General features: G+C 43.0%; 2 protein-coding genes across 3 annotated transcripts; one reads left to right on the forward strand and one right to left on the reverse strand.

Annotated features, from left to right (window-relative positions):
* Nucleotides 1–381: 381 nt before the first annotated feature.
* On the forward strand, nt 382–3,662 carry LOC140309387 (probable G-protein coupled receptor 21). Its single transcript, XM_072387230.1, has one exon. The coding sequence runs from the start codon at nt 1,157–1,159 to the stop codon at nt 2,225–2,227; it is 1,071 nt and encodes a 356-aa protein (XP_072243331.1). The 5' UTR covers nt 382–1,156; the 3' UTR covers nt 2,228–3,662.
* A 31,937-nt stretch (nt 3,663–35,599) lies between these two features.
* LOC140309402 (spermatid perinuclear RNA-binding protein-like) lies at nt 35,600–107,633 on the reverse strand. 2 transcript variants are annotated; one of them, XM_072387246.1, is made up of 18 exons: nt 107,400–107,633; nt 77,433–77,540; nt 73,755–73,984; nt 72,336–72,501; nt 69,261–69,405; nt 61,671–61,774; nt 58,441–58,536; nt 58,240–58,351; nt 54,648–54,745; nt 51,911–52,001; nt 51,621–51,689; nt 44,349–44,557; nt 43,484–43,633; nt 42,559–42,693; nt 41,577–41,717; nt 41,190–41,313; nt 40,512–40,562; nt 35,600–37,497 (listed from the first exon to the last, which is right to left on the reverse strand). In XM_072387246.1, exons 2-18 carry the CDS (start codon nt 77,433–77,435, stop codon nt 37,409–37,411), a joined length of 2,013 nt encoding a protein of 670 aa, XP_072243347.1. In that variant the 5' UTR covers nt 77,436–77,540; nt 107,400–107,633; the 3' UTR covers nt 35,600–37,408. The 2 variants fall into 2 exon arrangements, with proteins under 2 accessions (XP_072243347.1, XP_072243346.1); XM_072387245.1 differs by having other exon boundaries at nt 42,559–42,696.
* Between the last annotated feature and the right edge of the window lie 29,867 nt (nt 107,634–137,500).

Consider the following 137,500-nt stretch of genomic DNA (forward strand, 5'->3'; position numbering starts at 1 on the left):
GCCACACATTGGCATTTCTTTTGTTCAGAACCATCTTATTTATCCTAAATTCCTTGACATTTTTAGCTCATCCTATCTGGGATGCTAGCTTAGTTTAGAGCAGCTCTGCCACATAAATGACACAGTATCAGTGGGTTCAAGAAAAAACACTTGGAAGGAAGAGAAAAAAAGAAAAGCTGGGGGTGGAGTGAAAATGAGAGTGAGAGAGAAAATGGACAAAGGGGAAGGGAGTAAAATTGGGTTTGTGTGTGTTATAGAGTTAGTGGAGGGGAGGGAGCACGGTGTGGGTAAGTGAGAGAGGGAAAGAGCGAGCAGGGGGAGGAGAGGAAAGTAGCTTTGGCTGCGCTGCATCATCACTACACCGCCACTACAGCAGAGAGGAGCGGCACTTCGCCGTCTACCTCTTCCTCTCTTATTCACACAAACGGACCCATGCACCCACACTCTGGAAGTCAGCCAGCTGCCTCTCCACCTCACAAGAAGAGACCCCGGTGACATTAGCCATCACGTCTGAACGGATCTTTTTACAGGAGCCCTGCTCTGTGAGCCTGAAGATGTCCGTGTGGACTGACCTGACTTTGTTTGCTCAGGGCGCCGTCACAGTCGGCGTGAAGAATTGACAACATTGGAGCTGCCGGGAATTGTTTTTCCCTCCTTTTTTTTTCCCCCTTTGCTGGTATTTGAAGAGTGAAAGTGGAGGGCTATTGTTTTTTTTGGTGGCTGCTTTCTGAAGCAGAGTGCTTACCTCAGGATTTGTAGACGAGGGAGGGGGGTATGAGAAGCAGCTGCAAGGGGAGGACGGGTTGCACTGCAGCATCAGACTGGCATCTCTTTTTCTATGGTGGGCATTTTTTTTTTCTCCTCTTGCAGTTGCACTCATGCAAATATATCCCAGCAGCAGCAGCAGCAGAGCCTGGCTGCATTTGTTATGCACCCATGGATTACTGCTAATTTAAGGACAGGCTCCCTGACTGCTGAGGGGGAAAAGATGCTGATTTGAGAAGGAAAAGGAGGCCCGCTTTGCTATTGGAGCAGCAGACAGGGAAGCAACTTCAGGATTTAGAAAATAAATAAGTAAAGGAGAGACTTTGGATGTAAGATGATGGCTGAGTCGAGCTGAAACCGCCCCCTCCTCCCTCCCCGATCCAGTCCAAACATGAACTCTTCCTCTGATGCGAACCAAAGCGGTTCTCCCCTGTTCTGTCTGCTGGGCGCTGTGGGTTATTCCCGCAGCCTGGATACCTGCCTCCTGGAGGTGGCCATCATCCTCTTCCTCACTGTGCTCATCATCGCCGGTAACCTGGTGGTGATTTTTGTCTTCCATTGCGCTCCACTGCTGCACCACCACACCACCAGCCACTTCATCCAGACTATGGCCTACGCCGATCTGCTGGTCGGCGTTAGCTGTCTGGTGCCCTCGCTGTCCCTCCTGCACTACCTCCGAGGCCTGAACGAGGAGCTCACTTGTAAGGTGTTTGGCTACATGGTTTCTGTGCTGAAGAGCGTCTCCATGGCCTCCTTGGCGTGCATCAGTGTGGACCGGTACATCGCCATCACCCGTCCCCTGTCCTACGCCACGCTGGTGACGCCATGCCGGCTGAGGGTGTGCATCGTCCTCATCTGGGTTTACTCGGCTCTGATTTTCCTGCCGTCCTTCTTTGGCTGGGGGAAGCCGGGATATCACGGGGACATTTTTCAGTGGTGTGCAAACTCGTGGAAGACCAACCCGGGGTTCAGCACCTTCATCGTGGCGCTGCTCTACGCGCCGGCTGCCCTGACTGTCTGCTTCACTTATGGGAGTATATTTCGGATCTGCCGGCAGCACACGCGGGAAATCACTCAGCGCCATGCCCGCTTCAGCTCACAGACGGAGGGCAAAAAAGGCGAACGAGGGGAGCGCTGTGAGGGCTGCACAGACAAACGCTACGCCATGGTGCTATTCCGCATCACCAGTGTCTTCTATGTGCTATGGATGCCCTACATCCTCTACTTCCTCCTGGAGAGTGCTGGGCTGTATCACCACATGGTGGCATCTTTCCTGACCACATGGCTGGCAATAAGCAACAGCTTCTGCAACTGTCTGATCTACAGCCTGTCCAACAGCGTCTTCCGGAAAGGTCTCGGCAGTCTCTTTAGCCCGCTGTTTCCATCCTGCCTGAAGTGCACGGACGCCAGAAAGCCTCCTGCACCCGTGAGTCTGCGAACAGACACTCGATGCCAAGTGTGAGACGCGACTCGGATCGATTCGGTTCGGTCTCTTTGCTCTCAGCTGCGAAGCGTGGCGCAGGTCTTTTAGGTCCCGCAGTGAAATGTGTGGAGGACCCTCTGCACGGATCGCAGAGAGGTGCCCGTGCTGCTGCCTGTTGGTCACTTCAAAGGCAGATTTTTGTGGAAAAGTTCCTGCTGGGACTGGTTTGGATGCTCGCAGGGGAATGCTGCTTTATGGCTGCAAGCTGAAGACGTGGAGTAAAGAAGTTTGATTCTGATCAAGACTGAAGTCAAAAGATTCAGAAGATTAAGAGAACACTTCTGCCTGCACTTGTTTAAGAACCCCCAGATGCAAAAAAAGGAAAGCACAGTGTGACCTGCGCTGTCCGATCCACTGAGAAGCAAAAAATATTTGATCTCTAGCCTGACTGACACATCTATAAAGTCTCTTTTGGGATAGAGTTAGATGTTGCAAAAAAATATTTAACACTTGAAAGAGGCTGCTGATCTGACTCCCAAAGGAAACTGGTTGTTTGTGAAAACTCCTTCAACCTTTAAACCATCTGATAATCAGCCTGCTGTGTGCGTGACGGTTAATTTCTCAGAAATGTGTTTTATCTGAAGGATTCTTCTCTCTCGAGGTTTGTTTTTAGTGGGAAATATGTTTACACAGTCTCGAGTTCACATGAAAATGCTGATTTATGAATTGATTTTACTTTCTGCGGTGATAACTGATCTCGGCAGTGTTGTATCCTTGTTAGAGAAACAATAAATAGTATTTATTTGGAGAGATATATTCTTTTTTTTTCATTCATCCTCAGGTTTATTGGCAGTTTTTTATTAATCCTCTGAGCTGCTTGCCTTTGGTGTAGATAATAATATGCGATTCTTAAATAAAGCTGCGTTGTTTGTTGAAGATACGGTAATCAACTCATGACTGTTGGTGCATTTAGTGTTGATAAGGAAACTGCTGTCTGCCAGGATCCTCGGATTTGGCTTTGGTGCAAAAACTAACTTCACTGTAATTGTAACTTTCCTGCTCGTGTCTCTGTTTTCAGCCTCGGAAGCAGCTTGCTGTTTGCTGCTCGAATCAGTGTGAAGCTGAAGAAAAGGGGTTCATTTTCATCTTAGGGTGACGAGGTCGGAGGCTTCAGGCCTTTGAGTAGATACACTGGGCCCAGATGAAGATTTGTGGCCCCAGGTTTGCCGCAGACCCCCAGTATAATCTGTAGAAGTGTCGTGTTGTGTGAGGTAATTTGTCACAGCAAAGACGTGCTGCACTTGAAACCGATTCAGCTTTTTAATTTCAAAGTAAGTGTTTTTATACACCGAAGGATAACCTTAAAGATGTCGAGTCTGTTGTTGAAGTCGTGTTAAAGTGACACTTCTCAGAGCGTCTTGCTCCTTATTTTGAAGTATCTGTGGTTGAAGAAGAAGGGGGAAATAAAAGAAACTGCATGGGAAGATAATACGGCAAAAAGAAACCATGCAGGCGTATTCGGTCTTCCGTGCACTCTGTCGGTGACTTTTGTGACAGCTTGGGTGGAAGTGTTGTTTCTAAACCTCTAAAATGCAGTATTTGGTCAAAAGTTTAGCATCTGATGTGTTTTTTTACCCTCTGAAATATGTGATTTCCATGAAAACAGCATGCAAAGCTTAGAACTAAATCTAAGACACAGTTTCTGCACTCTATTGTTAACATTTGATGTGTATCTTATTTATTCAGTGCTTCCTTACGCAGGGAGAACTCACATTAAACAGAAATTTGGACGTTTTTGCTCCTTTTGGAAATGTTGCTCGAGATGCTTGTAAAACCAATCTGAGCCCATCACCGATGACTCTTATTGATGACGATATCCCTTGTTGTTGCTCTGCGGCTGTTTAGACGCAGCCAGTCGTGGCTTTTTGTTTAAAATGGAACCGACTTCGATGACTTTTGTGCCTACCGACGGTTTGAACCAGAACAATTCGATGCCTCGCTGTCTTTGTCGGTAAATACCACTACAACCCAACAAAGCTAGCTGCACTTAGCCTTAGCAAAACATGCTTTTTCTTTGGTTTTTTTCTTCCGACTGTTGTGTAAAAGATGAACTTTGAGACCTCAGAGGCTGAACTCTACTGTGACAAAGTCTTAATGAGAGAATTTCTTCCACACTGTTCAAGAGGGAGCTAAAGAATTTCCCTGTTTAGAGGTAGGTCAAGACATCACAATGTTAAGTGTCCTGAGGTGACTCGACTTATGATTTAATGCTGCATAAATGACTGAATTAAATTGAACTGAATTGAATCTGTTGAACTAGGCCAGGCTTGTTGACTGGAAAAGGTTATAAAAGTGGCAGCAACTGCCGATGGAAGTGGAGAGCACATGATTTCTTTGGGGGTCAAACTACTTTTAAACTTATGGTGGCCCTGATGTGCAAAAACCGAAAATGCAACATTTTACAAACACCAGAACAAAGCAGGAAACGATCTTTTTTTTTTTTTTTCTTCCAATCACAGCATTTTAGACACTTTAACACTTTAACAGACTTTTGTGGTGTTTTTAAGTTATTTTGAACTATTTTAGTTTTATTTTCTTTAAAAAAAACAGGTGCCACGTTTCTAAATTGACCCGTTTTAGCTGTATGAACAGATTTAAAAACGATTCTCTTTGAACATGCCTTCTATGAACATTTCTGCAGAAATTCTGCAGTATTAAAGAACGTGTATTGATCATTAATTTTAATTGAGCCAGTTAATTGAGACCCTGCTTAATACTAATAAGAGAAAATAATAGCAAAATTGACCTAAATTTGTTTTTGCAAAAGTTAGGACAGTTTCGTGAGAATCACCCCTACGAGGAACGGATTAAAAACGATTCTCTTTGTTCGACTTGTGCCAAAGATTGGCTGATTGTGCAGTTTCAGCTGGCCGCCCTGAACAGAAGAATCCCTTTGGTTTGCATCCCTTTGGTTTTTCCTCAGCTGCAGCTCATCTCCAGGGCTCCTCCAAACATTTGGTTATAAATATCTCACCCATTATATTATCAAAAAGCTGTTCCAGCCAGGACTGGGAGAGTAAATGTCACATTTATGTGTAATTATGACTGAAAGTTGATGCAAGGAATTGGTATCTCATAGAGACACGTGCATGCATTTTCACGACTGGGTTCACAGGTCAGAGGTCAGGAGATATTTCTTTAAACGGGCTTTCGTGGGGATTCACTGACCCCCCAACATGTGATGTTCTACAGCATATTTCTATGTACCGGTATGTTCTATGTGTACAAAACCTGCTATGAAAATGTTAACTTCCAGCAAAATGTCGTCATGTTTGACCCCTGCTTCATTTATTGTGAAGAATGCTCCGTCACCAGACTTTCTGTGCATGATTCTGCTTCAGTCTGGTTCAGTTTATGTCTCGTGATGCTACTGAGAGAAATGTACTGACTGTACTCCTTGTCTTTGTATCCTAACGCTGTTGCACAACCAACGTAATGAAGACAAAGATTTCCTGTTTTCCACAGGTCATGTCACAAATCAACAGTGACTTGCTGAAAACCTTCTCGCCTTCTTCTTTTGCTGCTGTGGGGACGAAATCAAAGCCGCACAATCGGGTTAATATTTCTCATGCAGCGCAGCATCAAAGGCCCCAGTTTCAGATGCAGTTATGTGCGGTTTTGCTTTTCCTGCTGCTCAGCTGGGAGTCTTCTTACAACCACCGCAAAACACTGACAGTAGGATCAAAATCTCAATGAAAGGGCTTCAATGTTGTAACTCTGGCCGAGCTGTTTGATAATCTGCATGTAACTTTGAAACTCTTCTGCAGATTATTGTAAATAAGGAGGTGTGACTGATTAAAACGGGATGTTCTGTTTTCTGTGTATTGGATTTATTCGATAGTCCTGTTATCTTGCAGCCGTGGACACGTCGTTCAAATCAAAACTGTGAAGATTTTCAGTTTTATCCTTTTTCAAGCATGTTGGAATGATTTCAGAGAGGAATAAACTGCAGTTTCAGAAGCATCTCAGTATTATTTTGTCGTCATATATAGTTTTTATGACCAAATGTAAGTTCTTACCTTTTTTAACATGAGTTTGTAGCTAAATCGTTCTCTTAGTTTTTAAAACGTTTCACCACAAAGCAAAAATATTCCCATGCAACTTGTCTCCAGATTTCATGGCGGGCTTCTTCTTTACCAGCAGGACCACGTAGAAAACTGAACAATAAAACACTCTGAAGGAGAGGAGCTTACAGTGATATCATGCTGTTGCCGTATATTTAATTCAGACATAAGACCTGATGTAAGAAAGTAGCGCAGTGAAGTTGGCCTGCAGCATTGGTTTCTGCACAGCTCTCTTAAGGTCCCACCACAGCATTTCATTCAGGCTGAGGTCTGGACTCTGACTGGACCATTGCAACACCTTGATTCTTCTCTTTTTCACACATTCTGCTGTAGATCTGCTGCTGTGTTTGGGATCTTTGTCCTGTTGATGAGCCAGTTTCAGCCCAGCTTTAGCTGTGGGACAGATGGCCTCACATCTGACTCTAGAATACTTTGGTATCCAGAGGAGTTCATGGTGGACTCAATGACTGCAAGGTGCCCAGGTCCTGTGGCTGCAGAACCAGCCCAGATCATCAGCCCTCCACCACCGTGCTTGACAGCTGCTATGAGGTGTTTGTGCTGATATGCTGTGTTTGGTTTCCTCCAAACGTGCTGCTGTGCATTAGGACCAAACATCTCCACTTTGCTCTGGTCTGTCCAAAGGACATTGTTCCAGAAGTCTTGAGCTTTGTTCAGATGCAGCTTTGCAAACCTAAGCTGTGCTGCCATGTTCTTTTTAGGGAGAAGAGGCTGCGGTTGTATTTCCCTAATTTCAGCATCTAGTTAGGACCGGTTATGGTAAACCTTTAGAAATGAAAGAGAGCGTTACAATGACTGTAAATATTACCTCCAGCAGACCATTGGTTTACCTCAGATTCTCCACCTAATGGGCGTGTCTGGAAAATCTCCAAAAGACCACATTCAGGAGGTATTATCATCAGATGCATGGATCAAAGAACTTCCTTTCCTCCACTTCTAAGTGGAAGTGGGGGGTTACGGGAGCAGTTTGTCTTAGAAGAGCCACACAGGTTCCAAGAGAGGGGCCAGATTCAGAGAAATTCATGCAAATCAGGAGCTGCAGCTCTCCTCTTGCAACAGGAAAGGTGGTCGGGCCAAAATGTGAACCTAAGCCCGTGAAAAGCGAGGTGTGGTTTTTAGTGATGACTGTAATCCCTCCACATGTAACACGTTCCCCCGCTCAGTCGCCACCGTGTCCCTCGGCGCAGTCGGTTTTATTCGGCTCACATGACTGTTCTGTTTCTGGGCCGAGCCGCCGCTCCTGCTGCCCTCACATGACGTGGCTGCGTTCGCTGCCGTAGGCTCACATGAGGAGAAAGTACGATGAACCACTGCGCCGTGTGGAGTAGTTCAGCGAGAGTGTGCTGGGATTATGAAACACGGCCTCGAAAAGCCAAGAGAAGACTGTCAGAGACTGCATTATTGGTTTTTTTTTTTGCTTCGTCTTTTGTGCACCTGCAGCAGGAAACGGCCTGTTTCAGCAGAGCTCTTATCCTCCAGTCCCCACCTCTGCCTACAGACTCCAGGATTTTGGCCTGACTCTGTCATTTTGGGTCAAAATTGGTCTATTTTTCCCCACTTTGATATCTATCAACACTTGTTTTTATTGCACTAAGCGTAAAATTGTTGGCAGCAGGCAATGTCCATCTCTCACAAATGGAGTGAAACAGAAGAAGTTAGAGGGAAAAATAGTCCAAAATGCAGCATATTCTCACAGAGCTCAAAGAAAACTAATGCCCATAAAGTACCTTTTAGATCAAGAAAAGTCTCCTGATTCTGCAGTCTGAGCTGTGAAGCAGTGTTGGTGGCTCAGGGGGTTTAATGTTGAGTTTACAGTGACACAAATGTGGTTCTCTTGCAGTTCTTTACCATTGTAGCTCCGATCAGTGCATTAAAAACAGTTGGCTCCTCTCCAGCTGAGCTTAGCTAAAACCTAGACTAATGAAACCATGCAAGCTTGTACTAATGGACCTAATAACATTTGGAAGTGATGTCAGTCGGATTTGAATAAAATCAGTGGAGATAAAATGATTTATCTGATATCTTCCGATGCTGCATCAGTTTCAGTTGAATAGTTCTCTCTTTAGGAATTCCCTTTGGTTCCTGAACACCAGCAGGACTGCAGCTGAAAGAACAAAAACCCAAAGCAGGTTTGGTGCTTTGACTGCAGCCAACTGGATTATATTTTTTATTATGCAGCTTGATCGGCTGCCAACACTAAACCAGTTTACAAAATCCTGCACAACAGTTGTTTTACCTTTACAGAAGGTCCAAACTCTGGTTTCTGAAATGAATCAATGAAAAAGCTGTTAATCGGGTAACAAACGGATAATTTACTCATTTATTCGGCCAGCGTTCTCCACAGTTTAAACCCAACCAGACTCATCCACATCCTTTCTTTTCCTCATTTCTCTTCAGTTTATCCGCCTGCTGATTCGTGAACTCTTGACTGTACACTTTTTTTTTCTTTTTGCTTTAAGTCAAACAGGAAAAATTTGCGATTCTGAGTCTGTGATTGTATCTCCGAGTTATTTCCAAAGACCTAATGGAGGGCACTTTTCCTTCTCATTGGGTTTGTTGTGTGGCACCCACTGGTCCCACGAAGCCTGTCCTCTCGCAGCTTTGATCCCCTGATCAAAAACATGTTATGTCAGAGTTTATGTTTTTATTTTCCTGTGGGAAAATCGCAGCGTTGTCTCGACTCGCAGCGCAGTGAGAGTTACCCAGAGCCTCCATCCCCAAGAGGAAATGCCTTTTCACAGAGGCCAACAGTGCCAAATTTGGACCAGGACTGGGAGCGGGAGGAGGCAGGAGGTGGGGGTGTAGGTTAGAGGTGGATCAGATGTTTTTTGTGCTTTGCTTGGAACTTTTTGGCTTTGCTTTCTTTCACAAACACACAGTCATTTCCCAATGTGAGAGCTGACAAATGAGCTTCCTGCTGGCATAAAAAGCAAAACTCGCTGTTTTTACAACTTGTGTGAATGTGAGATAATGGTGCCGACACCCAACCAACAAGACATTTCAGGAGATATCTGTGACCATTTTTACAGGATGAACATTGATGTAATTTATACCCCATTTAGCTGATTTACTTTAAATTTTGTCATGTTTCCAACAAGTGTAAATTTCAGAGACTTAAACTTAAATAAGGCACAATTTAGCCGTAATGTGGGCGATAAAGAAGAGTCTACAAGTCTAAACGTATTTATAATTTATCAAATAAAGATACAGTTTTCATGTCCTAAAACTTTGATGATTTGCTGCATTTCTGTCTCTATAATTTCAATTAAAACATTTTTTCATAGCCGAGTGAAATCTGAGCTCCAGTTATTGAGAAGAATGATTATTTTAGGATCCAGCAGAGCAGAAGGGCACAAAGCACTGTGCCACATCCCCTTTTAATGATCTGCGGACATACAAACAACTCATGACCATTAACTGTGCTTTAATTGGTCGTTTCTAAGCATCATCAGCTGATACTCATCCTAAATAATTTGGTCAGCTGTCACCAAAAAAAACAGATCAGAAGGGCCGATTGCTTATTTTAAATATCTATAACATCTGAAGCAAAGTCTGTAAGAAGGCAGCAGACCTGGAGTAAAGTCGGGGAACTGGTATGCTGATAATGTCAGCATCAAATGAAGATCATTTAACTGGAGTTGACTAAAAGTAGTGTTTTACCACAGGTTCAGTAGACGTTCCCAAACAAATGTTTTCCGTCTAAAATGTGCCATCCATCGTAATTAGCATATCGCTAATTAGCACATAGCTAATTAGCATATGGATACACGTATTAAATGTGTAACGGTGTGTGAGGACCCAACTGCAGTAACCCAAACCTCAGGATTGTTTTCTATAGTCTTTAATCTCTTCTTGAGTTGTGTTTTCAGCAAACAACCAATATGTATGCGGTCCAAAAACAGGTTTAATCACAGAGTCTCTTGAGATGTGAAACCTGTCGTACATTAGCAACAGAACGCCACACCAGTAAGGGAAAAGACCGAGATGGTGGTCAGAGACAGAAGGCAGAATAGTTTACTGGGAGAACGACAGGTTGGCAGTTATGGGGCAGGTTAGTCAAAGGCGGGCAGGATCGGCAACGGGAGATCAGGCCAAAGGAAAACGCTGGAGAATCTTGCATGGAGGCTAAGAACAATGAACAGAGTTGGCTGATGAGGTGTATTTGTCCAAACTCTGACCAACGGCAGCAGCTGAAAGTTGAGCTTCAGGAGCCAAAATGGCCGCTCTGCCACCAGTGGTGACGTCATGGTGCTAAACCCTCTGCTGTGTACAGTCTTTGTTCGTAGAACCGGCCGCTCCGGCTCATGTTTTCACTCCATGTTTGTTGGGCTTTGATTAAAGCGTTGACTTTTATGGTTTCTGAGTATTCAGGATCAACAGAAAGGTTGTGATTTTTCCTCCTAAATGAACATCCTGTCTGTGAGATAACCGGGTAACACGGGAATCATTTTATCCTCCTTTTATCTTCCTTGAACTGGTGAATTCTTTCATCTAATGAAAGTTAATTTGAAATATTTCCCTCTGAAACCGTGCTTTTCAGTTTGTTACATCGGGTGTGATGTTTCTGATTCTGTCTCGTATGCGTTTTGTAGCAGCTGGAAAGTACAGTGAGGCAGCTTTCCGTTTGTAATGAGGTTACAGTAATCATGTTGGCGAGCATTTCCTCTTCAGTCTTGGGTGCAGTGATGGAGCTTTTTGCACGGCGCCTTTCCTGGAAAAGACGCCAACATTTCTTTCATAATAACACATTATTCAGTTTGAACTTCTTTACTTACTTCTGGATGTCACTGGAAACCAAACATGCCAGAATGAGGCAGATCAACCCAAGACGCATTTATCTGAAATGTTCAATCCTTTCATGTCTTCATGACTGAAAGGGGAAGTTATGACTGTAACCTTGCTCCATACTTTAGCTTCTGATGCACCTTGCAGCAGTTAAATGTTAAATATCTCAGGGAAACTCATTCTGTGTATCGCTGAACTTTGAATGAACTCCCCTTGCAGACCTGTGTGCAGAACATAAAACACCCGAGCACCACTATAAAAAGTGGTGCTCTGCTCGCTGTGAGAAGTACTCTGGAAAGAGCCCAATACTTTTTTCAGTGAAAAGTACAAGAAGAAAATGTTTAGAGGCTTTGGGGGTACAACAGAGGCTCTTTAGGATAGGTCCCTGGACCCCAGTACCTGACTGGTTTGCTGCTTTTTCTGGCGTTATCTGAATATGACGGCGAGTTGTGCTCAGCTGATGCAGATTCTTCTGAGAAGAACACATCCGCTGTTGTGATAAAGCAGCATCTCCTTGCTCGACTTTTTCTGCTCGTGTAGCAGCTAAAGGTGACATCTAACTTTTAACCAGCACTAACAGACGTATCACTCCTGTTCTTAACTCCCTTCATTGGCTTCCTGTCCTTTATAGAACTGATTTTAAACTTTTAATATTTGTTTTTAAAGCTCTTAATGGCCCCATCGTATTTATCTGAGCTTTTAACTGTAACCCTGGCAGAGCTCTGAGGTCAACAAATCAACATTTTCTGTAAGTGTTCAGGTTAAAATACAAGCCCTGGGGTGACCGAGCCTTTTCCGTTGCTGCCCCCAGGCTCTGGAATAAGCCCCCCCCCCTGAGATGCTTCTTATTTCTGACCTGGGCCTCTTTAAATCTAGGCTAAAAACATACTTATTTCAGATGGCTTTTAATACCCAGTAATATGGTGACACTTTTATATTATTTTATTCAATTTTGCTGTATTTTATTGCGTTTACTGTTATTTTATTGTTTTGTACTTATTCTTTTCTTTATTTATCATCTGCTGTAAAGCACTTTGGTACCGAAATGGATCGTTGTAAAGGGCTGTAGAAATAAATTACATTTGCATCTTTTTATGCCTTTTTTTTTTTTTTTTTTAAACCAATTTGTAACAACTTTTTGAGATGTGTGACACAGACTTTGGTCAAAATACCGGTTGGTTTAAGCACTGTGTATTAACCCTGTTTTGACACCTCTTTCTTAACGGTCTGTTTTCAGGGATGGAGACTTTGCAAATGCTCCAGCCTTCCCTTTTGGTGAGCTCAGTGGCTATTTACCCCCAGTTACCTGTCATCAAAACGAGCAACAATTGAGAATAGCTGTTGGAGATAAACTGTGTGTCCTCCTCTTTGAGGGAGGATCAAAACATAGTTCTCTCACACATCTGGAGATAAACTAAAGGACATAACTTGTTCAGTATAACCTGGAATACCTTCAGATCACTGAGAAATGTCTTTATCCAGTGGATAAATCCAGCTTTCAGTCCAGCCAGGTCCTTCTCTCAGATATCAGGGTCGTGAAAGCTGAAGCAACAGAGAGGTTAGTGTCAGAGGGGATGTCGAATGGCTGAGAATGGATTGGGAAGGACTACATGACCAGAAGTCCCTCCAAAGACTTCAAAAACATTGGCAATCAGGGACAAAACCAAAACATATGAATATGACTGTCAGAAGATTGTTTGTATCTGTTGCAGGCATCACTTATTATAGAGTGAATTCTGGCTAATTTGTGTAGAAGCTTTCCATTGGATTAAGCCGTGGCGGGCATGTATTGGGGAAGAATGGACCTAATTTAGGGCCGTTTCCCTGTCCTGATCTGTTAGTTTCATGTTTAAGTTATGCTGAGGACACCCTTTGCAGATCTCTTTATATGCAATGAAAAATATATTTGGTGATAAACAAAAAAAAGAAGGAATTGACAGCAGATTTGTTGATTCTTTGTGTTTTTAGCAGCTAAAATACGTGAAACATTAAGTAATTGGGACTTAAAGCCACAGACAGATCATTTTTCATTTTATAAACAAAAAAAAAACAATGGATTTATTCTGATAATATTCAGGAAACAACTGCAAGCTGCAGCTGTGATGCTTAAAATATGCCATTTGTGAGGATGCTGCTGCTGGTATTGGTAGTTTACACCATAAACTGGTGTCTTTAGTTGTTTATATATTGATGAAAAAAGGGATGCTTATGGAGTGTGGTCCTGTGAGTGGCTGTGCTGTTGCTCAGCATGTTTGGCAACTTGAGCAATAAGCAGGTGGGGGTGCTGCCTGCAGTCAGAAGGACGAAGGAGGACGAGTGGAAACAGCCTGGTCGTGCTGCCAGTTATTCTTAGAGCAGAGGAAACGAGCCTGGAGCCCAGAGGACCCACACACAGACGCACATGCATGTACAGAGAGGCATGCATCGTATACACAAAGACTCCAGCCGAGTAAACAGGCCCGAGAATGTGAGTAATGAGTAAAGGAGGGCAGCTTTAATGCCGTTTTTCAGGCTGAAGGTCATTAAACGGTAATTCTCTGCAGACTTCACACAGAAGTCCCACTGAGAATAAACTGCAGGCTCATGCTTTCAGCATATTTCTGCTGTGTCATCACTTCTGTGTAACAGCCATGTTTACATGTTCTTATCTCATATTCGAACATGAACACATGGTTCTGCTGCAGTTTGGCTGGTAGAACGGGGCAATTATTTGCTAAGCTGCAGCCCATTAAACCTATTGACAAATTCCACTTTGGTCCAGTTAGATGCTGCTGAACTCCTCTTTCTGCATGAGCTCGGATGCAGAATTCAGAGGAAACGGGGATAAAGTGAAAATAGCTGAAAGACATCTAGACTATCTAGAAATCTTTTATCTGATGTAGTTTTTATACTCCGATGTGGCTAAAGTCCAAAGAAGGACTAAACTAACTGGATTGGATGTGTTCAAACTATGAAGCTTTTTTTTTTTTTAATGCTTTATGAAATTCAAACGGGACAAGTTTAAAAAACTATCTGCAGCAGATGAACAAAATCTGATGAAAAATCCAGCTTTTCAATTGCTTTGAAAGAAAATCTGCAGCAACAAAACGTTCTGTTGACCAAGACGATGTCGCCTCACATTTCTTTTTCTCAGGACTCACTCACAGTCCTGTGATTCACTTTGCTTCTTGTTACATTTGATGGCGTTTTGTATTAAGTAATAATGTGCTCATAAAGCAGAATAATCCTTTTCTGTGTGGACCATCGGGTAACCTTTCTACTGTGGAGCGTTTATCTGGACCGGGCACAACCATCTGTGTCCACACCTTTCAGGCACCGACCACGGCTTCTGGACAGTTAATACCGGACTGGATAGTGTAGTGGTATGATTACCACCTTCCATGTGGGAGACCTGAGTTCAAATCATGAAAGGTACTACCTCCGGTAGGGGTCTTTACCCTACATGCCTACCTGTAAGTTGCTTTGGATAAAAGCATCTGCTAAATGCATAAACATAAACATAAGTAGGACAGATGAGGACCACTCATCATTTCATCACCACGACACATCGAGCATCATTAATTCTGAGCTGAAATCAGCTGAACTAACTTTCTGACATAGTTTTACTTCATAGATCTTTAAATCTGATCCCGGGATCCCAGATAAATGCATCTCAGCTCAATCGGTGTTTGGTCAGAGCTCTGAGGCGGGAACATCTGATAGAGAACGCTGGACTTCCTCAGCTTCCCTTTCTGCTGTTTAAGCTCACTTCCTGTCATTCTGCAGCTCCCTCAGCCACACTGGCTCTCTGTGGCTGTCTCACTTACACTTTTTATTCGTTTCACAGCTCTTTATAGCGAAGGAACCACCACTTCTTCTCCGAAGCAGGCTGTTGTGGACAAGTGGAGGTGATGGAGGTGGAGTTATATCCATGCATTATTTGTCCATTTCATGTTCAGACAAAAACCAACAAGTCAGGAAAACAACTTTTAGTTTTTGCTTCCTAAACCAAAATAAAAAAAATCAGATAAAACATGAATGAAGGTCCTAGTCCCCTGACCTGGAAGTTATCTCAGGTCTGTGTGTGCTGTGCACATACGATATAATATCTCCTCGTTTTCTTTATGATGTGCATTAAGGAAGTGAAAGATGAATTGGAGGGTTTTTGTTGCCACCTGTGGTTGGAGATATCCAACATCTGATTTCATTCAACCTTCTCGTGGGATTCTTCAGGCCTGCATGAGGGTGGAAGGATGTCATTTTGGGCATCTTTGAGCATCTATTTTAACCTGCTGATGGTAACTGCTGCAGTTTGTGTCAGATGATTAAATCCACTGTAAAAAATCTCTCTTCTTTCCCTGATTATGTTCCAGATGAAATCCCAGATGGAAAAAACGACGCCGACGCGTCACATAACTGCACTGAACATGTTTGATTGACTTTGGAAAAAAAGTTGGATCAATGAAATGACTCTTAAAAGTGACATTTTAACATGTAACAGAGATCAAATGTGTTAAACATGATAGGAAACATTGTACTTTATATGAATTAATCGTGATAATTAAAAGAGTTCAGATTTACTTACACAGTGTAGACGGACCAAAAATAACTCTCAGCTCACTTTGATTGATAAATAAATAAATAAGAGCGGCTGGTGATTTTTCATTTGATCAGAACAAGGTTGGTCATTTAGTTGAACAAAAATAAGGGAAAAAAAAGGTTTTTAAGTTTTAATTTAAGTCTGAAAATGGAATGAACGAAGGATTCATGGATTGAGTTACAATAGCAGCTGTCAGCATGAGGTTAACTACCGCAGGTCTGATCAATAAGTCAATGCTGTGCCCATCAGCCGAGCTGTTTCTCCACTGCTGTGGCTGTATTTATGGTCTATGTCAGTGATGATAGACGCACAACACATGGTGGGAACAAGCCACAAACAGTCTGTCGTGTAAAAATATGCTTCATTACAGCGCAAAAGGCTGCGTTCAATGACGTTACAAAACTGTCGCCACCTGGTGGGGCGACTCCGGCTCTAAACCATCCAAAAGCACGTCACAGAGTGCACAAAAATGCAGGATTTAATGCAAATTTAATGGCATGAAGCCGTTGGCTCTCTGAAAGATTTCCTCTTTGATGCATTGATCCTCGGAGGGAGCAGTAAACGCTGATTGTTGCGTGTAAACTCTCCACTAAAGTTATGAGATTGCATAACTTTACAAATAAGCAGTCTGATTTATGTGCACGTGCACATACATGGCAACGTGCACGTGCACATACATGGCAACGTGCACGTGCGTACCTGCTCGACAACAACCCGAAGATAATGAGTTTGATTCCATTGTTTTGGGGACAAACTTTGGTTGATGGCTTTTAAGACGAGTCAAAAAGAGAAGAACACAAAGGGGAAGATGTCCTTTAACCCGCTAAATCACTTATGTTTTTGTGTCAAATCGTTATTGGCCAAGCGAACTGCAGCCGGTGCAGCTCTGATGTTCAGACATGCTTACTGGGCTTTTGTTCTGTCAGAAAACTTCCATGTTTCTTCTGCCTCAAAAACATCAGTCGAGGTAATCGAATCAAACCCAAGTCTTCAAAATCCACAAAACAATCTTTCTTTGTATCCTTTAGCTTCATTTTAATGTTAAGAATCACACAGAAACCGTGCTAAAGCCACAGGTGTGTGTGATATCTGTAATAAGACAGGAGAGCATGTAACATGAGGCTCATAAAGACAAAAAGATCATTTTTTGAAGCGTTTCCTCACCGCTCTGGTAGCATTTTCAACGTTTTGACCTCCAGCTGTTGCCGCCGCCGCCTCCTGTTAACTCCAACAAACCATTTTAGGAGAACCAGAGGATGAATTCAGAAACGCTTCGTGTTTACGTGTCAAAAAAGTATTCCAAACATGTGAGCCAGCTTTGATTTGCAGTTTGTATCGAGGCTGTTAACCAGATCAAAGAGTCTCTGTTTGAGTGATCATCACGGGAACTTAAAAGCCACGAGAGAGACAAAGTGTTTCTCCCTGTCAGCCTTCCAGTCAAACGCCTGCTTCTTATCAAACTCATAACCCCGTGCACTTTGGATTTCCAGGAACTAACGGCCGATTCTTAGTTACGGCTTGATTACATTTCATTAATCTGCCTGCTAATGAAAGCTCAAGTGTTCGTAGAATTTATGAGCTCATGGAGGAGGAACACGAAGCTTTTAGATAAGAGTCTGATGCTAATTCTTCAGTTTGAAGAGCACAAACAGTTTTTATTTAGTGAATTGGCCATTCATTTGATTAACTGAACATAGATGGTGATATGTTGTGTGGCAGCAGAGATTCTGAGATCTCTCATTTGAATAAAAGTGGAAATGTTGCTTAGATTTATACATGAGAAGACAACATTTAAAGGGGAACTCCGGTATTTTTAAACCGAGACCTTATTTCTGGCATGAAATACGTTCATCTGCTCACTGAGAACAGTTTGGTGAAAGTCGGCGTCCTTCGGAAGATATTTAGATAACTGGAGATCCATATAACGGAGTGAACGGGGCTTAGAGGATGCAGCCTCTAAATAAGGCATTATCTGTCTTTATTTCACCAATACTTTAAGAAGAATGAATGATTGAACGTGTGCTATAGCTCTGTTAGCTCATAGCTGCTGTTATGTGGCTACTTGCAGCTATAGGAGAGCTAACGGAGGGATTTCTACACAGGCACTCTACTGGGACCACTTCATCCACACGCCCCCCTGCAGCACAGTTTATTCGCTCCGGTAAGAACATCCATCTTACTCAAAGTCGTCGTTCACGTTGTCAAAATCTGATAAATATCCTGCCATGTTGCACAAAACTATCAGCAGCAAACTCTGTGTGAAGTTAGCCGACTGTCACAGAGCACGGAGTGAATAAACTGTGCTGCAGGGGGGCGTGTGGATGAAGTGGTCCCAGTAGAGTGCCTGTGTAGAAATCCCTCCGTTAGCTCCGTTATATGGATCTCGAGTTATCTAAATAGCTTCCAAAGGACGCCACCTTTCGCCAAACTGTTCTCGGTGAGTAGATGAATGTATTTCATGCCAGAAATAAGGTCTAGGTTTAAAAGTACTGGAGTTCCCCTTTAAGCTTCAGTGCAGTAAGAAGCCCGGGTCTATGCACTGAATGCTAAATGAATCTAAATCTAAATGATGGAGTGCAAGTGAGCGCAGGTCAGGGTGACTCACCCCTACTCTGATAGCACCTGGCAGCTCGCACCCCCATCGTGAGATTATTGATCCATAGAAGAGAAATAATTTTACACATTTAACTTATTTGAGGTTTGCGGAATTGCACAATAATTCATTTTTTTAAGGATTTGAATCGATAAGATTCTTGTCATGATACCAAGATTCTGAACTATTTGTTCTTCTTCTTTGGTTTTGTGAAAGTGCTGCAGATTTTCTTGTGTTTGGAGGTCAGTTCATGCCTGCAGGTCCTGTGGTCTTTGAAGGCAGCATTGACTTCTACTACAAGGAGTAACCAGGTCCTCAGCTTTTAATCTTTCTCTGAATCTTCGTTATATGGGACATGAAGTAAAAACAGTGGCTTTGCAGTGCAACATTTACAAATGACAGAGGTTGTTTGCTTCTTATCTGGTTTCAGTTTCATTAAAAGTTACATTGTAAACCCAAAGCCACGGAAAAGACCGTCCCATTTCTTTTGCAAAATGAAAAAGACTGTATAAACCCTTTGGCTGTGAAAGCTTTGCTGTTGTTGACCTTGTAAATACCTGTAATTAGTTTTTCTAAACCCATTCAGACCCTCTGAACGGATCAGGTCTGAATGGCTTAAAGTCACCGGACATAAAAAGATTTCCTCGCTGTTCTCTTGCACCAATTTCACTTTGATTTTGTCAAATTGCTTCACATTCTTCACTTTGCCAGATGTATAGATTTTGTAAAGACCACATACAGTTTGTGTTTGAATTGATTTGCTCTTCGTTCCTGTTCAGCACAAAAAATCATAGAAACTGTAAAAATAACGACTTAACAGAATAAACAACTGTTATTACAGTTAAATGTACTTGTGCCTGAATGATGGTCATACTTAAAAGCTTAGTCCAACACCAGGTCAGTTCAATTCAATTAAATTTTATTTATATAGCGCCAGATTACAACAATTGTCATCTCAAGGCACTTAAGTAATATAGTCTAAGGAAATGTGATGTCATAGATGATCCAAATTAAAATAAATTGCACTGATTCTGACGTTTGCTTAAATCTTTACGTTGACACAGACAGTATGAAGCCTGTTTTAGAATCATGAGTTGATACAAAAGCAGTGTCCAGGACAGGCTGAAGAGTGTTTGGGGGACAAAGATGGGCAGAGGGTCTCCAGTTTGTTAACAGGTGTATCAGAAATTAAGCATTCAAGGAATCTGGAGGAGTTTCAGTGTGTAAATGGACGCCGTGTGCAGAAGGAGCATCCAGACTGCTGTCAGCAACCAGTCCCTGCAGCCAGGCTCTGTAGGTATGGGGCTGCATCAGTGTTCTTGGTGAAGCTCTTTTCCACTTCTGTGATGGCAGCATTAATGCAGAAAAGTTATTTTCCAAGGACGTCCGTGCATTTTTCAAGCAGACCACATTCTGCACACATTCCCAAGGCCTGGCTGAGGAAGAGGAGGGTGCTGGCCTGCAGTCCTGACCTGCCCCCAGATGGAAAATTCACCGATGACAACCTGTTACTGCAGCACATCTCATTGGATGTTGGCAGATGTTCGTTGGCATCTTGCTGTGAGACTAAATGGCAACACCACAAAGTGATTTAAAGCTTTTTTTCCAAACTTTTTTGATTGTGTTGCAGGGCTGATTGAGATTTTTTTAGGCTTAGTTAAGCCAGATAACCAAAGGAGATCCTTGATTTGTTGAGCTTGCTTAGCTGTTCAGATAACAGCAGGGAGTGAGGTCTGTGGGGAAAAGACTGGAGAGCTACTGTGAGCTTCTCCTCATAAGAAGGGAGTGTGTCCACTCTCAGGTGGCCCTTCAGTAGCAGTTCAGCAAGCCATAGATGGGAAGCTTCAAGCACTAAATCAAAGGGTCACGTTAGATCGTTGGAGCTACATCCCACTAAGTCATGAACAAGAAGGGAAACGAGCTTAATTTGGAGGACTGGTGAACACTTGGTGAACCCTGCCAAATTACAACCACTGCTAATTAACATCAGAATAAGCAATGAGCCAAAAATAACGGGGGAAACTGGCCTTAAAGGGTTTCTCCACAGTTCATAATGAGTCTTTTCTCCACAGATGAACTCACATTCTCTCTGTCAGACTCGATAAATTAGATTGTTGAGCGACTTTGGCAGAAGCAGGCCACAGCTGTCAGGGTAACAAAGCTGTTTTCTCTTTGAATTGATTTGAGGAAATGTCGGAATAACACTCGGCACCACCCTGGTCAAGTCTTTTCTTAAGGGAAACCACGTTAACACTGTTCATTTTCCTTTTCTGGCTCGAGCTGAGAGTTAACACGAGGATTTAATGTTCCTGAATGCTTTTCAAAGACCTTTTGGACCTTCGGACCTTTGCTAAATCTCTTCATCTGACCACAGGGCTTTTAAGACAAATAGGCTTCTCATCCAGTAACACTTTGTTTTCTGCTGATGGCTGTGTATCATTAAACTGTCAGCTGCTTGTCTGCTGCAGCTCTGAGTGTAATTACACTCCAGTCTAGCTCAGATGTTCTTATTTTATTATCTCATAAGAGAGGTTTAATTGCCTCACTCATGCCTGAATGTATTGCTGTTGATAGGAAAGAACTCTACAGAAGTTAATAATCCCTTAAAAACTCATCCATGTTCCTTAAATCCTACATTTCAGAAAGCTCTCGTGGCTTTAAATGGCTATGGGGGGGTTCGGCTCCACTCCTTTTTCCTCAATCAGTAAATAGTAATCTATGGATGTGTTAATTTGGCTTAGTCTCCGCCCTCCAACAGATGACTCATCCTGCTCCGTCCTTATTTCATATTTGGATTGACTCAGCAAAACGTCTTTGAACCAGCGACCAAATTTCAAGAAGAATCACAATCGGACAAAGTCACACGTTCTGTTTTCAAAGTAAATAAAGAGGAACATGGCTTCTTTCCCACGACCTTTCGTTCCTCTGCTGATCCCTTCCTAATTCGCCTCCTACCATGGTTGCTCCCAACCTCTCCACCTTCCTCCCGGCGAGCTGCAGCAGCACAGTCAGCACGGTTTCTGTGCTGCACACAAAGAGAGCATCAATAATGGAAGCAGCTGCTAATTAATCATTGAAAACAGCAGGAGTGGAAGCTGTGGTCCACGACAGAGGCTATGCAGTGTGTGGGGGGGGGTGGGGGCTTGTAATTATGATGTTGTGAGGAGATAAATCAGTTTAGTCACATTGTGGAGACTCCTGAACAAGCTGCTGCCCACAGTTAGTATGGATGGGTGTTTGTGTGGGAGGCCAGGCACCCCCCACACACTGGGGGGGCAGGAGCAGGAGTTCCTCCTTGGAGTTACGCCCCCTACAGGACAGGCAGCTGCACTATTCATGTGTGAAGTGCGTTTAAAGTGAATATCTGGTCTGAGCTCCTTTATTCTCCAACTCAGCCTGAACCCTCTGAGACGAGCTTTCTGTCATTTCTTTAAGGAGTCTTCAGGAATAGTTCTCCAGGCTTCTTGAAGGACATCCCAAAGCTCTTCTTTGGATGTCGGCTGCCTTTTGTTCCGTTCTCTGTCAGATGATCCCACACTGCTTCAATAATGTTGAGGTCCGGGCTCTGGGGAGGATTCATCCCTCCATAAGACCTGTTGCCACTGATTTTCAGTCCATTTCTTGTGTCATTTGGCACAGCTCAGCCTTTTCTCCCTGTTTCCCTTCCTTAAGAACGGCTTCTTGACAGCCACCCTTCCATGGAGACCATTTCTGATGAGGCTTGGGCCAACAGTAGATGGATCAGCTGAAGGTCCAGATGCATCTCTCAGGTCCTGTCAGGTCACAGCTGGATTTTTTCCTCTTTCTTAAGGACATCACTTTCAGATCCTGTTCATCTGCCCCAGATAGTTGTTTAGGCCTGACACTTCTTCTTTTGTCCTCCACTTGTCCAGTTTCCTCAAATGTTTTAAGGACACACTGCACACCATGCTGAGATATGCCAAGTTTTCAGCTAATAGCTCTTTGGGAATCACCTTGTTGCTGCAGAAATCCTATTTTCTGTCTGTCAAACTGTGTTTTCTTTGCTTTTTTTCATAGATGCAGCTAAAGAAACGGGAACAAATGTGTCTTTGTGCCTGAAGATACTTTTGATGCTTTTATGATGCTTGAATTTCCAAAGAAAACCTTTGAAAAACCTTCAGAAAGCCTGGAGAACTATTGCTCATGACCACCTTAAAATATTACAAGCAAGTCTTGGCTGCTTGGAAGCAAAATATAAAGAAATGATTCTTTAGCACACCACTGCATATAGTTTCCTGAAAATAAGAAGGAACATTCAAGGATCAATTTCACTGGTATCTGTGGGTGGAACCACAGCATTGGAAGTGCTGCAGGCTAACACACAAACCTGTTTCATGTTATTCATTAGTGTTGATGCGATTTGAAGGTCGAACAAGATCATAAGACAAACCAACCAGCTGACACACATGAATTATCTGGTTGCCGTATTTTCAGCTTTTTTCAGACAAATAAATTCCTCTTTTTGCCTGATTCTTTGCCTCAGGCATGTTTCTTTCAGCACAGATAAAGTAAAGTTAACAGTAGATGCTTTAGTTCAGGACTTTTTGGGCTGATTGTTGAAAAGCAAAAATTGAAACGTAGTCATTCAATATGAGAGACAACAATTATCGTACAGTCTCTTGCTGTAGTTCGACAGATAGACACCACCTGCTTCACCTCCAACATCTGGAGTGATTAGCCCATCGATATAGATTCTTTTGTACTCTAAAGTGAACGTCCTGTACCCCTGTAATGTTCTCCAGATTGGATCTACAGCTGTTGGTTGATTTATCAAGAAGTAGAACTCGTAGAACTTGATTTATCAAGAAGTTGGACCACGTGTCAGCATGTTTCTCAAGCTTAAACATCAGAAACAAGTCATCGTTGGTTCAAGTTGATGACATTTTAAGGTCATAATGTGAGCCACAGCAACCTGAAACATTGTGAAAACTTGTCAATGTTTGATAAAGCTTTCATTTCAAAGTATCTAAAGCAGACAGAAATATGAAAGAAAAACATTTAGACATTAAAGCTTTAAAAACAGACTCCAGAATTAAATATCCTGCCATGTTGCACAAAACTATCAGCAGCAAACTCCGTGTGAAGTTAGCCGACTGTCACAGAGCACGGAGTGAATAAACTGTGCTGCAGGGGGGCGTGTCGATGACATCATCCCAGTAGACGAGTGTGCAGAAAGCCTCTATAAGCCCCCCGATAGCCGCCAATAACAACAACACAGCAGCTATGAGCTAACAGAGCTATAGCACACGTTCATTCATTCATTCTTCTTAAAGTATTGGTGAAATAAAGACAGATAATGCCTTATTTAGAGGCTGCATCCTCTAAGCCCCGTTCACTCCGTTATATTGATCTCCAGTTATCTAAATATCTTCCGAAGGACGCCGACTTTCACCAAACTGTTCTCGGTGAGCAGATGAACGTATTTCATGCCAGAAATAAGGTCCAGGTTTAAAAATACCGGAGTTCCCCTTTAACTAAGATAAATGGCCATGATGAAACACATCAGTGCTGGTATTGATACTAACATTTTTACTAAGCTTAGAAAAGAAAAATCCTAATTTCACGGAGTGTAAATGACTCAGAATGCTGTCTGCTGTTTCAGATCATCCTGAAACATTCACGCTCAACACTTGCATTGATTAGATTTGGACGATTTGTGGACGTCAGACAGCCACGCTCACACTTAACTGACGCTGTCATTTAACGCCAAAACTGCAGATATGGACCATATTTGGGCAAAACATCCTTTTCCATCTGGGAATTACACAAACAAAAGCAACTTCAGCTGGTGCAAACACACAAAAAACTGGTCAACAACTTGTTCTCTGACTTGGAAGTCATCAATCTCAGTTCTCAGGAATGTGAGGAGGTTAAAAGTTAGTTATTTCCGTGACCTCTGTAGTAAACGGAGGCATCACTGTGCTCGTCACACCGCAGATATGATGTGCAACTTATTCAGACAGCCTTCAGCTGGAGTGTGGAGCTGCTCATCATCATTGTTCTGAGCTGGAAGTCAACCCCAATGAGGAAACACGTTTATCTTGTTGTTTCCTGCTGCAGCTGCCTCTGCCTCTGGCTTCGAAACTCACACCACAGCATCAAATACACAGTTAAAGTATCTGTTTTCTCACTGCAGGGAGACCAAATGTTCAGTTAGAAGCATTAAACGTGTTGTTGAGCAGTTTGAGCACATTCATATGTTCATTTCTCTTTTCTCACCCATTGATTTAAATCTGATTAAAGCCTAATGTCAGACATGAGCTGTGTCTTTTTGTCCCTCCTTCTGCTCTAACATGAAAACTGACTCATGACTTTTGAAAGTTTGTCTCTTCTGTTGTTCATATATATTTAACAAAATAGTTTTTTTCAATCTTTTTTTTAGCCAAAACAGACCATCTCATGGACAGATTTGCTTTCTCTGTGTTCACTCTGTCCCGTTTCCAGTGCCTTCGAGGGTCTCTGGGTAGTGGGGTTGATCTTGGGCTCCGGCTGCATTGATTTGCCTCCAGCTGCTTCAGCACAATGCGGCCCAGTGTTGAGGGGAGAGCAGCTCTGTTATCAGTCTGCCTCATGATCTGCAGGTGCAGCTGCAAAACACCAAACCAGAACCACACAGAGGCTGCGATCACACTGCAGGTCTGATGCTCATCTGCATCCTCACATGTGACTAATATTATGGTTTCAACTCTTAACGTCCATAAAGTTTTAGCTGCAAACTTCTGCTGAGATTATTTAGGCTGTGAATTCCCAGGAAATTGTTAAAATTACAATCTAATTTATGAGAGCCAGAATGATGTGTTCAAGTTGCTGTTTTGACAGAAAAAACTGTGAAAGAAATACCAAAAATATTTGATTTACTGCCTTTTGTTGACGAAGTTGTGGCACGAATGAACGCGTATTATTGCTCTGAAGTGGTCCCAGTAGAGTGCCTGTGTAGAAATCCCTCCGTTAGCTCTCCTATAGCTGCAAGTAGCCACATAACAGCAGCTATGAGCTAACAGAGCTATAGCACACGTTCATTCATTCATTCTTCTTAAAGTATTGGTGAAATAAAGACAGATAATGCCTTATTTAGAGGCTGCATCCTCTAAGCCCCGTTCTCTCCGTTATATGGATCTCCAGTTATCTAAATATCTTACGAAGGACGCCGACTTTCACCAAACTGTTCTCTGTGAGCAGATGAACGTATTTCATGCCAGAAATAAGGTTTAAAAAATACCAGAGTTCCCCTTTAATACCCAAGAGTTTGATTTAGGGGACATTTATTTCAGTTTAAGGGACATTTCTAAATGAAAAGCTGACCTCTGAAACTATATCTGACATGAATTTAAGGAGTTTGAAAGCAAATTTAGGCTGGATAAGTCCTTAAATGAAGGCTTAAACGAGCCATTACACTTTATATGTTCAAGCGTTTGGATTAAAAGTTATGATTGATAAAAAGTATAAAGAGGTTTAAAAATACCAGAGTTCCCCTTTATGTGGGTATAGAAAATGGATGGATATATATCCTCAAAGACTCAAAATTCTCAAACTTATTTTTCTAACTTATCATGAGATGGTAGGTGACTAAATATAAAGGATGTAAATGTATCACGTCATTAAAAACACTTTTCTGGCTCCATAACTCAGGAACTGAAGGGAAGATTTTGACCATAGTTCTGGATCAATGAAAATAATCCTTGATGCACATTGAACCGTTTTCTGTAGATCTTTTCTGTCTGAAGATGTGTTTTAAGAATATGCCGAATGTTCGAGGAGAATCGCATTTACTGGCCAAACATGCACTTACGGCGTCACATTCCTTGGAAGTCTTCACTGCATTCATTACACAAGTGAGGCAGACATGATGTAAACTGTAAACTCATGGGTCGGTCAGGGCCTGTAACACTAAAGATGTAATTCTAGTTTAAAGCATGTTTACTCTCTTGGAAAGCACACTCCACATTTTCTACAAGCACGAGCATCCATCCAAATATTGAAATAACCGAAGCTTCAGCTGACATCTTGTATGTGATTTACAGTACTGTGCAAAAGAAATCTTAAACCATTCTTCATTTCTTTACGTATTTTCCTTCCAACCTGCCAGACTTTCTTATACTCTTTTAAGGTGGTCTTGAGCAGTAGTTCTCCAGGCTTTCTGAAGGTCTTTTAAAGGTCTTCTTTGGAAATTCAAGCACCATGAAATCATCAAAAGTATCTTCAGGCACAAAGACACATCATTTGTTCCCATTTCTTTAGCTGCATCTATGAAAAACAGCAAAGAAAACACAGTTTGACAGACAGAAAATAGGATTTCTGCAGCAACAAGGTGATTCCCAAAGAGCTATTAGCTGAAAACTTGGCATATCTCAGCATGGTGTGCAGTGTGTCCTTAAAACATTTGAGGAAACTGGACAAGTGGAGGACAAAAAAAGAAGTGTCAGGCCTAAAAAACTATCTCCAGCAGATGAACAGGATCTGAAAGTGATGTCCTTAAGAAAGAGGAAAAAATCCAGCTGTGACCTGACAGGACCTGAGAGATGCATCTGGACCTTCAGCTGATCCATCTACTGTTGGCCCAAGCCTCATCAGAAATGGGCTCCATGGAAGGGTGGCTGTCAAGAAGCCGTTCTTAAGGAAGGGAAACAGGGAGAAAAGGCTGAGCTGTGCCAAATGACACAAGAAGTGGACTGAAAATCAGTGGCAACAGGTCTTATGGAGGGATGAATCCTCCCCAGAGCCCGGACCTCAACATTATTGAAGCAGTGTGGGATCATCTGACAGAGAACGGAACAAAAGGCAGCCCACATCCAAAGAAGAGCTTTGGGATGTCCTTCAAGAAGCCTGGAGAACTATTCCTGAAGACTCCTTAAAGAAATGACAGAAAGCTTGTCTCAGAGGGTTCAGGCTGTGTTGGAGAATAAAGGAGCTCAGACCAGATATTCACTTTAAAGCTGCTCAGAACTGTACAAACTCTCCTCTGTGTCAGACTCATCAGGGAACAGCTCTTACTTCCCGCTCTCTGTAGCTCTATCCTGCAGAACAGGGACATTTAAACCACTGAGCGACCTGACCATTAACAGGCTGCATCACCTCAGCCTCCTCGTGATGAACATGCAGAGATTCTTAGCGCTGATGGTCGAAACGCTGTACTTTTTTATGGAAAAGTGCCAAACATGCGGTCTGATCCGAGCAGCCGGGAGAGTTCACAGGTTCACGAAGGTTATGATGTGAACGAGATAAAAACACAGTGTTGGCCTATTATAAGTCTGATATCGGGAGACAACAGCTTGTTCTGTTTGCCTCTGAGTTTGACGAGACAAAGCCGGCAGTGTTTCTGCAGCTGAAGCTGATCTCAGATAAACTGCCAGATGTTTGCTGCCATCCGGTGGTTTAACCGGACTCCTGCCGAGCTGAAGACGAGGAGAAGAAGAGATGATTGGCCCTTTTCTTAGTTTGGTGTTTAATTCTTCTGGGAAGTTCCCTCTTTCCTTCACTTTTTGTTCATTTTATGCCCACGTGATCCTCTGCCTGCAGACTAGGATTTCCTTTATTTTCTTCCTCAGTCTTTTCCTGCCAGCTCATTTCTCTCTGTCATCTTTTTCTTTTCTTTTGTTTAATCATCCTTCTATCTTCCTCCCAGCTCTCTAACCTTTGGCATTTCCCTTCTTCTCTTCCTTCTAATTTCCTCAGCTGCTTTCTGTCCATTTAGAATGAAATTTTGTGCTTTTTATCCTCTTTTTTTCTGCGTCACATATCTTCTTCCTGTTGTCACTGCTCCTCTTGTGAAATTGCTTACAATTTTGCTAGCAAAAAGATGGAGAAAGCATCAAAAAGGATATAGATTTTGAGACAAATTGGGAAAGAGATGAAAGACGGGGGGGCTGAGCAGAGCTTTTGTAGCCTATGACATAAATAAAGATAAAACCACAAGCCTCGCAGAAAAGGTTGAGTCTCAGCACCTCAGGGTGAAGTCGACCAGCAGAGGAGGCTGTGGTCACACGGTTAATTCCCCTCCTCTGACTGCAGCTCCCTCACAGTTTGTGCTTTCAAAGCCTTGTGTGAGGATTTGTTAAAGCTCCAGTTTTTATTTCATATTGCCCCCACCCCATGGTCAGAAATAAGAGCGAAGAAAATCACAAGGATGATAAATAATGAGGATAAACACTGAAGGGGCACAATGAATATACTCTGCTGCTTGTATTGAACAGAAAATGTAGTTTATGCAGTTTATGGTTCTATTGAACTGCTTCTCTGACTCGTTTCTATCGTTTTGTCCATCCCATATTTATACTTGGAGAGCTTCAGAGTAAGTGGGGCACAAAGTGCAGCCTCATGCATGATCGGCAGCTGATAACTGGCAGCTACAGCACACCATTATTTAGGTACAGGAGTATTCCATCATATTTTTTAATCGATTAAATGCGTTATCAGATAAGCTGCTCTGATGGGCAGAGGGAGGGAGCTGAAGGAAAATACGATGGGTCGTTCCTTCTGTTCTCCGCTGATTTCCATTAAAATGCTAACGTGAAACGTTCCCTCGTGTTTGTGGACTCGTGAACTGGCTGCTTGCTGCGATGCTGTAACTTTGACATTGTTTTGACGTCATTAAAATGGACGCACTGTACAGTATTTTCTCTTTTCTTTTCTCTGAAATACTCCCAAACTTTAGACATTTTTCCTCATCGTGTTCTCCACATTTCTGTGAATTAAACGACGCATCGAAGTAAATAATTAGTATTGAGCATGTTTTGTAATGGAGTTACTCAAGGAATCGTTACAGCCCTAAATGGTTCATTTATTTACTTTTTTCCCCCTGGTGTACCTAATAAACTGCTAACAGAGTATGTGTAAAAGAAGCTAAACAAGCTAAGCTACAAACATATTTTCATATAAAGACAAAAGGTTTCCAAACAGGCTATTAAATCTGAACTTGGTAACATGAAAACTGCTTAAACTATCAATCACTACATCCTGACAGCAATGCATGACCAAATGGCTTCACCTGGCTCCTCTTCATGCTTCTAAATGAAAGGAAATAGCCAGTCAGAGCCTCTGACTGGTGTACCAGTGGTTTTGGTTCTTTGCCTTTGCATGCACCACAGCATCCTCTGCAGGGAGGGGCTTTTGAGGCAGAGCTGAAGCACAGCAGAGAGGGAGGTGTGGCGTCCTTTATCTTCAAAGTCGGTAAATTCTGCTTTAAATCGTCTCTAATTTATTAGATTTGTTTTGTGCAAAGTGGTCCATGTTAATGTTGGGGCTGTTTTTTGTTTAATCAATTATTAATAATTTGAAAATATCTCAAATTAACTGCAGTAAAGTGTGTGTAACATCTAACAAAACATAACACATCTCATGGCGTGTAACATATGCTCTCAGATTCACAGGCAGAATGAGTGATTTAGCTTCGCTTTATTTCTGCACAGTTAGATCGACCTTCATCCTCCGAGCTGAGGTGGTGAGGGTGATGAAACTCTTTTGCATCGTGGTGCTGATATAAGATGACAAACTGCCATCAGTGAGGGCGACATGTGCCCACGTTGTGTAATCCAACACCTTCTGGCTTCTCTCTCTCCGCTAAAAATACCAGCGGGATCTGGACCTCCGTCTGATACCTTTCCCCGGGGTCGTCGCTCTCATACTTCAGCCTAATAAAAAAAGCAGATCTGAAGCGTCGCCACTCCTGATGAAATCTCACACAGAGGCGTCACGCTGTCTAATCGCTCCATAAACAGAGATCATCTCTGTCAGCGTGGCGAGGAAGGATCTCCGGTTGAAATGCGTTGACGGATGGCGCAGCAGCCGCCGCCGCTCTCTGCAGGACGGCCAACAAGCTGAGCCGTGTCAGCTGAGGTCAGCTGTGGACGACCTCTGGGTCACTGGCGTTGAGGCTTCTCTCCGGTGACTGAAAGTGTTGCATGAAAACAGCAGATAGAAGTCAGACAGCTGCAGCTGCTTCAGATTTCAGCGTTGGTCTGGATTTCAGAACTTTAGACTCTGCTGTTGGCTGTTTAGTCACAAACCAACATTTGATTCACAAAAAACATATGAGAGGCAGAATCAGATCAGAACTTCCAGATTTGTTGTGATTGCTGTTTTTTTTCTGTTCCGTTCAAAGCTTGTTTACTCGTGTTGCTTCATTTACCTGCTTGTAAGATCACCAGAGTCACGATGCCATGAGTGTAGCTTTTTCTTCCAAAGAAAGGTGGATTCAGTGAGATGTTTTCTGTATTATCAACAGAGGAGCTGAGGTGCAACTGAAGCAGCTTCCCTGAAGCTTTTTAAGACTGATGCAATCATCTGTGGAGGATGGAAACTCTCACGAAAATAAATAATAAATAAAATAAATAAATAAAAATGGCTAAAAAGAAGTATACAAACAGAAGGATACAAACACGTGCTACAATGAAGTGTAGAAAATCAAATAAAAATGGCTAAAAAGAAGTTTAGATGCCAATAAATACAGCTCATATAGAAAATAATTCAAAAACGTGCTACAATGAAGTGTAGAAAATCAAATAAAAATGGCTAAAAAGAAGTTTAGATGCCAATAAATACAGCTCATATAGAAAATAATTCAAAAACGTGCTACAATGAAGTGTAGAAAATCAAATAAAAGTGGCTAAAAAGAAGTATACAAACAGAAGAATACAAACACGTGCTACAATGAAGTGTAGAAAATCAAATAAAAATGGCTAAAAAGAAGTTTAGATGCCAATAAATACAGCTCATATAGAAAATAATTAAAAAACGTGCTACAATGAAGTGTAGAAAATCAAATAAAAATGGCTAAAAAGAAGTTTAGATGCCAATAAATACAGCTCATATAGAAAATAATTCAAAAACGTGCTACGATGAAGTGTAGAAAATCAAATAAAAATGGCTAAAAAGAAGTATACAAACAGAAGAATACAAATACGTGCTGCAATGATGTGTAGAGTGGGAAATAAACTGTATCCATTTAATATGTCAGCACTTTAAAATAACTGAATAAAGTATTTTTCTATTATATTCTTTAAGAGATAAATAGGTTTTAGAGAAATAAAGGAAAACAATGACCTTGAATTAAGTACAAAGGCTTAAAGAATAAATGTATAGATGACTGTTTGCTGATAACATCAACGAATAACATTAAGAGTTAAATAAAAAGGAAAATGGTTGATAACAGTTGGAAATTAAAGAAGAAATATGAATCAGTTTCATATTCTATACACTAATCAATACATAGATTCAGTATTTACTCTATTTTAGTAACATTTATTGGTATATTAATTGATTTATTGAGCTTTTAATTGGTTTATTCTGATTAATATGTTCATGTGATTAAAAACAAAGTCGTGATGTGGTGACTGAGTCGATATTAATTTAAAAACAGACTTTAGAGCTCTGAGTGTTAGAATATTCCTATATTTTTTCATGATTAAAGCAAATTAAAATGTGGTTTTGGCAGCAGCAGCAGACACACCTTCACTGTGTGATCAGTACAGTGAGACAACGAAGAGATTTCCCTGACCGGTGATAGAATAGATGGATTATTTATCACATTCACTGGATTTAACAAATACATTCAAGTTTATTTTAATATGCACAATCTCTCAATAATCATGATATAACATTTACAGACATGGAAGGGCTTTTTGACACCTGTCTTTTACTTTCTTTTAGGGAAACAGTCTTTGAATTTCCATTGATCAGAGGCCACGATTGTGTTGATAACATTAGATTCTACACAGATGTTCCCACTTATAATTAGTCCTAAAGCCAAAACTAAGTAAGTCATATCACTGCTTCAACCCTGAAATGAGATTATAACAAAAATCCACATCATGTCTTGATGCTCTGCAGAGGTGAAAACATGTGGTTTTACATCAATTTTTCAACAGTGACATCCAGTGTGTCAAAGCATCATCAGCCAGAGCGCAGATTCACTGAAGAATCACATTAACTTTGTGGTTTGAAGGTTCCTGAGTTGAATATTGCGTGAGACACTTGTGCTTTTCTGTTCGCCACAACCATTCTGACAGGTTATTAAATATGTACCCGCCTCATAGAATTTTACGTCATTCTGAAGCTTTAATCTTTCAGTCATGTTACAGAGGTTATTTTTCCATCCTGTTAAATAAAAGAGCATCGAAAGCTAAACAATGGGCTACAGATGTGTGAATATTACAACCTCATCTCACTTCAGACAGCATCAAGCCAACATATTTCATGTTTTGTCTCAGCAACTTTACTTGATTTGGGTAATTTAGTAATAATGTAAAAAGAAAATTATATTAATTTAAATACATGACCTCTTGTAATCATGATTTTATATAAGAGCAGCATCCATGAAAGCCTGAGTCTGTAAGGAACTTAAAGTTCTTATGTCCCTCAAATTTATCATTCATCAACAGCTGATGGAACAGGTGCCGAACAGGTGAGTCAGCAGGTGATTGCAACCATGATTTGGTACTAAAGCAGCCTCCATGACAGGCTGAGTCTCTGAGGATCTCCAGTTTGTCCACAGATGTGTGAGAAAACCTTTGAAATGCGTTCCTCAAAGAAAGACTGGAAGGGATTTGCATATTTCTCCCTCTACAGTGCAGAATATCAGCCTAAGATGGACACCCGTGACCTCTGACCCCTCATCAAGAACCGTCATTCATCAACAGCTGATGGAAGCACATGGACGAGGGATTACTGTGGGAAACCTTTGTCAAGCACAAAATACAGAGTTCCATTCACAAGCTTTACTGTGCAGGAAAGAAGCCTGATGTTAACCTCGTCCACTTCTCTGGGCTCGGAGGCGTCTGGGATGGACCATCTGTGGTCAGATCCATCAGTATTCCAGATCTTTGTTGGAAGAAATGGAGCAGAAGGAGCATCCAGCCTGCTGTCAGCAACCAGTCCCTGCAGCCAGGCCATACCGTGGTTGTTTCAGGGCCCTCGGCAAAGCTCATTTCCACCTCTGTGATGGCAGCATTTTACAGCAACATATGCTGCCTTCAAGACCACATTTTTTCCATGCATTTTCCAACCAGACAACGTAAAACCACATTCTTTCACGTTCCAAAGGCCTGGCTGAGGAAGAGGAGGCTGCTGGACTTGCCTGTCCCCAGTAGAGATTGTTAGAAACAACCCCCCCCCCCCCCCCCCCCCCCCCCCCCCCGTACTGTTGCACACCTTAAGGCGTGTTAGCAGGAAGAATGGGACAAAATAACAGCTGAAACTCTTCATCAGATGGTTTCCTCAGTGTCAGAACGTCTTTAAGTGTTGGGAGAAGGAAACATTACAAAGTGGGAAAAGATTCACTGTCACAACTTTTATTTTCTTGCTTTACTGTGCAGGAAAGAAGCCTGATGTTAACCTCGTCCACTTCTCTGGGCTCGGAGGCATCTGGGATGGACCATCTGTGGTCAGACCCATCAGTATTCCAGATCTTTGTTGGAAGAAATGGAGCAGAAGGAGCATCCAGCCTGCTGTCAGCAACCAGTCCCTGTAGAAGGTATGGGGTTGTATCAGAGCTCCTGCCAAAGCTCATTTCCACTTCTGTGATGGCAGCACATCTTTTCCAGGGACGTCCACCCCGTACTGCTGCACACCTTAAGACGTGTTTGCAGGAGCAATGGGACCAAATAAGAGCTGAAAATCTTCATCACTCGGTATCCGAAACGTCAGAACGTCTTTTAAGTGTTGGGAGAAGGAAACATTACAAAGTGGAAAAAGATGCACTGTTCTAAGGTTTTTTGGGAAAGTGTGTGTGTTGCAGGCTGGATGTGTAAAAATGGAGGCAACTTATTAACAAATAAGGTTGCTGAGACAAGCCGTCATACTTTTATACTGTCCCAACAGCCCAGGATTCCTCCTTTAACTGCAGATTGTTTTTGATTTGACAAACAAACAGGAACAAAGTGTGTACTCAATGCAGCAAACATATGGAGATATATTAAGGACACATACTGTCAGCATTAGCTTTAAGCTGATGTGTGTGGAGAGTCACATCATTATGTTATTCTCCACTTCTGTCCCAGCTGTTTCCTTTAAACCTCCCTCTGATTCACCTCTGAAGAAAAAACTCTGTCTTGTCTTGTCTTGTCTCTTGTTCGTCTAATTTTCTTTCCAGCTCCTGATGTTTAGACGTTTCCTGCCTGTCTGTATAAATGCAGGTAGCTGTCAGCATTTGTGAACAGTGCAAACAGGGCTTATAAACACTGGTTGGTAACATTGAGGGTCCAGCATGTAGGACACAGTGACATCTAGCAGCACAAATTTAATATTACAACCAACTAAAAATACCCACATTTGCCTGTTTGGTTTGTCCCTGCTGGGCTACCGTTGTCACATGGTCAAGGAAAGAGGAGTTTGACCCACATGGCCTTTAGAGAGAAATAGCCAAAAGAAATGGGTCTTGTTTTCTTGCTTCTCTACACTAATTAAACAGAGTTATGGACATTGCATTTCTGCCAGTGAATCGCTCTGAATGCTGCACACTCGCATGCTAACAGCTGTGTGCTGGTGACATTAGGACGTTACGCAGCAGATAAATGTGACTTCATTGGGAAAAAAATTCAGCTTTGTCTTCAAACTGAAGATTGTTCTCTTGGATCTGGACGCTACGCTGCATTAGTTGGTCTTACTGGTTACCATAACCAGCCCCTCAGTTGTTGCTGTTTGAGGTGAAGCATCGAACCAGCATGAGACCCGGTTCAGTCTAAAGAGTGTGTCCGATGTTACAAGTGATAATAAGAATAGAATTATATATGAAGGCCTTCTGGTCCACTTCAGGTGACCATGACAGAAATACACCGATTGTAAAATAAAACAACATACTTTAATCCATTAACATGATAAAGGTTAATATAAGTCTTAATGAGACATTGCTAATATGTTTGTAGACCTTTATTTTCTGAAACATCAACAACCATTTATTTAAACCAGTGATTCCCAACTTTTTAGTTTGAAACAGAAACGTTTAGAGTTTATTTAAAGGGACGAGACAGAAAGCTGCAATATGTGTGTAATGAAGGAGGCGGAGCCTACGGCCAAATGTGACCGGATGTCAGACAAGATCTAAAAACAGTGGCACCTTTTCAAGACAAGATCATAGAAAAAGTGCGCAATTACTCGTATCTTTGCCACTGCACAGTGACAAATATGCTTGTGAAGATAGCTGCCGAGAGATGAGTACCATCGGTACCGGTGTAGGTACCAGATCTCGGGGCCCTGCGCCTTTTGGCTGGACGTTGGCACGGTGACGTAAGGGAATGTGATTGGTCCGGACAACTTACTGAAGAGGTAAAAAAACCAACCTATTTAAGTCGTTTTCGCGGCTCTTCGTAGGAAACATGGACGGCTTTTACAAAGAAATCCAGCATTATCTTTCGAAAGGGACTTCACCCCCGAGCACATCTGATTCTTATGAAATGGGACGCAATGTAGTTTGTAATACAGTTTCTATTAAATAACCTCATATTGGCAAAAAATACTTCATTCGTAAAATGTAAATAGTGGGGTAAACGTAAACCCAAACAGGCGCAGGGCCCCGAGCAGATCTGGTACCTACACCGGAGAAAGATGTTGGAGGAAGTGCTGATGGCTCGATTGTTCCAGCTTGAGTGATCTGGAGTGCCCCCAAGTGGAATCCTCCAGAAACAGGCGTGGTAAATAATCCCTTTCGAACCTGTTATTCTTGTTGTGACTACAGTCTTCTTTCGTTCAAACTTTAAACATAGGCAAACTCCAGTAATCCGGATATAATACAGGAATATTTCGGTCTGTAAGAAGTAATAACAGTATATAACGAGGCAGTGGAGGCATCACATGTACACATCTGGTGTTAGACGCTGTTTGACTGCCTGCTATTCAGCTCAGTCTGCTACAACAGGCCCGTTGTTCAAAGCTTGTAAAAATTCCATCACAGACTGATGAATGAACTACGTTCTTATGTTAATTTGAAATTATGGAAAAACTTAAGACGACAGGAGACCCTGCATTGCATGCACACCCTGACATCTAGCCTGCTGAATCCTTGGAGTGTGCCAGGAATGTGGTTGACTGGTGGATGGGGAGAAGGAGGCATTGCACCCTGCAGTGGTGGATAGGAGAAACAAAGGAGAGCTAGCTTTGTTGCTTGTTGTCTGATGTCAAGTCTTAGTACTTCTGTTTACTGTTTTCATCTTTTAAAACTCAGTAAAACAACAGTTAATTTTGTATATAAAAAAGAAAAGCTGAACATTGTGGCTGTGGTGGTTTCTTTGCATCTCCTGTTATCGACCTATGACTGCAGCGATTTGCAGTTACTGTCACAGCACTTCTGCTAATGAAGTTGTTTACTGGTTATGACCATTTAATTTGTTTGGAAAAATGTTTTTTTTTACCAGTTGTATTTGAATAATTGTAGATTTTACTCATCCAGCCAGAAGTCTGGTGCAGCCTCAGTATGGGAAGCACTGATTTAAACACAAACAGCCGAGATGACAAACATGAAGACAGCTGTCAAATCAAATGACTACTTTATGCGGTAATTATATGCCATTGTCATACCAATACAGTGTTATAGACAATCTGTCTTTATATGTATATATATTTATTGTTGGACTGCTTTGAATACAAAGCTGCTTCAGTCAGTTCTGTATTTACATTCAGAGATATATTATAAATATGGTTCTTCACCTTCTGCTGGGTAATAAATATTCAAATCTATTAACATTGTATATATATTCAAAACACGCACATCCATTTGTACAGATATTAAATGTATTTACATACAGTATGTCACATTGTTGTGAGTGTGCAGGTGCTGATGGCCTATTTGAGATTCAGTTCAGGATGTTTTGGAACCCGCTGAGGTCCCTGAAGGCAAACAGAATATTGCTTTGTGTTTTATTGACATTTTCCGAGCAAGCTGACTGAAGCAAAGTCTCGACTGCAGCCTCCTTTTCACTGAAACCAGATCTGGACTTGCGTTGCCCGGGGTGTTGTCTCCTGTGATATTGCTTTCAGTATTGCTGCTGAGCATCGTTTGCAGAGAGAAAGCCGGGAGAGCGGCGCCGCAGTAATTGACAGAGTTTAATAAGGGGTGAGGGATTAAACGGGAGGTCGAGTCTGTTGCAGAGTCCGGTCTCGGTACACTGTAGGGGTCAGAACAGATCCTGAGGGCCCAGGTGGATGATTATAGGTGTGGCTATGGTCTGCGGCTGGTAATAAGCACTGTCGATGTACAGGCCACCTACAGACAGGAGACACGAGCAGCCAGGGTTAACAGGAACACTAATGATCATTATCATCAGCTATCAGAGAGCCTCCTCTCTTACTTTAAGGACATGGAGGTGGAAACATATGGGAAGGTGTGGATTACTCATCCTCGCTCCACGTGAAACAAAAGACTTTTTCTTTAGTTGTCAGAATTAGTTGGTTGCCAGAATTTGAATAAGCTGTTGGAGGATATCTGTCAGTGGCAGAGAGCTCTGTGGTTGTTGTCTCCCATTAAACCTGATTTCTGTTTAATTTGTTCTGTCTCTGAACGTTACGCTGCGGTTTCTAGTTTTAACACTTATTGTTGGAGACTATGATCAGATCACACAGCCTGTAATGCACTGGTCAGCGCAGGAACACGTCTTTATTCATAAAATGGACAAATTACCTCACTGATTCACATTCACCAAAGGGCAATTTCAAGCAATCGTTTGAAATGTGAGCTAACATGATCCTAACATGAAGCTAACATGATGCTAACACGATGCTAACATGAAGCTAACACGATGCTAACACGAAGCTAACACGAAGCTAACATGATGCTAACACGAAGCCAACATGATGCTACCAGGCTCTGTTCATATACACCAAAAAAGGCTTGCAGTACAAATTTGTATTTCAGCTTGCTGTTGTGTGAAATAATGACACTATAGCTATTCCTGATTCGTGTAAGTCACAAATGACAACTTTATTCTGTTTTAGATGTGCAAGGCCCTAACTGAGTTTCAAATATATTCTTAGAATAGCATATTTAGTTCAAATTTGTTCAAACTTCACTTACAGTTTAAAAATATAGTTTGAAACGAGGTTCCATGTATTTTTTAACTAGATGACAGTTTCTCTGCCTGCAGCAGCAGAAGCTCGATGTTCCTATTGTGACTCATGAAGTCAAACACTGATGTTTTGGAAAAGATAGTGGTCAGGTTATTTAAAGTAGTGCGAGGTATTTGTGAGTGGGCGGTGCCTTCCCTGCAGTGGTGCCAGTTTGGAGAATCCATAGGAAATCCTGACAGGCTAATTAAGCTAACTGCTCATCAGAAGGGATCCATGAGAAGAGTGCATTTTTTACTAATGTTGGATGTTGTCGACTTTGTCTCTATTTGCTCAGTCAAAGAACGCTGTGTTGCTCCATGTAATTGCCTGCATGGCTGGTCAGCTGTGTTCTTCCGGTCTAATCCTGAAAAAGCACAAAAATGTACCATCTCTGAAGTGTCTGTTGAAGTAATTCCATCTTCTGTGGCCCTGTTTTGGGTAGCTTTTAGCTTGGCTCTCCTGTATGGATTTCTCCCTGATTCTCCAAACTGAGAGTGCTCTGATTGCTTTCTTCTGCCAGCAAAACGATGACAGCTCATAAGTACTTCACACAACTCCACTTACAGAAGAATTTGGCTGCTCTGCTGCATGAACGGCTGAACTTTTCTCAATTTATCATCGGAGATCCTCAACACTTGCAAGCCGAGCTAACGGTCCAAGATGATGCAGATTTCTCTTCTTAGAGTAGAAGAAGTAAAGGTAAAGGGAATAATGGATTCATATTGTAATTCACTTATATTTGGGTATATATTTAGATTTTTGTGTTGCCAGATTTGAAGATTTAAATGCACAAATTGAGTTTTCTCCAGCACTGTATCCCTGTGATATTTGGACCAAACTATTGAAAATCACGTCAACTTGTGGAAAAACGGCCGAGTATGTCTCTTAAAGCAATGAAACACACAATTCAACCAAAACACTATGAAAAATCTTGTTGCCATCTTTTCTGATGCAAGATTTTTATCTAAAAACACAACCAATGGTTTTAGTTTGGTGAGTAAGGAGCTAGTGCCCCATAAATTATACTGTAAAATGAATAATATGACACTTGACTGAAAACATAATGAACCACAACCATATTTGACAAAAATATTCATTTATTTAAAAAGAATATTACCTACAAACGGATCAAAATAAAATATTTAGTATTTTAACTCGACACAAAGTGGCTCATACCAAACCGTAAATGTAAACATCCAATATCAAACAAAAGGAAAAAGGCTTCTCAGTGCAACCGCTCATTGTAAACCTGTTTTGTTTTCTCACCACAGAAACAACACAATTACATCATTACAAAAATAAAAATGGAAAACAACATCCAGGAGTGATTGTTAAAGGAATAATCCACCTTCTTGGCACCTGGTTTATCTTTCCTGTGTGCTCTTTATTATAATTCAGATGTAAAAGTTGCTTTCCTCGTTCTCTACTGTGGACATTAAGGTCCAATCCCAATCTTCTCTCGGCTCTCGTGTCTGTTTTACACATCAGTAAGTAATGGTTATCCAGATGACCACCACTCCTTGATTCTAGAAAAAGGACAGGAACACCTTACCTCTGTGAAACAGGGGTGTTGGGCCTAAGTTGAAGACGATGAGAAACAAAATACAAACTAACAAGTGTCCAGTGTAGGAATCTAAATAGAAATCTTCTTTAGGAAAGCAGCTTCTTTACTGTGAATATTATTCCAGCAATCTGAGGCCTCAATCAACCAAACATAGCAGGTGTTGTTGCTTTGGTTATTTACTTATCCTGAAGAGGATGTAAAGTAGTTTTTGTGCACAAATTGAAAATCTTGTGTGTTTCTGTAGCTCTGGCTGCTAAATTAGCGCCACATGTTGCTCATCCTCTGCTCTGTCATTGTTTCAATGGTCAAACTAACTCGCACAGCAACAGTGAGGCTATACAGCTGTTGCAGCTTAGGGGAAGTTAGTGGTGCTTAAAGTGAGGATATTCCTTTAACAAGTCCTGTAAGGAGGGTGGGGGCAGTCCTAATAGGGGTAGAGGTGGGTGACGGGGTAAGTTGTGGGGACTCTGATGACGGGGACAACTACTGAGGACAATCTGGAGGGAAAACCTGAGGAAGAGCCAAGAAAACAAACTTAAATGTTGGAATGAGGTGAAAAACAGACTGAATGGATGGGTTGATCGATTATTGAGCACATAAAGAAGGTTTACCGTAAGCAGGGAGGGCGCCTGCAGGGCTGTAGCCATAAGGAGCACCGAAACCTAGGAGGGAAGAAAAGATGGTGTCTGCAAAGGTAAGTCAACTGAGGAATAGAGTTGTTCCATTAAAAGCAGTGTAAACATGGTGCACCTGCTCAGACAAGCTGATTAAACCTTTTCCCTCAGTGCTGACTGCCAGGAGATGAGCCTGAGCTGCAGGTCACTTTACAGCCTTTGACTGGACGTCAGCCCCATCATGCAGGACATGAGGCTGAGCTTCCAGGTGTCAGGCAGTTATGTTCTTTACACATCCACTTATCTGTGGCTTTTTTGTGAACTTCTTCTTCTGCTGACAGAATGAATATGAATGTTTTTTAGTGTATCAGAGCCATGTAAACTGTTTTTTTCACTCCTCACAGCCATGAGCTGACATTTTCTGGTGCCTACGCACCCTCTGCCCAAAGAAGAGCGACACCAGAGAAGCACACCAACGCACACCTCTGCTGGGTCCTCAGACATGACTGAGAGGGATCCCTTTGGTTTAGTCCATCCATTCATTCACTATCTTCCACTTATAAGGTCAGAATCCCCATTCTACTACTTCAGGAGACCAAGGAGAACTCCAACGCTGAGCCAGGGGCTTGTGACAGCTCTGTGAGTAGCGTTCAGGTAGTTGGTCACGTGACTCACCTGGAGGGATGTAGCCATGTGTGGGAGGGGTGCTGATGTACGGAGGTCTGGGGATCACAGGGACGCGTGGAGGTCTGGCAGCGAGAGTCGGGATGGTCAGCACCGAGGTCACGGGTCGCTTTGGCTTCACACACACACACACACACACACACACACACACACACACAGGCCATAAGAACAGCGTAAACATGGTTTGATTTCAGGGTGAAGACAGCTGCACCTCAGCCAGTTCAGTCTCATTTGATCAAACTTCAGAAGGAGCTGCAGAGGTCTTTGTGTTGCTGAGAAATATTTCCTAAATATGGAATTTGTTGCTCAACAAGTTGCATACATTACAGTAGATTATCCTCACTTCTGAAACAGTAACTCTGACGGCTGTTTACTCACTGGAGGGTTGGGCCGTTTCTTCTTGTTGCTCGTCGACTTGGAGCCGGAGAACAGGCTGTTCAGAGCGGCGAGCGCTGCGCTGGCCTTGGCTACTTTCTTATTGGGACCCGTCCCCCGAAAAACCTGCTTGTCCACCTCCACCTGTCACAGCACATAAAAGTGAGCATGATTCAATCCAGGAGCGTGCGCTCCCTGTGATGCTCATGCTAGAGTGTGGACCAAAGGATGCCGATAAGTGGAGCAGGATAAGTTCTGAGGGCTTCTTTTAGGGTTTCTGTCACAGCCAACAGAGCCGTTTCAGTGGAGTGGCCACTTTTAAACCCAAGGAGGTTGTTTAGAGTAGATAAAAAGAGAATATGTGAATAAAAAATAGCATATTTTAACTTGTTACAGAGATATTTATGACTTGTGGTTGTAAAACTGAAGAGTTGGACTGACAATCCTACTCTGCATCTCTTTAGTCTGTTTCATATCAGAAGTCTGTTTGGTGTTCAGCTACCAAATGTTAAAGCTGGATGTTTTGAAGCTTCCAAAGACATGAACATCATGCACAACTCAGAAAGTGGCAATGACAGAAACTCCAGTAATATTTGTGGATGTACAGGAGCACGCACTCTTTTTAACCCTGGAGACAAATGTAATGAAACGGAGGTGACACACGGTGCAGCCCGTTATTTCTGCAGTTATCACTACGCTGTGGCAGAAAAGAATGAAACCTCAGAGTAAACATGCAGCTTCAATCACAGAACACAGTTGGGACATTTGGCCTTAAAACTACACAGAGATTTTATTGGATAAATTGGCTTCGTGTTCAGCTGTTTTTGCTGCCATTTGAAGTTTCTTTGAAATGCAGGAAGCAGCGAGTTGCAGAACATAAAACACATTCCCTCCTTCATCAATTCCTAATAAGACCCAGTGAAAGGCGGACAGGAAATCTATGAAGCTGAAGGGTGTCAGCGTGTGTGTGTGTGAGATTTCGTACCTCTATGATGAAGCGTTTGTCGTAGCTGCTTCCGCTCTCTGAAATCAGCTCGTATTTGAGGCCGCGGCGCTTCTCATTCAGCTCCATCACCGGGTTTTTTCCTCCCGCCGTCAGGATTGGACCTGGAGCTCGAGACTGCTGACAGACAGGAAGAAGAGAGTCAGCTGCAGGCTTCATTTGGACTCAGCGCAGTCTTAATGATGATGAAGTAAAAAGAGAAGCCCGGTCACATGTTAGAAGATGCGTTAAAGTCACATTTGTTGTCATGGATGTTTGGAGCAGCTAAAATGTCTGACTACAAGCATATCTGAAGCATCTGGAGTCACCAGCATGTAAAACTGGTTCCATTAAGGACTTTGGCTAACATCAGAGACCTGAATTTGATGCGGGCAGCTAAGGGCGGCCAGAGGAGCTCATTGAGGGGTGACGTGTTCTTTTAGGCCGACTGAAGTTAGACCAGTTAGGAGGGTGTTGCACGGGCTGGGAGACCAGTTAGGAGGGCGTTGCACAGACTGGAGACCAGTTAGGAGGGCATTGCACAGACTGGAGACCAGTTAGGAGGGCGTTGCACGGGCTGGGAGAAGACCGTGGCCTGCACCAGGAGCTGGGTGGCGTGTTGGGTGAGATATGGCCTGATCTTTCTTATGTTTAACAGAGCGAAGCGGCACGAGGCAACATGATCTTTAAAGGTCAGCTGGTCATCAATCATGACACCCAGTCTCTATCTACCTTTGGCGGAGCAAGAGATAGGGATTAAGTTTGGATGCAGATGCTGAGGTGTACGGTTGGTTTGCTTTACTGACGAGATGAAACTTCAGATATTTAAAATTTGTGATTATTTTATATCATGACGGAGGTGGTGTTGTGGTCAGTGAAGTATCTCCTCATCATCAGATGGTAAAACCAATTTGTGTGTGTTTCCCACCTCCTGTGCCTCTGTGGAGGAGGTGATGGATGTGGAGCTGGAGCTCGTGGACATCCTGTCGTTCTTGCCTTCGCCGTCTGACTTTTCGTCTGCGCTCAGCGAGTCCAAGTCAGCGTCACAGCCGAGTACGTAGCCCAGAGCCTGCAGCGCCTGAAGAGGACAACAGAACAAACATTGTTTTACATGCATCTGCTAAACTGAAGGCGTCACACTGTGACATCCTCTGACTGAGCTGTTCCTGAGCAAGGCACTCAACCCACAGCTGCTGCTTCAAAGCCAACAACAGCAACACAAAACTGGCTGCGCTGCACGTGTGAATGCAGTGGTGACAGCAGCTAAAGTTCAATAAGACATCATCTTCTGTTCGCTCATCGATTGCATGTTCGGCTGTTTTTTGTCTCCGTTAACGGTCGGGTTTTTAACAGAGTGAAGACAAACTGCAGTGAAAGGCAGAGAGGACAATGGTTGTTGTTCACTCACAGGAAGGTCGGTGAAGCAGACAAAAACATCATTAAAATGTTCTAAAAAAGTGTTTGAGCCTGGTTTTTTGTCTGAAAGTCTGAGGGGTGTTAGATGTATTGACAGAAACCACGTTATGACTAGAATAATAAGCAAACAGATTTCTGAAATTAAGACTGAGAGCATTTTCACTTCAGAGACAAAAAAAATAAAAAATCAGTCTAAACTGAAGGAACAAAGCTTAAATTTTAACTCTATTCCATCCAGCAGTGCACAATCCTCAATGTTTAGCTGCAGATCGATGCTTAAAAACAAATATGTCTTGATGTTTGCTCATTTCAAAAGGTCAAACAACAACTTTCCTATTTCAGTACCTTTGGTCCGTCTCTTTAAACCCTTTATTTACCTTGAGGGCGACTTGGAGCTTTGCTGTTCTCTTGGAGTTCCCAGTGGCCTGATAGGTGGTTCCCTGGATCTCTACAGACATGGTGAAGACTGGAGCGTGGACGGGCCCAGACTGGGACAGCAGGCGGTACTGAAGACCCGGGTGGATCTGGTTCAGACGCATTAGAGCATTCATGGGATGGTTTGGATCCGTCATCCTCCAGTCCAGGACTAAAGTAGGGAAGAGGCACACGTCAGCTGAATGTAGATCCCCTTTACAAGAAATATAGCCTGCAGTTACTCATTTCTTTAGCTGCATCTATGAAAAACAGCAAAGATAAGATTTGACAGACAGAAAATAGGATTTCTGCAGCAACAAGGTGATTCCCAAAGAGCTATTAGCTGAAAACTTGGCATATCTCAGCATGGTGTGCAGTGTGTCCTTAAAACATTTGAGGAAACTGGACAAGTGGAGGACAAAAGAAAAAGTGTCAGGCCTAAAAAACTATCTCCAGCAGATGAACAGGATCTGAAAGTGATGTCCTTAAGAAAGAGGAAAAAATCCAGCTGTGACCTGACAGGACCTGAGAGATGCATCTGGACCTTCAGCTGATCCATCTACTGTTGGCCCAAGCCTCATCAGAAATGGTCTCCATGGAAGGGTGGCTGTCAAGAAGCCGTTCTTAAGGAAGGGAAACAGGGAGAAAAGGCTGAGCTGTGCCAAATGACACAAGAAGTGGACTGAAAATCAGTGGCAACAGGTCTTATGGAGGGATGAATCCTCCCCAGAGCCCGGACCTCAACATTATTGAAGCAGTGTGGGATCATCTGACAGAGAACGGAACAAAAGGCAGCCCACATCCAAAGAAGAGCTTTGGGATGTCCTTCAAGAAGCCTGGAGAACTATTCCTGAAGACTCCTTAAAGAAATGACAGAAAGCTGGTCTCAGAGGGTTCAGGCTGAGTTGGAGAATAAAGGAGCTCAGACCAGGTATCGACTCAATTTGTACCTTAGATACTGTATTTGCGATATATAAAGAAATGAAGGGCGTCTTAAGACTTCCACACAGAACTATACGTTGGAAACAGAGAGTGAAAACAACACAGACATATCAGCTTCTGAGGGAAACATCCTTTATGTTCACTGAACAGATTGTTACAGAGCAGGAAATGTACAGCTTTATTCTGATGAAAGCTGCCTGCTGTTAAAAAACAGGAATTAAAGGAAAATTGTCGGGCAGATGGCTGAAAAGTGTAAATCTGTTTGAAGCGGTAAGAGCTGTAGACTCAGCTGGTTCATATTTACAACAGCATGTTGTTCTCTCTTGTCAGGGGAAACACTGTTATGAGGGAAAGTATTAGATTTTTAGCCACATCTGGCCATTCTTGGTATGTTACTTTCGCCGTTTCTGGATAATTTTAATGTAAATGTTAAACAAAACGTTGAGAGCGACCTGCTAAACTTAAGTAATGAAATGAGAATAAATCTTATTTTCATGCGATTCTACAGATAGAAAGACTTGCATTTATTTGTGATCAGAGATTTTCTTCTCTTGGATTTCTTTCTCTACATTTCCTTTATGTGCAGAAGAAGAAAAAAGAAAAGAAAAAATCAATAAACGCACTGCTGACATGTTCTCAGGTTGTGCAGAGCAGAGATTTTCCTACAAACGAACAGATGGTAGGTCGAGCCTCTGCACTGTGGAGGCCATCAACACTCGGGCTGGTAAAATCATTTTCACAGAAAGCAACTCATGAACAAGATGGACAGACAACAACACTGAGGACACGCAGGTTATTATGATCAAAACTCTGAGAAGGGAGCAGCTATCACGCCCACGTGTCCTTTAATATAGAAACAGCCAAAACAACACGAGTCCCACAAAGACAGGAAGTGTCCACAGGGCAGAAGTAGTAATACTGTTCAGACAGCACCAACAGGTGCCACTTTATTTAGTCAGAGTTCCACGTCTGATCAAACATGCTCGGTATGTTGAAGGAGTCCATATGGAAGCAGATAGGCGGAAACCCGGTAAAACAAACGTATACCGAGCATGTCAGAGACCACGGTGAAGCTTTGGGAAGAACACCCACACATCTGTGAGGTGTCCAACATGAGAGAAAGAAGACAAACGGGTCGAACCACCAGCAACAGCTGGATAAACATCAGTCAGTCTTATATTTCGCAAGAGGTAACAGGGCTTCATAATCAGGGAGACCAATCGCCTGCTTCACAGGCACAAGCCAGTCAGTTTTGCAGGTCGAGACTTGCTGCCTGTATCTAATGTGTGCAGTTTGGTTCTCAGCATCTGTGTGACACAGAGTCGAAGTCTCAGTTCCAGAACAGGAGGTGTCAGATGCTCCCTCCCCGCCTCTTCCCACCTGCAGGCTGGCAGCAGGTGAGGAATTGAAAGACATCTGATCTAACAGTATGAAGGTTTAACGTTACCTGACAAACTTAATTTCTGCTTATCTGAGACAGTAAGACATGAACAGGCAGCTCAACTGGTGGGTTTATTTTATTAATGTGTTATTTTCCCGGTCTTGCACTTGTTGTCTATTCCTGCAATCAAACCACGAGGGAAAAGTCCTCTGCCAGGGGTCCACTGACTCCCAGGCTGAGGCAGAGGATCCAGGCTGAGGCGGCCGACCAGGCCTCATTGCTCTCACTGCTCATGTGCAGGAATCGCTAAAGAGAGCGGGATGCAGATAACATCTAAAAATTAACTTAAAGGTTGACTGGCTGACTGCTGGTACTGTTCTATCCTGGATAAATGGTTGGGACAGCATCATTTAGGCTCCCACTGAAGCCTCGTCTCTCTGCAGCGTCTCTCGAAACAGTTGCCGCCATGAAAAGCCCACAAGGCTCATGCTGTCTTCCGCGCACTGCACAACTTTAAGACTAATGCCCGACGCCCTCTCACATCTAAAGACAATGTCACTTTGCTTAGTTTATACTCCTCCATGCCGCTCGGGGGGTGTGGCTGTGTGTTTGTGTGGTTTCAGGGGTTATAGCCGTGCTTGCTTTCCTTGCTTTCTCTTCCGGTCACAGTTAACAACAGTAACCAATGGCAACCGAGGTGGAGCAGCTGTATTTGCAGTTGGAGCTCATCGATATTGAATGGGGGGGAATTTACAACACTGGTTCACCCACTGAGGGACCAGGATGAACAAATGCACTTTTGATATTTTTTTAATGTCAACGGGCCGATTTGACGAGCTTCTTTGCCGTGTACAGCCATTAAGACCGGAAAAGGCAACTGCCGGAAATTACGTTCTGAGCGGACCAATCACCTTATGGGCTGCGTCTCCACGACGTCTCGTTACTACGTAGTTACATCGTTGAAATGAGGAAGTATAAACTACGCTTAAGTCGTAGACTAAATATGTTGCCGAGACTTTAAAACTTGAGATCTTTCTCGGTCTCTATTTGTAAAATCACAGCTGGTATTTTACGAGACTATTTCCCATCATGCACCTGATGGAAATCCTTCACAACAAGTAGCCACGGCTGCATCCTAAATGCAGCGTTGTGTGCTGAAAAACTGGCGAAAAAGAAAAAAAAAACGGACACGAGGAGATGAAACTTCGTAGAGACATTTGTGCTGTTGCCATAGTGCAACTAGTCGCTCCTCCTTTTGCACGGTCCAACAGAACCGTGCCGGGTTTTTTTTACCTCATCGCCATGGTTACTGCGTTTGGAAGTGACTACAACGCACGTCTTGGTTTAAAAGGCAGAAATTTAAACATATTTGATTTTGTCGTAACCCCAAAATGTGAGAAAGACTGCCTTAAAACAGCCTGCATTGAGTTTTACGACCACCTTAAATGAGTCGGCAGCCATTATTATTTGTTTTTTACAATGTGGGCGTGACAGAGCTGTGGGCGGAGCCATATTAGCATATTCATGTTTCCCTGTTCGCTGAATATTGGAGAACTGGCAGCCGTATCTCATGCTATATTTGGGAGTTTGCACAGACGACTTTAAGGGGATTAATACTTTTTAAAGATGAGACTTTTTCGTCTTTAATCTGCTTCAGTTTCTGAGAATTTTTCATCACAGTCAATGATGACAGTGATGAAAATAGAACAAACTTCTAATTAAAACTCCCTACAGTTGATGGTTTTCTGTTTACAGAGGCATTGATCAGATATCAGCCAGCTTCAATAGTCAGTTTGAGTGACGTTTGTCCAGCAGCTCGCTGCCTGTGATGGTCACAGTGATGCACTCAGGACTGAAGTGTGCCTCAGTGTGAGGATAGTTTCAGTCACTGTGCAAGAAGATGAAGGTGCTGATGGACAGGTGCTGAGAGGAAGAGGGGGAGGTGTTAATGCATTCTGTGTGTGTGAGCGTGGTGAGGAGGTGGGATAATTGCGTGGCCGCTGCCTGCAGTATTAATCCCTCTCCATCTCTGCCTCCCGTCACCTCCTTTGAACTGGAAGCAGATGAGAGTTGCCTGGTCGATCGTCCCAGTGAGTACCGATTTAATTACTGACACCGACAGCCAAGACTGAAGGGAGGAGGAGGCGGAGGGACTATTTACAGCTGCAGCAAACAGTTACTTTTATTGTCAGTCAATCTGGTGATTATTTTCTGATTTAAGTACTTCTACAGCCAATAGTTTATTATTAACCTGTACAACCAGCGAACATTGGGCACTTTAACTTAGAAATTAATTGAAATTATCCTCAAAGTATCAAAATTAATTTCACTAAGTAAGCTTGAACTGATCCGTGTGAGCAGAGTAGGCTCTACTCTGGAAATATATATAAATATTTTCATTTTTTGGGGATTAACTGAGAATGAAAAGCAATAACTGCAGCCTTTGAATTTGAATTGTTTCCTAAACTCTGATATCAGTGTTCAGCTTTCACTGGTTAAAATAAGCTGCAGATGTTCGCTGTTGATAAAATGTTTTGCTGATTCCAGATCGAGATTCAGAAAAAGTGAAGATAAAGATGAGAGATCATCATTCCTTCAAGACACAAAGGTCAGGCAGAGATCCATCAAACACGAAGGTGAAGAAGAAGAAGAAGAAGAAGAAGAAGAAGAAGGTGGCTCTCAAAAGGTCGTGTGCTCACCACACAAACTGATGCTAGCAGTATAAACGGAGGAATGTACGGACACAATGTTGCCTTCTTCAGGCCATTAATGGGAGAAAAAAAGCACCAAAACTATAAATGACTGGTAGAAGACAGAGTTGTGTGTGAGGATCACTGCTCTGATGGTGGAGGAGCAGGATCACAGAGAGACCTTCGGTTTTCTTGAACTTTGTGGAGAACTGGCTCCGACATGCGTTCAGTTCGAATGATTCATATCTATAAGGGTCGTTCTACAGTATTTATTACCTGGATAACAGAAAACACAGAAATAAAGATCTGCATTTCACTTGATTGAAACTCTGATGAAGAGCAAACCTCTTCAGAGTGCAGCTTTAGTCCCGTTTGTTTCTCTCTGATGAATAATTCAGTCTTCGTAGTTATTTGGATCGTATTTCAGATGGTTTCTATTTCCAACCTGACCACTAGATGTCAGTAAGAGTCATTTCAGGCAAAATGGCGACACGCGGTCCCATCTGGTTTGAGCTCAGTGGGACCAGCTTCAGTTTTCCGGCTCCACGCCTCCAGGATCTGAAATGACGGAGTGAAGCGTCACATGACCCGGTGTCTGGACTTCAGACTGACTGACTGATTCCTGATGAACTCTGGATGCTTCTTCCCACGCTGCCTCACAGCTCTGAGGAAATCTGATACCGCGACTCAATTTTCTGCTTCAAAGATGCATCTCACCGAAGGCCACTGCTGCGAGAACATTGACTTCTTTGTCAAGCCGTGGGGCGATATGGCGACTGATGCCTCGTGGAGATATGACGGGGATGAGCTGGTGCCACTAAACTGTATCCAATAAGGTTCTGTGAGGATATCAGAGTCTGCAGCTGAATTGAACACAGCCTACAATAGGTCACATTCAGGCAGGTTCAGCTTATTTTCTGTCCTTTGACACAGAGATGAACACAGTCTGCCATTTCTAACCCGTCGGGTTGTCTGGATCCTCATCACACTGGAGATTTCTAAGAAAAGCTCAGCCTCACCGCTTCACCTCTTTCAGCCCCGCTGACGGCCTCTGAAAAGCACCTTGTTTACAGTCAGATGGTGTTTACACACTGACACACACACTCACAATCGGAGCTTTCTGTCTCTGTCCTCGATCAATATCCACTTATCTCCCGTTAAGAGACACCAAGTTTTTTCAGCCTGCCTCCCTGTGATGTGGCGCGTCTGATCTGCTCAGCTTTCTGGTGACTGACGCTCAGTTTTATGCGTTCACATTTGGTATTTTGCCTAATTCTAATTGCATGGAACAGGTTCCTAATATGAGCTTCAGGGGAGATGAACTGGACTCAAACGTTCCTGTCAGTCTCATCAGTTTGTCTCTCAGACACATGCAGCGACAGCATCAAGCTGTGCAAACCTGTGCAAAAGTCTTGAGTCATCCCTCATTTCTTTATATATTTCCAGGAAACAGGTGCACTGTTGTGGATATTTACTTCTTAATTATTTTATGCTGAATTGAATCTTATTTGTTATATCTTATAGTTCTTCCAAATCTTAATCCCGTGTACATGTATCTATTCTTATATTTTGAGTTTTGTTATATTTTATCATCTATTCTCACTGTTTTTACACATTTTATCCTTTCCACAGTTATTTTATCCCCCTGATATTGAGGTTAGGTATATAAGAGCCAGGTATGCTGTTATTTGCATGTGATTTAGCACGCTAATGGCACTTAGACTGGTTTCTAATTGTGACCTCAGTAGACGTAATTGGGTAAATGCTGATAGTTCTGCTGCTGCATGCTTTCGCTTTAAATAGCAACACATTTGTTCGATCATTCACACCAGAGAGATGCATTAGGACTGGGATCCTGGGGGATCCATCACAAATCTCACGCAGTAATGGTCGGGAAATCCATCGGGAGCAAGCAGAATTAAGAAGACTTGCCTCCAGACTTCCCAACCACAGATTTCACCAGGATACTTCGAAGAGTCAAACTGTGCATCTTTGGATTTGAGCACTTTCAGGAAACAGCACAAGTGAAAAAAATGAGAATAATTCAAATAACTCAAGGTCAAATCAATATTCAGCACCATCTGATTCCTGTTTGAGTCAACTGTGAGCACTTCTCTGAACTCAGTATCTAAAACCAGGCAGCAGTCAGTCAGATGTGTCAGTTCCTGCAGTTTGGAGCCGAGCGGAAGAGCTGAAACCAGCCAGTTGATGGTAAAAGTCACCTTTCATCCTTTTGATAAAGTCTCTGTCATCCGACCCCACATCCTCCCGAAGCCTCTTCTGACAACCGCCTGCAGAGCAGAAACAAACAGAGCGATCACTTAAAATGTCACACACACCATCATCTAAACATGTTATTGTTTGTGTCGCCGGGGTCTTTTCTGCACGGTTTCTAAGCAGGTGAGTAACAGGAAGGCAGTAAAAAAACTGAGTAGAAAATGGCAGGAGATAAAAATAGGAACCTAAATGCACACATGGATGCACACAGATGAAAAAATGATACGACACAGACCTAACAGCCTTGGAGAAGGCTTGTTGGCAGGCAGAGGATCCATATTCAAGACCTTGTAAAGCTGTCCAAACGCCAGGAGACGTATCGCATGCTGAAACAAACAGCAGACAGAGGAAGGTGCATCACTGAGGTGGGAGAGCAGCAAAAACCTCCAGCTCTCCCAGAGCAGAGAAATAAACAGGCAGCAACGCTACCAATTATTCTCTGATCAATACGCTTTAATTATCTGGGAAACTTGTGGGAGCAGCTAGTGTAAACCAACTAATTCTGTCGGGAGAAACTTCAAGCGTTATTGTGGAGAGACACAAACACTGTGGGCACAAACAGAGCAGAAGTACAGAAGAGTACTCCCAGACTTCCGTTTTATCGGAGCAAAACAAAGACGGCAACGGAGCGAGAGGATGGGAGTGAAAGATGAGTGTGAGGATGTGGCCCGGGGGCAGACTTTGTTGTTCGGTGTGCTGCACAGCAACAGCGGCACCATTTGCAGCAGCCATGGTGGCTGTGTGGGTGTAAATGGTGAAGCCTGTTCCCACGCTCATTGGATGGCTAATTAGGCTGCCAGTTTGTCAGGCCTCCGCAGTCTGAGGTCAGAGGTCAGCTTTCTGTGGATTCACATATTTACACTGCTGACATGACTCACCTTAAACAACCTTCCTTCAATCAGAGGAGCAGGAGGAAGCGTTTCTCGTCCTATTTCCTTGAAAAATGCTGATTTCGGTGCAGCAGACCGGGTGAAAATACACCCTGGTGGGATGTTTCAAGGTCACACCGCTGAGGAGTTTCTCCCATCGGGGCGGCTAATGACTCCAATCAGTTAAGTGAGCGTCTGCGACTGGTTTTATTGCAGGAAAACAGGAAGGCGAGTTTTATATGCTCTGTGGGGCTGATGTAAAGATGACGTCCATGAAATAAAAGCCATCAGAGATTTCGCTGTGCTTAAACATCTCCTGAGAGACTCTGAACAGCACCGATGTGTCTGTTAAATCCCTGAAAAATACTGAAATAATGATGTTACTTCAAGAGGATGAGTCAATGCAGAGATTTCTCTGTTTAATAAAAACTAAGCAGCTTTTTTTCACCCCACTGGTGAAATGTAAGGCTGCTGAAGGACTTCAGCACCTTTGGGCACACGGGGCTCGCTAATGGAAGCTTTTAAGGTCGAACCGTTGAAGCTAACAGGACAACGAGGGTGGGATATCCTCCCTTTTTCCCCAAAAGCTTCTGCCAACGTCCCTTTAACCAAGAGCTAAAGAGTCTTCACACCTGAACAAAAGATGTTTTGGGTTGTTGGAAAATTTATAGTTATACTATGAGAAAAGCTGCAAGAATAAGAGCTCTGTGATGGAGGGAGGTTTCCTCCCCCCCATCTTTTCTCTTCTCATAATACTGTGTATCAAGCAAAAGTGTTTTGACTGCATGTACTCATCTTTCCCATAATATTAAGTGGCGGGAAGCGCCTTTTCCCATAGCAATGAACGTCTCTTCCCATAATAATGAGTGGCGAGAACTGCCTTTTCCCATAGCATTGAACGTCTCTTCCCATAATATTAAATGGTGAGAAATGCGCCTTTTTCATAACATTGAACGTCTCTTCCCATAATAATGAGTGGTGAGAACTGCCTTTTCCCATAGCATTGTGTGGACAGCAAGCATAAACAATATAATTAGCATTAGCACCATCTTGTTAGCAGACAACTCTGAGCAGCTTCCTGACAGGTGGTGCTGACTTGTCTCTTTCTTGCAAGAAATAAATGTTTTGTGTTAATTGTATCCAGCGACTCTGAGCCTAATTTTGAGAGAATTTTTCTAACATGGGTTGTAACCTTCCAGGATATGTTCATTTTTCATTTAGAAGCACGTCTGTGTGAGTTCAGCTGAATTCACTGCATGATGCGTTTCTATGTTACTTGAGTGGTGATTTTGTCAGATGAAATGCTTATAAAAAAAAAAAAAATCAGGGTTTTATTAGAGAAATGTCCTGAAATGTCTTAATGTGGTGATTTTCAAACATAATTCATCTCCAATAACCGCTGACCTACAGGCCAGCAGTTTCATCATCTCCCACCAACCAGCTAATAACACAACTGATGACATTTTGGAATCTTATCGCTAAGCTGAGGGAAAGATTTCAGGCTATGAAATGCAGGCTGTGGGATGCAACCACCCTGACGTGGAACAAGACTCAGAGGCTGTTCTCCCTGATGTGATGAGGCAGCATGCTTTACAATACAGACACACCTCCCTGATCCACACGGAGCTCTGTGCGCACATGAGAGTACGAGCACAACTTTTACACATGCGTTGGGCCTTAAGGGCGCAGAAAAGTGGCGGAGGCGGAGTCCCGTGTCGCTGTGACCTTTGACACCTCGAGCCAGAGTGACGACGGCGCTGCTGGTCAGAGTTTGGCGATGCCAGTCCAACGTGTGAAAGCACACACGAGGTGGGATTGTTTCGCCGGTTACGACCTCACATAACGGCACAGAAGCGTAACGGCGGTGGATCGGCTTCCAGCCTCCATTCTGCCTCTGGGCGTATTGAAATGTGTCTGAGGCAATCAAAGCTTCCTGAGTGGTGATCTGTCTAAAATCAGAGGTGGACAGGCATGAAACTGAGAATCTGAGAAGCTCTGGAACGCCATGGCAGCCCGGTGAAGGTTTATTTTTCAGCTCAGACTTTAAAACTTTAAACTAAACGGTGACGGCGGCGGAGCGGCTGCTCTGTGGCGTGGACACACCTGTGCGCTGTGTGTGATGGCGTCCGCCTGCTGGGCGCTGAGGTTCGACAGGACGTCTGTGGCTTCCCTCTCACAGGGGTCGTGAACTCCTGGACCTCCTGTGAAGAAACACCAGAAAACTCTTTGACCCCATCTTTATTTCTCATGATGGGAGGAGAAAAAGAATCCATTAAACAACCCTCTGAATTCAGAAAAACTCATCAATGATTCAGTGCTGAAGGAAAACCTTAAAAATCCAATCACGTCATCACAAGGACCGACTCGCTGCTCCTCGCTGATCAAACGAGCAGCTGAAGGTTTCCCAGATGAAGGATCAGACAACAAAAGCAGCTTTGCTGGAAGAAACACTTCTGAGGACACGACTCAGAAGCTAAATGAAGGCTAAAGCGGAAACATTTTCCCGCCGCCTGCTGTGCAATAAAAATACTTCTGTGGCTAAATGTTCACGTTGTAAAGTGCTCCTTGTTCCTCAAGGCTACATTTAAGCTCATTGTCTCGACTCGGTGAGTTAAACAGAGCAAACTGAGTCAAAGATCGACTCCATGCAGCTCCGTTCAATAAGTTAACATCCCGTAACGCGGCTGAATATCAGGCATCATCTGTGCTGTGAGGAGATGAAATGTTCAGACTCTCAGGTCTGTTTGGAGTAAAAACAAAGAAAGTAGCGTTTCTGTTCCGTTTTCTGAGAATAAACTAATAAAAATCCGAATTTCTAACCCAAACATTTTCAAGCTGAGGAAAGAAAAGCAGAAAGAACACAGAGAAAGAGCCTCTATGTGTGCTTTAAGCGTCGTTTCCATGGATACGAGGAGTAAACAAGGCTGCAGAGGCGCACGGAAAATGTACTTTTCGGTTTTTTGGGTTATTATTCAAAGACTAAATGAACCGTGTAAAATAATAATACAGTAATTCAGTCAGTAGGTGAGGGGAAAATAAAGCTGGCAGTGGTCCTTTTAGAAGAGGTTAAATAAAACGCAGAGCAGCTTTTTTTGTGTTATTAAATTAATTATAGGAGCTACCAACAGTGAGTGATGTAGTGCAACAGCAAACATATTCCGAGTTTGATTTTTAAACCATTTACCTACAAAACAAACCTATTCCAGTACGTCTTAAACTTCATGCATCTATAAGGACTCTGGGAGTTGATCCAAAGCTGGGAAACTGATTGGCTTTAAGCCCACTCTGCACCCCAGCAGCCCCTTAAGTGCTCAATGGTTCATATAATCATGAGGATGTGCATGTATCTGATTGGTTGGCATATATATATATATATATATATATATATATATACATATATATATATTATGGCATGCCGTTCAGGAAATTAATCTTTGAATATATGGAATGAAACTCTGAATATATTGAATGAACCTTGAATATATTGAATGAACCTTGAATATATTGAATGAAACTCTGAATATATTGAATGAACCTTGAATATATTGAATGAAACTCTGAATATATGGAATGAAACTCTGAATATATTGAATGAACCTTGAATATATGGAATGAAACTCTGAATATATTGAATGAACCTTGAATATATGGAATGAAACTTTGAATATATGGAATGAAACTCTGAATATATTGAATGAACCTTGAATATATGGAATGAAACTCTGAATATATTGAATGAACCTTGAATATATGGAATGAAACTTTGAATATATGGAATGAACCTTGAATATATTGAATGAACCTTGAATATATGGAATGAAACTCTGAATATATTGAATGAACCTTGAATATATTGAATGAACCTTGAATATATGGAATGAAACTCTGAATATATTGAATGAAACTTGAATATATGGAATGAAACTTAATATATTGAATGAACCTTGAATATATTGAATGAACCTTGAATATATTGAATGAACCTTGAATATATGGAATGAAACTCTGAATATATGGAATGAAACTGAATATATTGAATGAACCTTGAATATATTGAATGAACCTTGAATATATTGAATGAACCTTGAATATATTGAATGAACCTTGAATATATTGAATGAACCTTGAATATATGGAATGAAACTCTGAATATATTGAATGAACCTTGAATATATTGAATGAACCTTGAATATATGGAATGAAACTCTGAATATATTGAATGAACCTTGAATATATTGAATGAACCTTGAATATATTGAATGAAACTCTGAATATATTCAAAGATTAATTTCCTGAACGGCATGCCATAATATATATATATATATGTATGTTTTCTGTTCTGTTTCTTGTTTGATGTTGAAGGCCACAAGCTTAAACACATTGATCAAACAATAATCTGGGCTGGAGTTCGGCTGAAGTTTTGACCTATTTAAGTCTGAGAGGTTTGAAATCTTGACCCTGAGGCTCCATGGACACAGGAGGACACACCAGAATGTTTCTAAATGGTGGGAGTCCTCACAGACTGATGAAGGTTTAAAATATAAAGGCATTTCGTGTAAAAATGCAGCAGAAAGCACGAGGCGTCCATCATAAACATGCTAATTAAAGTCGAGCGTATTAAGAGCCTGACGGCCATCTTTGGACCTGGATTTAGGGAAAGCTTCTCTACTTCAGTCCCATCATTCAGGGAAAAGTGCCGCTGCAGGAAAGAGAAACTGAAATTTAGTTTGATTACTGGATTCAGTCGCTACGATTCAACCAATAATGGCTCAAATAAATTAATTTCTGGCAGAATTAAGTCACATACAACATTAAAACTGTTAGATTAGTTAAACACAAGTATGATATCAGAATATCGTTTGTGTTCCGGTAGAAGAGAAAACTGCCTCGTTTCCTCCTGACTCAGCGTCTTTTTGGTAAAGGAAAATCTTTTTATTCTGCTCCACATGCTTGAGGCTCTTTCTTGGAGAGAATACATACATTTATTGATGGCCCAAAGCAGCAGCCATGTGTCTTCGTGTCCCCACAGCGTTCCCAACAGGACGCCCAGAGGAGGCCTGTCTAACTAGGCCACTGTTTCACATGGAGCGAGAACACGATACTGATAACCGAAGGCCTGAAGCACCAGCTAGACCAGCCAGTTTATTTTAAACATGCAGCCCTGTGCGTGGGTCTTTACCCTCCTAATGTCTTTCTACACTTCCAGGCAAACAGGAAATGGTTTGTACAATTCTAAGGAGCATTAAAGTCAATATTTGCTCAATTCTCCAACACAGCCTGAACCCTCTCAGACAAGCTTTCTGTCATTTATCTTCAGGAATAGTTCTCTCTCAGGTCTTTTCCTCTTTCTTAAGGACATCACTTTCAGATCCTGTTCATCTGCTGTAGATAGTTTTTCTTTTGTCCTCCACTTGTGCAGTTTGCTCAGATAAGAACACACTGCACACCATGCTGAGATATGTATTATCTCCTTAGCTGCAGCGCCCCTCTGAGCAGCTCTCTGTATAAATCCCATATTTGTATGTGCTGCTTCTAAATTCCACTTTTGCATGCATCCGATTTTATAAGGACAGTTCCCATGAGGATCATAAATATTAAAGAAGCCCTGAATGATCTGCAGACTCTTGCTCTTCAGCAGAGAAACAAACACAAGTGCAAAAATAGCTCAAAAGTTGCGGTGAACAGCGGATCTGACCTGGGAGCAGGATCCCTGAGGCGATGCACTCCATGACACGACGCAGGGCTTCGCCGGGGCCCAGTGGCCGGTTACAGGTGGCGATGGCCTTTTCACAGATCAGCTCCAGAGGCTGCAGAGGGTGACCAGATGAGACACCAGATCATGGTGGGCACCGTTCTCTTCCTGGGGCGCAGGGTTTGAACTGCATGGCTCACTTACCCATCCTTTGAGGGGCTGCCACACAGGCAGGCGGTTGCACACGTCTCTGAGGATCCTCAGAACGATGACGCAGGACTTGAGGTCTGTGACCCTGGCCTGCAGGGGCAGATGGACGACATGATGAGCATTTCAAAGTGTGTGTTTGCTGACACTTCCACACCTCTGAGATGTGGGACCAGCGGCATCTTCACAACCCCAAAAGTTTCAATATGCTGCCAACGCCTCGGAGAGAAGGTGAACTTGACTTTTATCTTGGCAACATTAACTGTATCAGATACAGGATGGAATAAATACCACACCTATCTTATGCATAAGCTGCTTTTATTCTAATCTCCCCAACAGAACCCATCCGTACGCCTTTTAGCTGTAAATTCTTCTTCTGAGGGCCATGAATATGTGATCTGTCAGCTCATGTTTATGCACGTACTCCTTTATACACTTTATCAAAGTTCTGCTTCTGTTGTTTTTGAGGAACTTGCTGCTTTCAGAGGGACAGACAAAGACTGGCTCGTCTTTTTTTTTGGATCTCTGTAATTCTTAGATGAACTGTGAGCTGAAATGATTTCATTAATTTTAAGTTTTTAATCCTTTTGGCTAATGTTCACCGTCTCTGTCGAATAAACTAACCTAATCAGATCAGATCAAAGATAAAATTAATCATTTTTCAACCAAAAAGAAACAGAATCGTGAGTTTGCTCTACAGATCTGAACCTGTTATTGTGATGTCCAACATTATGAAAGCAGAACCATTTACTGAGCTGTGTGGTCATCAGCATCATGGACACATTCAGCTGCTATCTGCTTGGTTTCATGTCAGCATGAGCACTGATCTCCCCGTCGTTGACATGGCAACGGGAGACATTAACAACAAAGCGCCGGATCACATCTGGATCTGAAACACCTCCCGATGGGAGGCATCCTGACCAGATGCCCAAGATCTCCTAAACTGGCTCCTTTCCGTGAGAAGTAGCCAGTAGTGTCCAACTACGACAGATCAGTGCAGCTCATCCTAACCTCACTCTTAAACTCCTGCATTACAGGCAGTTGCTGAATATAAAAGATGGACAAAGTCCTCCGCTGTCACAGTGAACGGACTGAAGAATATAAGAACAAGAGTTGGTTAATATCCAGGAGAAGGTGAGATAACTGACGCTTTAATTTGCACCCGAAAGGCTACGCTTTAGAATAAAGGGAAGAACTTAATTCAGGTGAAGACATGGTGGATGAGAGAAAGTGTTGCTCACTGTATCTACAGTTATTACACATTAGTGGAGGTCCTCAGGCGTAGCACCCCCCCCCCCCCCCCGTGTGATGGTGATGAAACAGAATCCGGCTTCACCTTCAGGTCACACTACCCCCTCACTCCCTTCTACTTGGCATTTAGCTCTCTTTCCCTGAGGGAAGCTGCTCACCGCTACACCTGACCTTGACTCTCACCCGCCTCGGTTCAGGCAGGACGACAGAGCAGCAGCTTGCATGTCTGGAACCTGATTGTGTGAAGACACCCTTCGTGACCCCGTATCCGCTGAGGTTACGTCACTCCAGCCAAGCACTTTTTCACGTTTCCTTCTGAGAGAAAGAGTCGAGGAAGAGCTACTCCAGAGGTATTTCTCATAATATAGAGAAAGAATACTGATTGATGCTGTGTGTTAAACACACAACTGTCACTGACCAACATCACTGTATTCTGTGTATAAACTATGAGGAAACTGGTTGTTGCAGTTTTTCACAGGAATCTGTCTCCATTCCTGCTGAAGCCCAGATTCCAGCTGCTCAGCAGTCCCTGGTTGCTGTTGTCTGGTTCTCCTCTTCATGATGCTCCAACATCTGCAGCAGGAGACAGATGTGGACTGCAGGCAGGCAGCCGAGCTCACACACTCTGAGTGTATGAAGCTGCTGGAAGTCCTGCAGAATGAGGTCTGGCATCGTCCTGCTGAAATAACCACAGAAGTCACCTTGATGGCAGCATCTGTCTCTCCAGAACTCCAACATCCAGCTGTGCATCAGTGGTACCTTCACACAGATGAAGCCCTCCATGCCATGGACTCTGATGCAGCCCCAGACCATCACAGACGCTGGCTTTAAACCTTTCTCTGAGAACAGCCTGGATGCTCTTTCTCATCAGTTTTTCCCAGAAGCAGCTGAAACGTGGACTCATCTGCCCACAGAACACGTGTCCACTGTCTTTCTGTCCATCTGAGATGAGCTGGAGTCCAGAGAACTGGGCCGTGGTTCTGCTCAGAGCTGATATATGGCTTCCTCCTGGTGTGATACAGCTTCAGCTCACATTTCTGGATGCAGCCGTGGACTGTGTTGAGTGGAAATGCTTTTCCCAGCTCCTCCTGAGCCCATGTGGCTGTATGGATCATGGTGGCCTGACGGTTTCTCCTGCAGTGCTGCCTGAGGGCTCCGAGCTCATCCAGCAGTGGTTTCTGTCCTTGGACTTTCCACACTGAGATTTCCCCAGACTCCCTGAATCTGTTCATAACTTTCTGCTCTGTAGATACTGAAAGACCAAATCTTTGATGGGTGCTCCTGTTATGTCTAATCCTGACACCCTCACCTGTCACCATCAGCTTGTAGAATCTTCCAGAACGCTGTTACTTGTATTTTCTATAAACATTTCTGATTTTATGTGTTCCTCCCGCTATCTTCTTTGATTTTGTTGCTGGTATAAAGTTCTAGACACAGCCTGTAAAACTGTAATAAGTAAGAAGTGATGTATGAGTTTGGGTTAAAGACAAATACATTTACCATCCTTTCCTTGTCTGTTGAATTCAGGTTTAAGTAGATTAACTGAACTGAAAGATGAAGTTTTTGTTGCATTTTAGATGGTTTCTCTTCTGGAACTGGAATTGTTCCCCTTTAATTGACAACTTAACCTACGTTTACTCCTTTTGTTCATGTTCTGCTTTTTTTTCTTCTAAATCTTTGTGACATCAAGAGAATCAGAAACCAGTGGGGATGTAAAGGCTGAGGTGGTGGAGCTGCACAGTGTTGGTTTTAGCAGAGTGGCGAGGAGTGAAAACGCCGCACGGCTGCATGAAATGAGGCGACGGTTCATTAAAACTGTGCCTTTATATAGCTGATAAAAACGGAGCCAAGGCGCCGTCACGTTTCCTTCAAACCATATTGGCTGCTGCACATGAATTCACACAAAGGTAATTTTCAGAAACACATTTCAGACCGGCTGCCTGAAAGTAAAGAGACGGCGACCCAGCTGTGCTCACCTGGAACCATTTGGCGTGTCGGAGTGCAGCCAGCGCAGCCTGGCACTTCTGCCTGTCCAGGACATCTTCCTCTTCATCCTGCCTCTCCTCATCACCGCCCTTCTCTGGAAGGATGAGACGGGGCAGACTGAATGTGAGCTCCCTGACCTCCGGCTCACACACAGACACACAGGCAGCAGGGTTGGACGGCTAATTATTAGGCAAACCCACTGATCTGACCGAATGAGCTGGGAGGGGGGGAAATTTGAAAGTTTGCGTGGCTTTCTGGGAAAAGAGGGATTGTCATGCACAAGGCAGGATCTTTCATAAGGAGGAACTGGAGTAGATGTGAGTGCATGCGTCTTGCTGCCCGGCCGGAGCTTCACTCTAGATGCAGATCAGTGGCTGAAGGCAATGGATCACGCCCGATTAGTGTGTTATCGCTTACTGCGCAGGACGAAAATGAGAGCATGGCAACAACTCAGGACCCAGATTACAGATCAAAATGTCACTTCAGAAATATTGGCTGAGTGTGGTGACAGGCAGGAGACCCTGGGGGTGAAAAACTGTCCTGCTCTGCAGTTTTCTGGGGCGCCATGCTAGTATTTTCACTCTTGCGGGGCTGGTCAGATGTTTATGTTTGACTGAGACAGTCTCTCCACACCGGGTTCCTGTGGGGAGCGCTCCTGCCATGGCCGAGCCATGGAAGAACGACAGCAGAAGAAGAGTGACAGCAGATGACAACAACAACATAAACATCTGAGAGTGAGAACGCCACCCTGGAAAGAAAGTGAAGGCTGTTTGTTCTCGGGAGCAGCTAAAGGGGAGCCCACTGTGGACAAGCAGACGGACAGAAGGGGAACAGACTGCAGACCACACCGCGGAGCTCTGAGATGAAGGCTCATTTGGACACTTTAAGATGGGAACCAATCTGAAACGCTGCCTTTCCAAGTTGCAATTATTCGATCCTGATTGATGCGTCTTCAGAGTCATTATGGTTCAAAGAGCTCAGAGATGAAATCAGGGCTATTTTCTTCACAGCTGACAGTAATGCTGACAGAGTATCAACAAATTCCCGCTCATGGAGCAGGGAATTACAGCGTGGCCTCCAGTTTCAGATATCTGAGGTATTTAAATGCCACTTTATCGGCCTGCGCTGGACGGGTCAGCAGTAAAAGGAGCCGGCGAGCGGCGAGTGTGTGGTTCAGCAGTCTGTTGCTGGAGAGATCGTAGTGAAAGCTGAACAGGATGGAAGAGGTGGAGGACAAACGAAGGAGCCGACGAGAGACACAGGTTTCATCCTGAGTCACTCCTCCTCCATGACCACGGACTGAGGGCCCTCATGGTCTGCCCCGGGGACTGCTGGGTAATAGGGTCAGAAATGCACCTCTGACAGCTGGTGTTTAGGTGGAGACTTTCCAAAGAAAGGAACATGCAAACTGAGGTGAAGCCCAACAGAAAGCCATGAAAAGAATTTCACTTTGTGACCCATGACCGGTCACATGACCGGTCACAGGAAGGTATGCAGGTGGCTCATAGTGGCCACTAAAGCTGCTGCATGAGGCTGAAATAAATTAAAGAAATTAAAATCCAAATAATGCCAAAAAGGCATGCGATACGAATGATTACTGCTGGCTTTAATGAACCAATTTCACCTTTAAAGTCCAAGTAAAATCAGTTATAAAGTGTGTTATTTTCAAAATTCTGTATTAAGAGTTACATTTTATTTGAAAAAGAAATTACACATTTTTTAAAAGATAACTATTAATATATCAGCAAATCTGTTGATTCAGATGGATCCGTTGGTTAAACCGAGTTACAGCTGGATTAAACCGAGTTATAGCTGGATTAAACCGAATTACAACTAGATTAAACTGAGTTAAAACTAGATTAAACTGAGTTAAAACTAGATTATGCCAAGTTACAGCTAGATTGAATTGAGATACAACTAGATTAAAACGAGTTACAGCTGAATTAAACTGAGTTACAGCTGGATTAAACCGAGTTACAGCTGGATTAAGATGAGTTACAGCTGGATTAAACTGAGTTACGGTTGGATTAAACCGAGTTACGGTTTGATTACACTGTATGTTACATTATGTTAATAATGTTAAATTAGAAGGTTTCAAACAACACAAAAAATGACAGTTTATTGCAGTTTATTTTGCAGCCATCAGAGGCGAGTTTTCATTTGACTTTCTGTTGTCTAAACGAACAACGAGTGAAACTTTAAAAGACTTCGTTCAGTCAGTCGCTATAAAATGACGTATAGTTTGATTTGAAATTAAATGAAAACATGTTCCAGGTGCTTTGTGAACAGAATAAAGAATAAAGAATAACGAGTTATCTTTGAAAACGGAACTAATGTCATAAATTCATCAGAAATGTGCAAATAAAGAACAAAGCTCACATCTACACGGATTTAAACTTTTAAAGCTAACAATCACCTTGAAAAATGAAGCTGGAATCATTGGTTTAGTTTATAATGTGACTTTAAAATGTAAAAGTTAGTGTGTTTCATGTCACTATGACTGAGTCTGTTTGACATTTCGCTGAAATGTTGGGTTAGGTTTCGTTTAAAGATGATTCTCTGCCATTTAAACTCGGACTGACCGGCTGAATTCTCTTTTCTTTTCTGTGCAGATGAGCTTTGATTTCCCCGAAGCAGACCATGAAGGAACCGTCACTCGCAGGTCAAGCCCACATACAGATGAGGACAACCCCCACTAAATACTCCTCGACATCATCATCTTAGGGGAGTTTTAATTAGTGACCAGGACATCAGATTAATTCAGTGAACACCATTTTTCCAACATGAAATTATGGGATGTCAATCTGAGCCAAAACGAATCGTCCAGCCCCAGTAATTACAGCACAGAAGCGCAGTTCTAGACGTGGGCTGCTGGGTAATGTAGTTTTTTGTCCTTTTTGTGCTCGGAAGGAGACATGGACCAGAATTTCATGGTGACCCAGAGAGAAGTCCAGTCAACAGAGGAAAGGGGGGGGAGGGAGGAAGAGGAGCATGTCTGAGGCAGACAGTGAGTGGGTTGGTTTGATAGACTGGTTGGTGGTTGGGGAAGCCCCTTGTACCCGGGGTTTCCTGCTGCTGGGCTGGGGGGGGGGCGCCTCGTCAGCAGCGGAGCCGCAGAGAAGTTGAAATCCACACAGCGAGCCGACCTGCGGAACTACGGCAACAAAACCAACAGTGAGTGAGCAGAGGCCAGCGACAGCAGGGAGACCATAAAAACCAGCAGCCAGAGGGACCAGTTACACAGTTATGGCCCACTCAGCAGAAGAGTAAAAACAGTCCTGAATTATTAAAAACGCTCCCACGAGGCAGCGCACACAGTTGGGTTTTGACAGCATTTTTACAGCAGAATGAGATCAGCTCCGTGAATCCGAGCTCCCGACACCCTCTGACATCTGAGGACGATGTCACAGACTGAAGATTCAGAAATGAGGCCACAACTAGATTTTCTGAGATTATTTCCCATCATGCACCTGGTGGAAATTCTTAACAATGAAGTCGACCAAAAAGCAGCTTTTAGCCACAGCTGATCAGATGTAGAGACATCCGTGTTGAGGATTAAGACGAGTTACAGCTGGATTAAGACGAGTTACAGCTGGATTAAACCGAGTTACAGCTGGATTAAACCGAGTTACAGCTGGATTAAACCGAGTTACAGCTGGATTAAACCGAGTTACAGCTGGATTAAACCGAGTTACAGCTGGATTAAACTGAGTTACAGCTGGATTAAAACCATTTACAACTGGATTAAGACGAGTTACAGCTGGATTAAAACGAGTCACAGCTGGATTAAACCGAGTCACAGCTGGATTAAACCGAGTTACAGCTGGATTAAACCGAGTCACAGCTGGATTAAGACGAGTTACAGCTGGATTAAAACGAGTTACAGCTGGATTAAACCGAGTTACAGCTGGATTAAACCGAGTCACAGCTGGATTAAGACGAGTTACAGCTGGATTAAAACGAGTTACAGCTGGATTAAACCGAGTTACAGCTGGATTAAGACGAGTTACAACTAGATTAAGACGAGTTACAGCTGGATTAAAACGAGTTACAGTTGGATTAAGCTGAGTTACAGTTGGATTAAAACGAGTTACAGTTGGATTAAAACGAGTTACAGCTGGATTAAAACGAGTTACAGCTGGACTAAACCGAGTTACAGCTGGATTAAACCAAGTTACAGCTGGATTAAACCGAGTTACAGCTAGATTAAACCGAGTTACAGCTGGATTAAACCGAGTTACAGTTGGATTAAAACGAGTTACTGTTGGATTAAACCGAGTTACAGCTGGATTAAACCGAGTTACAGCTGGATTAAACCAAGTTACAGCTGGATTAAACCGAGTTACAGCTAGATTAAACCGAGTTACAGCTGGATTAAACCAAGTTACAGCTGGATTAAACCGAGTTACAGCTAGATTAAACCGAGTTACAGCTGGATTAAACCGTGTTACAGCTGGATTAAGACTAGTTACAGCTGGATTAAAACGAGTTACAGCTGGATTAAACCGAGTTACAGCTGGATTAAGACAAGTTACAGCTGGATTAAAACGAGTTACAACTAGATTAAAACGAGTTACAACTAGATTAAGACGAGTTACCATGTTGCCATAATGCAGTTAGTTGCTCCTCCTTTTGTACGGTCCAACTGAACCGTACGTTTTGTTGTCTCGTTGCCATGGTTACTCTCAGCCACAGCCTCCCCTGCTTCCTGTTTAGAAGTGCCAACAGCGCACGTATTGGTTGAAAACGCAGAATGCGTCACTGAGCGACACAATCTGCGGAAAACGAGACTAAAGACTTACGATAATATTAAACATGTTCGATTTTGTCGTAACTCCACGATGTGAGAAAGGTCGCCTTAAAACAGCCAGGAATGAGTTTTATGACCAGTTTACACCAAACGACGAGATCACCGGAGCGCGCTGCACCTCTCTGAAATCCTCCTGATTTCATTCTACATTTTTGAGTCGCTTGAAAAATCGTGTAGTTTATGGTCAGCTTAACTCTTGAAAACTCAAACAGGGGAATTTGATCCGTTATTGTGACACGTTTAAAGCTGATTTAGTAAATTAAAGGAGCAACTGCAGATATAAAAGAAACCGCTGAAGCTAAACGGAGCTCAGGAGAAGCTCAGTAAGGATTTAGTCTGTTGTCCTGACTCCTTGTTATAAGAAATACATCCAGCTGTGTCCAGATGTTTGGAAAAGCAGCCAGTCGTGGAACCAGAACAAAATAAACTTGTTTTACTCAAATTGACTCTTCGGGACTTGTCAAGAAGAGCTGATAAGTTCTGACTTCAAACTTTGAGTTGACACTCATCATCCACGGATCCCTCTAAGCAGCTGTCTGAGAATGAAGCCGACAGGGTGGGGAAGGCAATAAAAAGATATCACAGCTCGTCCAGATTGCAATTTCCACTCCCAGGAACATCATTAAGAGATGGAGGCTGATACAAAATATCAAAGTCGAGATACCATCAGGCAGAGAATGAAAGCCTCCAGATAAAACTGAGACGAGCAAACAGTCAGACAGCAGAGGAGGTTTCGCTGTGCAGCACATCTGCCAACGAGAAGCGATGGAGCCGCCGCATCGAGAGGCACAAACATTTAACGAGGAGGCTGCTACAAATGAGCCTCAGCTGAGTTAACCGAGTCTAACAGTGCGAACCGAGCAACATAAAAGTCAGATCTACCAACCGTTTCCTCGATTTCGTGTTAAATGACTTTTATTCAGGTGTGGATTCAGTGATTTTTACACCTGAGACAGTGAGGGTTTTGTGTAAAACAATCACACAGTGGGAAGTTTTTAAGCTTTAGGTTTGCAGCTGGTAGCTTACAGCTGATTAAATAGATGGAATCATTATTCAGCTTGTTTGGTTATCACTGATATTAACACAAAGCAACTAGAAACAACTAAGAAATCCAATGTTTTCAGAATAAAATGGTTATTTTTTTGCTCAAATCAATTAAAAACATCATCTTTGCATGTGTTTTCTGCACAGTAAAGTCAAATAAAATAAAAGAATAGCAGCTGTTATGTCTCTGAAGACGTCACGGCCTCCTTGACTTTGTTCGGCGTCCAGCTGCTGCTGCTTTTTGGAAGCCGGTCTGCGTCTAAACGCCACGCAGCCATCATGCTTTTCTCTGGTGATGATAGCAGTTTGTCGTGCTGATATTGCAGCACAGCACCACTCTCTGTTCAACGTCTGGTAGCTTAAAGCTAAAATCTCCCCACATAACAGAGGCAGCGTTCTTTTGTGTGGCTTCACCCGGTCCTCGCTGCACGCTGGCGTGCGTGTCATGAGGTCACATGACCCCGTGCCCTTCCCTAAAGGGAGACGGACCGCTCACCTTTTCATTAGCGGCGCCGAAAAAAGGCTAACTGAGCTGTCGTGTCCACAGGCCGACATCACAGCTACTCCCGCTCATTATGGCTTCATCTCAGAAAATTACAACAATCATAATAATTCAGACTAAACGAAATGAAGTGCTTCAGATAAAACCAGATCAGCGAATACATTTGAGAGGCACCGCCACTTTTTGCTGATGTAAAGCAGCACCTGAATATCCACCGGACGGCTTCTTCTTCTGACGTATTGCACCATTCCTGCCGGATTACTTTGAACATCACTGAAATGAGCTGGTGTTAATAAATCTGCTGCAGAACCGACACCTTACACCAAGCTTTTCACAGCTTAGTAAATCAGGCTCTGAATTTCTAATAAGTTTTTTAGATTCAGTAGATTCAGAAGATTTATAACTTTATACACCTGTGATCACATCCAGTCTGGATTATGCTGTCAAAACCCAGCCTGAAGCAGCTTCAGACCTTTGCTCTTTATGTTACTTCATAAATACGATGGTCACTTCTGCTCTTAATTCACTTTGTATAGCAAACACAGATTTCACTGTCCTTGTTGGTGCTGACAGGATGTTGAGCCTGAGGGGGAAAAGTATCCTCTTTAGCTGCTCTTTCCTTCCATTTTTCTACCTTTTGTGATGAATTAACTGCATTTTTTTCCACTTGCAGCTGAACCTACGACGGGTTGCTGATCTTTCACAGTGGATTTTCAGTCCCACTCACCTATCCTTGACTTTTAATTTCATTCAAACGTCGGCTCTTCACCCCGACAGGCTGAAGATTTGAGCTTTTTACTGAACAATTAGAAGAAATACATGTTGTCTGCTTTTTTTGGCATCATCCCTGACATGAATCAGCCCAGTGAATCTTATCAGAGCTGCAGGATGACACAGAGATCTACTTTTTCGTCAGTCCCAACCAAACACCCGCAGCGGAAATCATCCTTCCCCGTCCGTCTGCTGTTTCCATTACACTTGACCCAGATCCATATCATCCCTTCTCCTTTTTCCCCTGTTCACCTCTCAGCTTTCAGCCCTCTTGATGTATCATTCACCCACATTTTCCCCACTCTGTCTCAGTATGTTACCGCCCTCATTCTTCAGCCCTGTACTGTCACATAAAGGTCAAACAACAAAAATAAAAACCGGGGAAGCGTCCTCCAAAGCAGGAGGCACAAAGGAGGAGGGGGGTTAGGGAGGAGGAGGGGGAGGAGTCTATACCTTCTTCTGTGGTGCTGTGTTCCTCCCTCATGGCTAAGGAGGAGAGGGTGATCTTCAGCGTGAGCTGGGGGGCTTTGGTGCTGCAGACCTGGATGGCTGCCTCAGGCACACACGACCGCACTTCATATTTGTCGTCCGTCATCGTCTGCAAAGCAAAGCAGATCACAGATACAATTATATTTATATTATTGTCGTTTTCACAGGCTGAAATGGACCACACAGCAGCTCAGGAGGCCAGGAGCTGAAACTACAGAGTTCATGTCTCGTTTTTGTGTTGAAAGCATTGAAAGGAAACCTGTGGGACTGCAGCCGGACCCCCACTGAGGGAGAATACTGAGACAGACATCTGCTGACATTTACATTCTTATTAATTCACCTACATACCTGCCTTTTTTATTGGCCTGTTTCCTTGTGCTGCTATCATTGAGATATTATGTCTTTTAAATATATGCTGGCAGAAGAAATAACAAAACAAAGCTAAAGAAAAGCCAACATTTCTGACAGTTACGAGCTGCTGTCTGCATGCAGCTTTCCTTTTCATTTCATCCACACTTTACACCCCTGTTGTTCCTGCCAGACAATTCCCAGCATGCCGAACTATTTTGTTTTCCTGAAGACGTGCGCTACCTTCTGCGGCGTGTTTGCAAGTGCTTTCTCTTTATCCCGTCCCTGTAAGAAATGACCCCATCCATCAACCCTCCGCCAGTCAATCTCTTCAGTTTGGCCCAGGAAATGAGAGCTTTAGATGGTTTCCTCCTTGATGATGAAGCACGAACGGCAGCTGTGGCAAGTAATTAACTGAGAGGAGGGCACAGGAAGCCCATTTAGGCTCTGTGAACGGCAGCGCCGCTTTATAAGGGAGCGTTTGTTGGGAAGGAGGTGGGAAAACACTGGAGACGCGTTAGAAAATTATTTGTTCATCTCCGAGTCAAGATGGAACGGCTCATCGGGCTCGGAGAGCTGTTGGGATGCATCGGTTCAGTTGAAATAAAGATAAAGGGGGTCAGGGGTGAGGATGTACCAGTCTGGGCTTTCATCTCAAGGAAACAGAAAGGAAGAGATAAATCAAGTGTGGTCTCAGCAGCCACTTTCCTTTCAGGTCAAACCCACTTCAAGTCGTCTCCTCTTTATCTTCCACTGGCTAAAAATAACCCTTTCATTTGACTTTAGAGAAAAGAAAAGAACATTTTCACCCTCACAGATGCCTTAATGGAGTTGGAGGGACAGAAGAATGTCTTCTGCTGATGTTTTTTTTTCAGAAATGAAGACACTTCATCTTCCATCAAACATTACTGATATCTTTTTAACTGTTTTCATATTTTCATTTAGAGGATTTAATGGCAGCAGCTCCACATTAAAAGCAGTGTGGATGCTTGATCCTGATGTGCCACTGGTGTTTGAATCAATTCTCAAACTTATTCAGTCAACAAATCTGTATTTTACCGAATCTTAAGTCTTTTCTCTTCACTCAGATAAGTTTCCTACAAACCTCTGGTTAATATTTCTCATTTAAATCATGTTTGAAGTCTTGTTGCCTGGTGCAAATCTAAATTTACTGCAGGTTGTTGTTGTAGAGCAAATCGGAATATTTATGAGTCACAAATAATATTTTTCTCTTTCAAAATGATTCAATGATCAACAGTCTGTCAGTTTCCTGAACTAAAGCCTCCAGATCCTGATCAGATTTCAACATTAGGGGCAGCACGGTGTGTATTAATGAGGCCGCATTCCACTTAGAGGAAGTTCTCCTTTTGCACTCGCTCTACAACTAACCAGGATGCACATGTGCAGAAGAGGAAGGCATCCCTTGTTAATACACTGATACACAGTGATGTTGCATATCCTGCAGCCCTGGAATCATCTCCTTTCGTTGTCAAATTTGAGCAGAACCCACAGGTTTTACGTGAGAAAGGAGGTCATGTGTTGCATGAAGATTATGGCATTTATTTTCAGTCTAAATTCAACCAGGAAGGTCCAACTCAGCTGTCCATGACACCAGCCCATCTGGATGTGGTGCCTGGTGTCCATCAGGGATCCAGCACAGGTCCACACACCTGCTCCATCAACACTCTGTCCTTAAAACGTTTGTAAAAGCTTTCTCCAGATGTTTCTTAGCCCGATCTTGACTCTCCATGCTGTGAAGTCATGTTCCAGCCTTCTTAGTGCTCTTTAACACCGGTTTCAGATCATGTTATCAGTGGAAAATAATCGCTTCTTTGCAGCTTCACGTTTAATATTTCTCGAGTATTTTGTCTCAGCAGTTTTTACTGATGCATTTATCTGAAAGGTATTTACAGTTCTGGCCTTTCTGTGTCAGTTAAATCTCTTTTTGGACAGTTTCACAGACGTAAAGAAGTGCCCTGGTATTATTACTTCAATATGAGGTGGTATGAAATGAAGCCACACAAACACAAACACAACACCTGGAAATGAGTGAATAAACGTTGAAGTCAGAATAAGTCAGTGAGCCATTTGTCTGATGAATAAAGCCAGTGAGTTCCTGTTTGAGTGCCTCCACCCCTCAGGATGTCAGCGCTTCTCTTCTCCAACGTCACCAAACAAACCTATCTGTTAGAAAAATTCTCTCAAAATTAGGCTCAGAGTCGCTGGATACGATTAACACAAAACATTTATTTCTTGCAAGAAAGAGACAAATCCGCACAACCTGCCAGGAAGCTGCTCAGAGTTGTCTCCCCGGCAAAATGGTGCTCCAGCTATTTATGTTGTTTATGCTGATCACACAATGTTATGGGAAAAGCTGCTTCTCTCCCCATTCCTTGTTATGGGAAGGAACATAAAAGGTGCTTCTCACCAGTTAATATTATGGGAAAGACTAGTACCAGAGTCAAAACACTTTTGCTTGAATCATAGAAGAGGAAAAGATGGAGGGACTCTCCTGTCATAGTATAACTATATCATTTTTCCAACACTATCCCACATAAAGACCTTCAGACTGCTCTCAGTTTTCCACTGAAGCGCTGTTTTAAAGACCCACAGCTGCCTCCACAGCTTTTTCATGTTTCCTTTTGGATGCAGAGTGCCGAAACCACAGAGCAGAGAAGAGTCTGACAGTACCTGGATCTGCAGGGGGAGGTTAGCGCTGATGGTGTACAGCAGCAGTTTGGTGGGTTTCTCTTTGCACATCAGCACCAGCTCCAGGTCCATGTCGCCTTTGATCAGCAGGCCTTTGGCCACCAGGCCGACACGCGTCACCCCGCACAGCATCGATGTTCCATCAGATCTGAGGGCAGATGGAGGACAGCCAGTCAGATAATCTCAGAGCCCTGCAGAGGGCTTACAGGTGATAACACACTCTGCTGTCAGCGGACAGTGTTTGAACAGCCGAATCCATTTCTACACGTGCAACTATTGATTAGAAACATTTACCAGTTAAAAAAAATAATAAATCAATCTTTGGCTCCATCCTTTCTGCTGTCCCGCTCCCATTTTAAACACATCTGAGCAGAAACCACATGAACAAGCCCTGGAAAAAGGAAAATCATCCTGAAAATGAGCTCAGCATGAGCGGAATGAGAAAAATCCACCCGTGCATCTCCTGTAGAGGTGATGGCTGCCATCTCCCCTGGTCCTTTACCTGCCATCAGCCCCAAATCATCACTGATGGTGGAAATGAGCTCATTTTCTTCAGCCAGTCTTCTTTCTAGGTGTCATTGGACCAAACTGAAGTTCCAGCATCATCTCCTTGGAGATTAATCTCTGAATCTCACTTTCATCCAATCATCCACAGTCCACGGCCCGCTGTGACCTGGTTTCCTTCTCTTTAGGTGTTTCTGATGCTTTACTTTGGCTTTTCTGGATGGAAAACTTTCTTACTAACATCCACTCCTGTTAGACCGGCCTCTGAGTCGATGTGAGTTATTCACTGAAGCTTGAACAATCTTATTTAGTTTTATAGTTTTAATCTACAGATGTGTGTTCTTATTCGTTTAGGCTCTGAGAAAATCTTCATGACATTTAAACCCTTCGTTTCACTCAAATCAAAGTAAAACTTCATAAAATCTGTGGTGCTCAGAGCAGTCGGTCGTTTCCGGTGGAGGAACGTGTTCATTGTTCAACTTTCAGTTTTCCTCCACTGTGCTGGAAGCAAGAACAACTCTCAGGGACACTAAAAAAGCCCAAATGACACAAACAAAGGCGTCAGACGACAAAATGTGCATCACTAAGCTCTTTGCAAATGCAACATCTACTCAAAATGTCTCTTTTGACAGAAATCTTCAGTAATTTGGACTGAAAAAAATATGAAAATGAAAATAATTTATTTTGAACGAAGATCCTTCAGACTAGTTTTTCTGTTCCTAAAGATGCTTCAGGATAAGAAACACTGTGATATTCCTCTTCTTTCACCTTCCAGGAAGATACACAGCAGAACAGGAAAAGGTACAAAATCAGCTGGAACCGTTTATTCCACTTTTATCGAAGCATTTATGTCCAATCATTTATATTTAAAATCCCACCAGATGTCGGAGGACTCACTTCGTCTCAGCAGCATCTTCCTCCGCCGTGTCGCCCTCAGTCTCTTTATTGGAGGAAATCTTCCCTGAGGAGGTTTTGAGGCCATCCATCCAATCAGAGACCTTCTTGAGGGCTCCCTCCACGGTGGACACCAGCGTCTGAATGGCCTCCAGCTCCTCCGGGGCCGGATAGATGCTGGCGTGTTTGGCCATGGCGTGACGGTCGTCGTTCGCAAACGATCGGAACGACCTCTGAGGACGGATCAGGAGAGAAAGAAAAACAAGTCAATTCTTTGGTGTTTTACTCACTTTTCAGCCCATCTGATGGATGAATGACTCAGACGGATCCCAACATGTGGCCTTCACAGCTTGTGAGGTCTGAGATGGTCTGTTTGCTTTACAGTTTTCATTAGTCAGCGTAAAGGTGATGCTGCTATTGATGAAAAAGCCAGTGAGCACTTACTGACTTTACATTATTAAGTACATGAATATGCAGCTTTTACATGGACGACGAAGATAATAAATGACCATCTGCATCCTGGACACACTCAGACAGGCGGTACAGAAGTATTAAAGCAAGAAATAAGGGACTAAACTGCAACATCTTCCCGTGATAATAAAGAATATTCGATTGTTTGACTAAAGAAGAAACAAAGAAAACATTCTTAGTGATAAAGACTGAAACTGAGTAAAATCACAGCATTTTCAGGAGGATTTGGGCCTTTAGAGTTGAAGTGATGGACTTCATATGAAGGCATCAATAAACCCAACTGATGATGTGATGATAAGAGCCCAGGTAAGCTTTTAAATCACTATGTGGCTTTCAGCCTCCCTTACAGGCTGTAGGCAGCCTCTTTAAGCTGTGCTGGTCCAAAAAAAGGAAAAAATGACACTTAACAGTAACACAGCCCATGATGGTGATTTATACTGTATTATGAAGGCGTTAATTTGGCTAAAAGAGACGTGCATAAGTGTCATGTAGCTGAAGTGACATTTTTCTTGACATGCTTGATTATCCAGTTTTCAGAGGGTTTCACGTTCAGCTGCTTTCTATTAACATGTCCCACAAAGCTGCGATGGGTGCCAAGACTTAAAGGTCATTCAGAGCCAACAATCAGAAAACTGGCTTTATGGTTCAAAGAGGGTTTATCATCATTATCATCAAACAAGATCATCAAAGCAGCGCTCACATCAGCTAATTACGCAGAAACCGGCCTGAAAACGACGCCTGAGCTCGCTGGAGGAAGCAGACGGACTCCAAAGCAAACAGCTTTCTTTGAACTGAATCGGTTTTATTTCAGCGCCTGGTGTCGTTTTCCTCAGCGTAAGGCGAGCAGCATCTGGTGCGACACACTTCCGTCACGATCTGCGTCACGACAGCGACACCCGAAGCGACCTGTGCGTGGCCCAGATACCGTCAGCATTCCCAGCATTAACACTCAGAGACGGAGCCCTCCTCTGAGTGGGAGCAAAGTGGGCCGCTGTGGGAAATTAACTCAGAGGTTGCTTCGTCTGCTGGCATCACGGCAGGCTTTCAGTCCAAGGTCAAACTGCTGGCCATCTCAATCATCCCTTCCTTTTCAACTCCCAGCCTCCCCCCCCCCGCTCCTCCCTCTCTCCCCGCCCGCAGCGTGTAAGCGCTGCTCATTACGGTGAGTTATTTATGACGGAGCTTTAATAATTCATGCCCACAGATCTCGGGGGCTTGTGCTGGAGTTGTGAGGGTCATTCATCACGACCGAGCTAATCTCCAGCTGAACTGCCGGGTGCATTCGAAGCTGTGTAACGGCAAGTGTGGGCAATGTCGACAACCATAACCCACAAATGTGCACAGAAAACATTAACAAGATCTAAATGAAAGATTAAGACTCTGACAGCATCCCAGCCCGGCTCATTTCTTTGTTTGTTACCTGCAAGACAGCAGGGAGCTCAGCCTTGAACTGCAATTAGAAGATAATGATGTTCGGCACCTTAATTAATTACATCACACAGCTTGGCCATGGGTGCCATTTGCTTTAATCTGACACACATATCAGAAATAATTCCTGTGACATTTTGTTTTGTCTGCATGAATCCCTCAGGAGGACGAATTATGACACACAGTCTGGTTTATAGCTTCTTAAAGGTGTGAAGCAGCCTTGAGGCCAAAAGACTCACTTACCAGGTCTTAAAATCAAATCAATACAATTAAATGCATTTGAATAATTGGTCAAAGTGTGAGCTCCTCTATAAAAGCAGAAGTTCTGTCAGTTTAACACGATGCCAAGGAGGAAAGACATCAGCAATGATCTTAGAGAAGCAACTGTTGCTGCCCATCAATCTGGGAAGGGTTATAAGGCCATTTCCAAACTATCTGGAGTCCATCATTCTACAGAGAGAAAGATTATTCACAAGTGGAAAACATTCAGGACAGCTGTCAATCTTCCCAGGAGTGGACGTCCCAGCAAGTTCACCCCAAGGTGAAGAAGCCCAGAGCTACATCTCAGACTCTACAGGCCTCAGTTAGCATGTTAAAGGTTAAAGGTCACCCCAAGGTGAAAAAGCCCAGAGCTACATCTCAGACTCTACAGGCCTCAGTTAGCATGTTAAAGGTTAAAGGTCACCCCAAGGTGAAGAAGCCCAGAGCTACATCTCAGACTCTACAGGCCTCAGTTAGCATGTTAAAGGTCAAAGGTCACCCCAAGGTGAAAAAGCCCAGAGCTACATCTCAGACTCTACAGGCCTCAGTTAGCATGTTAAAGGTTAAAGGTCATACATCTCAGACTCTACAGGCCTCAGTTAGCATGTTAAAGGTCAAAGGTCATGACAGCACAGTTAGAAAAAGACTGAACAAGGATGGCTTGTTTGGAAGGGCTGCAGGAGAAAGCCTCTTCTCTCTAAAAAGAACATGGCAGCACAGCTTAGGTTTGCAAAGCTGCATCTGAACAAAGCTCAAGACTTCTGGAACAATGTCCTTTGGACAGACCAGAGCAAAGTGGAGATGTTTGGTCCTAATGCACAGCAGCACGTTTGGAGGAAACCAAACACAGCATTTAGGGGGAGTTAAGTTGTGTGGGTCACCTCACACCCTTAAACGGGCCGATAAGAAAAGAGGTGTCAATTCATGGTTGAAAAGGGAGCCGTTGTATTGTTTTCTGTGGAATTTTGACCAAAGAATGTCACAGAAATTTAATTAAAATCTCAGAACGCGTCTCATTCAACATTATGAGGCTAAATCCTTTTCCATAGAGCTTTAATACTTATTTTCTTTAAAAATTCAACAAAATGAAGACAATATATTCAGTTTTGGTATTTAGATAAATCACAATCCTAACATCATGACTGCAGTGCATTAAGAGAATTTATCTCCTTTACAGTATAGATGAGACAAAATGACCACATTCAGCTCAGTCCATAGCATTTATCATGTGGCTAAAACAGCCTCCAACAGTGAGGACTCTCATTTAGTGGCAGAACAAACGATGATGAAAGGTGGTGGTCGTGTGAGAGGTCTGAGCCCTGCTGGTGTTTGTTTAAAAATCAGCTCATGATGTCTTTAAATGGAAGGAAAAGGCAATTATTTACTTTTACGGTGTACATTTCTGACCAATTAAACACCAGCTTTCACTCGTAAATCAAGTCAGTGATCAGTTATCCTGTGAATATCTGGAGTCTGTTTGTGTCTCAGAGGTACATCAGCAGACATGCACAGGAGGCTCACCATGTCCAGGCAGTGTGGGGGGGTTGTGGGAGGGTCTAGGTGAGGACCAGAGTCCCGTCGCTCGGCCTCTTCATGCAGTCAAACGCCCTCCCGGCCTCTTCACTCTCACTGTGGAGGAAGGAAAACAGGCGACTGAGGAACAAACATAATCTCCACCTTCCTCTGCTTTCCATAAACATTCAGATGACACAAGTTCATGCTTTTGTTGCCTTGGTGATGTAGCTTTAATATTCGCATTTGTACAATTTGTTGCCTGTGATGTGGGTGATCCGGGATTTAAAGCTTACTCTAAGCTGCTCTGAATAAACATCAGCTAAATGCTTCAAATGTGGAGCTGCGTTATGACGGCTAAATCATAATCCCAAATGTCAGATTTACAGCCATTGTGCTTCATCTTTCCCAAATGTTCATCACAAATGTCGGTGACGGCGTTTCTCCACACCTGCACGACTCAAGTTGATATGAAAGAGAAGAAGCAGCAGAGCTGCGGCTCTATGAGGACAAACAGCTGTCAACCATCACTGATTCCCCCAGTCATCAGGAGTTTCCACCAGAGATGCATCGCCTGTCATTTTCTTGACCGATTTCTTTTCTTTTCCACTTAGCTCCAGAAATAACAGCACAAACCCACATTTTCATAGCTTTTATTTGATGGAAAATTCATCCGCCCAAGGACCTCGTCTCTATGTGACCTGGTGACGTTTGCAGGAAGAAGGCCCAATCCTCAGAGATTCCTGCCCTCCACAACGCAGACGACCCAAAGGACCTGTTGCCAACTTCCCTTCCAAAACAACACCTCAGATATACGTCCACAGCCTAAATAATCCCAGCTCCTTCCTCATTATTAGGCAGCGATTTCTACGAACATACGTGGTGTTGTTTAGTGGAGCTGAAACTTCTCAACTGGAAATTTCCAGCCGTACGCTAATTATCATTCAAAGCAGAGTATTTTTTCATCTCTGAATTCGCCTGGAGAGGATCCTTAAATCAATTATAAAGCAGAAAATGTCACAATTTTTCAGCATCCCAAGCAAAGAGGGTTGTTCTGTTTTAGAAACTTCAATTTTGTTGGATTCGGGTTGGATCTGTACCTCCAGGCTAATTAATGCCGTTATTCGGACTGTGTGCCATGAAATAACCAACAGTGGCGTAGAAGTGAATTTAATTATTTTTATGAAATAAAGAAAAATAAAAGTGACACATCCTGTAACTTCTTCCTATTTATTTAATGTGTTGCTCTGCCTCATCAGAACTGGGCTCCAATTTAAGAGGAAAGTTGTTTTTCTTGGTAAAGCCACTTAACTCTGACCGATTAATCATTCAGGCAGAAAAAAGGCTCCTAACTCAAGGGATGAACCAGTGTTGTATCGACACATAACAGACAATTTAGCAAAGAAGCCATTTTAAATTGGATCTTTAGGCACTTTGTTACCAGCAGCCTGTCACAAAGACACATCATTTGTTCCCATTTCTTTAGTTTCATCTATGAAAAACAGCAAAGAAAACACAGTTTGACAGACAGAAAATAGGATTTCTGCAGCAACAAGGTGATTCCCAAAGAGCTATTAGCTGAAAACTTGGCATATCTCAGCATGGTGTGCAGTGTGTCCTTAAAACATTTGAGGAAACTGGACAAGTGGAGGACAAAAGAAGAAGTGTCAGGCCTAAAAAACTATCTACAGCAGATGAACAGGATCTGAAAGTGATGTCCTTAAGAAAGAGGAAAAAATCCAGCTGTGACCTGACAGGACCTGAGAGATGCATCTGGACCTTCAGCTGATCCATCTACTGTTGGCCCAAGCCTCATCAGAAATGGTCTCCATGGAAGGGTGGCTGTCAAGAAGCCGTTCTTAAGGAAGGGAAACAGGGAGAAAAGGCTGAGCTGTGCCAAATGACACAAGAAGTGGACTGAAAATCAGTGGCAACAGGTCTTATGGAGGGATGAATCCTCCCCAGAGCCCGGACCTCAACATTATTGAAGCAGTGTGGGATCATCTGACAGAGAACGGAACAAAAGGCAGCCCACATCCAAAGAAGAGCTTTGGGATGTCCTTCAAGAAGCCTGGAGAACTATTCCTGAAGACTCCTTAAAGAAATGACAGAAAGCTTGTCTCAGAGGGTTCAGGCTGTGTTGGAGAATAAAGGAGCTCAGACCAGATATTCACTTTAAAGCTGCTCAGAACTGAACAAAGTCAGTTTTGTTGTCTTACTGTATTTACAGGAAAGATTTTACCCTAAAAACACAATAATGTAAGACAGCATAATTAAGTTATTCATTGTTCTACTGGAATCATTTCCTCCGAAGATGGAGGATCCATCTGATGTTTTCAGAGAAAAAAATGGACATAAATGTTCATTTAATTGTTCTGTCCTTAAGTGACGTCCTTAAGAAAGAGGAAAAAAAACAAGCAACATACCTTAAAATAATTAATTTAAATTAATAATCAAATATTTCCCATTGTCCTGCCAATATATGAAGAAATTAAGGATGATCCAGACTTCTGCAAAGTGCTGCAACTCCACACACTTTCAAGTGTCCAACTGGATTTGTAACCATGGGTCACATCAAAGTCCTCAGTAAGTAATTTCATTACGAGTGTGACAGATCTCATGGTTTGTTACGTTTAATGTAGTAGAAAATAAACCGTCCATTAACAAAGCGCCGTCTTTGTTTCCCAGGGCACTTTGCTTCTGCTGCTGTGAAATTGTTTTAATGTAATCTGACCACCAACTCACATTAATTAAATTACTCTGAATATTTTCTCACCGTTAAATGCATTAGATGAAGCTGCAGTGTCTGCCCACGCGGTCAAATGCTAATGAAAAGTGAGCGGGAGCGTGTGATGTGGTCTCGCCGCTGCTGCAGAACATCCCGGGGAGGAACAGGTGAGTCGAGCTGAGCCTCAATTAGATCCCCGTCACCTTGACCTTGTTCTCAGTAACGAAACAGAGCAGGCTGCAGCTCTGCCTCCACTGACGTTTAAGTCTTTTAACATCCACTCAGAGTGCAGCCGTGTGAAATGTAGATCAATAGGACACAATAACAAGATGAGCTTCTTGCCTTTTACCACCGTGGCCCAGCTCCCTCTAAGCTTCAGAGCTAAAAGTCCACAAACAGCACAACTTCAAAGCTTCTAAACTGCTCAATAATGAAGGCCGTTGCTTCGTGCGAGAGACCGGGAAGGCAACGCATGAATGCTAACGAGCCGCCTTCTCACACTGAGAGAAGACAGAGCTGCTTCTCTGCCACAGGATGAATCACCTCTCTGCCCCACATTTCTGCTGCAGCTCTACTCTAACCTGGCTCTCCGGTAGGAAAATGAGACCAGACTGACCGCCAAAGACAGATTACTGAGAGGGGAGAAAGATGGAGGTTTGGTAAAAATGATGAGGAGATTGATACAATGTGTGAACTGTGGCGTTTGGTCGGGAACGCAACAAAGGTATCACCCTAAAACAGGTGTCAAATGCACCTTCTGAGGGTTGAAGATGATGAGCATTCTCAGGGATGGCCTTCAGAGGATAAGATATAGAGATACAGGTGGTGACCCTGAACGTACAGGTGGTGACCATGAAGGTGCAGGTGGTGAACCTGAAGGTACAGGTGGTGACTGTGAAGGTACAGGTGGTGAACCTGAAGGTACAGGTGGTGACTGTAAAGGTACAGGTGGTGACCGCAAAGGTACAGGTGGTGACCCTGAAGGTGCAGGTGGTGACCCTGAAGGTACAGGTGGTGACCCTGAAGGTACAGGTGGTGACTATGAAGGTACAGGTGGTGACCCTGAAGGTACAGGTGGTGACTATGAAGGTACAGGTGGTGACCCTGAAGGTACAGGTGGTGACCCTAAAGGTACAGGTGGTGACCCTGAAGGTACAGGTGGTGACCCTGAAGGTACAGATGGTGACCCTGAAGGTACAGGTGGTGACTGTGAAGGTACAGGTGGTGACCCTGAAGGTACAGGTGGTGACCATGAAGGTACAGGTGGTGACCCTGAAGGTACAGGTGGTGACTCTGAAGGTACAGGTGGTGACCCTGAAGGTACAGGTGGTGACCGTGAAGGTACAGGTGGTGACCCTGAAGGTACAGGTGGTGACTCTGAAGGTACAGGTGGTGACCCTGAAGGTACAGGTGGTGACCCTGAAGGTACAGATGGTGACCCTGAAGGTACAGATGGTGACCCTGAAGGTACAGGTGGTGACACTGAAGGTACAGGTGGTGACTGTGAAGGTACAGGTGGTGACCCTGAAGGTACAGGTGGTGACCCTGAAGGTACAGATGGTGACCCTGAAGGTACAGGTGGTGACTCTGAAGGTACAGGTGGTGACCCTGAAGGTACAGATGGTGACCCTGAAGGTGCAGGTGGTGACACTGAAAGTACAGATGGTGACCCTGAAGGTACAGGTGGTGACCCTGAAGGTACAGGTGGTGACCCTGAAGGTACAGGTGGTGAATAATCCCGCAACAGAACATTTCACAATAACAAAACCAGAATAATTTCCAATAATGTAGGCTCTGGTTTGACTAATCACTGACCTCTCTGTACAGTCGGTGTTCAGTTCACATCATCAGTTATTTATTACGGGGGCTCCTATTTGGTCATTCATTAATTAACCTGTTGTCTAACAGTCTTAAATTTCCATTCAGTAACAACTGAGAACTCAGAATATTCAACTTCTGCCTGGAGACAGACGGATAAATAAGGAAACGTGAGATATCGATTCATCTGAGGGTGCACGATGATGCAAAAATCCGCTCTGAAGGATCCCAAAGCAGCCAAACCAACATCAAAGCCCCGATGGTGGCAATAAAAATGTGAATCAAAACGAAGGATAATAAATCCTGACAGAATTTTTATTAATCCGTCCATCAAACTAACGAGAAAGTCTATCAGAACCTCTCCCCCAAATTAAGTACTTGTTTTAATCTAAATCATGATTTCTACCAGACCTTCTACACCCAGTGACCTCGTGTGGATTTATTTCTCCGGGGTGATTGGAAATGTTTTGGAAAACGCAGCTTTTCCTGCTTGTAGACACAAGTCATTTCAAATGGTTTTAGAGGTTTTAGAGGTTTTAGATCACAAATAATCTGGCCAACTAATAAAAATGTCACCAAAGCAGGTCGCTACAGTCTGAGGGTTTGATCATTTCGTTGTTTTCTTCGATAAAAGCAGCATCCTGCACCCACCGTGTGTTTCAGCTGCCATTTTGAAACATGAGACAGATGACAGACCAGGAGAAACGAAACAAATTAGGACCCACATAATAACACCCGCTGTGGACACACAGCAATGCAGCTTCAGAGAAAAACTAATTAGCACATGCCTGAAGGAGGAGAGGATGTACAATACCATCCACGGCTGCATGTACAGGTTGTAATAAATTCCCCATGAGGTCTCATTTCCTATAACCTTTCATTTCCCTGAAGAGGGGAGGTGATTTAAGCCCGATAATTAAGGATACAGCAATGACTTTTTGAGGACGTTGACGGTGCTGCAGGAGTGGCAGATGGTGAACTCAGCATGGGACGAAAAGACAATGCAGATTTAAAGAGGAAAAAAATGAACCAGAGAGGCTTAATGTGAAAGGAGGGTTTTTTAAACCAAATCAGTCTCCCTGTCAATGTGACAAAGGTCTCCACAGGATGGAAGGATGTAAATAAAAAACGCATTTATTCCCTTTGAGTCCTGTTTAATAGTGTAGTCCTCACATTATGTGGTAAAAGAACAAAAACCTGAGTGAGAACAAAGACTCAGTCTTTCATTTGACTTCACTAACAACAATTAACATTGTTAAACTCACGTTAAACACAAATTTCCATTGAGAGGAAAACAAGGCTCAGTCTCGCGGTACAGATGCAGCGCATTGAGAACAAATATCCTTGAATGCTTCTGAAGGCTGGTTATTTATAACAGAGGAGGGCAACAGATCTGCCACAAATAAAAGCCGATAAAGAACTCAACATCCTAAATCTGAATCTCCATCAGTTGGTGTTATTTGGTTTACCCGAGCCACACAGAACTAATAATTATAAGAGCAGTTTTCAGCAGAATAGAAAGCTTTAAAATACCATAAGCAGAGCAATAATGTTTTAGAAATTCACCTCGACTGTATTTCGTGCTAGATTTGTGAAATGGGAACTTTTGTTTGACATTTTATTGGTAATTTCTTTTATATCCTCATTTTAAGGTGAGAAAAATCCCTTCTTCCTGGTCCTGGGAGCATATATTTGGGTGTTTGAAGTCACCAGCAAGTGTAAAACTCCCCAAAAACACAATCGTGGTATTTTTGGTTTGAAAGTTCCTCATTTAACGAACCGTTCTGATTTTAATTACAAAAGTACTCCTTAAGTTGACTCCGCCCCCTCTGTTAAGCCCCGCCCACTCACATCCACTCTGCTGGACGGATGAAGCCAGCTTTGGTGGAAATGTTCTGCTGTCAGCTGTACTGAGGAGCATGCATCTTCCATCCAGCAGCAGCCTCAGAGGATATAAGAGCCCAGTGGATAAACTATATCTGAGGCTAATGTTCCAGCAGAGTTAGCTAAAGACTGTGAATGTGCAGCAAACACTTTTCATCCCACTGTTTTAACAACTTGGTCCAGTTCAACGCTGGACTGAAGGAACTGAGCCACAAAGAGGATCAGTTCCAGCTCTCAGAGCCTGAACTTCAGAGCAGGGAAATGGAAGCATCTGAGAAATAACTCATGGTTTATTCATTGATTTATTTCCTCATTTAGCAGCAGCTAACGCTAACAGCTAACGCTAACAGCTAACAGCTTAGCTAATGAAGATGACGTACACCAACTTCTAAGGAGTTATTGCTGTTACTTTCTGAAAGGTGAACATTATTGTTCCCAGATTACTTTGTTAGCTGAAGCTTTCCAGTTGAACGGTTCAGTTCTGTAACCTGTAGGTGTGTTTAAGGTGTGTTTCCAACACAACACCGGTCCTCTCCTCGCTCTCGTTGCTACATTGAACGCTGTGTCTCATACAGTCTCATAGAGTCGCTGTGCTTAAACCGACAGGTATTTTAACCAAAGAATGTCTCATACATCTCAAATAGACCTCAGAAGTCACAATATGTCCCTTTGAACAGCTAAGAGCAAGTGAACAGGATTAAATGCTGCTTTCATATCACAGGAACTTTTTCATAGGGTCTTTTCTAGCACCCATGCCAACAAACCGTTCCACCAGTGTCAGTAAACACTGACAATGAGCATTACAAAACCTCTACGTTAACATAAATAAAATGTTGGCTATGTTAATAACAGCGTGTAATGTTAGTCTGGAACCAAACCGAAGGAAAGACGCTTTGATTCGTCTATCAGCAGCCAACCTTTTATCACATCACCTCAGCATTCCTATTCCACCTCAGTAATGTGAATGTAAACAGCAAAAAGCCATTAAATGTGTCACTCTGCAGCAGCAGAACAAAACAAACTCAGCCCAAACCTGATTTGGAGCCTCTAAAGAAGCTTGTTAATTCTCTCTCTGCTGGAGGCTTTTAGCCAAAGTAGTCGGTTTACTCTTTGAAGGAAAATCTTTAAGGTTGCCCGCTCCTTCCTGGAAGTCAGGGATTCACGTGCACTAAGGAGAATGCCCAGACTTGCTGCTGCAGCACAGAATGATGGAGCTCAGATAAAAACCCACAGAGTGGGAGAAAGACTTCGCTCTCTGGTTTCTACATGAAAAAAACAGCTATTTACTGTTATTTCTATTTAGGTTTAAAGTGCTGTATATTCAACCTTTAACACGTGGCTCTCAGGAGAGCTTCCTGGTTCCTAGTTACTCTTAAACGCACCACATGATGAAGATGATCTCAAGCAACGTTTAAAGCCACGATCAACTTTCTAAATGTTCCACAATATTTTAAATGTTTCACATTCTGTGGGTTGTGGCCTCGTACTAAAAGCAAGCAGAGACCTGCGGGAGAGGTGGGAGGAAGCGGCCGGCTCAGAGACAGACTATAAAAAAAAACAGCATTGTCATGGGAACACAAAGTCTACTGAAGTATGAATGATGCTTTCAGACAGTCAGCTTCACAGCTCAAGACATTTTCTAAAGCCTGACAGAAATTCAAAAACTGAATGCAAATTTAAGCCTCAAAAAACACACGACAGTCTTTGTTGTTGTTCTTTATTGAAAATGTTGCCGTTTCCATTCCCAGTGGGAATGAAACGCAGCCAGACTCACAAGTCACACTGCAGCCGTGCTAAAAAAGCAGCCACTTAGGCTGCTGTAATGCTCTCTGGACAGCTACATCCACCAAATGGCTGCAGTCTGCGAGTAAAACCCATCCCGTCCGCAGGTATTCTGGCCCTAATGCCTCCTCCAGCCCTGCCCGCCCCCCTCTTCCACTCTGAAGTGACGTTAGATGAACCTGGGGACGGTTTTATTTTGAGGCTGTGTTTATTTAGGTCGTTTTCACCGCAGGGAGCTTTTATGATCAGGCTTTTATGTTCAGACAAGACTTCAAATAATGTCCTGTGCAATCCTGTAAGCTTGCACCAGGCGAGAAGGGGTGAAAAGATAAAAAGCAAGAAAAAAAGAGCCTTGTTGTCTCATACAAAGCTGCTGTAACATTTGATCTGACAACAAAAGCGAATGCAGACACACTCATAACAACCCAAGTGCTGGGAATGACACAGTTTTCGGCTCGTGGGAGTTCTGCTCTGACAAAAACAAAACCTAACTGGATTATATCGACTTAAAACTTGCAGCATAACATGCGGTTTCCATTCTATGGAAATTTAAGAGTAGGAATGACTGAATTTAACTGCATAATGACACAATCTTGCTTGTGACATTTCGGCTTCACACGATGAGGCGTAGAAACGTGAACTTATTTGATTGTGTGGCGATGAATGAGCTGTTGATGCAGCAGAGGAGGAGTGTAACACACCAGGTTTTCCTTTAACTGTAACACGAACACAGACTACAACCTGAGGCTTGAGTGACCTGCATGTTAAACATTAAACCATTAGGATTTAATGAAATAAAACGTCTCAGTTTCACACAGCAGTCTGTTACAGACGAGTATTAAAATAATGTGACTTTGACCCCGTCTTTGTGTGGATGATGGCTCTGTATTATTCTGATCCTACTGCTGCCATTAAATACTTTAACAGACATTTAACAAAGTGCCAGAAGCCCTCTGTAAATTAGGTTAACAACCAAAAACACTAAATATATTCTACTCTCAAGAGCCAGACAATTACTGAACGGATACATTAGTGAAAGACTTTTAGAAATATAAAAATACACCAGCATCTTGTTGGATGAAAAACTTGGATTTAAAGGTGAAAATTGCTTATTTCTGTGCATATATTTGGGTGTCTGAAGAAGAAAAAAACACAACTGTGGCATTTTGTTTTGGGCCACACATAGAGAGAATTACTCATTAGTAAAAGAGCTATAGAAAACAATTATATTGGTATCTTGTTGGATTAAAAAAGCTGGCATTTAAGTACTATGGATCTCAAAAGAAGCAGACCGCGAGGAGGAGTGGAGTCAAGTGGATCTCTCCACTTTCCAAAAATGATCCACTTGAATGTAGCTGTGAATAAATGCATGAAGAAGGAGCTGCTGTGCCGTGCCTTTATGGTATTTTCACTAAGTATGTCACAGAAATTTCATTACGATCTCAGGAAATTGTGTCAGTTACTGGAAAAAGGAAATTAAATGTCTCCTTTAAATTTCACACTGACAGTTGAGCTGCTTCATGAGGCTGGATACATACAGAACTACATTTCCTTTGCTCAATGAGGAATGGATTCTTGAGACTTTACTCAAAAAGAGGGCTTGCTTTTTCTTTACAATCACACACCGTTGAACACACCACTGACTTATCCACGCAGTGCACCCATACTCTGGGATTATGGCGATGTCATCTGTGGACATTCAACTGCTTCCAGTCTCAACTTCAGCTTCAGATCCTGTCCTTAGACTATTTTTTAAATCAACATTTAACTCATTGTTGTCTCCACCAGGCTGACAGAAAGTGGTTGGGCTTGGAGCATCGTCTGCCTCTCTTGTATGTTGTTGTGTAGACGCCATCCCTGTTTTTTCCGAGGCTGATTCAACATGCTGACCCGACCCGGTCCGTCAGTGTCGATATGTTTGGCTGCTCAGCATAATTAACGAGTCCACAAGAAGGGACGTGGCAGAGACAACAGACAGCACAGTTAACACGTCTCTTTACAGCAGGGGTCGGGAACCTATGGCTCGCGAGCCAGGTGTGGCTCTTTTGATGACTGCATCTGGCTCGCAGATAAAACTAAATATTCTCACTTGTTTTAATCCATCCATCGATTTTTCATGTCCTGTTCAGGGCTGCAGGAGCGATTGTCCATTATTTTAATTGGATGATACTGGACTACGTTGGCAGCGTAAAACAGGTAAACGCCCCCTTTTGAATCAGTCTGCTCGGTCATTAGCTCAAAGCTAACCCTTCGACGAAGAAGATGGCGAAAAGAAAAAAAGATGACGAGTATCGTACATTTCAGGCCGAATGGACTGAAGAATTCACCTTTGTGGAGAGAGCAAATTCTGCGGTGTGTCTAATTTGCAAAGACAAAATGACATAGATGAAACGGTCGAATGTAAAGCGGCACTTCGACACGCGCCATGCTACCTTTGCATCAAAATACCCGGCAGGAGACAGCAGAAAGAAAGCGTGAATTCACTTTTAAAATATATTATATGGCTCTCATTGAAATAAATTTCCAAATTTTTTGCTTTCATGGCTCTCTTAGTCAAAAAAGGTTCCCGACCCCTGCTTTACAGGCTGCATTTCTAAACCAGCTGATAATATACATCCCTGCACCTCCTGACCGGCGTTCATATGATGTCTGGTTTGCCCAGAGACAAGGACAACATGATGAGACCCAGCAGGGTCTTCACATCACTTTGGTGTATAAGAGCCCAAACAGAAACACGTGATTTTATAAGCCTGCCATCATTCGGCTTATTTAAGTGATAAAGTTCTGTATTAAGGGCTGAAATAGGAAAAACTGCTCCTTGTTTTCACACTAAACAAACTTGGAACAAACGGAACTTAACTTTCGTACCTTCAGGTTAGTAAAACCCATAATTTGTTACGTTTATTTACGGTATTCACTTTAACTGAACTATCAGCATCACAAAGAATGAAATTATGCTCATTTTTATTCCCAGAGCCCTGAAAGAGAATAGTTTGAGCTTAACTTGTGTTAACTGTAATAACTTAAACCAACCAGTGTATGATTAGAATTCAAAGACTTTCTAAGAGTCCATGGATAGAAATGTTAAAATGTAAAAATTCTGATAATAAATATTGTTGCAGCTGGGGATGGGAATCGAGAACCGGTTCCTGAAGAGAGCCGGCTTCCAGTATTCTGATTCCGTGGAATCGTTAATCCGCCTGCCAAACGATCCCGTTAATAGGTTCTGACGCATTTGCGCGATGACGTCATGTGCACACTTCGTCTTTTGGCTCAGAATGTTTCCAACATGGCGTCGAGGCAGAAGCGCTCCAAAGTTTGGTTATATTTCACCAGAAAGGACAATACGAGGGCCAGTTGCAACACCAGCAGAGCTCAAAGGGGGAAATGCCTCCAACACGCTGAAACATTTGACCACACAGCATGCAGTTACTTTGCACGAAGCTGCTAAGCGATAGCGGCGACTCTCGCGAGGGAGCTCGCGGCACAGCGTCTTCCGTCTCAAAAGTCCCAGGTAAGGTAAAACTTCCAGGTCCTGTTGATTGTAAGAATGTTAGCGGCATACTGTATGAATAATTTCCATCTGATATTAACATTTAGTTGAGAGGACTGCTAGCGCGAGGCAGGCTCCCGCGTACCTGCATCTTCCCCTTTCATCGAGGCAGGGAAAAGTAAAATGACAGAGCCGAAAATAGATGAATGTCACCGAGCAATTACTAGACTTGTAGTAAAAGGTTTGCACCCTCTTGCCACGGATTGTAGAGGCAGGTCTGACACATAAGATCTACATCTTGTATTTTTAATTCGAACAACTGTGTGCGTTTTGGCCTGATGACCTCAGCGTCAGACGCAGTTCTGCAGCTTTCTTCTCACTGGTAGGCAGTTCTGTGTGGGCGTCGAGCCAGAACATTGAGCGGATTATAATGCATTTCATTCCAGATACTGTAACCCTGAACATTATGACCCGCCGCTGCACAGCAGAGAACATATTTCACCACAAATTCTGTGCAGAGCAGAAGTCCTGCTCTGCTGCAGAGGCAGTAAAAAACGACTGCAAACGTTATATAAGTGAGCCACAGCTGGTGGAGTGCAGCAACACATCAACACACAGGAAGGTAATGTTTACCTCCAAAAAAAACACCAGTCAGCTCCCAGCATGCTCTACTTTCACAGTCCGACGCTTGTGAGAAACGTGCGGCCGGCTTAAAGTGCCTTTTCTGGAAGATCAAGGTAAGGGATGAGGAAATGTGTGGAAAAAAAAAAGCCTTGTTGTTTTTCTGAAGTTCTGTTGACGTCTTTGTTGACGAACCGTTATCTCGGAGGCTAGGAGCCGCAGATGATCGGTTTATTTTAAGGACGCATCACCTCAGGGGTTCTGAAAAAGTGCTAATTGGAGACCAGCGGCTGCAAACATCAGGTGCAGCTGATGTGTGGACAGGCAAAGCCAGGCAGCCACAGTCTCACACCCGCTTTCTCATTACAGCAACATGATTCAAGACAAAGCAGGGTTCAATTCGCTCTCCTAATTTGCAGGTTTATGGATCTGAGGAGACATTTTAAAGCCCCGCGTGTCAAATTAGCGACTTGTGATAAACAGAAGTGACATTACGTGATACCATCCCTGGGTTCAAGTCTACAATCTGAGTGCAACTGCTAAAAGTTGGATTTAATTTGTCTCTGATAATTGTGTTTGCCTCTGAGTGAACAGCTGCGTGAGCTGTTCATGAATGAAGCTTTTTCACAGCGGATGACTGCATTCTACTTCCCTGCGTTTCTGCTACCTGGTTCAATGTTGAGACTTACTGTGACACTTAATGGAGCTCAGGTATCATTAATTCAACCTGCACTTTCCCTGCTGTGAAAAAGGTCTGCTAACACGTCAGCTTTAAAGGGATTTAACAACCAGGACGATGTGTCATTCTGTGCCTCTGAGGAAAAATGCACCCGCTAACCTTTCTGTTTATAGAGTATGAACACGGTAATAAAAGTGCCTCACAGTTCACTTCAGGCTGAAAACGACAACCCTAAATAATTATCCTTTCTAATGAAACCAACCTGAGAAGCTGGTGGAAAAGACTCCGCTGTTTTCTACCCACGGGACTCGGGGTGATTAACTGATCATCAAAAATGCTTCAGAGTGTTGTAAATATGAAGTAAAACACTGTCATTTCTGTTCAGTTGTTAGGTGGAGTTGGACAACAAAAACTAGCTCATTTCAACAGGTTTTCAGCCACTAAAACATGAGGATTATATCTTTTCTACTCTAAACTACCATTACCTGGGTATGAGGGGAAGCCTTTAGACTCGTTTTACAGCTGCTGGGTGTCGTGGGAACGCGGGGAAGAGGGTTTCCCCACTTTCTGAGGTCAAAGTTATCAGAGACGGACTCGGCCCAGAGTTACGAGACAGGACCCACAAACCGCTTCTCCACCTGAACCGTCACCGAGGGAAGTGAGCGGCGATCATCCACCTCCATGAGGGAGAAGAACTTTTCTGCTTAACAGATCCACAGTCAAACAAGCTCAACTGCCTGATGTCTGAGGCGAGAACGTTTTTTTTGTTTTATGCAGCATTTGTGCAACATTTGGGAGGTGAACGCTGAGCCATGGAAAAAGAAAATGGCCAACATGCCCCAGATCAAACATTCTGTCCAAATCTGACCCCAAAAACACCAAGATGGCGGTCGGTCCAATGGCTTTCTCTTTATTTAAAAAAACCCAGTATGGTGTGACCTTGAGTGACCTTGTGCAATTTCAAGCGTCATTTAATTCTCAATGTTTTATTCTGAGCTTGAATTCCCCTTTAGAAAAGTTCTAATAATGTATTTACTGCTGGAGCAAATGGAGCCTCTCTAACACAACGCTGTGCTTCATTCTTCAGATCCCTCCATCTTTTATCTGAGCCTCGGTGGCCACCATCAGCAAGTAAAGAGCATCATAATTCAATCTGAAATGCACTACAGTGGAGCTGCAAATACATCAGGAATGTATTTAATGTGGCAGCAAGCTGTGCACACAGGTATAAAAGAACAATCCGACTCAGGACTCAGGCGTGGTTAAAATTTAAAGTTTAAATCAGCATCTGGACAGGCTGCTGTTTCTGTTTGTGCTGAAACCAGACGGCGGTCAGCTGGTGACTTTTAAGGTGATTTCTCCACCTTAATCTTCATGCTGACATCACTCAGTAAGAAGAGCGAGCTGCACGGTGTGTGTTTGAGGGTTCAGAGCAGAGCTGGAAAGCGTATAAATAAGTGATAGTTTAATCTTTGCAGTTTCAGATCACAAACAGCTCAGTGTGAGGAGACAAATGGAAAACCTGAGTAAAGTCAACATCCATGACTCATGTCCTCCAGCCTCTCGCTGGCTGCTTACCTGTGAGCGGTTTTACCTGCAGCCTGAGCCGAGTCGGGGGGAGGGGGGACACCCACACAGAAGGCTCAGACCACAGAGCGGCTTTGTTATGAAACTGCAGCTTTAGTGTTTTATTTTTCAGAGGATTAGGCCTTCATTAATGCATTAATGGATCAGCTCTGCGTAGAGAGCCTGAAAACACCAGAGTGAGCACACCACTCTCATCCCCGTGTGGTACTAAGAGCAGGGTGGAGGGGGGGTGCAGAGATTTTGCTGCTCTGCATCAGGAAGGAGTTTTATAGAGAGGCAGATCAGCTCGATAGTTTGACGGTTAAGTCCCCAAAAAGACTATCAGATTTAAATTAAACAGATGATGGATTCAGCTCAGAATAATCTGGAAAAGTTGGAAATGTGGCCTGAGATTCACAGCAAGGCAAACTTCGGTTGTCGTCATTTTCATTGTGAGGGGTCAGCTGATGGTCTGCAGCTTCCTGAGGACGACTCTCCGCCCCCCCTGTGGTCCCCTGATGTGCTTTATGGGAGCTTCTCAGTGATGAAACTAAAGTTTTACTTTAATTTACTGCTCCACGGTCATATAGTCCCTCCCAACACAGCAGAACCATAAGATCCCGTGTTATCTGCGTCTTCTTCTGTGGTGGCTTTTTAAGTAACGCTGACTTGCTCTTTTTGTATCAACAGACTTGTTTCTTTAAACTTTAATGGGACTCCAGCATCGCCTGGTGTCTCTCCGGTGGAAAGGTGAAATAAAACATCTAAAATGAACACGTCTTCCAGGTCCAGTAGATGCACGAAGAGCGATTAGTTGGGAAAAGTCAACAAGGAAATGGTGCAAGACTTTGTTTTTCTTTCTTAGATGCCATAATTTGATTTTTCTCGGCCGCACTGCAGTGTGAGAGTGGAGCTTTCGTCTTTGTTTGGATATTTAAAGCCTCGCTGTGACTCTGCAGAGACAGAAGATACTGAACCATTAAACCAAACAACACAGCTGAAGACAGCAAAGAAAGTGAAAACTTTGACAGTCGGGATACTGTCAGAGTAGATTTGTACCCAAACGCCGTGTAAAAGTGCCTCTGCGTCGAGTCGAAGGAAACTTGTGCCTGAAAATTATGAGAAGAAAGCGAGAGCAGAACGGCTTTATTACTGTGCTCCAGCACAGAAGGAAGCTTGCCTTGCATCTTTACTGCTTGCTGTAACATCCTTTATCATCCTTAGTGTGTGCGAAGCCCTTTCAGCTCCAGCCTGGAAAGTTTCACAGACAGCAGCTTAAGTTTACATCTGATGTGTCTCTGAAGTGCTGCAGTGAAAGCCCTTTAACATGGAAATTAAATATTTAAGATGGATTTCTACTGAGGATGTTGGCTGGCAATAAGAGAAGCTGAAGCATCCTTTATCCCTTTAAATCTAACATTTTCACAACTTTCTGAGTAATTAACCCAACAGCTTCCTGAACAACACAAAGAAGTTTTTAGTGGACAGAATGTCCCTTTAATGGTGATAAAAGTTGCCTAAAACTCCTTTTCATGCTTTATCCAAGTGAATTGAGAGCTTTTCTAGAACGATGAGGAATGAAGTTTGTTCTCTTTTGAAAGTGGAGATCAGTTATTGGTATTTTAACTGTCATTAAACATCAACATGCAGCTCATAAATGTGCCGTTTTTACCGGGAGCTGCAACAATAAGGATCCGATCTCATCTGGCCGAGGGAACGATGCGTCTCCAACGGCGACAGCCTGAGCATCGCTGCTGTCTCATTACACAATAACACGAGGCAGCAGGTAAAATTTGATGTATGCGTGGAAGCAAATCAGCTCCTGGGTGCAATTTCAGCTCCTTGTCCAGCCTTCAGCCAATCAGAACAGAGCGACACATGAAGCCAGTCGCCTGCAATTTGTGCACGCAGCAGGTGTGTGTGTGTGTGCAGGTGTGTGTGTGTGTGTGTGTGTGTGTGTGTGTGTGTGTGTGTGTGTGTGTGTGTGTGTGTGTGTGTGTGTGTGTGTGTGTGTGTGTGTGTGTGTGTGTGTGTGTGTGTGTGTGTGTGTGTGTGTGTGTGTGTGTGTGTGTGTGTGTGTGTGTGTGTGTGTGTGTGTGTGTGTGTGTGTGTGTGTGTGCGTGTGTGCGTGTGCGCGTGTGCGTGCGTGCGTGCGCGCGCGCGCGCAGAGGCAGGTGGTGATTCCACCTCTCAGGCAGGTAATGGAGACATCATGTGACTGCACATGGCTGAGCGCTCAGGGCTGATTCGGGAGACAGAAACTGGACAGAATTCACTGCTTTCTCCCATAAAGCCTCCAAACCTCAGAGCTGATGGACAGTTTCATCTTCTAGGAAACTCGGCTGGATATTCCCGAGGCTGACAGCCTGACATTTAGAGGCCAGTAGGTTCTGAGGCGACGTACAGCAGGCGTGTGAACGCAACCACGGCAACTTTCAGAAGCTAAACAGCAAAATGATTCAACTGAAAGTAGAAAAATCTCTGCTCCATGAGTGGTGGACGGTTCATTTCAACACGAGGACATCCTGGGTGGATACCAAAGCACCTTGTGTGATCCCAGAGTAAAGTCCCAGTGTAAACGGCTCATTTTAATATGCAGCAGCGTAGTATTGGGCTCCAGTCCAGGCAGCCTTCATGGATTCAGCCCAATTCATTCCATCCATTCACCTTCTTCAGTGCACAGCCTCCTGGGCTCACAGGGCTGCTGCAGACCGGCTGCTACAACAGAGCTATCAAATAAAGCTGTGAACGGCACAGAGGTCAGACTAAAAGGAAGGTTTCTGTGCTTTCACCTCTCCTGATCGATTGGACATCGACCTTTTCTGGGCTATTCCTTTTCCTAACGTGACTTTTTGCTACTGTGACCTTTTCACATCTCTAATGGAGTCAAAGCTCCTTTTTCACTGGGACATTTAGAAATTTAAGGCGATTTCTGCAGTTTTTGTGATTTTGAAAGCAAAAACCGTTTGTGGAAGATTGAAAATTATAACGGCTCACGTTCTCTCCTCCTGCCAATAGAACCAAGGTTAAGCAGCCATTAATGCTCAAGAGTGTTCCCCTTGAAGCCTCCAAGTTCAGACAATAGAGGAAAAACTGCGTTTTTCTTTGCTTGGTGAAGACAAAGTTATTTTTCAATGATTATTTCAGGCAGTTTCAGCCTTTAATGGATGATGAACAGGAGGAAACAAGCGTGTCGGCAGCTTATAAAACATCATTTAATACAAAATCTGAACAAATGATGAACTGGCTGTGAAGGGGAATTCTTCTCCAAGGCAGTAAAATACAATCTAATCAATAAAATTAATGCAGATTTGTAAGGACACGCCGCACAATCCTCTCTCATTAGAGCAGAGGCGTTTCTTCCATTGATTTCAGTTCATTAACATTACAGCATGTCGATATCTGGACTGAGTTTGCATCACAAACTTTCCAGTTTCCTATCTAACTTGGTTCATGTGACTGTTTAGGTTCTTTAGGTTCTTCGCTCAGACCCTGGAAGCCCCCCCCCCACACAGGGTTTACTGCCTGCAATGCAAACAGAAACATCTTGTAGATGTTCTTATGTCCCTTCATTTGGTTGTTTGTGTAAATTAGCTTTATTAAAAGGGACGTTTCTCTCACATAAGTCTTTTATTCTTAACTTTATCTCCATTTGTTCCTCACTGAAACCCGACTGAATTTCACCAGCTCCAGGAGTTACGCCCACCATGACGGGTCCACCCTGGTCTACTGTTACTGTGGGCTCCAACACCCAAAGGTTTGAGGGTTTATTGTTGACTTGGTTTATCAAACGACTACAAAGGAAACTTTGGGTAATTCCACTGACCGACTTCATTGTATCTAGAAAACAAAAAACAGTTTGAGATTTGACGGCAGAAACCCACTGACAGGTTGGGAGAGACAGAAGTCCACAGAATATACAAGAGAAGCAGCGTTCTGGAAGATTCTGCAGTCAGATAACAGGTGAGGGTGTCAGGATTAGGAAAAACAGGAGCATCCACCAAAGGTTTGGTCTTTCCAACAGTCTCAGCTCACCACTTTGTGCCAAACTCTGTCAAAGAATCATTCGTTCACTTCTCAGAGTAAGCCTGTAAAGAACTTTGGTCTTTCAGCATCTACAGAGCAGAATATTGTGAACAGCTTCAGGGAGTCTGGGGAAATCTCAGTGTGGAAAAGGCCAAGGACAGAAACCTCTGTTGGATGAGCTCGGAGCCCTCAGGCAGCACTGCAGGAGAAACCGTCAGGCCACCATGATCCATACAGCCACATGGGCTCAGGAGGAGCTGGGAAAAGCATTTCCACTCAACACAGTCCACGGCTGCATCCAGAAATGTGAGCTGAAGCTGCATCACACCAGGAGGAAGCCATATATCAGCTCTGAGCAGAACCACGGCCCAGTTCTCTGGACTCCAGCTCATCTCAGAGGGACAGAAAGACAGTGGACACGTGTTCTGTGGGCAGATGAGTCCACGTTTCAGCTGCTTCTGGGAAAAACTGATGAGAAAGAGCATCCAGGCTGTTCTCAGAGGAAGGTTTAAAGCCAGCGTCTGTGATGGTCTGGGGCTGCAGCAGAGTCCATGGCATGGAGGGCTTCATCTGGGTGAAGGTACCACTGATGCACAGCTGGATGTTGGAGTTCTGGAGAGACAGATGCTGCCATCAAGGTGACTTCTGTGGTTATTTCAGCAGGACGATGCCAGACCTCATTCTGCAGGACTTCCAGCAGCTTCATACACAGAGTGTGTGAGCTCGGCTGCCTGCCTGCAGTCCACATCTGTCTCCTGCTGCAGATGTTGGAGCATCATGAAGAGGAGAACCAGACAACAGCAACCAGGGACTGCTGAGCAGCTGGAATCTGGGATTCAACAGGAATGGAGACAGATTCCTCTGAAAAACTGCAACAATCAGTTTCCTCAGTTCCCAAACCATTAAAAAGTCTCTTTAAAAGGAACACGATGGGAAACACGACTCCAGAACAACTTCTGAGTGTTGATGCTTTAAATTCCTGATTCGTTTACCTTTATTATTAACATGAAGTCAGTGAAGCTTAAATAAAACTTCAGAAAACTTCCCAAACTCTTCTGAACGGGGCTGATTCCATTTTCTCAGATCAAAAGTCCCGTCAGGTGCTCAGTATGCTCTGAGATTTTATACAAAAATGACATCAAAGCAGTCATGTGCATGCACAGTTCTCACATGCGCTCTGACTCTGCTTTCAGCCACAGCAGCTCAAGCCCTGAGCAAAACCCCCTCAGTGTCAAATCCTTAACACACCATGAAAGACACAACAAAGAAACTTGAGCTTTTGTGTCGTTAGCTGAGGAGATAAAAGCTCCAGCTCTGGCGGGTTTTGTGGGTCATGATGCAATGCTGAACTCCACTGAGCTCGGATGAAGCTGCAGGAGTCTGAAGCAGCACGGTCCTCTAATGGCTGTCATTAATGCGGGTCTGGATGCACTCATCCTCCACTCCACATCAGCTCCCGTGCATTTCACAGCACTCCCACTGCAGAGAGGAATAAGGGAGAAGAAGAAGATGACCCGCCCCTGGCGTGCAGCCCAGCTCACCCCGGTGTTGACACTCTATACTTTGCCCAGACTTCACCTGCTTATAAGGTTTGATTTGGTGTTCTGATGCTGTGACAAGATTCAACAGAAGCTGGACAAATCCTCAGAGTGGCAGCATGTGATGTGTGATACCACCCAGGTTCGTTTAGACCTGCTGTTGGAGGCCGTGTGGCTGCTTCAAAGCAGCCTGTAACGTGTCCCAGGAGGTGTTCAGTATTCCCTCTGCATCAGCTTTGATCTTAGACCAAATCAGCTGGTTGGACCCATTTATCCCACAGTGAACATTTTGTTAAATAAAAAGCTGCACTGCATCGTAGTTCTTTTTACAACTTTGAATTCTTACAATTCACCCGTTAATGATTCAATTAGGGCTGAAACTCTTCCTCCAGTTACTCAAACAACTCCTTTACAAAAAGTCCTCGAAGCGAACGATTTGCTTTGAATTCACACGTCCGTAGGTGCTGCGTTTGTAGCGAGTTTGAGTTGATGTCGCGATGGAGGAAGCTTTGAGGAGCAAAATGAGAAATAAAGTGAAGTCTGGGAGCAGTTCAAACGAGAGAAAAGAGGAAATACTGTGTGGCGAGGCCTCGAGTCCGCCGTACGGCGAGGCCGCTGCGGCTCGAGTCCGCCGTACGGCGAGGCCGCTGCGCCTCGAGTCCTCTGAGACTCGAGGTTGCTGAGCAGAACAAACGCATCAAATTTCACGTTCGCATTTTAACAGAAACTGTCGTCAAATTATTCTCGTTATGTAAAAGTTTAAGTTTCTATTTGTAATAACGCTAAACTTTACAATTCATACCTCACTAATTAGTGATTCTAGTTAAAGTCACAAAGTTCATGTTCAAACCTCAAAGAAACAGCGTCTTTGTGTTATTGATCCGGCTCGGTCACACAACCGTGGACCGTAATGGATGAATCATGAACTCCAGCTTTTAAAAGTGTAATTCCCAATCAGCGGCTGCATCCATCTGTTATTCACAACCTGTTGTCCCGAACCAACGCTGAGCCGATCCAGGAGCGCTTTAATGGATTCTCAGGCAGCTGAATAAAGCTGCTCAAAGTCCCATCTCTGCTCTAAAGTCGTGACTGGACTGAATGTCGTCAGACTTAAATTAAATTAACCTTATAAATCTCATTATATGGTGTTAAAAGAGAAATCTTAGGAGTTACTGCAGAGATTTCCATCCACACCATTGAGGTTTTTCACGTCAGAAAACCCTTTGAAACGCTGTTCACAGCGAGAAGCTAAAACTCTTTAAAAGTGTCCATTCAACATAAAGTGAAACATTTCCAGCAAGCTGATGAGTGATCAAATGTAAAAGTAAAGATCCTGCAGGTCTCTTGCTGTGCTGGAAGCAGGTGTCATGATGCTGAAGCATGAAAAGGAATTTAAGGTTTACACTCCACACATAACCCTGAAATCTGTTTCTTATGCTAATCCTGTGTCCTTTATGACTTTAAGAAGTGAGGACAGAAGGTTTCAGTCCCTGTGAGAGCTCTCCGTCAGGCTTTCAGAAAGCCTGCTGCTCCACGAGCCGAGCAGCGCGTGAAAATAGGTAAAAAGCACGAAAAGGACAGAGAAAGCAGGATATAAGATGCTGAGATCACAGAAAGCTGCCTGTGGGCAGGTGTTTAGCTGCTCTATCCCTGGTTCGCTGGAAGAAGAAGCCTCAGCTTACTCTAAACTGATTAGGAGGCTCATTAAAGTCGATTATTTATATAGAGTTGATGCAAAGGTGACAGTAAATAACATGTGAGGACGAAAGCGTCTCCATTTTCAGATGAAAAGGGTCAACAGGGGAGCTGAGACACTTCCTTCACCCACTGGCTCATCTATGGCTGCCTCCAACTCTTCAAACTCAACCAGGCCCACGATAAAAAAACAGAGGATTCAAAATATCACACGGTGATAAGACCAAGGCAGCAGAAAACCATATTCCATGTATTAAGATGGATAAAAGACCCTTTTGAAGTGTTGAAGAACAGCGTAACTGCATCGTTGGGGAGTCATTTTAACAACATGTGCTTTAATAGTTTAATAGAAGATAAAAAAGCTTCTGTTGAGACTGGAGATAGAAGCAGGAAAAGTTATTTTTCACTGCAGAAAATGTGTCAGAATGACTGCAGGTTAGAAATTACTCTGAAAAGTAGGTTTGAATGAATGAATGAAGGACTTTCTTTACAGCTAACGGTTTAAAACTTGACTGCTGACAGTTTAAGTTATAAACCTGGTTCTGCTAACATAAGGTTTTTACAATTATTCGTGATATTTCAACTTAAAGAAACATCAGGAATTTCTGATTTCTGGACTCAAATCTGTTATAAAATATTAACGCCACAACAAGAACATTTTTTTATTTTTATTTTTTTATTGTAAGGTGACCTTGGGTGACTTGAAAGGTGTCTCCAAATAAAATGTATTATTATTATTATTATTATTATTACCAAACACCCCTGATAATTGCTCCTTTTATTCATTCATTGATTCCTTTTTGGATGATTTTCCCCTGAGATGCAGCACCTCTTAAATGTTATTGTAGGAGTAATACTAACGTTAATATTACTGATATTAATGTTGTTGCTGTATTATCACTGCTGCTATACGAATTAAATATAATAACATCCCTTACTAACCACTTCCTTTATCTTTAATTAATCTCATTTTTCTTCTATAACATCTTATTTCTAACACTTGAACATCACCCCTTCAGCTGTGGGCTGTAACACCACAGCCTTAACAACAAATCTGTGTGAGCCACACGCATTCATCTATTAATTATGTTAAAGAGACCACAAAGACACCATCAACAGCCCACAAAAATGTCAAGAGCCTGTAAAGCGCAGCAGTGTGGTGCCTGGCTGGAAAGCAAAGCTCTGGGCTGTGGTTTCTCAGCCAAAAACGAGTCAGAAGCACAGTTTTAAGGTTCACAAACTTCTCAAGTGTTGCAATAACTAGCACAATTGTAGTCTTTAAACAGCAAGTGCTAACCCACCGGTTTTCTCCTGTCACATATGACAGATGCAGGTTTTCCAAATACTCATGTTGATGATGTTATTTCAGCTCTTTGCACTCATTTACCCAAACCTTGCAGTAATATAGGTTCAAATCTCTTTAAAAACACACAAACATGGGGGAAACACACACAAATCAGACACTCTCCAGGCATCCAGATGGTTGAAAGAAGTCATCCAAAGAAAGTTTGAAGTAACAATGACTCGTGGCTTCACAAGCAGCATATCTTTCAGCTCATTTAGCTCTAATTTCTGCAACTTTTCTGATTGCTTCTCCCTGGTGGAGCTCCTTTCCAGCAGCTGGGGCAGCGATGCTGAACGCCACTTAAGCAGCAATAAAGAACAGACACAAAGATACAGAATCATGAAGAAAGACCGAGCAGAAGCAGCTAAAGAGACCGATTAAAGAGCAAAACGCTGTCAAATTAAAGTCAGATCTGGGCTTTATGCACAGCACAAAAAGAACAGTTTTATAAACTGGCTAAAACACGGATTTACTAAACATGACAGAAGATTTTAGTGAAGTTTGACTGTCCAAATTCTAAGGGTCTGACATGTGATACAAATACGATTAAAACGTTAATGGAAGCTGATGGCAGCTGCCACAGTTCAAGCATCTGGAGAGCTGCAGGGTTTCTGTTTTCAGGAGAAAATAAAGACAAAAGTCAGGGAGGCGGCAGGTTCAGATCGGGTTCCTTCTCCGTCATCGTCGGGGCTCGAAGGCGGCGGTTCTCTGAGGTATATCGTGCACAGCGAGCTGAGCTCTCTGGGTTGGGGGAATCGGGGCGAATGATGAGCGGAAATGTGAGAAGACCGAGCTGATGGCAGCAGGAAACTCTGCTCCGGTTTCACAGCTTTATACCACCTGATCCGTTCAGTCACCGATGAGAAGCAGGTTCTGCTAAGAGGCCCAGGAAACAACAGACTCATCAACCTGCCCACAGAGTAAAGTCCGTAAACCTTTGACCTCTGACACCACGCATCAGTTTCTGTACGATTCTGGGACCATTTTCGGCGTTTTTCCTGTCATGATCACGGTTTGGCTTTAAATGGCAGCAGATCGTGAGCTCCTCATTAAGCTTTGCCTTGTTGCAAGGTGGGAGGGACCCAGAACTAATCTGTCTGAAGAAACCCGGAGATTAAACAGGTCCTTGGTTCCAGAAACTAAAACAGAATGATCAATCATCGTATTTACAGCTGCTGAAGCTCTATGGAGAGCATTCAAGGCTTCACATTTAGCGCGGGATTGTGGGTAAACCTGCAAATTTAACATTTAACACTGTTGAGGCCCAGCGCTGCTCAGATGGACTACTGCAGAACAAGCTTGGCTGCATGTAAACGTCAACTGTACAGAGAGAAAAGGTCTGAAAGTGAATAAATCCTGTTTGGAGTGTGAGTAGAGTTTCAGCCCGAAGCCGGACAGGTAGTGACGGTGCTCAGCTGCAGGGGCAGAAGAGAAGGAACCGGACTGGTTTAAACGCAGTGAATGAGCGCAGTTATTGGAGAATTGCCTAATCAATCGGTTATCTATTCATTCTTCTTCCATACAGCAGCGTGAAAAGACGACAGGCTGCCTTAAACATCCATCTGCAGATCGCCCAGGGTTTCAGTGGCCTCTGCAGCGGTTTAATTCCCACAATCCTTCACTTTGTCTGAGCTCAGAGCTCAGCAAACACACTCAAACACACACTCATTACGTAGCTCATCCTGTTAATATCGGTGGTATGACACGATATCACATATTTCTACAGAAATACATTTTCCAAACAACAGAACAGGCTGAATGAAGATTGGATTCCTTCATTAGGACAGAAGAACCTTTAAAGACTTCTGATTGGTCTGCAGCTTCATCTGCTGTCGGTCATGAATTCCCTGAATGAGTGCTGCAGGTCTGCCTTCAACAACAAAGTGTCTCCGGTTACCATGGAGAACTGCTTCACACGAGCTGTTAAATGCTTTTTCAAAGCCTTTCACGCTGAGAAAAAGAATATGAAAAGCAGCTCAGGACAGATATTTTTCAACAGGGGACATCCAAGCACCAACGGAGGTTCACTTTGTGCATCTCTGACGCGAAGAGAGTGTGAAAAGAGCAGCATCACAGCCGCCATCCGACTCCTAAAACTTTCCATCACAGCAGCTGTAGGAGAAGAAATCAAAGCTGAAGCTCCAATTATTCACCAATACTTTAAGAAGAATGAATGAATGAACGTGTGCTATAGCTCTGTTAGCTCATAGCTCTGTTAGCTCATAGCTGCTGTTATGTGGCTACTTGCAGCTATAGGAGAGCTAACGGAGGGATTTCTACACAGGCACTCTACTGGGACCACTTCATCCACACGCCCCCCTGCAGCACAGTTTGTTCACTCCGTGCTCTGTGACAGTCGGCTAACTTCACACAGAGTTTGCTACTGCTAGTTTTGTGCAACATGGCAGGATATTTATCAGATTTTGACAATGTGAACGAGGACTTTGAGTAAGATGGACGTTCTTACCGGAGTGAATAAACTGTGCTGCAGGGGGGCGTGTGGATGAAGTGGTCCCAGTAGAGTGCCTGTGTAGAAATCCCTCCGTTAGCTCTCCTATAGCTGCAAGTAGCCACATAACAGCAGCTCTGAGCTAACAGAGCTATAGTACACGTTCATTCATTCATTCTTCTTAAAGTATTGGTGAAATAAAGACAGATAATGCCTTATTTAGAGGCTGCATCCTCTAAGCCCCGTTCACTCCGTTATATGGATCTCCAGTTATCTAAATATCTTCCGAAGGACGCCGACTTTCTCCAAACTGTTCTCTGTGAGCAGATGAACGTATTTCATGCCAGAAATGAGGTCCAGGTTTAAAAATACCGGAGTTCCCCAAGACTTTGCAATGCGATGATCAAAAAAACGTCTCTGCTGGAGCAACAACAGCCTCCGAAAGATGGAGTAAATCATTCAGTGCATCTTATATTAGGCAGCTGATTGTTTTTTCCTGTTGGGAATAAGGCTGCAAATACACCCCGAGCAAATAGTTCTCTAAGCCAAGATCCATGTTGTCCCCCACGTGCCGTTCTGACAACGTGATGCAGAACACGATGTTCTGGGTAAACAGGAGTTACACTTTAACACACACGCTGGAGGTGGTAAACAGTCACCTGAAAGCAGTGGAAAACCTGCCTGAACAATGCATTCAACCAGGAATTAACGACACGAATCATCCTGCAGATGCGAAACGGACTGATGTGAAGGAGTTCCAGGCCCTGAAGTTTAACAACGAGGGAAACAAAGTGCGAAAGGCTTCGAGCTGAGCAGACCTGCAGAGGTTAATGTATTCCTTACACACACGCAGGACAACTCTAATTGAAATCAAAATGTCACGTACGCACTTGATCCTCATTTACAAGACTGATGCTGCATCCTCGTCAACACTTAAGGCTGCAGGCCGGCCCGAGGCGGCCCGGCTCCAGCGCCAGGCTCCGGTTACAGTTTCTATTTACATTCCAGGGGCTCAGAGGAGCCACCTGCTCGTGTGGCACGCCAGACCCGGCTGAAAGCTGAACCCGTGACGCGTGTGACGGTGTTTATCAGGTTCAGGCAAATGTGTGAAATGCAAATACAGAGGCGGCCTTAATGGGCAGCAGGGACAGAGCTTCCCGCTGTTCCCGAACAGAAATACTCCCAGAAGATGATCCCGGGGAGAGCGCTTTGGCCGACCCGAGAACCCGAGCAGGAGAGCCTCAGATTCATTTTCATTTGAGCCTCATTTAGCAGACAGGAGCGTGTAAACAGCAGATATCACAGGCCGGGACGGAGACGTCAGCAGATACAATAATATCACATCATCCTTGGGATTGATGGACATCTGATCCCGGTTTGAGGCCTCAGAGTCGCTCCTGCAGCTCAGATTCACTCAGATGCTCAAACCCAATTCTGCAGCATTTTTTATTTATTCAGTCGGATTAAAGACATCAGCTCAAGTGTTTAAATACAAGAGTCGAGCAAATATGAATTCAAAATGTGCATCTGGCACGTTTCTATTAGCTGGTTTGGAGAGAATAAAAAAGGCTGTGGTGCTGCACGGCTGAAAGAAAAGTATTGATCGTAACCAAGAAGCAACATTTTAAATGACACCAGTCGCCATGAGAAAAATTCAAAGAGGTCTTCAGAAATGTAATAAGTGATTATTCGAGTATTGTTCAGGATCCAAACAGCTGATCAGTCATGAAAGGAAAATGTTTGCCATAAAGTCTTTTAGGAAAATGGAAAAAACGACCTGAAACGAGTGTGAAATCGTCTTTGAGTGAATCTAATGCAAAAAAAAGAACTTTTTCCAACAGCAAAAGCTGGAAAACGAAGGACCAGAATCAACTCTGAGATCTCTGCCAAATTCCCATTCAGAGAGCAGAGATACGAGGCCTCAGGCCCACGACTCTGACGGGTGTTTCAGCTCGTTTCCCCTCCCTGAGTATTATTTCAGCCGCCAGCTGCTGCAGGGATCCGACCGTCAAAAACACGTCAAAAGTATTCCCAGGGAAGCCTTTTAGGACGTCTCCCAGTTTACCAAATTAGGAGGCTGAGGTCTTTCCTCTGCTTTTGCTCGTTCCAGGACGGTTTAAGGCTTTTAATTTGCCTGTAAGAAGCCTCACACCTGGGCTGTTTTTGGGAAACGGCGATTTTATCAGACGTGAAACGTCCCGACAGCATCAAAACAAATCAGTATATATCTCCACTTCTGTGCTGAAGGGTTTATTCACATAAAAGCTAACGAGTCATTTAAATATCTATCTATCTATCTATCTATCTAATCTAATCTAATCTATATTTAAATACCGGAGAACAAACCGCGGTCATGTGACTGATGTGTTGCGTTTAAATCTGCTGAAACAACATTTGATCAATTAATCAAGCTGTTGTTCTCAGTTTTTCATGTCATCTAATGTGAGAATCTGCTGCTTTTTACATACTTTATTTACATTATTTTACAGCAAAACTGTCCATTTTTTTCTCTGAAAACATCAGATGGATCCTCCATCTTCGGAGGAAATTATTCCAGTAGAACAATGAATAACTTAATTATGCTGTCTTACATTATTGTGTTTTTAGGGTAAAATCTTTACTGTAAATACAGTAAGACAACAAAACGGACTTTGTTCAGTTCTCAGCAGCTTTAAAGTGAATATCTGGTCTGAGCTCCTTTATCCTCCAACTCAGCCTGAACCCTCTGAGACGAGCTTTCTGTCATTTCTTTAAGGAGTCTCCAGGAATAGTTCTCCAGGCTTCTTGAAGGACATCCCAAAGCTCTTCTTTGGATGTGGGCTGCCTTTTGTTCCGTTCTCTGTCAGATGATCCCACACTGCTTCAATAATGTTGAGGTCCGGGCTCTGGGGAGGATTCATCCCTCCATAAGACCTGTTGCCACTGATTTTCAGTCCACTTCTTGTGTCATTTGGCACAGCTCAGCCTTTTCTCCCTGTTTCCCTTCCTTAAGAACGGCTTCTTGACAGCCACCCTTCCATGGAGACCATTTCTGATGAGGCTTGGGCCAACAGTAGATGGATCAGCTGAAGGTCCAGATGCATCTCTCAGGTCCTGTCAGGTCACAGCTGGATTTTTTCCTCTTTCTTAAGGACATCACTTTCAGATCCTGTTCATCTGCTGTAGATAGTTTTTTAGGCCTGACACTTCTTCTTTTGTCCTCCACTTGTCCAGTTTCCTCAAATGTTTTAAGGACACACTGCACACCATGCTGAGATAAGCCAAGTTTTCAGCTAATAGCTCTTTGGGAATCACCTTGTTGCTGCAGAAATCCTATTTTCTGTCTGTCAAACTGTGTTTTCTTTGCTGTTTTTCATAGATGCAGCTTAAGAAATGGGAACAAATGATGTGTCTTTGTGACTAAAGTGTCTAAAGATCCAATTTAAAATGGCTTCTTTGCTAAGTTGTCTGTTATGTGTCGACACAACACTGGTTCATCCCTTGAGTTAGGAGCCTTTTTTCTGCCTGAATCATTCAAATATCAGAGTTAAGTGGCTTAACAAACACATTCCTCTGAAAATGTCAAAAGAAAAACTTCGATTGACCTTCAGAAAACCTGAAGAATTATTGCGTAAAACCACTTTAAAAGATTACAATCAAGTCTGACTAATCTGGAACCAAAACAAAGAAATGGGGACTGGATCAAGACTTTTTCCACAGTTCTGTCATTTTCAAATACAAACTGGTGGTTTAGAGATGAGTATAAATGATTTCCATTAGAAAGCAGGTGAAGTTTCAGTCTGAAGTATCACTAAAGAAGCATTAAGGTACAATAATGAGATCCCAAACATTTTAAATCAACTGTAACACCTGAAGCCAGAGCGACAAACTTAAAGGCTGGAAGGCTGAGTCTGTTAATCATCGATTAGGAAACCTACAAGGTGATAGGAGATAATCAATCAGGGAGCAGGTGCAGCAGCACTGAGGGGGCCTGCTTCTCCCCCTGAATGACTGCAAACAGCTGAAAATAAGCACAATTAAAACTTCATGTTTTAGATGGAACAGCTCTGCATTACCTGTATGAACAGCCCTGACCAACGATGTGTTGCCAATCAGCAGGAAAAACAAGGCAGCGGCCACGTTTCGGACCTCAGTGTGGTCCACGCGGCGCGGGCACATAACGGTGCGCGAGAGTGCAACTTACCGTTTAACAGGACATGCAATTAAACAAGTAAAGACTTCAGAAGAAGTGCACATTTAACACAAGACACGGTCCTCCAGCTGAGCCAAAGGCAGGCTGAAGTTAACCGGACAGCGGCACAACAGCAGCTCCAGGCTCATCACGCAAACTGTCACCAAAAACGGACACTTACCTCCACGAGTGCCCGCTGGAGGAGACCCGGAGAGGAGAAAGCTCAGCCGGTCAGCGCGTCCAAAGTCTGCGAAAACACTTTGTTTCTGCTGCGTCCTGTAACAGTGATTAAGTCCCTCTCTGGTGTCAGTTTGTATCCGGACAACAGCTCTCAACGTGGAGTGGCAGCCGGCGGCAGAGGCGGTAATAACAGCGGCACAAGCAGCTACTGTCTCCGGCCAGCCTGCCGTCAGCGCTCAGCGCAGGGGGTAGCGGAGGTTGCGGGCGCGCATGCGTACGACGGCAGCTACTGCAAAAACAAAGATCGTCGAATAACAGGCGTCTCCACTCTTTAGTAAAAACCGAGCACAGTTTTAGACCTGGAGTTGGGACTATTCCCCCAACAGCAAAAAAACCACGAAGTTTTCCAAAAGTTGCAGCTTTATTCTGTCTCTCTACATAGATATGTTTTTTTCGTTGTTTTTTTACCACCCTTCAGCCAACAAATGATCATTACAGTTCTTTAATTGTTAATACTCAGTGTACAATATAGTAACGTATGTGCACAATTATTCTGTCCTTTGTCTCCATAAGATCAACTTCCTGTTCCAGTATGTGGGATTTTGTTCACCTTGCAAGACAGTTTGATTTTCACGAGACCAAACATGATCAAATCCATCTTCAAGCTGTCCTTTGGTGTCCAAAACATAAAAGATTGCACTGTTCAGCAAGCAATAGTCTGGTTTTCCCTTAGATGACAACCAACAAGGCTGGCTCCATTCATCTGGTTTAAGACCCAGTTCTCCACCTTGTTTATAACACTTCATGCCATCAGGAGCTCCTCCTTCGATCTGTAAATTATGTTAGCTTGTTAAAAAGAACTTGGCAATCAAAGTATCCTGTGGGAGATATTTTTTCTCTAAGAACTTTAAAGAATAACTTGGCCTGTGAAACAAAAAAAAAAGATAATTGGAAATTCATATGAAGCTTCAGTAATTCCCATTCAGGCTTAATGAAATCTCTTTTTCGTACTTCTCATTAAAAAATATTCCATTGAGAAGCAGGAACTACTGAATTTTCTTTCTTTAAACAGCTGATTTAGTGAATATCCAGACTTTTAGCTGTGCTGTCCGTACGAGTCTCTTAAGAGCAGCTCATGGCACAACACACCATGGCTGAGAAGACATGAGTTTCCTGCAGATGGTCTCTCACTGAACTCTCTGACATTGTGCTAAAAATAGGGCTAGAAATTATAACGTTAACCTAACTACACGAGGAATGCCAGTAAAACTGTCGCTACTGGTCCCAAGATTGATGACCATCCACAACTGTGTGCACTGTGGACACAACTCAGCTGTTTAAATATGCATTTGTTCTCGTATCTGGGAAACAGCAGAACCATTACGCTGGGCTGGATACAATCAATGCCAGACTTCTGCAGAACAGCCGGTCCAACAATCTATGGCTGCGTTCACATCAGTTTGGTTGGTTGGAACGTGACATTTTTCAGCCCTTAAAGCATTTAAAGGGTCATTTAAGGGCAGCCCACAACAACGTGATTCACAGTCACTATGGGAGTCATTATGTTACTAAGATGTTCAGAGAATATGGGACAGGACAGAATGATTCACAGCACAACAAACTGAAAATCAACAATGAAAGCCACATCATGAGCATTTGGAGAAATGCTTTTATTTCTGCAGCCTTGAGGTATTTTTCTAAAAGCTCTGCAGCGATTCCCTCTGTGGATTAAAACCTCTGATGTAGTGACTGTCACAGCACTGAAAATTGTGCTTTCGTACCTCCAGCTTATGATTAGGTTTAGAGAAGGACATTTTTCAGAATGTCAGCATGTAAAGTTCACTTACAGTATTCATCAAAAACTCATTTTCTTCCAATCGAGTCAGGATTCAGAAGCTGAAATAAAACCTGCTGCTTTTTGTCTCAGTGCTCCAGATCTGGGCTTTTATGATTCTTTCTAAGTGGATGTGCTTTGTGAAACTCAAAGCATATGAAAGTAAATGTTAGGTCAGTCTGTTTTTTCTGCACAATGCACAGTTTGTGTCGACATCAATGACCTTCTGCAACGCTGCAAATAGGCCCCTGAAAGATGTGAAGTTTTTAAACTCAGCTCCCGCCTGTAACTGATGAAATCTGACAGATAATCTCTCCTGTTCTCCTGCAACAAAGGGACAGGTGGGATGCAAATGAACTACAACCCCGGATCCAAATGAGGGAGGACTCTTCAATCTCACTTCAAGGAACCTAAAGGAAACATCTATGCAGTGAATTCAGCTGCATGTAGCATGATCTCCCACAGAGGAAGTTAGAAGCAGCGCAGGATACTTACTATTTTGCTCCCATAGCTGTAAACTGGGACAAGGATGGTGGTTGAATTAAATAACAGTGGAGCTGTAACTGCAGCTCAACTTAACCGACCATTTCCAAAGTCAAGAATGCAAAAATGCAAATGTTAAAATGAACATTTTGGATCAAATTAATAATTTTTAGCATCAGCATGAGTGAGTTACTGAACGTTCACCTGAGTCAGATCATCTGTAGTGACTTAATATTTGTTTTTACAGTCAAAGTGAGCTCAAAGAGACACAATAAAAGCAGAAAGAAGGGTCGAAAAAGATGGAAAAAAGAACCATAACGTTATAAAAGACACCAAATGATTAGTTTTTTGGCTGTGCTTTTATTCTCTTATTATTTATCTGAGTGTCTTATTTCTCTGTGCCTTGAGGTCTTCTTTTTTTAAAGAATAAGACAAATGAAGAGGGAGAGTTACACCTAAACTTGGCTTGAGCTGTTCTTTTGGTTCCAAGAATCCGCAGCAGAGTGAGACCTCGCGCCTTTTAAAGCTCCTCTCAGGTGTAAAAGCACAGAAGATCCTCCAGAGCAGAAGGCAAAAACAATTCAGGTAACACTCAGTAATCCTGCCGGTGAGTCACCACTGCCGTGCAGATTAATGCCACAAGAAGAGCTCCACATTCAACTTGCTACAGCAAAATGAACGTAATCGCCGTTTATTCAATTTACTTCCCCACCATGCTACTGTAAATTACAGTAATTGCAGTAATTTCCCTGCTTACTTGTCTTTTCCTGTTCTTGAAACATCCTGGTGAAAAATCACATGCAGTTTTCACTGAGATGTGGCTCTGCGCTGATGAAGGTGACGTGTGGCAGCTAATGTGTTGCTGTGATCGTCATCATCTCTCACTTACTTCCACACTGCTCTCCTTCTACTGTCTTCTCTCATTAAAACTCATCTCCTGCTTCTTCTCTTTCACACACACACACACACGCGCAAAGCTGACACCCTCCATCTGGCATGTGCTTAACGCCACAGACGTCAGGTCCCCCACATCTATCTATAACGCCGTGCATCAACTGCCATGGAGAGCAGGACGAAGCTCATCTGTCATGTTGCACCACTCTGCAGCCCTGCAAGTAACCCTGTTTAGATGGAGAGACACACTGGCTGTTGTACTGCTGCATCAGCAAAGTGCTGAGTTACAGGGGCGTGCACGTGCGTGTGCGTGTGAGCGCTGTCTGCGTCACTTAGCAGCAGGTGGACTGTGGAGGGAGAGCCTCCCTCTCTGCAGCAGCCTGTTTTCATACGAACACACACGAGTCTGGGTGGTTTTCACACTTCTCCGGTTATGTTTCACACTCACTGCCTTCTTGTAGCTTTATGGGAGTTTAGTGATGGCAAAACTGCTGAGAGGCTAAACTGATACTGAGATTTATTGATAGATACGTAAGTCTGACCTCCTATAAAGGTCATGCCTAAATGTTTGTGTTCTTAATGCTCCTCAGACTCATTCTATTGACTCATCTTCTGCAGCTTGTGAGAACTTTCTTCATTTCTTTATTGATAAGAATATCTCACACGCTGGTTGTGACCCACTGGCCTCTGTGACCTTAAATTAAATTAAAATGAAATACATTTAATGGTAACAACTGACACGGGTGTCTTTCCTGGCAGCTCCAGCTGTCTTAATAATGATGGTGTCGCAGTTGAAGCTGCTAAACATTGCTAGATGGCATCTTATGCTATTCCAGCCTTTTACATATGTTTGCTTCTTCATCTTTAATACAACCAAATTCCCAACATAACTGCTCCCGTTCACATATTTTCTGTTCAGTCTCAGTGTTGCTTTGTCCAAATAAAAAGCATAATCTGTTAAAATCATGATCCACCTCAGTTAAACACACTTCAGTGTGGTTATTTTGCTTATATTACCATAAAGGATGATCGCTTACAGATGGCAGAATGTCTCCTCTAAGCTGCCTCCTTCACTCTCTGGTGGTGGCACTAATGCAAGCTACTCCTCAATCAGCAGGCGACAAGGCTCAAAGAAAACAGACCTGTCCTCGTGGAGCAAAAACGGCTAACCGTTTATAAAAAGGTCTCAAATGAGGTCTAAAAATGATCTAAAACTGATGACAAACACAGCTGTTTTAGCTGAGTTAGTCCATTCACACACGCAGTGAAGTCTGTTGTTATAACTCATTTAGAGCATTTAGCTGGACTGCTGTCCTCAGTATAGAAGCACGGAACGGGAATCAGTTCATTGACTGAAGTCTGACTCTTGCATTGAGCTTATCCTGACTGACCTGTTCGCTTTTACTTTGTTCACAAATTAAATGAGATGTTTCCAGGTTCTTCTTTTCAAAGACCAGAGCAGGAACTGTGGAGCATAAGCAGAGCACCTCGACCAGTTTGAGTCCAAATGAACCCAAACAAACTTGGTTCCACTTGCAGACATTAACTGTTTGTCCAACGGTGTCTGGCACAATAACACACTTACATGTCTCTAAAAACTCTTGTTGTCCTTTTCGCCAACAAATCAAAAAGTAGGCGGCATCGTGCGGGCGCAGGAGGCGACGTGCGGGCGAAGGAGGCGACGTGCGAGCGCAGGAGGCGACGTGCGGGCGAAGGAGGCGACGTGCGAGCGCAGGAGGCGACGTGCGAGCGCAGGTGGCGACGTGCGACCGAAGGAGGCGACGTGCGAGAGCAGGAGGCGACGTGCGAGCGAAGGAGGCGACGTGCGAGCGCAGGAGGCGACGTGCGGGCGAAGGAGGCGACGTGCGACCGAAGGAGGCGACGTGCGAGAGCAGGAGGCGACGTGCGGGCGAAGGAGGCGACGTGCGAGCGAAGGAGGCGAAGTGCGGGCGCAGGAGGCGACAGTCCGCGGGGATATGAGGAAGGAAGGATGCTTTTTATTTTGTCTGATATTCAAGGCAGAACATGAATATTAGCACATACCTGTGCCCCAAACCACGCCCCCGCATTCTTCCTCAGTGGACTCATATGGGGCAGTCACCCAATTATATGGGATATGAACACGGTAATGGATGCAGTCCCAGACAGGAGTAGCCCTAGGACCTAGGAGCTAAACCACCTCAGTCACTTACTGTAGTTCAGAAATTGTGCTCTGCCCTGGGTCTTTTGGACGTCTGGCGTCTATCTAACCCTGCAGGAAGGGACTGCACATTTCTTTCTGCGATGTTCACAAGAATCTATTGTTTTTTTATTGCTAAAGACATGCTTCCATATACAGTGTCGTGCACTATTGGGAATGTATTATAATCCGACCTCCACTTGGTTCCTGCCGATAATGTGAAAACATTTAATGGATGGAGGTTCAACTCCTTTCTCCTGCAGGATGATGCCTTTATGTTTATGTTTCTGTGTTTATCAGACGCTTTTATCCAAAGCGACTTACAAATGAAGATATAACAGCTATATAAAAGCTAACAATAAGCTACATAGAAGGAACCCAGGAGTCCGACTCTGTCAGAGGGGACAGAGTAGAGATAGGGTGCAGGCATAGAAGGAAGTGCAGAAAGATAAAGTGCAGAGATAGAGGGGGTAGGGAAGTACAAGGTAAGTGCTGGGATAGGAGATGCTCTCTAAGAGCTGGGTTTCAGGAGCTTCTTGAAGATAGACAGGGACGCCCCTGTTCTGGTAGCGCTCGGTAGCTCATTCCACCATCGTGGGACGACACATGAACAGAGTTTGGATTGTCTTAGGCGTGGTGTAGGAGCTGCTAGACGACAATCCTGGGACCAACGGAGGGACCCAGTTGGGACAGAAGCCTTTGCAAGAGCATTCAAGTAGATGGAGCCGTTCCATTAAGCTCTTTGTAGCTAACATCAGGGACTTGGATCTGATGCGGGCGGCTAAGGGCAGCCAGAGGAGCTCAGTGAACAGAGGGGGGACGTGTTCTTTTAGGCTGATCCAAGACCAGACGCACCGCCGCGTTCTGGACCATCTGCAGAGGTTTCACAGGCTGGAGACCAGTTAGGAGACCAGTTAGGAGACCAGTTAGGAAACCAGTTAGGAAACCAGTTAGGAAACCAGTTAGGAGACCAGTTAGGAGACCAGTTAGGAAACCAGTTAGGAGACCAGTTAGGAAACCAGTTAGGAGGCCAGTTAGGAGGCCAGTTAGGAGACCAGTTAGGAGACCAGTTAGGAGAGCAGTTAGGAAACCAGTTAGGAAACCAGTTAGGAAACCAGTTAGGAGGCCAGTTAGGAGGCCAGTTAGGAAACCAGTGAGGAAACCAGTTAGGAAACCAGTTAGGAGACCAGTTAGGAGAGCAGTTAGGAAACCAGTTAGGAAACCAGTTAGGAGGCCAGTTAGGAGGCCAGTTAGGAGACCAGTTAGGAGAGCAGTTTGGAAACCAGTTAGGAAACCAGTTAGGAAACCAGTTAGGAGGCCAGTTAGGAGAGCGTTGCAGGAGTCAAGGTGGGAGATGACCATGGCCTGCACCAGGAGCTGGGGGGCATGTTGGGTCAGGTATGGTCTGATCTTTCTTATGTTTAGTAATGCAAAGCGGCACGAACGAGCAACCGAGGTAACGTGATCTTTGAAGGTTAGTTGGTCATCAATCATGACACCCAAGTTTCTAGCAGCCTTTGATGGAGCCAGAGATGGGATGCAGATGCTGTGGTGTATGGTTGGTTTGGCTGGGTAGACCAGCAGTTCAGTTTTTGGGAGGTTAAGTTGGAGGTGATGGGCTTTCATCCGTGCTGATATGTCAGAGAACAAAGTTAAAGCAATGTTAAAAGCACAAATTGATCAAACCAATGTTTCCTCTTCCCCCGTCAGCAGGTGCAACCTGAAGCCTTCAAAGCATTTATCAGGGGCCACAGTTTTCATCCCTTCAGAAGAAACAGAATATGAGACGGTTGGCTGCTCTGGACAACAAAGTGGAAGAGACTAAAATTCTCCTCATACACTTTGAAAATACTTACAAAGATTAAATATGAGCACAATCACATACTTTCACAGAAGGTTGAATTTGGCCTTTTCAGACTCAGGCAAAAGTATTTTAAATCTGGGGACAAGGCAGAGAAGTCATTAAGCAGCGAGAGTCCAAGGCTGTTCAATCTGAGGAAGGGTTCTTGTGATGAAGTCTCATGTTATGTCTTATTATCAGTTTTTTATATACATATATATCATATTTTCTTTACTTTGAGATGGATTGTTCTTGTATTGCAAACAAATAAAAAAGAAATGGTGGATCAGTACCAGTGCGAATGCTTCTGATATGGCATCTTGGTATTATCTTTCTCCCCATTTAATCAGTGTGGCTGTAAAGCTGGAGGTGTGCGATGACTCTGCCGCCATATGGAAATGTTTGTGATGACTTCACTCAGCCATCGGTCGCCTCTCTTGTTTGACACAAACAGTTTGTGAAGCTTATCTCTTCATCAACGAGTGAAAAGATCAGAGAAACACTGGATGATGGTTAATTCTGGAGCTGGAGCAGTGAAACAGCTCTGGTTCAGGTCCACGGTGCTTTAATTGCAGAATTTAATCAGTTTTGAGCTCCAGTCCAGGCCTCAAATTAAATAGTGTTGCCTCATTAATCAGATATTCACGGGTATTTTGTGGTGGTTATTAATCTCGTGTGGCATTAAGGTTTTGTCTTCTTTCTTAATGTTAAATGCAAATCACAGACCTTTAACAAGTTTCTCTGTCCTCAAACTAAACTCTTAAAGGTTCAACAGGATTTAAATAATCTGTGCATGAAAATCAACTCATTTTTAATGCTGTGTCTTCAGCTCATTAAGGTTTGATGTATGGAAGCCAAAATACTGCATGTATCCATTATGCTTGTGCATCTTAAAAAAGCTGCGTTCTCCCACAAATGTTCCTGCATATAAACAAATGGTTGTGGAAAGGTTAACAAGGTGAAAATATGACCGATCAATGGATTAATCAGTAGCTACCTGCAGTGATAAAAACAAGGCTGGGAAATAAGGTGTTCTCATTAACCTGTAATAGTGGAATTCATTCATTTTTCATCACTTACTGAAATGCCCAAGGACAAAAGCACCTTAAAAATGATGATGAAAAGTGGACTTTTAAAGTGCATGTAAAGATGTTAGAAAGGTACAGCAGCTAAGGTCTAACACCCGGAGAAAGGAGAGAAAGGTTGCGGTGGATTCAAAGTGGGACGCAGCAGTTTGGAGGTTGAATTAAGAAAAACAAACCAATAACATGGCAGAGCTGGGAAACCACATATTGAACTGGGAAAACAAAAGACCAAATTACTGAGACGAAGAATGATCAAACACAGACAAGCGTGATCAAAGCGAGGACCTGACGACGACTGTGAGAAAATCGCCGAATAAACGGACTCCAAGTTGTTATTGCAATGAAACGCATCACAGTTTAGCCTTTCATGGCATTATCTATTCAAATAATTGTTTTGTCGTTTGTGAAAAACAATAATATCCTTGTATTTGACAACTGAGCCTCATATAAAAAACGATATTAAAATCAAAAGCCGGAAAATATCCATTAATCTGCGATCGACTGCTTTGGACTACAAAGATGGCGGAGAGCGGAAACTCCGACAGCGAAGTGAGTTGTTTAAAACCTTTATTTTAACACAAAAATGTTACCCAAACGTGTGGAGACTCAGGTCTTTACACACGGGGGGAGTTTGGTGTTGTGTTGAGCCTCTGAGTGTTTTAAAAGTAGCCACAATGTCCCATTAAGAAGGCAAATGCACCCCAAAAACATATAGGCGTGATCTCACACGTGGCGCTTCCATCGTAATTACGCTTCTAAAAGAAATAAACTCGCGTACATTCACAAAAAGGCCAAAGTTTAATTCTGGCGCTCGTTTTGCTTTAAAGGAGGTTTGATCACTTCTAAAAGCTTTTTTTTTTTCAGTCTGGAGCTCAGCTGCCACGGTTCCCACAGCTCTGACTCTTATCAAATCTATTTTCCCCACCAATAAATGCCTCCATGTACTGATAAGACCTTATACACCCTCCATTAAAGTGCAGTCCTCTGACAAGGGTCAGGTCAGCCCATCCCCCGCCACATACTGCAGATCAAGCCCTTTCTGCTGCCCCCTCACCCTTTGGGGGGCTCTCCTTTCTAAAACCTGCAACGCCCATTCTGTTGTCACTTTTGAGCTTCTCCCCATCAATCTTTGCCATTTTTAGCTCCCTGTCTTATGTTGCTCTTGCATGAAAAAGCTTCTTAGTTTTTGGCTTTCAAAATCCACCTCGTTGATGGTTACTTCAGACTTTGATTCAGCTCACATCACATTTCTGACCAGTTGATGCAGAAAACCTGATAAGTCTGACCTTTTCTTGCCACTTCAGCTGGTTTTGTACAACTCAAAGCAATTTGTGGCTGATGAAGTGAACCATCTTTACTGAATGAGTAGCAGGTGTCATTAGTGAATACTGTCACTGGCCTTTATGCAACATCAGAGCTTTGAAAAAGGTTCATAGTCCTCATTCAAATGCAAATGCTAAACATTTAGTGTTTTGTCTTCTTTTGATGATCAGAGTATGGATGAAAAAATGTAATTTCTTCATTGCTGCCCTTTGTTTCCTCTCCACAGTCGAGAAAAACAATGATTTATCTTTATTTGCATCTGGAAACTGCTTGTTTACTCATTTGCACGGCTTGTTATTCACCGTTTCCCACCTTTGACCGGTGATTATTCCTGGAGATGCCTAATGAGTTGATGGATTCACACCTCTCTCTGTGCCTCTTTGATTTTTCCATCAAACCACACCGAGGATAAGAAATACTTCTGTTGGTTTTGGCTTTTTGGGCTTTGCTTTATTCATCAATGCTTTGAAAATAATTTCTCCATTTTAGTACTAAATCAAAATGCACACTTGAATTAATTAGCGTAAGATTTTACAGCAACATATGCTGCCTTCAAGGCCACATATTTTCTGTGCAATTTCCAACCACACAAGGTTAAAACCACATTCTGCACACATTCCAAAGGCCTGGCTGGAGACGTGTTAGCAGGAAGAATGGGACAAAATAAGAGCTGAAACTCTTCATCTGATGGTTTCCTCGCAGTCAGAACGTCTTTAAGTGTTGGGAGAAGGAAACATTACAAAGTGGGAACAGATTCGCTGTCTGGGCTTTGCTTTGGAATGTGTTGCAGGACTAAAATGCATGAATGAATGTAAAAAAAAGACTAATTATCATTATCCATGCACTGTCAAGCTGTTTTTTTTCCTTATTTAATTCAATCTTGCATAATTTGTCATAATTTATTTCAATTGAATGAAGATTATTGGTAAAACTGCTCCAGAAATGTTTAACTCTCTACTCAGTTCAGACCAGGGGACCAGTGGCTGAGGAAAGGAGGATTCAGCAGGTTATTACTGATCTCTGAACCCTTGTGCAGCCTTTGATTCCTCGTCCTGCACACAGACACCTCGCCTCCCTCCTCTGCCTTTCTCTTTCACACTTTCACTTCACTGACGCACACGCTCTGTTCCTTTTCTCGCAGGAGTCACCTTCACCTTCGCCGTTAATCACCTCCTCCTCTGTTTCTGCTCACTGCAGATCTGCCCATCGCCTCCATCTGCTTGTCACCTCCGCCGCTGAATTACAATCAAGGGATCAGGGCGGAAAAAAGCAGAGAAACAGCCGTGCAATAAATCAGCGTGTTGAAGGGATGTGTTGAAGGGATGTGGACACATGCTGGTTGGCAGGGCCCCCATCCGTGTTCCGGTGTCTGTTATTATAAGCACCATGTCTGCTGTAAAATTATATGGAGCAATCATGTGCTGCTTTAAAAAAGACGACAAATATTCACTTTTTTCCATTTGTCAGTCTGAAATTATGAAAAGATAGACAAACGCAGGAGATTATCTTTATATTCAGACAGTTTAAAGCACCATGAGAGCTTCAGTATGGCCTGAAAATGAGCATAAAGCTGATGTGTAAAGAACTGAATCCTTCTTTTTGGTGTATCATTTGCTTTCAGACGTTTAGAATCGAAATCCCAGATGAGCTTATTTGTCGCAGGGTCTTGGTTTGGAGTTTAGGTTATTCTTGTTTAATTTTCAACTAAAAAGAAGAGTTTTTGGTTCTATTTGATCTTTGCTGTGATCACCTTGTTGGTTTAATCTTTTGCTGTGTACTTAAGAATAAATCAGTGGCTGTAGTCGGTGTGAAAGTGGCTTTAAGTGCATTTCCACTGGTAGCTGCTAGCTGCTCCAAAGCAACTCTGGCTCACAGCTTCATGCATTCATTTCAGTAAATTTGTCATTTTAATTTATGTCTGATAGACTTCTCCCAAGGATTTAAATTCATTTAGGCAGAGTGTTGATTTGCTAAAGGTTTGAAAGCAGTTTGATAGTCAGGAAAGAGCTTTTATGATTAAACAGAGAACAACAGGTATCCTCCACCCTGTGTGGGAACAAACCTGATCTGATTTTAAAATGGAGGAGAAGACGGGTTTACATTGTAACTTTTGATCCACATCAGAAGATGTGAATAAGAAAAGATGAATGGAAGAAAATCCCCCTAAAAACATGCAAAATAAGTTTATCCACTCACTTATTTTCTATCAGATTGAACTGAAACAACCTAATATCCCAGATGTATTTGATATCTGATGAGAACAACTACTTCTTGTACTGAATTACAACCATTAGCAATGTAGCTTATAGCACCAGCCACTGGTGACACGACGCAGCCTTTAGGCACATCTCAGCCTCCTCTTCCTCTTCTTTTCTACGTCCTCCTGCTTTTGGCCCAGAAATCGTTCAGAGCTGAATGTTCTACTTTTAGCTTATGGAGTTTTCTGAGTCAGTCATAGCCTGAATTATCTCTGATATGATGTATTTATGGCAGAGCCCCTGTGTGAAAACCAAAGACAGTATCTGTAGTTTCACGTCACAGCTGAGTGTCAGTAAGGTCGGATTCTCGTTGTAGTTCGGTTGTCCTTAAGAGTCGTTTTCCTACCATCCCTCCTAAAGTCCATGATGTTTTGCACAAGGAAAAGAGCAATGGAAAAGGCTGACAAGGAGAGGAAGTAGAACCAAACAGAACCATGAGGGGACACTCTTACAAAGTGCAAAATGAAGCAAAACTAACTAGAAATATGAATAGAAGATAATTACAAAGAAGCTACAAATACTGAAGGAGAGAAGATCTTGATGGAAGCTGTGCAGCAGAATAAAACCTGAATTCAAAGAACAAGATTAAAGGTCAACAAAGAACACAATAAAACCAATGGACCGTAACATGTCCTGCTGCTTTGTTGTGTTCCATCAGATTTAGTGAAGAATTGTTAGAAAAGGCTCAATAAAATCATGAGTGATTCAGAGATAAAAGGCTGTTATCTACTGTAATCCTGATGAGGAGGAATTAAAGAGTTTAAAAGCTCAAGGTTGATCAGTTCAGTATTAAATGTTGCTGACTGAATTTTTTGGTGCTTTCTCATCCATCCAGTTTCCATACCAGCTTCAACCGATTCGGGGTCGTTGGGGGCGTTGGAGCCAATCCCAGCTGCCATAAGGCGAAAGGGGCGGTACACCGAGGAAGAGTTCGTCACAGAACCAACACAGAAAGAAAATGGTTGCACGGGGAGAACATGCAAACTCCACACAGAAAGAACCCAGACGGATTCGAACCAGGAACCTCAGTGCTGTGAGGCTCGTGCTTTCTCAGTGAGAAGAAAAAGATAAAAAAAAAGGGTTCAAGGGGTCAATTAAACTCAACTTTTTGGGTTGATTCAAATGAATCGAGCTTCTGTATGCATTAAGACCCCAAATCAGCATAATCCAGCAATAATATCCTCGTATTTGACAACTGAGCCTCATATAAAAAACGATATTAAAATCAAAAGCCGGGAAATATCCATTAATCTGCGATCGACTGCTTTGGACTACAAAGATGGCGGAGAGCGGAAAGGCCGACAGCGAAGTGAGTTGTTTAAAACCTTTATTTTATTAAACTTCTTGTGCACAAAAATGTTCCCCAAACGTGTGGAGACTCAGGTCTTTACACACGGGGGGAGTTTGGTGTTTTAAAAGTAGCCACAATGTCCCATTAAGAAGGCAAATGCACCCCAAAAACATACAGGCTTGATCTCACAAGTGGCGCTTCCATCGTAATTATGCTTTTAGAAGAAATGTTAAACTCGTGTACATTCACAAAAAGGCCAAAGTTGAATTCTGGCGCTCGTTTTGCTTTAAAGGAGGTTTGATCACTTAATAATCCTCTTTAAACATTTGGTCATTTTAATCTGGACAAACCAATAAGGACAGAATTTTTGAAAAGCTTTAAGCGCTGAGGGTGGCTGCATAAAGAAGCCGGAGCTACACAGTGTTGTAGTGTTTTTTCACAGGTCTCACCTGCTCTGGTGATGCTGTTCCTCAGTTTTTGGAACCTCAGTCACATAGTTTTCGAATCTTTGAGATAAAGATAAACAGCAGGCATTTAGTTTAGCGTGTAATCTGCCTTTTAGGGAGACTTTACCAAGCTACAAACTACAAAACTCAACTTCTTGGGACGTTTTAGGAAGATTGAAACTCCTTCCTGTTGAGATTACATGCAGCAGAATGACAGTAATATCAGGAAGGGAGTGAAGGAGCAATAAATCAGAGAAATTAAACTTGATTTATCAATTATTTTACAGCAGTCATGCTCTAAGGTGCAAGTAAACCTGGCTGGAGCCTATCCCAGCTGTCATTGGACGACAGGCTGCCAGTCCATCACAGGGCCACACAGAGACTCCTGTTACCTGGACTGCTCTCTTTAATAAGACAAATGTGTTCACATAACAAACAACTCTACAGCTTCTTCCCACGTGAGCAGTCTCAGCATAGCATTGCTCATGTCACAGTTAATCTCAGGATTGTTTGGCTGGGAGCAAAAGTCTGACACTGACAGGAGCCAGTTTAAGGTATACGCCGGTCCAATTCCCAACTGACCTGAAAGACTAATCCAGAAAAGCACCCTAACCTCGGACATACCACATGTTCTCACCCTGGGTCATAGCATCACTTCTGCATAATTCTGTGAGAAGCTGTTGGACCTGCAGAGTTTATGTGAAAGTCCACGTTATGCTGACTGAGTGGGAGCACGTGTCATAGCACATAACTAGTTATAGCTGGTGTCCACACTGCAGCCCAGAAACATTCAGGACACACGCAACAAAACACACACCTGGATCATAACACATGACTGAGAGGAGTACAGCCAGTGGCGTGCACAGACTTTTTGAAGGGCAGGGGTGGATAGAAAAAAAGGGCACATATAGCGCGTCCTCACCACTGTAGAGGGCACTTTAGCACGTGTTTTGGCTCCCAAGGGGGCACTTTAACACCCGTTTTGGCTCCCAAGGGGGCACTTTAGCATGCGTTTTGGCTCCCAAGAGGGCACTTTAGGGCACTTTAGCACACGTTTTGGCTCCCAAGAGGGCACTTTAGCACACGTTTTGGCTGCCAAGGGGGCACTTTAGCACACGTTTTGGCTCCCAAGGGGGCACTTTAACACCCGTTTTGGCTCCCAAGGGGGCACTTTAGCATGCGTTTTGGCTCCCAAGAGGGCACTTTAGGGCACTTTAGCACACGTTTTGGCTCCCAAGAGGGCACTTTAGCACACGTTTTGGCTGCCAAGGGGGCACTTTAGCACGCGTTTTGGCTCCCAAGGGGGCACTTTAGCATGCATTTTGGCTCCCAAGAGGGCACTTTAGCACGCGTTTTGGCTCCCAAGGGGGCACTTTAACACACGTTTTGGCTCCCAAAAGGGCACTTTAGGGCACTTTAGCACACGTTTTGGCTCCCAAGGGAGCACTTTAGCATGCATTTTGGCTCCCAAGAGGGCACTTTAGCACACGTTTTGGCTGCCAAGAGGGCACTTTAGCACACGTTTTGGCTCCCAAGAGGGCACTTTAGCATGCATTTTGGCTCCCAAGAGGGCACTTTAGGGCACTTTAGCACACGTTTTGGCTCCCAAGAGGGCACTTTAGCATACGTTTTGGCTCCCAAGAGGGCACTTTAGGGCACTTTAGCACACGTTTTGGCTCCCAAGAGGGCACTTTAGCATACGTTTTGGCTCCCAAGAGGGCACTTTAGCACACGTTTTGGCTGCCAAGAGGGCACTTTAGCACACGTTTTGGCTCCCAAGAGGGCACTTTAGCATGCATTTTGGCTCCCAAGAGGGCACTTTAGGGCACTTTAGCACACGTTTTGGCTCCCAAGAGGGCACTTTAGCATACGTTTTGGCTCCCAAGAGGGCACTTTAGCATACGTTTTGGCTCCCAAGAGGGCACTTTAGCACACGTTTTGGCTCCCAAGGGGGCACTTTAGCACACGTTTTGGCTCCCAAGGGGGCACTTTAGCACACGTTTTGGCTCCCAAGAGGGCACTTTAGCATGCATTTTGGCTCCCAAGAGGGCACTTTAGGGCACTTTAGCACACGTTTTGGCTCCCAAGGGGGCACTTTAGCACACGTTTTGGCTCCCAAGAGGGCACTTTAGCATGCATTTTGGCTCCCAAGAGGGCACTTTAGGGCACTTTAGCATACGTTTTGGCTCCCAAGAGGGCACTTTAGCACGCATTTTGGCTCCAAAGGGGGCACTTTAACACCCGTTTTTGCTCCCAAGAGGGCACTTTAGCACACGTTTTGGCTCCCAAGAGGGCACTTTAGCCCCCCCCCCCCCCGTGCACGCTACTGAATACGGCAGTAATCTATGAGTCTAAATGTTGCCTTTATGCTGACGATCTATGAGTTAATACATTAATACATTCTCGTGAACAAATGACGAATACTTTGATTATCTGTTATCCTTTTCTGTAAATGAGCCTTCAGTTCACAGGAATCTCGACTCATCAGCGATGAATCTCACACATTTTTCCCTCTTTTATTTTGGGTGTAAGACTGCTCACACTGATGTCACCTTGCACTATTTCTGTCTGTTGAAGCTGCCAGCGTGTGAAGCTGCTTTCATCTCCATCTTTCTGTCTCCCAAACTCACACGGATGCTACCGAATTTAGAGATGATGAAAACGGCTTTAAATCCAAATGGGAGCTCCATCGGAGCACATATCAGAGCAAGGGGGGTGTGTGTGGGTTCTGTCAGCTGAAGGATAACACGCTTCACGGAGCCACATGTTGTTTTTACACTTAATCATCCGGAGACAGAGCGTGAACTCGCAGCTTTAAAGCAGCAGAATGGATCACACACTGTAAAGTTCCCTCTACGGCCAAACTTTCATGTTTTTTCTCAATGCAGATTAGAAAGGGCTGACATTTACTTGCCTTCTTTGAAGATGAGTTTATATTAATAAGAGGATATAGAAGCCTTGGACATAGTAAACTGATTAAATTAATGATCTCTTCTTCCTGTGAACAAATACAACATGAATATTCATACCTTACACAAGACTTCTGATCACTTTTCTTTGATATTTGGCCCCAGGCAACATGTTTTGTTGGAGGCGTCTTCTTCAAAGCTTTGTTATCAGCGAGCATTTATCCTACTTATGACAACTTTCCATTTTGTGCTGGTTTATTTACCCTGAACCAGGTAATAGACGTGTGCATTTCCTACAGAGAAAAACGTGACAAATCTGATTCAGATCCTTTTGCTGATGACAGAAACTGTTAGGGAGATTTTAAAGATGGTAAATCACTGAATCACTTTGCTCCAACGTGTTTGAGTTACACGTCTTCATCTTCTCTTCATCAGCAGAGAAGCTGTATTGAAAGCTTTGACAAATACATCTTTCTGGCTCCATCAGTTGATTCACATCAACCCAAACACAGCACAGCACACAACAGGGGACATAAAACAGGGAAAATATGCATCTGAGCATCACAAACCCGGTGAAAATGACACTTCTTATTATCCAAATTTGATTGATTCAATCCAATGAAATTGGAAAAGTCTTGATGTGATGTTTGATACATTTTTTCTGTCCTATTTGAGCTGGAAGTAGGAACTGGACTGATGTTTATTAATCCTGAAAAGTTTATGTTGCCTCACATTAAGGGGCAAGTTGGAAATTGTGCTTTTTATATGTTTGCAGAGACTCTTGAGATCAGATGCGTTTCCTGCTCTTCCCCAGCAGCCTGCAGCCAACAGCCTGGGGCTACAGGAAGAAAGACGACATCAAGTCCTAAATTAGATCAAGCTGTAAATATTTGATGAGCTGCTGCTTGTTTCTAGCAATTTGACGGGCATCCAAGGTCAGGAGACTCTGCAGGCTCCCTTTCCTGCGACACACACAAGCACTCGCACCGGATGATGAATGTACTCGCAGGATATGGAGGAATTTAATGAAACAGATCCACTGGCAGTCACACTTGCTGTTTATACCCCGATTTGTCCTTCAATACTGGTGTGAACCATGATAGATCTGAAATAAGACAACAGTGGTGAGCAAACCAAACGCGATATCACTTAAATGTCAAACCGATGGGGGACACTTTACGTTCTTCTTTACTGGAATTAAGTTATTCTTACAACTGAAGAGTGTTTCTGCTGTGCTGACTGTGTGATTTCAAGTTGTTTCATCAACAAGGAAAGGAAACAAATGTATGCAGAGGAGTCTGTAGTTTGGCTGCTTTTCACACAGCCAATAATGTGTTTCTGGAGCCCAGTGTTGGAGAAACCCTGAAGAGTTAGCTCCATCCTGCTAACTGCCATGATGGATTAACCTGAACCCCTGAACAGAAAATCTCAAACCCGATATTTCTTTATATACAATTGAACAAAGAAAACATTGCATGAAAGATTTAGCCCATCTTGAATTTGACGGCAGCAACATGTCTCATAAAGTTGGGACAGGTCCATGTTTCCCTCTGTGTAGCATCATCTCTCCTTTTAACAACATCTGTGAACATCTGGAACTGAGGAGACCAGCTGCTGGACATCTGGGAGAGGAAAGTTGTCCCATTCCTGTCTGGTAGAGGATTCTAGCTGCTCAGCAGAGTCTTCGTTGTTGTACTTTAAATGTCTTCAGTGGTGAAACATCTGGACTGCAGGCAGGTCAGTGCAGCAGCTGGACTCTTCTACTACGAAGCCGTGTTGATGGAAAAGATGCAGGATGTGGTTTGACTTTGTCCTGCTGAAATATGCAAAGCCTTCCCTGAAGAAGACGTCGTCTGGATGGGAGCAGATGTTGCTCTAGAACCGGTTTATACCTGTTAGCATCGATGGAGCCTTTTCCAGATGTGCAGGATTCCAGTTCCAGTTTTTGTCTCGGTCCATTTTAAACGAGCTTTGGTCCAGAGGTGACGGCAGTGTTTCTGGACCACGTTCCTGAGCCCATTCAGTGAATTCCAGGACAGAATCACGTTGGCCTCCAGTTGTTTCTTTTAAGTTCTTCTTACTTTTTCAGCCTTTTGTTGCCCCCGTCTCTTTTTTTAAGACATTTTGTTGCCAACAGTTTCAAGGTGAGCTGATACTTTCCACGAAACAGTAAAATGTCTCACTTGTACGATTTGATAAGATTTTCTATGTTCTGTTGCAAATAAAAAGAAAATTTTATCAGATTTGCAAACACTGCATTGAAAAGTTTTTCCTTCTCTTCAGATATAACGATGAACCTTTTCATATGGAAAGTTTTGTTTAAACACTGAATCTGGAAAGAAATCATTTAATACTATAAACACTAAATATGTGCCTTAAACACATAAAATCAAACATCTGTGGCCTTCATTTCTTTAATAAAATCCCAAAAAATAAATCTTATGCCTCTTTCTCTTTGTAGCCTTCTGAGTTCAGCAATAATAATAATAATAATTATTATTATTTTTGAGCAGATATTCTGCTTCCCACCTGTCTAAAAAGCTCCTGTTTTCCACCTTTTGGTCATCTGTGGGAGGGTGTCCCGATGTCAGCAGAGGAGGGGGTGCTTGGGTCCTGATTGACACACCAGCACAGCATTCTGGGATTTGTAGTATTAGCGGTGAACGCGCTGCCGACCGGCGGGCCAGCTCTACCGGACATTTGGTATTGTCACGCGGGCCAAATTTGGGGTCTGAGTTTGACATTTATGCAGGAAAATATGGTTTAAATTAACTGTTTACATAAGAGCAAAATGTAGAATACTGAGATAAAACCACCTTTTGAGGTTTGATTATTGTTCTCTCACATCTTGCAGGTAATCTAACAAACAGCAGAAACATCTCCCTCACGAAACCCTCTTTTCAGTCATTTTTACATTCATCTGTATGTTGAACTTAGTAGTTTCTGCTGAAAACGGCCCCCTGGAACAAAAGCAAACAGACTCAGATCAGAGCAGGAACACGCATAAAAACACAAAGCTCAGTAACTCACACACAGACTGCAGCTCTTTGGTGAATCAGCTGTATAAAAAGCACCTGTTCAACCCATCAGTGCATTTTCACTGCATTTTGTCCTCTCATACATCATTAAAGCGTCATCAATAATTCACACATTTATATTTAAAAGCTTCCCAGAGTGCTCTGACGGATCAGAGAGCAGCAGCGCACGTAAAGCCCTCGCCCCCGTCTCTCTGCTGCTGGCTTCGGTCCATCTGAGCTGATACGTGCACGTCGCTGCCACTCATCCATCTGCTGTGAAACTGAGACAGGACTGACATGTTCACTGAGACGTTGGCCAAGTGATGGACAGCAGAAGAATGCAACCTTTGAAGACTTCCTCTTATTGTTTGAACAGAGCCAGAACTTTTTGAATCTCGTTTAGTTTTTTTGTGGTTTTACCAATGAAACTGTAAGAATAAGCGGACAAAGAGTGTATTCACGCAAATCTTAGAGTTTCCATATAACGGAGTGAACGGGGCTTAGACGATGCAGCCTCTAAATAAGGCATTATCTGTCTTTATTTCACCAATACTTTAAGAAGAATGACTGAATGAACGTGTACTATAGCTCTGTTAGCTCATAGCTGCTGTGTTGTTGTTATTGGAGGCTATGGGGGGGTTATAGAGGGCTTTCTGCACACTCGTCTACTGGGATGACGTCATCGACGCCCACCGCTGCAGCACAGCTGATTCACTCCGGTAAGGACGTCCATCTTACTCGAAGTTGTCGTCACAATCTGATAAATATCCTGCCATGTTGCACAAAACTAGCAGTAGTAAACTCAGAGTGAAGTTAGCCGACTGTCACAGAGAGTGAATGAGCTGCGCTGCAGCGGCAGAAGGCCGAAGGACGCCGACTTTCACCAAACTGTTCCCGGTGAGTAGATGAACGTATTTCATGCCTGAAATAAGGTCTAGGTTTAAAAATACCGGAGTTCCCCGTTAATGCAGGCTCTGTGCAGCCTCTCCTGGTCATCAGAGCGTCTGCATTTGAAGGGTAAAACCTATCTGCGTCTTCCAGCCCTCCACCTTTGTCCCTAATAGGATTTTGTAGCTTCCTAAACAAAAGATTTGAGAATATCATCTGCTCTGATGAGTGAAGGCTCACATGAGTCTGAGAGGCTTCTCCATTTTGAGTCATACTGATAAACATGACGTTTCAGCTGGAGGATTCGTTGCTTAATGTACTTGGTTAGGTTTAGCTGTTCAAAATATTTTATTTTGAATAACCTTTATTTATACAGGTAAAATCTCATTGGGACCCAGGGTCTCATTTGCAAGAGAGACCTGTTGACAGGGTTAAGGATAAAAAAGCTATGCATGGTTACAAATTTACACAGTTTAGTGGTGATTGATTGACATAAAACAGCTGCAACAAAAACGATGTCATGTCACAGTTTTTAAAGCCGGATTATGAAATGATCGCATGTTGGACTGTTCCTATTTCACAGCTCCTGGTACCACGGTGTCTATTTCTGTTTATGCATTTAGACGCTTTTATCCAAAGCGACTTACAGGTAGACAGATAGGGTGAGGGGGCCTTGCCTAAGGAGCCCTACTGGAGGTAGTAGTACCTTTAATGCAGGGGATTTGAAACCAGGTCACCCACATGAAAGGTGACAATCTTACCACTACACCATCCAGTCCTGTTTCTGTTACACTTTGTCACATTTAGCTTTTGTGTGTTTCCCATCGTCTGCAGTGATGTGGTGCTCAGCTCTGTGCCCTCACAGCTCAGCTCTGTTCCCCCACAGAAGGTTCCTGGTTGGGTGTCTGCTGTTAGGAGTTCACTCAGGTTTTCTCCGGCTTCTTTCCGCCCTCCAAAAACCTGCATGTTAGGTTAATTAATTATTGAGTGTGCATTTACCCCGGAGTTAGTCTTGTTTGTCTCTGTGTGACCCGTCCAGACTGTACCCCGACTCTCGCTCAGCGGCAGCTGGGATAGGCTGCAGCCTTTCCATCTTTTCCATCTTTCCCATCCACACCTAAACCATTCTGCTCTGGATTATAATCCACAAAGCGTAGATAAATCATGTCGTTGTGAAGATAAACTGTTTCCCTCCTTAAAACAAAATGAATGATGATGTATGAGAATCTGTGAGTGATTAAAGTCTGTTTTACATCACATTGAATTAGATTATAATCTGCAGAAAAAATGTGTTTAATCCAGCACATTCTGTTAAATCCTCATTTAATTTCATAAGAAAACTCTGTGAATCAGCTCAGCAAATACTGCAGACCTGGAAAATTCACCTATCCTCTGTGGTCTGCTTCTATCTGATGAGTCTTCTATTTTGGGCAGTTGTTAAGACAGGTAGCATCACCTGGGAATTACCACGGAGCTGCAATAAATCACAGCCATAGAGATTTGTTCAGCAAACAAAGCGACGAGGGAGAGGGGATGAAATTAGCAGCAGCCAGAAGGTAGAAACAAAGCAGCAAACTGAACACAGATTGTAGGAAGATGGAAGAAAAGACAAACTGTTCACTTTGCAGGTTGGTTAAGCATCCTTTCCTCTCACGGTTTTTCACAACACGTCCTGATCTGCGGTGTTTGTTAGTGGTAAACAGACCTGGCAGGGAAAACGTTCCAGCCTTCATCAGTCAGAGGCAAAAGGGGAGAATCATCAATATTTCAGTGCATGCGACAACAGAAAGGAGGCCAGTGGCCCTACGCTGACATTTCTGTGTCATTATTCACAACAAGGCCTCTGCTGTTGGTTAAAGCTTCAGGGTTCGAATGCAACAGGGCTGACAGAAAGGAGAAAAACCCACAGATAATAATAATAATAATGCATTTTATTCATAGAGCGCTTTTAAAAGGGGACAAAAAGTGTCCGACTGCCCGGACACTCGAGCAGAAATCAGTTTAAAGAAACAAAAAATACTAAAAAGTTCTTCCTCGGAGTCGCAAGTCCGAACTGAACGAACCGGTTCCTTCTGTTTGAGGAACATTTGATGAAATGAGCAGCTGTGAGGAACATTTGGTTTGAACACTTCAGCATCTGTTAGAACTCACTTAAGACTCCACTGCCGGTGTTTAAGGCTTTCTTCTTGCCTTGTTCTGCAGGAATCCCTTAAGATCTGTTAACCCTTTAACTTCCACATTGAGAAAAAAAAACTTTTTTACATTTTCTTGGAGAAAAATAATCGTAAAAATGTTTTTTTTTCTTTATTTTCTTTTTACAAATGGTTGGTGGGAGACTTTATGGTAAAAGGAGGCAAACTTTCTGTTAGCATTAAATATCTAAACCAAGTTTTAGAGACGGTTTAGGTAGGTTCACTTCCTCTAATCTTTGATAAAACAGAGTATAATCAGTGATTATGTGCTCAGCAGGATGATAAAAAAGAGATTTGCAGCACATAAAATAACATTTTTCTTGCTTTCTTCTCTTTTTAGATGTTTTTTTTTAATGTGTGAACTCCTTATCTGAGATTAACAGCTAAAGGAATAAAGGTTATTCCAACAATGAGCCCAAGTAAGTAAAAGAATCTACATGGAAACTGCAGAATTTCACTGAGAAAACATGCCTCAATGATTTTCCTTCCAGGAAACTTTACGTGCAACTCTCCAGCAATCATTAATCCCCTCAAAACTTATCCGTGTTCCTCACCTTCTCATGCTTGAAATTTCAGGCCAAGAAAAATCCTGTCGTGGTCACGGGTTTGACTCCACACCTGGTTCTTTAATGAGCGAATGGGGAGCTTTGAATATGCTAATCTGGTCCAACATAAATTCGATTCCTTCACCTGAGGAGAAAGAAAGCGTTCGGTGTCATTTGTCTCCGTGCAGCTGAAGGTAAAAGTGTTGCATGTAAATCTGTGGGAGCTCTTCAGCGTCATCTTCGAGTAACACGAGTTACTTCCAACCATAAGGATTGAGAAATGTGTCCTGAATGCAGCTCGGATTGTATTTCAGGGTATTTCTGCCTGCCGTGAGCATCCTGGATATATGCTGGCTTCAAAATGGATCAAAGAAAGTATGACAGCGGCACAGATTCACAGATTCATCCTGGTTATGGGAGTGTTTTCAGTTTGGCTGCTGAGGCAGTGACACTGAGCAGCTCAGAGATATGGGATTAGCTGTGGTTACAGCTGGATTTGTTTAGTTTCTGATCATTAAGATGCATCATCAATGCATTATGTAACTGAATGATTGTTTATAGATGAAAGTTTGGCTGTGCTTTCGTTACCTTTTAATAAGGATTGAACTGCTTGGATAAAGCTCTGTTAGATGCTGTTTTTAATCGATGGTCCTGCATAAAGCTTCCATTTACATGAATGAGGATGTAAACCTAATTTATAATCGCTTTGTGCCTCTAAAACACTGTGTTTATGTGTGTATTTTACGCTATAGCTAATATAAGTTCACAAATCAGTTTCCATGGTCCACTGTGCTCCCGCTCACCTTGCTCTCCATCATGTCATTTTATTCCTCGTTCTTTTCTTTGCAGACAGGAGCACTTAGTGCTAAATGTGCTTTAATGCCGCCTCCCCTGCTGCAGTTGCCTGAAGTTTGACTGGCATCATCCCTTTAAGCTGTTTTATTCGGGAAAATTAGCAACAGTTACTGTTTATATTAACTACGCAACAATTCACAGTTACAAGTGGATGAAAATGTGCATATAGTTGCATTTTATTTGGCAGATTTACTTAAAATTCAGTGAAAATTTATGGTACAATTGAGAGAAAACCCAGTTATTAGTGAATTTCCAATATCGGGACAAACTGAATATCCTTTACATATCTTCAAACATCTTATAGGGCTAAAAAACACTTTTCTATAGCTCTAACTCTGTGTTGTGGTGCTTAAAGGTAATAATCCCTTGTCCATGTGGTTCTATCAGCTGTAGATGAATGATGGTTGTTGATGCGGTGCCGTCTGATGGATCAGAGATCGTTGGTAGTTCTACAAATAAATCTATAATTCTAAGTAGTAAAACACTGAGAATTAAGAACTGCTGTGTTTTTATGACCTTAGCTTAGTTCTTGGTTTCCTCAAAGTGTTGAGAGAAGGAATAGAAACATTACAAAGTGGTAAAATCTCCACTTTCTTTCGAATGTGCTGTAGCCTGGAATGTGAAATTTAAGGTATATTAACAAATTAAATTGAGCTGATGAGATAAAACATGAAATGTGTCGGATTATTAAAGCCTATAATCAAATAAAACCTATTCCTATTTGGGGTTTTTCACAGTTTTTCACAGCGTTTCAGGATTTCATCTGCGTTTAAGAACATTTAAGGAAGCAGATTTTTCATGAAACCTGATTTGTACAAATGTGCCATCATCCATCAGTTCCTCTAAAGAAAAAATACATCCAGGCTGGAGCTCTTCCTCCATCCAAAATCTGTCCAAAATGACGAGTTAATGCAGTAAAACTATCAATTCAAGTTTTGCACCAGTACCTGCTCCTCTTGGGTTAGTTAAACACTTGTTTATACTGTGATCCTGCACTAAAACGGAGGAATCCAGGTGTGAATGTGGTTCTGAGAGGGGCTCAGGATGGAGCTGGACCATTAAAGTGACCCTGTCTTTTAATTGGCTGAGTGACATTAATTCATGTGCCGGGATTTAGCATTCATGAAAAAAATAAAATCATAAATTAGCAAGTTTACAGCTCAGAGGGCCAGATGGTGTCGTCAGTTGAGGGACGCATTTTAATTTGATCCACCAGATGTCCTCATATTCTTCATGTTTATTTGTGATTTGAAGGCCTTGACGACATCATGTCAGGCGACTTGGGCGTTTGCCGGCAGATGCCACTGGCAGGAGCCACAAAATCTCCACGAAGCTCCTCTGACTTCATCGCCTGCTCTCTGGAGGTTTTCTGAACAGATTTGAGTTGGAAAAGAGCAGCGACGTCACACCTGGTGTTTCTGCCCTCAGGCAGGAGAAGCTAAAGGGCTTAGCTTTACTGAAAGGACAAAACCTGATCCAGGACCTGATCCAGGACCTGATCCAGGACCTGATCCAGGACCTGATCCAGGACCTGATCCAGGACCTGATCCAGGACCTGATCCAGGACCTGATCCAGGATCTGATCCAGGACCTGATCCAGGATCTGATCCAGGACCTGATCCAGGATCTGATCCAGGATCTGATCCAGGATCTGATCCAGGACCTGATCCAGGACCTGATCCAGGATCTGATCCAGGATCTGATCCTGGCTGTGTCTAATCATCAGAGAAGACCTAATCTGAGGTGATTCTTAATGAAACGTGATGAATTTTCTTGGCAAGTTTGCTGGTATTTATGCACTTATTGGAGTGATATTTGCAGACTAAAGAACATTTTAAGACAGTTTTGTCTTCTTTCTATGCAAAGATTAATCTTAATCTTAATTGATTAATTAAGATTAATAAAAAGATTTATGGATCAGTATGACTGGTTTCAGTTGAAAAAAGAGGCCACATCTCCGTTTCTCCTCTTGCTGCTTCAGTCTTCTCATTATTTTACCTACAACTGTATTTCATTTTTCTCAGAGATATATTATAAATACATATATATATTATTATTAAGGGTGTCCATGCAAAGCTATGAACCGGTTTCTGTTGTGCTAAATTCTGGCATATAAGTCATTGACTGGAAATGCATGCTATGAATTTTAGCAGAAATTCATTATACAGTGTTTATGATCCCTGTAGCTCAGGAAAACCTAACAGCAAAAACATTATTCAAAGTTTAAATAGTTCATGGGAAGTTGGGCTTTTGAATGAATCTGCATTTTCGTATTGTTTGTGGTTTCTAAACAGTTGCAGCTTAAAAGTTGTGATTTTGGGGGGTATTTTTCATGCATCCCTGCAAAAAAATTCACATTTTTTTGTTTTGAAATACTTTGATGCTTTTAATGAAATTAATACATTAACTTGAAAGCATCTTTTATCTTCTTTAACTCGATGTGACTGTTGTTGCGCCCCACGGAATTTTCTCCTCCGATGTGGCGGTTATGACCTGACTTAATCACTTTATAATTCACAGCAGATAAACAAAAGGATATATTGTAAGTGTGTGTGTGTCAAGTGGAAGATTCTGCCTTTATTTTGAGGGGGAGAGCAGGGCCTCGACACATTGTTTAGGGTCAGATGAACTCTGTCCAGGCCCCGATGAAGATGCAGCAGTAATCTCACACACAGTGGTGGGTTTAGGCCATAAAAGTGATATCAGGAAGTATAAGAGGATCTCACAAACTAAGGTTGTTGGGAATTTCTGTGCATGCTGCCATGTTTGTGTCCCAAATTCCCCAAAAGAGGCTGCAAAGGTGAGTCCGACCTCTTTTCTCTGCTCACCTCCCTCTTCTCCCTGAAAAAGGTGGAAATCACCACAGCAACCAGTGACTCAAGCTCACTCTACTAAGATCAGTCTCACTAAGATGCTAACTTACACAAAAGCTTGCCTACAATAAGCTGTGCTAAGTATATCTTTAGCCTTTAGCCCAAGGTGAGGTGTTCAAATAGCCATCCAAAGATGCTCGGATTGCTCTGATATCTCAGGAAAGAGCTCGAAGTACCTGCTCCCACACAGGTGTCTGCTGTGATGCTTTGGGTTACATGATGAGGTCTTGTACTGTTCTTTATCTATTTTTATTTATTTTTTACTTTTAAGGATCCTCAGCTGGACACAGTGGAAAAAAAAAGGTGTGTTTTCACTTTTTTGAGTACATCTACATCTGCAAACGAGTGTTCCAGGTCTTTAATTTGTAACTGAATAGTTCTAACAGTGGAAAACAGCTGCTTAAGTAAATGATCTGAGCATGTAGTCAAGTATATTTACTCGGTACAGCACTACTGTAACTCAGCGAGGTCCAGAGTGTTACAAAATCATGCAGAAATCACCCAAAATGTGACGAACTGCTCCAGTTTCACCTACAAAGCACGACTAAACACTGCTGAAACAGCAGAGCTGAGCAGTTTTAAAGGCTCAGTAATGACACTAAAATGAAAAATAGGAATGATTTAAATGACTGAAGGCCTCTGTCTCTGTTGTGTGAAGACTTTAGCTGCCACCTAGTGGTGAAAACCAAAAATAAATACCATCAATCAGGAGAAATGTGGTATTTTAAAGGCTTTGAGCTCCAGCAAAACAGTTTTGATTGCTTCACTGACCCTGACCCTGCTCCTCTCTGAACTGTGACCTTAACTCACTGCACCTCCTTATACACTTCCTATAGGCTATGACTATAACCAGATTTTTTATGCAGCAGCTCAGTAACACGACCTGCTTGGTACAGCCTTCATTCATCAGTGTTTACTCCCCTCAGACCACATAGCAGCTGTTATATGATGCAGACAGTAAGTCAGTCTCTGCTGCCAGCTGAGTCACAACACAGTTCAACACCAATAAAGTCAGTCAGTGTGAAAACGGGCATGAAGAACTCTAAAGGAGCTTTTTCTTAAACACAAAATCAGCTCACCAAGAGTTCAAAAAGGCCCCAAATGCTGAAAAGAATATCAGCGTCAGATTAAAAAAAAAAGAAAAACAGATGTTGGTAGTAAAAAAATGCAGGTAAACACCATAAAAACTCAAACCTCAGACAGAAATTAGCTTCAGAGGTCAAATGTACGTTCAATCAGCTGCTTTTCTTGCATATATATGAAATATTTGTATTTTTTCTGCGTTGCTCTGTCTTTGTGACGTCTTTTATACCTAAAAAACTCTGAATCTCTGAATGAAAAATGCCTTTTTCCCTTTTTGTTTGGCCCGTAAGTCAAGGTCGGGTCCACTGAGTCTACAGAACTCAGATTTATGAGGAGGAAGCTCCACAGTTTGTGGGTCACGACTTCAAACGCTCTGTCACCTTCAGTTTCCGGGCTCCAGGCCAAAAAGTCCTGATCCAAGGAGTCCTTCTGGAGACGGGGGGCTGTAAAAGTTTACAGAAATCTGAAGGTGCCTCCATATGATGCAGAGAAAGCCCTTCTGAGGCCCAGTTTATTCACCAAGTGCTTTGAGATGACATCTGATGTGATTTGGCGCTACATAAATAAACTTAATTGAATGGAATTCATAACATCTGGAAAATGACGTCTGAATTCAAGGACTGTAATAAAAGTCTGAGCTTTTATCCGGATTATGAGCTGAAAAATCCTGTTTTTACATGAAAATCTGACAGATTTTTTTATGTTCCGCAGAAAAAAAAGTGTTTGAATCATGTTAAAAATCTGGGATGATAAGAGAAGATTTTTATGATGTTGACAGCTCTGTGCCTCCGCCCAGAGTCTGTAGGAGTGACAGCTTCTTCTTTTATTTCCCCATAAATCCGCGGTCCATTCCTTTATGTAACAGCTGGTAAACACGTCGTCTCCCTTTATCAAATCTTTTAGTTTTCTTATAAAATCTGTGGTTTTTAATGCTGTTTCACCTCTCATTTGCAGTTTCCTTTGGAAAAAAAAGCTCATGATATAAGAAAATGAGTAGCTGCATAACCTTAAAAAATAACAGATTCAAACTTTTATCTTTAAAAAAATAGTTTTTTCCTCCTCTCTCAAAGGGTTTTACTTCTGTGATATTCACAGATCAGATTATTTTGCATCAAACATGTCTTTAAGCTTCAGTTTTAAGTTAATGAGGACTCTTGTTGTCCCTTAAGCTCCACTTCGGTGAGATTGGGAGCAGTTTGTCTTAAAGCTGAGCTCCACCCAGTGAGTTATTGACCTGAAAGAGGAACTAAAATTTGTCTTGTGTGTAGTTTCAATGCTTTTGAACTGGTTTATAATTGGCTTGTTTTTTTCCTCCCTTCTTGCAAATCTGTGTAAAACTCCCTTCTTCTGTGAATTATATATTACTATCAAGCCCATACTGATGTAAGACGGCATCCAAGGACAAGAACCGAGCACATCAAAGATCATACACCTTCTGGGAGGTTCACTCAGAAGCATAGGAATCAGGCATGTTTCGCAGCTGAGGAGAGACTGAAAAACACTTTCTGCCAGCATTTATCTGTCTGCAGACCAGTTGTGTTCAAATGTAAGATGACCAGAAAACCTGCTGAAGTTACAGTGAGAAGCCCTCGAACATTTTCCACCTGGTTCATCAGGTTCAGGGGCTTTGCAGCCCAGCTTCAACATCCTTCATACATAAAACAAATGTTCCTTAATGTGCAGATTTGCTGTAACTACTCAGGGACTCGTCTGGAATATCGGATCGCATTATTTGTGCAGGAGATTGATTTATAAAGTTTAACTTAAAGAGAATTAAACAAAACACAGAGGAAGCGGATGTCAAGGCAGATAAAAACGGGATTTTCTTTAATGAAGTGTGAAACAGGATGAGTCATTCACACGTCTGTCAGAGTATTTCCTAAAACTGCAGATTCCCTTCCTAAAGGAGGCTTTATGTTGTACACAAACTGTCTCTTCCTCTGAACCCAGAGCCAGAAATTATATATATATATATACAGTTAAAGAATGCAGTGAAGCTTCTCAGGGTGGATTCATCTCATTAAAAAAACAGAAAAAAAGTGATGTAGGCAGCTCAAATCTACTTAAACAATCAGTTAACAGAGTAAGTTAGATAAGAAACCCCTAA

The sequence above is a fragment of the Leuresthes tenuis genome, unplaced genomic scaffold (assembly GCF_036924035.1).
Source record: "Leuresthes tenuis unplaced genomic scaffold, fLeuTen1.0.hap1 SCAF_6, whole genome shotgun sequence".
NCBI classification, from domain to species: domain Eukaryota; kingdom Metazoa; phylum Chordata; class Actinopteri; order Atheriniformes; family Atherinopsidae; genus Leuresthes; species Leuresthes tenuis.

Bases quoted from the DNA above. Each gene is read 5' to 3' on its own strand.
- LOC140309387 (XM_072387230.1), top strand. From the start codon at position 1,157: ATGAACTCTTCCTCTGATGCGAACCAAAGCGGTTCTCCCCTGTTCTGT.
- LOC140309402 (XM_072387245.1), bottom strand. The intron at 69,406-72,335 runs GTACTGTCAGAC...TTTGCTTTGCAG, and splicing joins ACCTCCCCCTGCAGATCCAG to ACGATGACGGACGACAAATA. The intron at 54,746-58,239 runs GTCAGATCCGCT...GTTTCTTCACAG, and splicing joins CTCAGGGATCCTGCTCCCAG to GAGGTCCAGGAGTTCACGAC.